The following is a 144,179-nucleotide window of genomic DNA, read 5'->3' on the forward strand; positions in this document are numbered from 1 at the left end:
AAGTAAATATTACTGTGAATACAGTAATACCGAATGAATAATTCTGATCGTGAAGCTATAATTCTGTGGTGATTGTATAGGTAAACAAAATTAATAAAATCGTGTCATTTACAATATTAAAAATATATATATTTAAATTATTTGGAATTATTTCAGAATTCTGCTGGACAATAATTCTCGCACAAATATTTATAATTCATTGGGGTAATTGATTTATAAAATATCACGCTTGAATTAAATGAAAGCAATGGTTTTGTACATTTAAGTGCATTTTTCACAAACGCTGTGGTAATTTAAATATTTAAAGTAGACGTCTGTCGCGTCGCATGAAACGTCATCAACCTGCTGACATTAAAGTCGCCCTTTATTCTCAACTCCAGCTTTAAAGTTTGACTTAGATCTGAATGCAGTGCTTTTAGATCTGCCGGTTCTCCTCTTTAATCTCACTATCGAGCGGCTTGTCTGCCTTTATTCGCTCGTTTGTGAAGTTGTCGTTGCAGCCAGCAGGGAGAGTCAGTGAGAAGGGCGGGCTACAGCGGAGAGTCCGGCTCTGTCTGTGGAGAGGGAGGAGGCATCCTCAGTACCAGTCGCCGAGCTCGCTCAGTCCAGGCTGGATAGAAGCAGGAGGAGGCTGCATGCTGCCGCCTCCGTCACCGCTGCTGCTGCTGCTGCCCCTGACTGCTTCGTAGAGGGACGCTCTCACCGCGGACACCGTCTCGGATTGTTCTCCTTCTTGCTTTTCTCATCGCCCCGGAGCGGACCGTAACTCGAACATGGAGCGGCTGCACGCGGCTCTGCTGGCGCTGCTGCTGGTGGCAGGACTGCAGGTAAAAAAAAAAACAGAGTTGCTCCGGACGCTCTCCCAGCGCGACCCATTCGCATTTCACCCCCGAACTTCACCGAAGCCTAGTGTGATTTTAAACCCGCGCTTGAAGCCAGTTCAGTTCGGGTGGCGGTTCTGCTGTAGCGGACCTGCTTCACAACCGCGCGTTTACTAGCTGTAGCTCACGCTGCCTCAACGGCTCTCATCTTTGTAGCCCAAATTCACGCTCCATAGTGACATTTTTAACGTCCAAAAGTTGCTTTTCGGTCATATCCCTCTGTGTTTTTCGGTTACACTTCGTTACTATGCTTGTATATTGCCGCAGACAAAACCCCTCATGTCAATACTGTGGGATATTAAACACACATTTTCAGACTTACAATGCGTCACAAAGGAATTTCCAAATGTGTGTAGTTTAGTGCAGAGAAGAGCTGTTTAAACACAAGCGCATAATTTGAATTGCCCAGTTGAGTCTGCTCGACTTCCATCCACTAGAGAGAGTATCATTGTTTCATGTTATAGGATGAGCTACTTTACTGAACTTCTCATATTGTCATCATCATCTTCCAGTTTATTTGCCTTGTACACACATTTAGTGCATTTTTTTAATCCAATCTGAAGCTTGTTGAGTGTAAAGCAGGTCGGTTACTGAGATGATACTTGGCGTACTTATGAAAAACCGGTTTAAATGTATTTAAATTTCATCAGAAAATAGAGGTTTGTGGGGGAATTCAACATGTCACAGCAGCTATTAACAACAAAGACATATACCAAAGGTTAAAGATAAACAACTAACATCAAAGGCATTCAGAAAACATCAGCATAAAAAACGTCATAAGCTTCCTCGTCTTCCTGCTTTTATTTAGTTGGCACTTTATTAAACTAACCCAGACGACAGTTGTGCCAGAGCTGCTGTGTGATACAAACTGTACGCGAAGCGTGGTGTCTGTAACAATTTGGGACTGCAGCTGAGCTCCTCCCCCCCTCTCTGTACCAGCATTTAAATTCCTGTGATTGAGAATGGCAAGTGGCACGGATACCCACAATGCTCTTTTTCAGCAGGACAACTCGGGTTTTACATTCTTCCGAGGGTCTGCACGCTAAGAAAGGAGGAGGGGGTAGAAAGGGGGTCAGGCCTCTCTGGACTGAGACGTGAATAAATGCTGATGTTGTGCGATCGCCCCTGTTTGGAAATCTGAGAGTTTCCCACTAGTAGTCGCATATTTCTGTCATTTTTCGTCTGCCTTTCAATCACTGCAAATCCCCTCCTGTTTTTGTTCATTCCGTCTCCCAGATTTTTCCTTTCAAACTACCATAAAAAAGGGATTTATGTCTGTTATAGCCCTTCATTTTATTGCCACATTCACATGTTTATCTTCCCGCAACAGTGGATTGTTAGCTTTTTATTCCCTTTTTTCCCCTTCTACTTCAAAGTGGAGTGTTTGTCCAGAGCGGTGTGTTGATCACAGCGAGGGCTGCCTTGAACCCCCTGCGCCGGGGCCCCTTCGGGGGGACAAATGGGGCTTGTTCTTGCCTAGCCATGCTTTTTGGCTAATGCTTAACCCTTTTGGCCTCATTATCCTAATTGCGGTGGCTGCTATAAAAACAACAGATGCTTTTGTACGACTGCATTGACTTTTAAGAACGTGACCAAGAGGCTTTCAGGGGCCAAAATGTGCACTATTTTAGAGATTGATTTATGACTCATTGTGGCTCCCCGGTTCCTCTCGCAGATCGCAGTCGAGTGCGCAGGACTTTGTAAGCCAGGCTTCTCTGAAGACGTATACAAGGTTGCAGTGCCAAGCAGCGCAGAGGAAGGACAGTCGCTCTTTGATGGTAAGTTCTGTTTCATGCTTGCTGTGTCTGTCTGCGGTGGCCTACACACAGCTTTCTGTCTGAGTGTGTTACATTTCACACCATTAGCATCAACATTTTTTTCGAGTCACGGATTTGTGTTTTCAGAAGCACCGTAGTTATAACATCATCTATAGGTGAAAACTCAGGGGCCAATACTTTAATGTTTGAAAATGAAAGAAAATAAAATTTCAGAGCTTTTTAGCGACTACGACAGAGCGTGCTGCACATCTTCAACAGTCCTCCTTAAAGGTCTTCCTTAAGAGGCGGAGTCCTGCTTAACTGATGGTGAGGGAGCGCTGACGTTACGAGTCACTCTTCACTGCATGTTGACTAAAATGGCTTAAAAAACTCCCCCTAGTGGTATTTTTTTCTAACTTACAGCAGATTCCGTCTGTGGGAATTGATTTTTTTTTAGTTTTCGTAACCTCTGCTTGCTTGAAAATACCTCGGTGGTATTGGCAGGTCATGACATCAACACACATTGGAGGTGGCCTAGTTTTTGTCACACATTAATGTAAAACTTGTTTCCAATTAGACGTAAAGCTTGTCTACTTCAAACAACACAGCGGCCTGGGTTGGCCCCCAGGCCTTGGGTTTGACACATGCGACCTCTACCACAGGACATTCACTACACTGTGTGGGATTCAATAGCGTTTTGGAGCTAAACTTGCTACACATGGATTCACAGTGGGGTTCAGCGCTGGTCTGTTTGCAAGGCATCTGAATATTTCACACCTCCGAGGTCTGGTGAAACATTCAAGGTCATTATTGTCTGGAACACATTTTGTTTTCCCCACAACCAGCTGCATCTCTTGCTGGAATGAAGTTTGCTGACTAAGCTACATCAATCGACATTGAAACATCATCCAAGCTTTGATCTTGAGTATGAAAGCATGGCTTCTTTTTCATTTGTCGTTACTTTTAACCGTTTCCAGCGTGTCAACGTTTCCAAGTGATGTGTTACAGCGTTACTCCCACTCGCTGTTTTAACAGGATTCTATTCTGTTCTTGCCTGCTGCGGCGAAATGAAGGGCTTGGACTGAAGCTAAATCGTTGGAGGCTAATATTGACGAAATATGAAAGCAGCCGGAGATGACGGCGCGATAATAAAATTGAAATATATCGCTGGAGTGCCATCGAGGGCCAAAATACTGTTCTCACTTGTGTAGAATTTCACAGTGTGTGTCCAGAAGTTGCACACGGCTGCTGGTGTGAGTCAGAGTTGGGGAGGAGGAAAGTGAAGAGAGGGATGGGTTTGGCTTTCACTGAGCTTTACCTTGAGCACTAGCTTGCGTTTGATCCTGCAGGTGATGGATTTCCCTCTGTTGGCTTGTGGATGAGCCATGACCGGGGGTAATCAGGTTCTCTTTTGTTTGTTCCCCCCCCCCCCCCCCCCCCCTCCTACTCTTTTCTCTGTCTCCCCCTCCCCCAGCAAGTTGTTGCTCGGTGCGAGATTTCCTTCACAGAGTGGGGCACTCCTGTGTCATTGTAATGCAACGGGGTTCAGCAGCGTGGGATGATGTTAATGAAACCGCATTCTCTAATGAAAAGCTCCCGCCGTGTGTTTTGAAAGACAAAGCCCCCACAGTGTGGAGAGTATGCACAAGTTTTTCATCTTTTGACATGCTGTTTGGAGGATATTGTTGTGGCGCAGGAGCACAGTTACTTTGGCTTTCCTAGCCGCGTGAAGCAGGTTGATGCTTTATCCGTCCACGCATTTCAATAATTTTGTCAATTAGGAGCTCAAAAGCTTTCAGTGGTGGAAGAAAACCCTGCGCCTGTGGCACGGGGAGGAATACTTCAAGTGTTTTGGGGGCCATTAAAATGACAAAGCTGCAGCTACTAGGTGATTTCCACTTTTGAAAGTCTATATTTACTTCCATTCCTTTCATTTTACCCTCCGCTGAGAAGTGTCAGTGCAGGATTTTGCGATTTGAAATTGAATCTGCTAATGTGAGGATGCAGTGTAACGTGTCAGTAACTTGACTCCCCTGGACATATCGTTTCACCGTTGACCCCAGATGGGCTCCATGCCCGGCTCGGATCCCCGTTAAATATCTCGTCTCACCTAACTGCCGTCGATCAAGGCAAATACACATCGTGAAAACGACTAACACTGTATGCGTTTCATTGAAGACTTCCTGTGGATTTGATAAGGGCCGTCAGCCACCGGCTAACAAAGCTTTTCCATGGCCAGATTTAATCACGTTCCTCGGGGTGACTTTAACCACTAGCTGACCAGGGGATGCTCCATTGATTTTCGATTCAAGTGTAAAAAAAAAAAACACCTCCGTTCAAAGTTCCTGGGTGAAACAGTTAGCAAAAATGGAAGGGCAATTATTCTTTTATGAGGATGCGTCTGCATTGATCCAGAGGAAGGAGGTTTAGCCCATTGTTTGCCAATGCTGTGTTCTGCTTTAATAAACTCTGAACTAAATCATTATCAGAGCCTTACACTGGCGCTTTGACTGATAATAACTATGTTTATAGTGGTTTTCCATAGCAGGCATGTCAGTAAAAGGTCTGTGGCTCGCGTTGTTTTCTTGGAGTTTTCATAAAAAATTCATCCAGTCAAGAGCGAGATATTTAGGTTTGTCCACACAAGCTGCTCCTCATTTACCACCTACGCACGTTTATTTTGATAGTTTGAATATCATGAAATTTTGTATGCTCTATGTAAGTCTTGCCCACCTTTAGTCGCATCTATTTAGACTCAAATTTGGTATGTTTTTTTTTTTGGCAACACGCTAGTGATGATGCTAATACCGGCTGCACAGAATTTGCGATATCACATGCTCATGTCGATGGAAATATATAAAGCAAAAAGCATTTTTTTTGCGACTAACAATATCAAGTGCCTATCAAGAGCCTGCCCTGTGTTAGATGCAACATGATGTTCTGTGCGGGCTGTTTTTTTTAAATTAAATTCGCTGTATTTTGAGGTAGCTTTTTCCGCCTCTTCTCTCCATGTCTTGTGGAATTTCACTGTCGTACTTTTTTGCAAATGTTCCAGCCGAGGTCTTTAACTCAGGGTTGCAATTTAGTCAGCAGAGGGTTCCCTTGCTAAAAAGTGGGTTAATGAAAAGCCCAAAAGCCTAATTGAGCTTAATGCACTCTCTTATGCTGCTCTTCTGCCGTCCCAACCCCCAACAATTTATTTTGCTTTCATGTCTCCTTCTCTCACCCCCTTAGCCCAGTTCCATTCTTCTCTTCACGACAATTTTGCAAGCTCCAGTGATGAAAGCGAGGCATGTTTATAGTTGGTGGTGGAAGTGCTTTTACAGAGAGGCTGTCAAGACTCGGTCGGCCGCAGACCAACACTTGACCAGTTCAATTATGCGATCGGAGCAGTTATTGCGAGCGCCGAGATCATTAACTGGCTAAATATATATCTGAAGCCGTCATTAGGTTTTACGGCTATTCTTTGCCTTTCACATTCAAGGAGAAGTCGCTTAAAGTGGCCATTAATTCTGCTGTTTGACAAGAGAACGTTGTATTTCCAAGATTCCTCTGACTCTGTTTTTATGTTGTTCTGGTTCTCTGCGCCCTGTTAGCGTTTTGATGGCCCAACGTACAGCTGGGGCCACTCAGATGTGTTTAAGGGGCCCCACTGTTTGGTGAGGCGTGACCCCGCTCGACCCTCTCCTGTAAACTGGGCCAAGTGCTCCGGCAACATACTTAAACCTTTTGCCTCCACACAGACTGGCGTCGATGTCAGTGGGGGGCTGGTCGGCCTGAGACATGTCGATCCTCGCTGTCGGCTCATTAGTCTGTTTTTCCTCTTCACTCATACAGTGTTGACGAATAATTGTTTGTGACCTTATTTATTCACACATTGATTTTGAGGTCGAAGGGTTCACTCTGCGTTGCAGCGAGCGCTGACGGGAAAAGCTCACGGCTGGGTCAACACACGCTGACTGTAAATACTAATGCTCCCAAGTGATTCGCTACACAACATCATGTGGAGCTCTAGGCCTGCGACACACGTAGACACTGTGGATGTAGTTGTGTTATTGATTCTCCTGCTGATTAAAACACACAATGTACTGCAACAGTTGCAGCATTAAAACAATGAAATTCTGTTTTCTAAAACTGTCTTCTGGAAACCTCTTCGGGCTTCTGCCCAGGATAGGCGGATAGTACATCCTTAACAATCTGCCTTAAAAGGCGTAACCCTCCTTGTCTGATGATGGAGTCACACTTGAGTACATGTTGACAAAAACATCTGAAACTGACCCCAGCTCAGAGAGGCTTAAGGGCTGTGGAGAACCCTGCTCTTCTGGTGAAATACCCAGGTGTTCCCAAGTGGCTTGGGGTCTGCCCTGTTTTCTATGATCCCTCTAACGCTATGCTCAGAATACCAAGCCAGGGAGGCATAGCTAGTGTTGACTCTTGACTCAGATGTTTTGGGCACCGGTCTGGGCAATACTTTTGTTGGGAGAGTAGCTAATGTTCCTTCTGGCTGGTGTCTCCGCTTGCTCCCCGGTCAAACATAAGCTCGCGAGATAACGCCTCTTGAAATGTCTCGCCTTTATACCTACAGTGGTATTTTGTCATGTCTGCAGAAGTCGAAACAGAAGCCTCAAGATCGCGATCACTTAAAGAGCACGACTTGTGAAGTGCTAATAAGCATACAGGCTGCTGGAGATATATTCAGCGGCAGCAATCGCTATTGTAGTTTCCACTTCGGCTTATCTCCATTGTATTTAATGTTGTCTATTGTTAACGGCCATTGACGTTGCTAATGGGTTGTGACGCCCTCCGTTTGTCAGTCGTGACTGTCACTGAAAGTACGTCTGAAATGACTTGTGGCGTCGCTCAACAGCTATAGCACTTTAAATGACATTTCTCGCTCTTCAGGTATATCTCAAGGACTTTTCCGGACTACAACTGGAAGGCTGTAGAATTTCAATTATATTCACCGGCGTGGTTTTTTAAAATATTCATCACAGGTCGATAACTTTCAGAAGTAGGCTAGTATTTGCCCACGGTGTCAGTGCACTTCAGGTGTATTAGAACTGTATTGATGTATAGGTAAATGATGAATAATTCATGAGTCAAACACGACTTTCCTTCTGTTCAAACTCGGATGACATCCACAAGAGAAGGAACGCTGCTACAGATGTACAAAGGCAGGCCCGGTGAAGCTCTTCCTACTTAATAGTAAAGCTGCTGCCGCGGCAAATTTCGCTTATTCTGTCAATGCGGGACATCAAGAGCAACCCCATGACCATCCATCTCCCTTTGGTGGACCTCAATCCTTGGCTCCCCCAGACTTTTTTTAAAGCATAGGCAGCACTTTCACTTGTCCATAAAAGCAGCCCGTCCATGTTCTGTTCCTCAAAATGGATCAATGAAGCCCGGGTCTTTGTTTGCACTGTTCAATATGTCGTAATGAAGGCTGCGCTCCAGTTCCCAACATCAGTGGCGGTTTAGGGGCGAATATCTCTTCTTTATTCTCATCAGCCTGCATGAATTTATTTTCATCTTCCGTCACTGTCTCTCTCTTTTTTTTTTTTTTTCTCCTGGAAGCAGCATGGCCTAGATAACCACCACATATTGTGATGGCAGATTGAATCTTGGCAGCGTCTGGTTTCGGAAAGTAACCTTTGATTCTGTTTGCCGACAATAACACGGAGGGAGAAGTGTTAGTCAAATGCGATTGGTCGACCCGCCACTGTGATTTGTCAGTCGATCAGAGGCTGCTTGCTCATAGAGGCAGAATGGTGAAAATAAAACGATAATTATGCTGCATTAAAAGGCTGTGCACTCATCTGTAGTTAATATCCGGGTGTGTTTTCTGAGCATGACAGGAAAGGACATACTTTATTTATGAGTGACCTTTTTATGTGGCAAGTTTCCTCCAAACTTCAGGGAGTTAGGAGCAGTTTCTTTCATTTATCAATGATTTATGTCGGAGTGAGAAGCGCGGAAGCAATTGGAAAAATAGCAAATAAAACATGTTGAATTTTCAGGGTTTAAGCCTGACGTGGCTCCAATTAAAACACTGCTGCTCATCTCTCAACTCAAAGTCAGTTTTGTTTTATTCTCTTATACCGTGTTTGCCAGTCGGAGCAGCAAGAGGTTTACTCCTTGAGTCGACAGTTAATTGTTAAGATCGACTACCACATCATCCACAGCTGGTTTCGTAGCGTGGGTGGAACTGATTCAAGTACTTGGTAAGTGTTTTTGGAAGTGGCGAAATACGGTCAAGCCGAGATAAGGTGGCATTTATGTGTTGCCCCAAGTGTTACTGTGAAGGATAATGAATCTGTCACTCCCACAATTACACCCAATTTTTTTTTTATCCTTCAATCTCATGCGGAGTGTGAAGGCGCCCGACTATGAAGCCAACTTAAAATACTTTCTGAAGCTTATCGTCGCCCCGCCAGCTTCTTCATATCACTCTTATCAGCGAAGGGTCCTGGCCTTTGTTATTGGCACCTCCAGTCCTGCCTCTGACATTGGACAGTTGCTCTCTCTGCTGAGTGTGGGGGGTTTGTCCTTGGAATATAATTAGCTTGTTTAATTCAGAGGCCTCTCAGGGCGGGTGGAAACAGTGACATCTGTAAGCAAAGGTCAGCGAAGGCTACTTGACCTCCAACACCTTCATCAACACACGGCCTGGTTTTAGAATTGTAAATGAGCGGCCAGAGCAGCGCGGTATAATCGGCTTTGCTCGGAAGCGGATGGTCATTGACTGGCACAAGGTTGCCTGTAAATGTACAGTAACCGAATTAAATGCCTATTGTGATGCGCTACTGAGAGGTTACACAGGTTTCTACAGGAATTCAAAGGGAAGGTGGCCTTCCATTGAAGCTCTCCTTCACACAGCCGTCTGAAGGTTAGTGGTTTTATAGGCTATTTTCCTCGAGGTCGCACCTGAGTCCCACCAGCCGTGACACTGTATTGCTAAACCCAGATGACTCTGATTGCCGCTGAAAAAGATTTATTATTTAGCTAAAACAATCCTCTTTGTGTGGACGCTGGAGCATTTGCGGCAGGTTTGAGATGAAGAATAACCGCAGAGAGCAGGAGATGACCCTGCTAAGTAATCAGGCCGTGTATAAATAGCTGTTTTGACCCGGCTCTCTGAATATATGCCTCCATAGAACTAGGCTAGTGTTGGTCTTCACAAGTGTAACAGTAGAACCATTGTAGGAGACAAAAAGCCAGACTTGCACCTTTAACAATGCGTCAGCACTGTGGAGGGAAGTGTTGACTTCGCTGTAGATCTGCTTTTCTTTTGTGAGGCTGCAAAAACATCCTTAAATCATCCTGTGTTCTCAGCGAAAGATCTGCTGTTGAATGGATGGCAGTTTTATATCTGACACCCAGGCTTTCTGTGGCTGCCAAATGGAGCTTAAACACAAACAATGGCACTATACATTAAGCGTACCTGTCTGTGTTTGTCGCTAAAATTAGTGGTATTCCAAGCACAAGTTGCCTTTCTTCTGCATCATTGTTTCCTCTAGTTAGTGTTCTCGTGGAGAGGCTGTCATGTTTCGGGTCGTCAAATCCAGGTTTTGTGGGTCAACCCACCCATCAATATTAGAGGTATGAAAAAATAATGATACAGCAACAGCAGAGATTTCATCTCTGAACATTGATTTTCTTTCCCCCTTGGTAGAAATGAATTCATATTTTTGCCCGAGTTGGATGTGATATCTGCAACACACTTTGTTCCTCATGTTTTTAGTGACGGTGTGAGCTGCTCAGCAAGTTCGGGTGGCTTCAGTAAGATTTTAAGGGGGAAAAAATGGAAATAGCTTTGACCTAATTTGTCCTTTCAGTTGTGATATTTCCGTTAACAGCGCAACAGATTATGGTATTGGGACCTTAGTTATCGTTCAAACTCCAGCTGGCCACTTAAACGCACGTGGTGGTCCGAAGTGACCCCTGGATGTGGACCCTAGATTTATAGTCAACTTTTGCGTCAATGGACAATAACGTCGTAAAGAAATAAAAACTCTCCCTCCTTGTTGTTGTCGCTGCAACACAACCGCCTATTTTTGTCTTTTACTGCTGTCGGTGTAGCCAGTTTATGAGACGGAATTGCCAGGTTTTGTCTCTAGTACTATGAAATTAAAAAGTAATACAAGCTATAAGTGCCACCTTAAGGATGCAAAGTAGCGGCGCTAGTGAGTTACCATTGTTTACTGGCATGTAGCTCGCTATAGTTCAACATCGTGTTGTGTCTTCCAGGTCAAACACTGAGGACATTATTAAAACGAATGTATCATGGAGGCAGTTAAAAGGAAGTGCAGTTAAAACTCCAGTGTTGAAGTGACATCCACCGCTTATCTCGGAAACACGCTGAGTTCAAAGCAAATGCTTGCTTTCTTATAATGTCTGTGAGGAGAGGTTTGAAGCAGGAACTTATTAATTGACCCATATACAGTAACCTGAAGCAGCCGCCACCTCCAGCGAGCCACGCCAAATATTGTGTTGCGGTTTCAATTACAACGCACCAGCGCTTCTTTGGACACCAGCCTCTGATGACTCTTCAGGTCGTATCTCGTGACATTCTCCCTGCATATTCCTTTTATCCGCCACTCCCTTCCATCTCCCCCCTTCACCCTGCCGCGTGTTTTAAGATGAAGGAGCTCCCTGGGCTCCAGTCTGCGCAGTGATTGATGTGACTTAATTGAGTAATGCAAGGACGCTGGTGAAGCAGTTAGTCCTTTATCCTAGAGTTGGTTTCTAGGTGTGACCTTGGTTGCTTTGTGGTTCCTGTCAGTGACGTGTTGTCGCTTTGATGTGTATCTTTTGTGGTCGCCTCTTGATGAATGACTATCAAAGGTATGATGTGAGTCTTACTCTCTTATTATTTTCTAAATGTGTCTCTTATTTGAGTCGAAATGTACTACTATTGGTGAAGGAAAAAATGATACACAAAATATTGTGGTACAAATTCTAAATATTGAACATTATTTTTAATTTTTGCTTTAGGATTCAGGGAGGAAAATTGGGGGGAAATAAAGTATATAGAAAAATTGATGAGGAATGAGTGCAAAAATACAAATCTCGGTCTATACAACACGACTGTTGAGCATTTGTAATTTGGGATGAACAGGAGCTTTGCAATGCTGCCCAAAGTCACGGCCTTCTGTGGTATTGAGATGACGCTATCATACCTATTTTGGAAATGTTGAGTCACTGAGGTGTGGAAATAATTCCACTGTATAATCTGGAATATTGTGGATTGGGCTTAGCTTTTCTGGCAGCTGTTGTTCAGAGAACATCAGGAGCATCATAGGTTGTTCTCATTTTAAGGCCAACATCTGCTTGTAAGTATATGTTTCAGTCCCACATCTTGAGAAAATCAAATCCCACCATTCACCTCATCTTCTGCCTGTGGCCCTTTGTTCCTTTGTGCTTGCCAGAGGGATGGAAATGTAGGTAAATGTGCCATCAAACCTACAAGCGTGACTGGAAACGAGCATGTAAATGAACCGTGTGGGACATTCTCCATCCAACATCCTGTTTTCCAGCGACTTGGACGCTATTAATTAAAAGGAAACTGGCCAACAGAGCTGCTTCTGATGAGGTGAAGCAGTTTAGGATCCAATGTAATCAAAGATTCTGAGTGGAAAGTACCTCAAGTGTCTGAGCCAAGCTGGAGAATGTTGTCGCATGGGAACTCCTACTTTTGTTCACAGACACAAAAGAGCGCACAACCGTTTTAGAACTCCAAACCGCTTGTACGTGCGCACACAATACTCGCCTCTGACATTGAAGTCCCTGCCGACACTTTCCACTTATGCCCTTCTTTTACTTCAACACCTTTTCACTCCTCCAACCACCGGCGCCTTTGCACCACACGACTTCCACTGAGTGTGCTCCAGGCGTTTCCTTGTAATAAACAATTATTCATGCCAGACATGTTTTGTTGCATGTAGTTGGTGAGCGGTAAAAGGTGATGGATGGGGAGAGGTCAAGAGCACGTAGCAGGGAACTAGTATTGCGGCGAAGCAAAGTAACACCGCAAAATTTATACAAAGTGATGAAGCGTTTCACGGCCATAAAGTCGCACAGGAAATCCCTGCAGCCTGGAGGGTCTAATCTCCCGGCGTTTTTACACGGAGAAAGTAGTCTCAACAAAAACTTTCTGTGTAGTGCTTTTATTAGAGGGCTGCATCGCATTACCCGCGACACGTGTTGGTATTTCCTCTGTACCTTTTATGACGTGCTTGTTCAGCTAAAAATAGCAAGGTTTTCCACAATGAGTGCTGTTTAATATCGAACTTTTGTCGGCCGAAGCAGGTCACAGCCCTTTACAGCCTTTCAAACATCCACTTCCACTGCAGCGCACTCAATCTTGTAGGCTGGTGTAAGTGTTCGGAACACGCTGACCTTTGCACGAGATGAGCTTCCTTAAAGAGTTTGGTCTAACAATCCTCTACCATTAATTCAAGGGATCGCTAACCATATGAGGGCTATGAGCCAAGGTTATTGACCTTTTACGCCTGTCACTAGTGATCGCGAGAGCCAGTGCCAGAAGGAAAATAATGTGGACTTATTTCAGAGCCGCAGCCTCGAATCAAACGAAAGGGGCGACTCGATTGTCCATATTCCGCTTTCATTCAAGGCATTACTTTTTTTGCGCTGTCTGGCCCATTGTCTTCTGCCAGAGCACATACCACAGGGGTTGAGTCATGATGCTCCCCTGACCGTGTCTGTGAGGGATCAGGGTGCCATGCCTGAAGGATTAGCACTGAGCATTACCGGCACACATCACGGCCGCTATTAGCGAGGTTTTGTGGATCCAAGTTCACTAATCAAAACATGTTTTATGAGGTCAAATTTAACTCGGTATGCTGACTTTGTTTGCCAAGTCTTGTAGCTTTGGGACAGCATTAAAAAAAGCTTTGGAACCGGAGAGCAGACTGCACTGTCGAGTGGCAAATATCAGGAGTTCAGATGGGTCAGATAATAAACTCCCAACGGCTGCATATTGGGGATTGCGAAGGCGCCATTGGAGCCTTTCCCCAAACATGTTTGAGATCACTCTCCGGGGAACGCTTCCACGCGCCTAAATGCCATTTTAACTTGACCAATATGCCACCCTGTCTTTATGTGAGGCTGAAAGCAGGATTAGCATTTGAAACGGTGCAGTAGGGGAGGTGCGTATTGAGCTTTCCGCAGACACAAATATCAACATGGAAGGTGGAATACATTTTAAAACCAAAGGATAAAGACTGTACTTGGACTAGTAGACACTTCAGTGTTTAATGTACATGGAGTTTGTTGACATTTTAGGTCTGAGAAACGGGTTCTGCCTGTGAACAAGGAGTGTCGCCCCACCAGCCTGTGTTCAGATTCAGAATGCTGCACTGTTAATTATGGCCAAAGAACATCAGCCGATTCACGGATGCTGCTTTAGTCAGCCTGCTGCAGTCGTTCTGTGCAGCTTGTTGAAAATTTCAAGTGTTTGTTTATTTCCAAAGGGACAGACAGGGGATCCAGTAAAAGGATGGATGCACGCCCGGCTGGTGCGGTGCCAGTGTGGCAGCATTTGTATTGTGTGGCGAGATGGTTTCTGCATGCGAGGTATCAAAATGCAGTCAAAAAATGAAATGCACCGCCCAGAGATTCTCATCATGCCCGAATCATTATTGTTTTAGTGTTATATTTGAGGCAAGCGCCGACACGTGCGCTCACTGAGGGCGATTTGGATAGATAAAATTAATTGAAAATGGAACGTGGCCGCTCCCACGTTAGCTGTCGCACATCTATTCTTGTTTTAGGTGCAAGGCATTGAAGCGAAATGAAAAATTGCTCTGGCTAATGTGCTTGGCTGGAATGCGTTTCTTATAAAATCCGAATCAATAGTTGCCCGCACTAATTGATAGCAAGGTTATTTAATCCAATTATAATTGACATTGAAAACGCTTTGCATTTGCAGAATGAAGAGGTCACTTTGCTACGTGATGTCAATCACCACGCTAATATGTTTGGAAAATAATTGTTTCTATTTTAGCTGCGCAATTACGGGAAATGAAATGAAGCGGAAAGGATTTGTTTTTATTGTGTAACTTCAAAATCCCCATGTATTTCAGTGGTGTATAGGATTCTTCTGTTGATGGTCCATGACGGCGACAGTTGACTGTTTAAGGGAGGGAAGTAGTCAAGAAGCTATATATATATATATATATATATATATATATATATATATATATATTCAGAGAGACAAATGGGGTTCTAGTGAGCAGGATATTTTGCTTGACTATAGACCGACATTGTATGATGGAAAAAAGGATATAGAGCAAAGAAAATGTCAACATAAGTGTTTTTAGTTAGCAGGAGAAAAACTATATTTTCTACAATATAAAAACACCATGTCGATCTTTGATACTCATTTTTCATTGTCAGGAAGTAGACGCCTTCATGTGACGTCACAGTTTGCTTAAGAGTGTCTTGTTCTTCTTTATTTATGCCATGATACTGGCTGAGAAACAAAGTCAAATTTAGTGCAGAATTTGTGTTTAATGATTCGGAGCTTTATCACACTGATTTCACTTCAAGTGTAATTTACACCCCACTGTGATGTGAGGTAAAGCCACACAAGCAGACGTTGAAGTGGCTGCAGGGCGCTTCCCAGACACTTCCTCTCCTCTAATCCCGTTCTAGGCCTTTCATGGTGTGAAGCCAAATGCTGACCCTAACACCAAACCTTGAAAGAGCAAAACCCCCCCCAGGACGAAGGGTGAAGACACACCGTCGGTTATCTTGGCACCATTGTAACAAATCACACCTATGGTTGTTAAAGCAATCTGGCCAAACACTTCCTGTCTGCTCGGCTTGTGGTGTGAAAGAGAGAACGGGTCAGACTCAAAAGTTTGTAGCCGGAGTAGATGCATGCACGACATTCACTTATTTCCTCGGCGTTTGTGTGTGTGTGGCTTTGGTAGAGTTTGCGCACATCCTCATGAATCACCATTTAAATGGATAAATAGCGGAAAAACAACTTTGGTGAACCCTGCAGAATGTTTGCTCTCTGTCCTGCAAAGAATGTGTGGTCTAGGAGACGTGAGGTCAAAAGAGACAAACAAGGCTTTGTGTTCCACGCTTTCTAGCCTTTGCAGACCCGCTGTTGTAGGCAACACTGGCACACATTGTACCTCCTAACATCTGCCTAAAGATTGATTAGGTCATGGAAAAGTCACTTTTTATTCACCAGTTTTCTGGCTGTATTGTGAATGTTTGCTCCTGGCGGTGTCAAGGTATTCCATGATTCAAAGATGATAAAATCCTCTTTTGTGTGCCACATTCTGCGTGTCAACATGCACCGTAGTTCTCCTCTCTGACCTCATGCTTGCACATCAGCGTTGAATCCAGGAAACAGAATGAGAGAGTTGCACCATGAAAGGGGAGACGAAGCCTTGCGTCATGATGATGGTGATTCATTGCACATTATACGCGGTGTAACTTAACATGCGATTCATTTTGGCTCTTTTCATGTTTGACAAACCATCAGCCGGCACCCTAGGAACAAAGATGGAACCAATGTTTAAAGAAGTGCATTCATCAAAGAGACCCTGCGAACAGCTGGAATGAAATTTCTATGAAAACTTGGCCACAGCCAATAAAGTGTCAGGCCTCCTCCAAGCTTTTCGTCTGATCCCAGCCTTTATTTATTGGCCTTTGTATGGGGCGCCTGGAGAATGCCATTGTACCCTATTGATTTGTGTGCGTTTGAAATAATACTGTCCTATCTCAGCACCTGAAAAGCCTTTTTTTTCTGACTCAATTCCTCTTTTTCTCTGGTCTGAGCGCAGTCTCATATCGAGTAGCTATTTTAAAAGCCCATTAATCTGCAATTTTTGTGGAAAATATTTTCGATTTTTGCTTCATATTTTTTTGTTCAACTACTAGTTAAATTACTTAAACAAGTTACAAGGACACATCTTGGAATCAAAATTCAGTATTTCATGTTGAATAAATTTGTTGCAAAAACAAAAACAATAATGTGTTAAAGTGGCGCTATGAATAGAGTTGTGGTTTGAAAATATTGTGACAGTTTTGATTGACATAGCTTTCTTTATCCTTGAAACACGATTTGCGACAACCTTAAATGAGAAAAGGATTCTTCTTTTCAGCCTGAACCAAATTCAATTCCTGGCACTGTTTGGTATAAATTAGCCGAATTAATGCTGACATAGCTGTTTTTCAAACGTGTCGCTTGCCCACTTGCTACCATTTACGCTGTAAACACTAAGCCGTAATGGAACGAAGGGCGTACGAGGAGTAATTTATGTGCGGAGGAGATGCCTGAGATGAGCCCTCCCTTTGGGATTAATGGGAGTCTCTGTCTCTGTTCACAGGAAATATGAAAGGCCCTTTGTTGGTGAAGGGCTTGCTGCTGCCAGAAAATAACTACCCCCTGTCATATCAAAAATCCCCCCAACCTCTAAATTCATTGCCTCCTCTCCTGCTCATCCTTCACTCCCTTTTTTCTGTAAGCCTGTGTGTTTTCTGTCAAAGCCGCTCATTTATAATTCCACGTTGTGTCTGCTGTACAGGGGGCCCGGGAGACATAGCCCGCATTGTTAGTATTCACAATCACCACTCAAGTTCCGGCCATCGTGCAAGCAGGGGAATGAGTGTGAGAAGAGTGGTGACCCCTTACAGGTGTTGATTCATGTTTTCACCTCCGATGACGACTTTGGTTCCAGTTACCCTTTTTTTTTTCTTTGCTACCTGTGCGCTGTGGGCTTATCACCTCTGTTTGCTCATGTTAGAATTGGCCTCGCTGGGGTGCGGGTGGTAATGGTATATTTTTACTGCTTGTGTGTGTTTGTGCGCACCCGTCCTTAGGCGGATGCTAAATAACAAACGGCCCGTCGGCGAGGGGAAGCGACTGCCACCACACTGTGCGTCTCACCTGGTCACACTTTGGTCTCTTCTCACCTGCGGCTGAGGACTGGAACGGAAAAGGCTGTTGGCAGGTGTTAATGGCCGACACCTCAGATCCATTTTGAACGCATTATTGCGGCTCCAGTTGCTGTTTTCACTGCTGTTATTAGTTATTCTCAGTGAAGCCTTTAATTCTCATTTGGAGGATTGCGAGGATGACAATTATTGCGCTTTAGTTTAACCATTTTTGCCATTAATGAAGAGCAGTCTTTATCGTGTATCAATCTTCAGAAGCAGCTGTAGACAATCCTCCCTTTTGGCCTAAAAATAAACTTGTTTTAATCTGTCAGAGATAGTTTCGGCTGTTTGTCTCGCCCGCTGCCCGAGTTCCACGGTAAAAGCGGACAATCTATCTGGTCCATATTGACTTCCTCGGGCTGTCTCCAATGGATTTGACATGGATAAGAGGGCCGTGTTTGAGACGAAATGGCGGGGGATTTAATAAAAGCGGGAGACCTTTGAGTGAAAGAAAGAGGGAGGAAGAGTGAAATAAAGAGGAGGGTAGGAAAACACAGGGTGCTCAACTTGGCGAAAGCCAAGGGTTGTCAGGGGCAACCATGTCTCTAGCCGTACCTCACGCTCGCCCTCCCTGATGTGCAGGAAAATAGGCGGACAGAATCCGAAACGGACGCCAAGAGACTGAAACAAAATCGGCACGTTTGCTCATAAATGATTTCTAATTGAATTCTTCTGGAGTCTGCTTTAGAGTGCGAATGGAGAGCAGCTTTTAATGAGCTTCATACTTGTTTCATGCTTTAATTGTAATACTGAGAACAGCGTTGGGTCAATTACAGGGAGCGGACGTCCACACTTGTGTTGCAGGAGGGAGTTTAATGGCCGTCTTCTGGAAGGGATAAGGCTTATTAGCTCCGATGGGCCTCCTGTCTGGTGTAGCCCAATATGAATGTGATAGACAGGGTCCTGCATTCAGATACATTGCAAGTATAAACTGAAGCACGTGGACCTTGTAATTGGCCATTAAGCGCGGTGTTTGTAGATGGAAGGGCCAGATGTCCCCGATGAGCGCGAGGGCCTGACTAACATGCACTTTGAAGCAGCGTGTAGGTTTAAAGAGGAGGAGCATGGGCAGGACACTGTTGCTCATTAAATTGACCTGCGCTCGGCGAGCACTCCCATAAAACGCCCCTTAATGTTCTTACCAGGGAAGCTCCTCAATTTGCCTACAATCCCAGTACCATAAAGGGGCGAATTGAATTCCAGAAGAATTCTCCTCTGTCATAGCTCATGGCACCAGCTGTCTGCTCATGTTTAAATGTAACCCTTGGGCGCCACTCCCTCTTGGTTTGCCGTGTTCCATATGTTATGAGGATCTTAAAAGCTCAGCCCGCTCGAACCAGAGAGCGTGGCCTGATCGAATCGGCCGTACGCACGCAGGACATCAAACATCGTTTTGATTGACTGATGGGCCAAATGTGGATTCTCACGTTACGTCGGCAGCCATTCTTCTTTCCAAAGATAGGACCGTGCTCATCTTCTCCAAACACAAGTCACTCATCATTGGTAATTAATTGCACTGAATAAGCTGGCCAGCCTCCATCTGTTTCCCCTGTTTGTTTTGGAGTGCTAAAACTTAGTCCGCAGCTGCTGCGGGGGCACGTCTGGGGGACGTTGTAATGTAGATGACCTCTTAATGTGAATTCCAGCGAGGCAGAAAGGCAAATGTTTGTGTTTTCAGGTCTTCCTGGTATCCCGGGTCGCCACAGCTGTCATATTATCCCTCTCCTGGCCTGGCCATTTCAACCCAGAAGTCAATGCTGTGTGTGGCTCCATTCTCTAGCCAGTCAGATGTGCGTTTTCACGACGACACTCATTCTGCTGACACCTGGCTCCAGAGGGAATCGACAGCCTATATTAGGAAATGCCTATCAAGCTAAAACATTCACATTGGATCATTTCCCCTCAGTTAAGTGCAGTTCTCCTTACACAACAACCTCACTGCCCTACGGTCGTGTTTATATGAGTCATGTCCACACAGTGAATTTGATTAACCATTGCCCCATCGCTGACCTACACGCACATTGTCACGAGCTGTGTCCTTTTTGTCCTTACTGGGTTGTCTTTATCAGAAACTCACGGGGACCGGAGACCATACGCCCCTTTTAGTATACGCTAAGGAAGTGGATAGACGCATTTCATAATCTTACCAGTACGTCTCTCTTAAAGCGCTTCTCCCTTCATTATTTTATTTCTCACTGCTCACCAAATAATGTCACATTTATTATATCTGAAGCCTGAGCTTATCCGAGGCTGGAACCTCACGGAGCCATTAGCCGTCGTACATGATTGTAATTGTTAAGCCGTTTAATGGCTAAGCTTTCGTAAACGATCTTTTTAAGAATCCTATCGTGGCGGCGCATAAATAAATAAGACACTTAATGCATGCTGGGTTAAAGGTGAACTTTTCCTTCCCCTGTACAGAGTGGAAAAATCTCTGTGCGTCATCTGTATGCGGGGCAGACCGGCGGAAACCTTATTTACAGTATTTGGGGTTTAGGACCTGTCACAATGGGGAAAGTTCCCCCTCTTTGCCAGTAAGCAGCGACTTCATTCACCCCTGCTCCTGATGGATGGGCCTTTTAATGTGACAACTGAAAGAAACCCCACAGTTTCCAGTGTGGAACTAGGCTCCAATAAAACAGCTTCTGATGGATCCTCGCTGCCACCTCCTCCTCCCCGCTCTCTTTGTTTCACGGGGTTCCTGCTTCTCTCTTTTCGACGGGCTGAAAAGTGATCTGCGATAGACCGCTTCGGGTTACAGTGCAACGCTGGAAGGCTCTTTTCAAGCGGTCAACTTTTTTGGAACAGTGGTATGTTGTAGAGGTGCGGGCAAAGATGAAGCAACACGCCGGCGAGGGAGGTGCTGCTCGTCGAGTTGCCGAAAGCATTCATCTCCTGCCTATTGTGAACTCAAAGGGGTTTGTGATGGGGATGATCTTTGACCTCGCTACGCCCACATTATGTAAATTTAAAGTGGGATAGATGCATCGCTATTTTCCCGTCAAAACATCTTGTGTGAGGATTCTAACCGTCCGCAAAGTATGCTCTGTTTTTTAACACTGGATGGGAAGTCTTGCCGAAGAAAACAAACATTTATGCTGTGTTGAGTTCTCTGTGATATTGGATGTGTTCAGTGCTCAGACAAAGATTATCCTGAGGCATTTGAACACCATGTGGGGGTGTAATAGGAAGATGAACCTGTTGTCAAGTATCAGAGCTTCTCCCATATGTTGTTATGGCAGTGGTTGGGTAGGTAACCCCCCCTCCTTCCCTCCCTTCCTCCCTCCCCAGTGCAGTTATTGTCCTGATGCACAAAAGCTGGGGGGGATGTGTAACACTAGATGGAGCAACACAGTGAGGTTCATGGACAACGCCCTTTCCCAGACAGCATGTGGATGTATCAACTGACCGATTGTGGTCCGACACATTCACTCAATATCACTTTGTCTTCTTCACTCAAAGATTACAACTCCTCATTTCATGGCATTGTAACAAACATTACTTAGTTGATTTAAAAAGGGTGCTACATGTTGAACTATGTTGTGGCCTAGCATCACTGTGACTATTACAAAAGACCTTTCATGATGGAACTCGCTCATGAAACTCTAGTTAGTCCTTCGGTTTTGCTTTTCACGTGGTATTTTGGGTAGTTAGCGCCAGGATGGTCGGCAGAGCAGATGGCTTACCTGCCTTTGCTCACTGAGGTGACTTCGTGGCACATTGACTTGTCATTCTGAAATATTCTGGAATAACTTTTGAGTTACGAGCAATTACTTGGGGTAACTAGCTTCCGTTCACAGTGAATGACTCTCATACCGCTGGGGCAACACCAACTGTATCTATGCCCATAATAGTGTTTTTATAATCCTACATAAAAATCAAACCATTTGACACCTTGACATTACAAATCCGTGTTTTCGCTTCTCTGCAGCATATAAGCCCAAAAGGATATTTTTAGAATTGACAAACCGGTGCTTCTGGCTGTTTGGACATGGATGACTAGCACAAGTCAAATGGTGTAAATCCTCCGCCCGAGATGTTTTGCTGCTTGAATAAAATACATTTGACCAGTTCTGTTGCGAGCCAATAAATGAATCCTTAATGCCTTCACAGCTCCCAGGCTGGAAACACTGTTTTATTGTGAAGAACCCATCGGTCTGCCCGTCTCATGTTGTGTCCAATGATGAACCCTCTCCTAGGTTAATAAACGCAAGGCAAGGAATGCTCTTTTACTGACCATATGAGCGTGTTGTCAAAGGCCTACATTCAGTGGAGCTTCAGTGGGAAGATTTATTTTCTCTTTTGCTCCCTGTCAGCGTTTTCCTCAGTCAAGATATATTTCATGATCTGTGTTAATCAGTTCAACATTCGCAAGAACATGGGAACACTGTTTTGTTTTCGAGAACCCAGAACGACTGAGATGATTTCTTCCACATGCTCCAGAAGAGCTTGGAAACATTCTGTGCAGCTGGTCCCTTCAGCCTGTGATCTCATTGCATGCTTCTTGTGCCATGTTTTGCTGCGCCTGTTAGCCCCGCCAAAGCTCTACCTCTCCCGACTAATGATTTGCCCCGAGATGACAAAGCCAAACGCTGATGAATAACCTTCAGAAGTGGTCGGGCTTTCCTCGGGATAGGTTGGGCCAGCGGGTTTTGTTAAAGCGCCGCACGTTCTCTCATGCCGACGTCATCTCCATATTATTTATGGATGCAGCGCTCGCGTGTTTTGGAGAAACATATTTTCAGAGCTCGCATGTGGCGCTAGCATGAGAGCAGCGTTGGCAGGGATTCGGCAACACGCTGCGATTTACCGCCCTTCGAACAAATCATTAACAGTTTTAACACAGCTGAAATTAAAGTTAGTTTTACTGCACCTATTGACGCCATTGCGGCAGTATGGACACGTGTTATTGAATTCATATAGAACAAGTTATTAGGCTGTTCATCATGTGGTATGGGATCCATCTGATGTGGTCCTGGAGGAAATAGAGTAGCAGTGGAGGTGATATTGGCTAATAACCAGCGGTGTCATTCTCTGACCACTAAAGATGAGATAGAACACATCATTATTGCCATAATTATCTTTATTATGACCACCAGCGGATCCCTATATGCGAGCGAGCCAGCGCGCTCACACACCTGGTGCAGATTTGTTCAAAGCAACAGATAATGAGCTTACTTTTAGCGCAGGCTTTTATCAGCCAATGAAAGTAATGAGATTAGGTGAGGATAAAAAAAAAGAAAAACCCATTCCTCTGCCCACTCTGGTGAAGCGGTGGAATGTGGCTAAGTGAGGAGAACAGGCCGAGATGAGAAGTAATAAAATAGCCGCGCACGCTGGTCAGGCCACATTATTTGCTTTGTGCCGCTTCGCCACGAAGCTCGGCATTGTAATCACGCCAGAGACTTGATCGACATCCATTTGGACATTGATCCGAATGACGCAAAGATGAAATCTCACTTATGTTTTTCAGACGAACAATTGAGAAATCTTAAAAGGCTGTCATTACCAATAAAGTACAGTTTTTTCTTCCCCCTCCAGCCCACCCCAATTTGAGCGTAGCTGACCCTAGCTAGCTGTTATGGGAAGAGAAAACAATATTAGACGGATTCTATGCAACATTAGCACAAGTATTAACCACAGCCCTGCTTCAGAAAACTGTGCCGGATAATGAATGTAAATGTATAATTGATTCATGAAGCAAAGTAATTAATGTGTCCTTCATTGTCTGGTTTATTAGCTTCTTCCTTGTTGAATACTTAATGCTCACTTCTTTTCTTTTATAATACGGCATAGTGCGTTTCACCTCCAGCTTTATCGTCATGTTTTTTCCGTGAAAAGACAGTCGTTTTTTTAGTCAATAGGAAGTATTTTGAACTGACGTCGGAAAGTGGTCGTCGTCTCTCTTTAACAGGTTTCTCAGTTCAGGTTTGGAGACGCTGATGACTGCTTTTTAACTGCACTTAGACGTGGCTTGAAGACATCAATAGTTGTCAGCAGTTACTCTGCGTATTGACAGATCATTTTCAAAGCAAAGCAGATAAGTTAAAGCAGCAGAATCCAACGTTGTTGACACGAAAGCACGAGTCTTCCAACACGCTACACAAGAGGCCGTCCTCTGTGATTTCACCTGCTTGTTCACACCACCTTGGTCGATGTCAGTAACACCCAGACTGACGTTCGCTGGCGACAGACTGTTCCCAACGCTCCTGAAAATGAAAAGAAAAAAAAGGCCAAGATCTGGAAACATTTCCGCGGGCGACTTTTCCAAGTGCAGACAGATTTGTACATGGCCATGCTTGTGGTTTGGTGTTAGAGCTGCAGACAAACCGAGGACAGATGTGCTTTCCCTCCCACCTCCTTCCCCCATGGTCTCCTACGACTTTCCTCTCGTCTTCTTCCAGCTCCCCTAATCTGGCAGTCATTGTGTCTGTTGTAAAGCACAGCTGCAGAGATCCTCCTGTGAACTCACTCGGTTCAACCGATTAGATGGAGGAGTTTTTCTCCCCCCCGTGTCCAGTCTGTAAGTCGTGCTTCCGCTACATGCTGTAGCTTTTCTGATACAGAGGTTATTGGAAACAGTATTTCACCCGACTGCAGTGTGGAGCTGCAACATGTCTATCCTGATCGAGTTTATGTAAATCAAAGTAAAATAATTTTCATCAGGACACGTGCGACTGGGCGAAACAGTCATTAATTTGTACGCCAATATATTTCCGCTGAATTGCGATAACCGACATATGACCTTCACTTTCATTCCAAAAAGATCAAAACTTGCTCTGCTCACTGGTGCTTGCGTGGAGTGTTTTGAGGTCGATTTTGTGGCTACAGGAGTCACTGAAACGTAGTTTTATGGCCTCGGCGTGCAGAAGTTTGTGGTGCTGCTGGATAACATTTGTCGTGTTCCCACCTATTTATACAACAGGCTCGTAGCAAGTTTTACTACCGCTTCATAGTGGATGTTTGATTTGTTTGAGTGCAATGTAACGTGCTAGCATGCTGCATAGCAATAACTGCTTTATTCAAAACAGGGAAATAAACAGTGGCCATTAAACGATAATCTATCGATAGAACGGTATCGCAGCGACTTCATTTCGCTTTCGATCTCAATACCAAGATTGTAATTACAAAGTTGAAAGTGGCTCCTACTATATTCTATTTTTATTCTTGCTTTTAAATAATACAGTTACGTGTAAAAAAAAATGGCTCCCAGATCAATAAGAATAAATGTCTTCCTTTAAATGGAGGCATGTTGGAGTTAAATAAGCGGCAATATCTCCAACGATACCATCAGTGTATTTCTATTGACAACTCAAGTCGCTTTGCTTCTCTCACTGCTGCGTTATTGCCTCAGGCGCTTATGTCTGTAGTCGACAGCATTAAAACAGATCAACGCTTTTACATCTAGCTTTGTCGGCGCACTGGGCGTGTTTTTTTTTTCATTACTTTCCTATGCAGCGCGTTCATTTTTCACTGCCGAACATAAATGGATGGCGTGGACTTACATTTTTATAGTATTATAAGCTGCACGATATTGCCTCTCCTTCAAAATCTCATACTCTCATCCCCGCGTCTGTGCACTCACATATACAGGCCGTTTATCCTCCTCTATTGCGGCGGAAGACACAGGTGATGTCAACTATATAATGTACAGTTCTTCCCTCTTGAAGGCTGTCTGTCAAGCCTCATCTACGCAAGTTTCATAAGTGTGACGAAAAAACTTCTTTGCCTTTATATTGAAATTAATAAATTGCCACTGACGTCGGTAAAGGTGAGAACTCATCGCAACATTTCAATTTGGCTCATCGGCTTGAATTAAATTGCCTCTGCGCTGGAATAAAGGAAGAGGTATGTGTAAGAATGTGAAAGTGAGCAGCTCTAATAGAAAGATGTGTCTCTTACAAATTGATGTGCAAGGGGGCTGAACGTCTGCATTCAAGACAAGAAACAGGAAAGGGGGATCAATAGCAATTGCACAAAAGATGTCTGCATCACAAAACACTGCAACTTTCTTTCCAACTCGGGTAAACAAGTCAAGTTCTCAAAGTCGACAATTGTGCGGTGAGAAAAAAAAAAAAGAAGCCTTCTAGTGGATTTGTCGGCCCCAAACTTTACGGTAACTTCAGTCGAGCTCTCGGCTGTAGATATCTTTTAAATTGCTCGGACTGACTTCCTCTCGCTCGCCGAATCGCCTCCTGTCCTCAATTCATTCCATTTGATCTCTTCTGAGCTCTATGCTATGGTTGGGGGAGGGTCGGGCAGGTCGCGGAGATTAGTCCTGCAGTGCGTCCTAGCCGAAGCCTCTAAGGATGCAAAGATAAAACCTTGGTTGACACTAAGGACGTCGGCGTATTCTTTTACCCCCCTCACCCACGCTTTCCACGTCGCATAACAAGCTGTCACAGGTCTGAAAATTGGTGTATGTTTGGGATTGAAGTGTCTCTGAGAGGGATGTTGGCTTTGTTGTTAATCTTTGTTCTCTTTTCTCCCCCTCAAACGATGTCTAATGGTGTCTCCGCCACGATTTCACACGTTTTGAAAAGTGCGACTCTGAACACTTAGTGTAGTCGCGACAATGGCCTTTGCTCCTCATTGTGTTTCAATCAATGTATCAGAGGTAATAACGTCAAAGTCGATCACATTTCCTGTCAAGTGGAATAAGACACAATCCTCTGACAAAGATCTTACGGCGTAGTTTTGAGATAATGCGATTTTTACGCAGGTGTAGTGTTGTTTCGTGAATATAGTTTTGTATCGATGATGTTAGTGATGACAATGCTAATCACACAATTTGCCTTGTAAGACCGGCTGCTTAACCCTTAAGGCGAACCACAGAGAATACATTTGCAGCCTTCAAAGTTACAATAAGGCTTCAAACAAATTCACAACATGCATAAATGAGGTTTCCCATCTCACTTTATTGCCAAGTGTCGTGCCACTCCCTGCCTCGTCTCCACTCTCCTGTCAGCAGCAGCTTTAGCTTAGCGGTGTCGCGAGTTCACACCAAGCTACAAATATCTTGGTGCACTCAGCCACTGTGTCCCGTTGGTGGTCACTGTACTACACAACATTGCAGAGCAAGGCTATGAGCAGTCGCCACATGTAGATGACCTTTTCTGACCAACCGTTCTTCTAATACCTGCAACGTTTTTGATTGCCTTTATAGTCGCACACAGTTTTCTTCTTCTCTAGCCAGGATTCATGGAGACACCCGAGTGTGGACTTATCGATTGTTGCATCCCACTAGCCAGAATATTCGGCCCGACCCCTGACGAATCGGCAGCTGCAGGGATACCTTTCTTTTGGTTCCCCCTGACTCTCTCCAGAACAGTCTGCTTCCTGGAAGCTGTTGTTCACTGTTCTTATCAAGGGCTTTTTAGGGGGGAAAGAAAAATCCTTCCATCTATTCCGGGATGTGGGCACAGGGCAAGCGAGTAAAATGAGGATAATGCTGGATAACTAGCTGTAATGGCCTGCCCACCATCGTGACTCACTCTTTTGTTGAGCCTAAAAAGAGGCCTTAAAAATGCCTTTTTCTGAAGGCTTCTTTTTTCTTGAAACAATCCCCCTAGGAATATTTAAAATGTTTACAGTGTGAATATGCATTTCAATGTGTCATGGAGGTTGGGGTGAAGAGCAGGGGAGGATAAACAAACATTTTATGTGTTTGTTTGTGCAAATGAGTCAGTAAATCATTTCTTTCTTGGAGAGGCGCAGCCTCTATCTTTACGTCTGTCTCCTCCAACGGCTGTCAGCCTTTGTCTGCTGCTTTGTTTTCCAGCCAAAGAGGATTCACATGCCTTCTCCTTGCTCCTCACCGTGCGTCTCCAAAATAAAAGGCAGAGAAGCAGGAATTCCATTAGCTTTGTTCTCGAACATCCAGCGTGAACTTGTGACTGTGCTGCACATGACATAACAGCCCCCGAACCGACGCCGGATCACTGAGCAATTTTAGCTTTTAGTTCACACCGAAGGTGTTAGCGTCACATCTTTGTTGTGTTCTTTTGGTCCGTGTTGTTTCTTTGGATATTCTGCAGGCTGTCTGTGATGAAGGAATCTGGCGCTCTCCAAAATATGGCTCAAATTGCTCCACTGTTCAAGAGAAGAAGGGAAGTGTGGGAGTGAGTGTGCGGATGTTAAAATTAAAGGAAAAACGGAGGCAGAAGGACATGTTTGTGTGTGCGGTTAGGTTGGTAATTGGATGCAGTGGAGCATTTCGGTCTTTACCTGAGCTCATCATTTGCATGAGTTTGATTGACAATACGGCTATGCAAATTGGACAGAAATAAAATACAGGATCATGCGGTGTCAAAAAATAAAGTGTGCAGCGTCCCTCTCCGAATCGACGTGACATTGTGTTCGTGGCCAGTCATACTGGAAATCTTTTGCATGTCAATATTCCAAATAGAAGCAGGTACGAGGCACTGCACTGGCTCGGATAAGGCGTGTCACGGTGAATGGTGATTGTAATGGAAAATGAGAAGCCATTATTAGGCCTCGTGTTGTGGCTTGTGAATGGCTACATTGTGTTGTAAAAGGACGAGCTGTGATAAAATATTTCCTACTTGGATATTCAATCTTTTCTCGAAGATTTCAGCTGCGACTTGAACTACTGTCCGCACTTGTCGTTCATCGGTGAACAAGTATCAATGTCAAGACACCCGCCCTAAAAACACTCACCAGCTTAGCAGCTACGCAATTGTCGACTTGTTCGGAGTGATTTTAGCTGTTCATTCTTTCAAATAAGAGTGAAGCATCAGCAATTGGATCTGCATGGTAACATTCTCTCTCTCTCTCTCTCTCTCTCTCTATATATATATATATATATATATATATATATATATATATATATATATACACACAGTATATACCTGTATATGGATATATGCGTTGTTCTGGTAATAAATCATGAACTACCTAGAAAAATCGACTGTAACCTGTGAACTGCATTCACACTAGCTGTGGTTTTGCTTTAATTGTTTTTATTTATTTATTTCTTATTTACCGTTGTCAGAATTAACAACCTCCCTGGAATCATTTAAGTTCACTAGAGCGATGTTAAGCAGCAGGGTCACCACCAAGTTATCAGTCAAACAAGTTGAGAAATCAACCATGCGGAATTAAGGAGGTGGGATCTAACACGTTGTACGACAAGCATTTCACTTCACCGTCAACCCGACCTGACATAAAGCTGCTTGTTCGACGACACGTGTCCTGAATGGAGATTCGCCTTCTATTCTTGAACACTTTCTCATATGTGGTTTGATGCGACTGCATTTCTGAAGTCTCATTTCATGCACATAGCACGTAAGGTATGTAGACAGTTGCATTTATCCCTCGACAGAAAGCTTGCTGGCTGCTGCCATACGTGGGTCGCATGACTCCTACACCTATCAGATGATTTACAGAGGCTGCCTCTGCTGTCCTGCTGCATTAAACCAGAGTCCACAGCACTTTGCTTTGGATGATTTGTCAAAATGTAATCACAGTCGAACACAACGCCGCGCTAATTTCAATCGCAGCTGCTAACCTTTATCTAGATTCCTTAGGGGTCAGCACATTGCAGTCTGCCCGCAACTTCTGCTCCGTGGGACTCAAAGTTTTAATGGGATGTGATTTGCGGCGACTCATTAAAAGTGCTGTCTCATCGCTTGCGTTGCAACGCACTGAAAAGCCAAGATATTGTTCTGCGTCCTTTGGACGGAGTGGATCCCACAAGACATGAAATTCTTGTGGATGTGGTGAAAGGGCCACAACAAAAGAAGCCCATTGTGTCGTGACGAAACTCTTAATTTTGCCTGACAAGTTCTTCGTGTAATGGCTGACCACATTCTCTGTCAAAAAGTGGGTGTCCCACGTTGTTGAAACAGCTTTTGTTTGAAGCCCGAAATGAAACGTGTTTTCTGAATCACGACCATTGCCGGAGTAGTTTGAAGGCCATGGTGAAAGATGTGTGCACCCCCAGCAGGGGGCTACACCTTGAGTATCTACTGAAACATCGACTACGTTTGGTCCACCATGTGTAGCTAAAACACTTTATAACCCTTAGAATGTCGCTAAATGGCTACACTTTGAGTGCCGTCACATCACTCACTCATACGCCAGGCCTCATGCTAGTCTGTTTCGGCGATTTTAAGGTGAGGAGTTGCTCCGAGGCTATACATTTTTAACCGTCTGCTCTGTCATTCATTACTCACTATTGCTAAGCTCTGGCGGCTGACAGCACAGTTGGTGTTATTGATTTTGCTGAAAAGAAATCCTAGATTTTCTGGGTGCTGTTTTTTTGGTCCAAAAATGGCAGCGGTGACCAATGTTCAGCCCTTGCAATGGTCAGCACTGCTGGACTGATAATATTTATTGCAGCTGGACACGGCAGGCAGCAGAGCCAACCCGGGTATGATTCAACATGATTCGTTTTCCACTCGCTGAAAGCAGAATGAGACATTGACATCATTGAGAAAATCACCTTTTCTATTTTCCATCAAAAGCTCTGGATAATGATTGTCCCAGTGGAACAATGATTGGTACAGTTCTAGGCCGGGAGAGGTTTTGTGGGGAGTGCAGGAGGCGGGGTGGGGGGGGGTTCTTCTCTCGGCAACAAATCAAAGAGCAGGACTTCTCCTGTGTGATTAAAAAGACTCAGAGGAACCCGTGAGCATGCCAGCAGAGGTTACCTCACCACCGGTCACTGGCTCCGTCTTTGTCGCCCCGATTTGAACGTTGCTATTTTGATGGAAATGATCAAGGGCCAGCGCTAAATGGTTCTGAGTCACTGCTGTTTAGATCAAAGGGGGCTAATAACTTTCTGTTACAGGTTGCACTCATAGTTTTGCACTCCACTTGCATGAGGACAAGTCAGTCATAGTGGTCACTGTTACTCTTGTTGGAGGCCCAGTTTAAGTGTAATGAGGGAAAGTTAGTGGATGACTATTAGTGTGATCAGAAACAAAAATATATATAAATGCATAAAAAGAGACAAAAACAGTGTTTGCCCCAGGGCATGCAATTCGGTTCGTCCTCCTTTCATTTCCTGTCCCTCCTGTTTCTTTTTTGTTTATTCATTTAATTTATTTTAATTTTAAGTTTTTTTTTATTTATTGAAGTTGTTTTGTACACAATGATGTTGCTTTGTGGCGACCTTGCTATGGCAGTATTGGGCCACATGTGGTCCCCGGGCCTCACATTACTGAGATTGGTCATGGCGGCTTTGCTTCCAAAAATCGAATTTAAACAAGATCACTCTCTTTTTGTGCTTATTGAAGTCATAAAATCTTTTTTTGTCTGGTGTTTAAATTTTGGGTTTCTCAGAAACTGACTCAGAAATGTGCTTGTTCATTTAAACATGGGTTTTAGCTGATGAACTTTATTAGAAAAGGTGTCATGCAGTATTTGAATGGGTTTATTCATGTTTAAAGTACAAATCCTTTTTTGAAGCATAATTGAAACCAAAAGCATATACATGAGACAGAACAGAATGGATGAGTGTGACTGCAGAACACATGGGTTTTGGCTTCACTGTTACAGAACCACGACTGTGCCAAGACAAACCCTTGAGTCAATGGATCACTCCCTCAAAAATGTGTGTTAGTGCAGCGTCGCCAGGCACTGACCTTTTGTATTCCAGAAACAATGAAAAGTGATGCATGTGGACACCTGGAACAAAGCATTTATACCAATGCAGGCTCCGGCTCCGGCTCTGCTGAGCCATCTTCACCCCCTGTGTTAATCACGAGGGCTTTCCGTAGGTGGGAAGAAGTGGAGAGAGTACAGAGAGCAATTTAAAAACCCGCGACCTGCTATGAGTGGAGACGGTGAGGTCAAATATTCACTGTGATGAGAATAAAGTTCAACACCTCATTTCATTTAGCTTTGATTTACATCTAAGAGGTTCTGCCAGCTGGATGTTGGAGAAGACCTCTGCGATTGAGCAGGAGCCTGTTCACGTGCCTGGATTTACATCCGTCTTCCTTTGAACCTTGCCGTCTTACCTACTCGTGGATTTATCAACAGTGTAAGCCTTCAGCAATTTTCCTGTTGGATGTAAGAGACAATGACCGTCATATGATGTGCTCCACTTAAAACAAGATTATCTGATGTATTTAACACTCCGATTTGGTCTTTAGCAGACATGTCTATCTAGGTGGATGCGAGATAGTAACCACCATATTGCTAGGAGTGTAGCACACTTCTGCTCATGCTTTGCAGAAAAGCTCGCTATAGAAGCCCTGCACATGCTGGTAACATGGTCAGTTTTGTATCCCACCAAAGCATCAAGCCGCTCATCTCAGTAACTGGCAGAGCGAAATCCCTGTCGCTGGGCTCTGATAACTTCAGAAGGATGTAGCCCAGCTTTATCAGCCCCTGGCTCCGGTGACACCATAATCCACACAATGCTCGACTGTCACCGCACTTGAAAACACGGAATCATTTCATTTAGCCAACAAAAGACGGCGCATAATTGGAGCGTCTCCTTGGGCCTCTCCTTCGCGTCGAGCCGCACAATCGCTAATTTTCAAAGGCCAAATATTAGTGATTCAAAAGAGCTTTACCGTCATTATGTGTTTGTTCTCTGGAGATACAATCACTTGGCTTCGGGAATGAGAGGTACTTAAATGTTAGTGAAAGGCGATGATGGTGGGCTGTCGAACTGAACGCTAACCTGCCTCTGAATATATTTGGAATAAATGTCCTTCACCGCTTACTTTCTTCTGATTTGAGAGTACTTAAGATGCGAGCTGCTAGATGCTGTCGTTTATATCACAAATACTATTTCTTTGGCTTCATCAGTTTTGTTTTGAGGTCATAATCACATCTTGAATTTTAACAATAATAATAAGAATGCTACTATAAGCATAATATAAAATTAGAGACAACAAGTCCGCTTTTCTGTGTCACAAGTCTTTAGTTGTTTGCACATCCAGTTTTCGTCGCTTGTACTAGGTCAGGTCGTGGGGGCAGCCGCTAAGGCGGCCTAGGCTAGCCTCATCCCAGATACCCCCTCCAGCATTTCGGGAGGAATACCGAAGTGAGACGCAATTTTTGAGTCACACTTCACTACGTGTTGACAAAAACAACTGAAAGCTAACCCCAGCGTAGGTGTCAACATCCCAATGTAGGGGGCCCATATGCTGTTGTAGTGCCGGAGAGAAACCTGCTGAGACACTCCCTGGGTAACTCAGCGAATTGGTCTCTGCCTCAAGGTCTCCTCCCAGACAACTCGCTTGCCTGGGCGGTGTCCTAAATAGGTGTTTGAGCCTGGTCACGGGCGCCGGCATCATCATCATTGTATTTTGTCTCTTTATGGTATGCAGATTTTGTTCAGCTATTATATTTTTTTCAGTATGTTTTTGTAGCATTGCTGTTGCATCTAGGGTTAACCACATACACAGTGTGTCGTGTTACCATTCCTCGCAAAATTTACTAGTGTAACAACTGCAGAAGAATTAACCCAAAGTGTTGCAAATTGGAATCCAAGAACATGCAAATTGGATCAGACATACAAACCGACCAATAAAGGGCAGCTTTGCATCGACCCGACTGGCGGCAGTGCTTCCCCTGTGTAACATAAAGCACAGCTAATGTATGTCAGTCCACACTTGGATCACGTTTGAAATCTCTAGTTGGCCATTGGAAGGGATTATTTTCTGCTTTCAGTTTCCAGCTTGTGTCACTCTCCATATTTAAATTCCATCCACCTGATCCACTCACTCAATCTTAACTATTTCTTGATTCGGCTTCAGTTCCCTTTCATCCATCAGTGATCTAGAAAAGGAACACCAAGGCTTCTGTGTTCAACAGGAATTGGCTTTGTTTCTCCGAAACATCTGAAGGTGACTGCTAGCATGACGGGGAATCTGGTCACCTTGTAATTGCTGTGTTAAATACTGTAATTATCGAGCAGGCTTCGTGAACGTGACGCGTCTCTCTGGTATAATTTTTAGTGTTCTGAAAGAGAGCAGTTAAAAGCTATGATCAGAACAGTATACAGATGTTTGGTGGTGAAAAGGGAGTGCGCCAACGCGATAAAGTCGTGGTATCAATATGTTTTTTCATCGTTTCCTGAAGAACGCTGCAGCTTTAAATGTGCACGCCAGCAGCTTAAGTGTGTGTGTGCTCATGCAACATTGCTTTAGTCTTCTTAATTGCCTGTGACAGTGAGCACAGAACAAACACTGCACATTTTTTTTCATGTAAACCCTTTACATATTTTATAGAAATGCACAGAGAACACTTTGCGTGTTTGAAGTGGAGTGCATTCGCAAAACGCCTTCAAGGACTTTGCCTGCCGAAAAAAGCATTCCAGCGTGAGCCGCTAGATTTATCTGTGGAGAAAAATGTTTTTGACATTTATCAAAGCACCTAATGTCACCTCTAGTGATATGACTGCCTATTTCGCCAAGGTTGTGTGGGTTGCCACCAAAACGACGGTACTAATCCTTCCAATTCTGCCGAAATACGTGGAGTGCCTTTCATGTATTTTAATCAACGGGTCTGATTTTGTGACGCACGGGAGAAATTCGAAATGCTAATTCGAATGAGTCTTTTGGCATTTTTTGAAACAGCATATTTTACAAAACAAGACCCTCTCAACATTCATCTGAATAGATATCACTGAGTGCTCTCTGCAGATCTAGCGATGTCTGTGTTGGCTTCCATTTCATTTATAGTTTGTCATCTTGTCCTTCTGTAAAAGGGAGGTGATGAAGAGGGTGTAGGCAGGATGGAACTGACAGAAACGACTGCGACAGAATAGTACTCGAAGAGTGTCAGGCTTGGTTTAAAGAATGTTGTAGATGCCTGGGAGGCGAAGGGGAGGACTGCTATAGAGACTTGGTGAAGGATTGGTGCAACTAGAAAGGAAGATTGGTATAGGTTGTTTGCCTTCCTGAGACAAACCTGATGGGAAATACCTAAAGAAGCTGGTGAAGATCTGCTGTTATTTAGAGGTAGAGGTAGGCGCTCCCACAGATATAATGAGCCGCATTCTGTGCTGGGCACAATGTTTTATTACAGTACAAATGTGATGTCACAAGAGCCTTTATTCTGTCTTCCCAGGGCTTTTGTTTCATTTTTCATTGTCACATTACTGGCAAGGACCACCCCTCTTATTCAGGTCACATTCCTCTGCTGAACTATTTTTTAATTGGCACAGGTATTTGCCCGACTGAGCACTTCTTCCTGGCCAATGAGGAAACACGGGGTATTTCTCAACTGTCACTGACCTCCCTTCTGAATAATGATTGACCGTGTTAATAAATCGGGGGACTCGCGCCAGAGTGAGTTCTGCCTTGTCACAGTAGCGGCCCGCTGGCTGGACTCGCCACCTCCCTCCTATTTGGCAGGGAAGCGTTAAAGCTGAGATCGTAGGCCGATTTCTTTTTCCGCTGCGCGCTCCACATTCCAAATTGAATGTATCTCTCACTATTCCGCCAACTATTTGTGTCTGAGGTAGAGTTTTCACGTGATGGAGCAGACAATAGAGTGGCACGCTGGCTCTTGGGAGAGGTTAGACAGGGTTTTTGTGTTGCTTGTCAGCGAAGGGGGGGGCATATAAATTGTGAATAGGATCATTGAGTCGGAGGTAATTTTGGGCCTCGGTGCTGGGAATTAGTTGGACAGGCTTTCTGCTGACAGGCCTGTTTATCCCCCCTCTGTCAAGTCCTAGTCTTTTTTTTTACTCCCCAACCCCCCAACCTGCTTTCGCTGCATCGGCATTTTGGGGGAGGCCTTTATCACGGTGCCCATGACAACACGTCTGATAGGGTGTGGCAACCAAGATCCCCTTTAGCCTCATACCTTAGGGAGCCGGTGCATCCAGATATAGATAAGTTGCAGCAGCTGAAGCGCATTTATTTGGTTTTCGTAGCCACTAGAGTGTGTCTGATAAATGAATAGACACATGCTGGACATCCCCATTCATTATCATTGGAAACAGTACTGCCTGCTGGGAGTTTGTGCAGCCAGTGCCATGGGGGACGGCCATTGAAGAGCCACTCAGAGGTGCCCTGGAAACCACAAGTCGAACCATGTGGAAGTGTTTGGGCTCAGCTCGGCAAGAGGTCTTGGTTAAAAGACTGTCAACTACACAACTCGCGTAATTCAACCGGCCTGTTAAAAATTGTCAATAGGAAAAAAATGCGGGTCCTTTCACCAGAAATCCCTGAGCGGAGGCTCTCAGACAAAGAGTCGTGTTGGTCAATGAAAATAGCTGATGAATATCAGCTATTATTTTGTTCACTGCTCTTCATGTAATACAGTTCGCAAACTATGCATGTTCTTCAATGGTCTTTTCCAAGGCTACACTACCGTTGTCTCTGGAGGGCAGGTGTGACAGTCTGAAGGTCCCATACCACGATTCATTTTCCAGCGTTGTGAATGCATGAATGGAATGATAGTACTGTTGAGAAATCTGATATCTTAACTCATATTTTGGGTTTTGGCCGACAGGAATGTTTTCAGAGTGGGTCAGTGACCGTAGCAGACGTATGCCCTTCTAGCTTGGGATGACGCAACTGATGATAAGTTCTGACTAAACGCTCACTAGAAGGTCGTCCAGTCTAGTTGCATATTTATCGGTTTGGAAACCGCAAGGTCATTTGTGACGGAAAGTATCTGGAAAAAAAAGCATGATTTGTGCCGCTCATTTAGTCGTTATTGTCCAGTCCGTTTAACAAGGTTGTTGTACACGGCTAAATACTTAAGTGAGTGATGTGATCAAGGTCATCAGCAGTCCGAAAACAGTCTGCTGTTTTTATGTGACGAAAATAATTCCACCTCTGCAGGCACTGAGAGATTTATTAGCAAACGGGTGTGGTGCACTTTGGCGGAATTGACATCAAATGGCAGAAGGATGCTAATAAATGAGGCCCCGGGGTCGGGCCAAAGACTTTGTTCAGTCTCCTCGCTGATAAAGTGCGTCGTCTCCTTGAGCCCAGAGGAGCTTCAGGAGTGCAAATGATACTCTGAAGACATCACCGGGTCCCCAAGGTATCAGCACAAAAGAAGATTAGCTACCACCCTTCAAGGCTTTTGTTAAGTAATTCCACATCTGCTTTAATAATTCACGGCGTCCGCAGCCGAGCCTGCACACAAATTTTATCATCTGACGTTGTGATCTCCGGCGCCCTGAGGAGTCTGATGTTAGGGAGGGGGGTTTCAGTCGACACAGTTGACCAGCTCGATCAGGAAAGCAACAAACGTATCCATTATTATTATTTGCTTTATAACATAACATAAAATTTGTTGTGTTTCTGAGGTGCGCCATCAGTGTGAGAAGTAATTTGCAGTTGTGCTTTATCATTTCTGTATTTGTTTGCGGAACTTTTCTTTGAATAGAAAACCTAAAAAAAACAAGATGAACTTCGTCGATGTGTATTGGCGCTCACTTGCAGGAGCTACTTGCTTATGCGGTTCTGTGGTTCACTTGTAACATGAAGCCATGTTGTATCACTTCCACGCCGGGCCCCTCTGGGACCCGAACCCCCCACGAGCCACCTGTCTGTGGTGTAGGTTTGTGCGAGTATCGAGGTGTACCTGCTGTTGAAATAAACATCACATGCTCTTGCTTCTGCCTCTCAAGGCGCTGAGTAGTCATCCATGGAAGGCATCCTGGTATGTCATGGGGGACTAAGCTAGCATGTGATCGCCTTATCCTGAATAAAAATGAGTTATATCCAGTTGTTTATGTGTGTTTAATTAATACCTCAACACTGGTAAACGCGTTTACTTAACACCTGAAGTCTGATGATTGTCTGTTTTTTTAATTTACCTTGAGGGGTTCTCTTTTGCAACTCTTTCCTTCACTGCACCTGTTTTGAGCAATGCCTTTGAGGAACAGCTTGAGGTGAATAATGCATGAGTGAGAGGGAGAATCAGAAAACCTTTGTGGACCCTCTGTCTATCTTAATGTTTTTCTATCTTCTCCTTGCTCTATATGTACAGCCGTAGCGGCCTGAAACTTTTTGTTCCTCCACGCCGCAAGGCTAATTTGTAATGTGAAATATGTCCTTCTCTTGCAGTGAGGTTTGTCGACTGCGGCCGTGGTATTCCGGTGAGATTGGAATGCAGCAACCCGTCGGACTTCCGGATAGAGGCAGATGGAGTGGTGTACGCTGCCAGGAGTCTTCAGCTCTCCGGCGTCCTCGCGTCGCCTTTGCTAATCAAGGCCAACGCCGACGCCACACAGCAGCAATGGATCACCCAAGTCAAACTCACCCCGACCGGCGCCACCGACCAGCAGGTAAACATGCCCCTTCCCGATTAAATACTTCTCCCTGACTCACATCCCTTCACTTGAGATGAGTATTGATAGATTCTGCCCTCGCATCAGGCTTTTTATCAGCCGCACGGCACATTCACAGCTGACTAGTTCTCTAAATTGTAGCAGGTGTTCCAAAAGGGTGGATGGATGCTTTCTAATTAAAAGTTAATGTGTCAATTTACTAGGTGCACAAACAGTCTCAACATGGTCAGCAGGTAGCAGGAGCAGGTGCCAAACAGCTCCTCGTAATCGCTCTTTCATCGGTTTACGGTCACATTGTTCAAGGGGATGTTTCTCTTTGGAGTTAAGTAGCGGTGGAATGAAGAGCTGCTTTGGTGTTTTGAGAGATAAAGTCAGCTTCAGATGAAGAATATTAAACATCTCTGTCTGATGGTGAAGGGAGGAAATATACCCATTAGCTTAGTAAGTGCTTACGTTCTTTCAGGGTTGCTACAAAGAGTTGGATAACAGCTCTTGCAAAAGCCATGAAACGGCTGTGCATTGTGGGTCATCTCATTTTTCCGGTGTGTTTACCGGGGATAGCAGAGCCGCCATCCAATCAGAGATAATGCCGGTTAATAGGCGTAATCAAACCTCGCGTTTAGCCCCGGCCCTGGATGTCGAAACCAGGATTAGGAGATGCTGCAGCTGGATCATGTTGTGTGTGTCTGTTGCCTAAAACAGCGACGTGACACAATGCTAGATGTGAGAGCAACATGCTGCTCCACCGGTGTCTTTCGAATGTCGCATTTTCAACCGAACAAAGTCTCGCACCCTCTGTGGGAACCTCTGAGAACATCTGTGTTTCAGACCTCTGTCTGAACTGCGGCTCCATATTTCTGTTTTAGTGGACCCGTCTTGCAGTCATTATGTGGTCACGTGTCAACATGGCGGTTGACCGCATTTCCAAAGCAGGGCCCCCTGTAATATTTTAACTGACAAATGAGAAAAGGAAGTTATAAAGACTGTCGAGTTGAAGCTGATTTAACCTAACTGGCAGTGGCAATTGTTCTGCAAGATGTGTTTATTTGGCTTGAACTGTTTGCCGTTCGTATGTGATAAAGCTAAATAGGTTTTCCTCAAGTGAATTGCGGGTGAATATTCAGCACTTGAGATTTCCAACATTAAAATAAAGTGCTGCTCGCTTACCGAGGCTTTCAAGCTGCAGGTGCGTTGGTCCGCTGGGCCGGAATTCAAGTTTTCCGCCCGTAATGATTTTGTGCTCTTTCAAAACACAGTCATTAGGCACCAATGCTCATTTACCATCCGGGGAGCAGGTATGCGCTTTTAATGACACCATTTGTCACTGTTGTTGGCCGGTCAAAGACAAATATATACACTCACCCTAAACACATAAACATGCTCAAGGATACCTTTCTATTCCCGAATAAAAAGTGACCTGTGCTCCTCAGCGCTGATGGAATTATTATTAAATTGTAATTCTGGGACGGTTACGAGGTCATGGAGGTCCACTGTGCGTCTTTTAATCACGTTGTTGATTACATTTTTTTATTACTGCGTCAATGCGGCTTCCTCGGGGAAACATTTTAATCGATGGCGAGCGCACAATTTCCTCATTAGCTCGAGTGTCCTCCCACGCTGTGTATACACACCTATGCTGGAACCTCGGGTCTACAGCGCACCGTCATCCACCCTCTTCTCAAAGGGCAAACAGACACATAAGCGCAATTCCTTGCCACCCACTCGCGAGCATCCAGGCCGTCACTCTCCCGGCGACTTCCAGCAAGCCAAGAGAAGGAGGTCGCTTCAAGAGAGGTGTGCGTGAAGACCTCCAGCGCTGCACCGGAGATAGATGTGTAGTGGGCTGAGGAAATTCTGCTCACCATTCATCATTCCCCTATGCAGCTTCCCAATAATTACTGCTCGCACACGTACCTGTTTTAATAGGGTAATAGATATTTCTGAGTCCTGCTTCCTTCTCGATCTGTCGGCTCGCTTCTCTGCATCACTAATGTGCCAAAGCAGCGTAATCGGATTTCAAACATGATTAGTAGGAGCTCTCCGACGGCCCCCTTGATGTTCCTGAAGGAGGACGGGTCAAGTTTGGAGGTGGTGGAATTGGAAGTCATTTCTATCCGAGTATCAAGTAGTTTTGCCGTACGCCTCTCATCCACTCAACAGTTCTGTACCTAGAATTCCTGGTGTTTGTGTTGTGGTGGTAATTTCAACCAAATCTGAGACCCATAACTTTGTGTTTGCATTTGTTTTGATAAGTCAAAGGAAGACACAAACAGGGGTGTCCACTAGTGGCGCCGCTTAAAATATGCATTAAGTCTTAACAGCATGCAGTATCCGCTTCTGTTCAGTTATTGGAGGATCTCCTCTTGCGACTTGACCACTGTCATCCTTGCGGGTCACAATGTCTACGTTGTGGGCGCACTTCTTGCTGGTCACGTGAAAAAACTCTGTGGTCTTGATTCGGCTCCCAAGCCTTAAGTTTGAAACCCGAGTTTCACAGTCAGTTGTTGTTGTGTTAGCTTGTTCGCATGAGAACAATCGCTAATACTCAAGTCAAAGATTTACTCTTCTGCTTGTTGGATACATACAATAAAATAAAATGTTTATGCCATGCTCTAAATAATGGAATAATAACAAAAACCAATTTCCAACAATGACAAACTCATCCCAACTGAACAATCAATACTTAATCCACAAATACCTTTGTTATGAGTTTTATTCAAAAGCCGTGCCCATTTAAATTCAGCTTTCAATTTCAAGATCGAATAAATACAACGCTGAACAGAACATGTTGACTGTGTCCTCTTTTCCTCGGTTGCTTTTCTCTCCTTTTAAATAAAGCATCATAATGACAATAGATTGCTCTGCTGAAAGAAGATATAATAGAATATATATACAAGTAGTGAACACGCCAGCAGATTGAACAATGTGGCCTCTCCACTTATTGACACTGACAGATTTCACGTGTTGTTTTTCTGTTTTCTCTCCTGCCTCGTTTTGTTCAAGGTTATTTTAACTTTCTTTGGCACAACTTCAGTCTCTCTGGTCTCCGGAGCAGCATTGGCAATTTGAGCCATCTGTGTGTTTAGTGTCTGGCTTGCAGGTACCATCCTCCTTTGTTTCAGAACTCATTCATTACAGCCGAGGGAGGATGGCAGATCCATTATGGAAGCTGGTCCGACTGTGTGGGCGCATTTTATCAGCACATAAGAAGACGTCAGTAGTTGAAAGTAGACCTGAGTCGGTGGTGTTTTCCTTCACCGGCACCAAAGGATTTCGGCATGTGTTACCGTGCTTTGCATTTGCATTGAAAGGAAAAGTTTCGCACATTATATTCACGTTGAAGTTGGGAGCGACTCATTCAAACGCGCCGTACAGCTGTGAGGGTCATTTTTGTTTTAAACAAAGCACATAAATAGCTTCGAGGCCCATATTAAAATCCCCAAAACTGATACATTGAAGGTCCGCCCATATATAATGTTGGCAGTGTTTAGGCGTACAGTCTGCCCCCTTTAGAGCCCCCTCATCTCTACTCAGACCTCAAACTGAGAAATCCATTCCAATGCCTGAGCAGATACGTCACTTTTCGCTTGACGTCACTCCAGTTTGAGCTCCATGTTGTCTCTTTTAAGTTTCTTCTGACCACCTTTAGGCACTGTCGGGTTCCTCCAAAGCTAATATATGAAGGTGGTAGAGGTTCCAGCACTTTTTACCTACCATTATCTTGTTTACGTTTGGCTTTGCTGCTATAGGACCAGTGGTCTGTGTGTTGTAGGAGCGGTGTATCGCTGTGTATGGGGTAGAACTGTCAGTGATGTCACAGACTGTGTTCCGACACTTTGTTTTTGGAGTTAAATTGAGGCTGTGTGTGACGAAGAGTGAAATGTAGAGGGGGTTTGAGATGTTTGTAGCTTTGTGTTGGCTAAAAAAAGGAGGTCATGGGGCAGACCCAGGACATGTTGGAAGGATAAGGTTGGCCCTCCAGCTCCAGCTGCTGCCCCCTCGACATGAGAGACAAAAATCTGAATCAAACCCTGAAGGAGATTCTGTCCTTCTGAATTGTTACATTGCTTGTTTTCTGTTTTGTTTAGCTTCCATCCAACTTTTCTTTCAATTTAAGACTGTTGCTACGGTGAAGGTTACAAGACTCTAATTTTGCAAATGAAAGTGCCAATAGCTTTATCGGCTCCATCCTTCAACACCCATTTTTAAGAGAAAAAAAAAAGTATGTTCACCCGATCCAACTTAATCATCCGTTTACCACAATGGGTTGAACTTTCAAGGTCAAATTACTCACGTCTGAGGAAACGGCTACGAAAATGTGGGCTTGAATTATCACACTGCGAACACATGGCAGACCTGGTTCCTGCTTTTTTATTTAACTGGCAAATCTGTGATTCTCTCCTGATATTGCTGTGAATGCTATGTCAAGATTTATTGATAGTTGAATTTGTTGCTTTGAGCTACCAAGTCTGTGCTTCTAGAAGGCAAAAAATTTAGCTTTTCAGCTCAATCTCTGTTCCCTCTTCACAGGTCAAGGAAGCGGCTCTGACTCCGCTGGTGTCCAAAGGTTTGAAGGAAATAGTCTTTCCATCACGGAACACGGACAGCACACTGAGCCGCAAGAAGAGAGACTGGGTCATCCCCCCAATCAATGTCCCAGAGAACTCGCGCGGCCCATTCCCGCAAGAGCTTGTCCGGGTAACGTGATGCACCCCCCCACACACACACACACACACGCGCGCGCACGCTGACACACACTTACCCTTTCGCAGCATCAACAACAGAGCCTTTCGCTTGATATGACAACCCTGGAGGTCCCTGTAGCCTTGAGCTTCGGCTCGCAGGGTCACAGATACCACAAAGACTCAGCGACAAATCAAAGTGACACAAAATGGCCAGCTTGATTCCTCTTACAGGAAGTGGATTCAAAAGTGCTTTTGTCATGACAACAGTAGCAGGTATTTAAAGGAGACATTTCACTAAATTTGAAGAGTAGTCTATTGTAATTTATTCATTAAAAAAAGAATAACTGTGTCAAGAAGTTATTATTCTTTTCCCTATTTTTATTGTCATTTGAACATTATCTGTGATGTTTTATGAAGCAAACTGCATGTCTTAAGATGGACACGCGGATGCTTGCTACACACTAAGGGAGTCATACAGAGCACAGTTGCACACATGTTGGCACAGATGGGCGAGCGCTAGTCATGTGCATCGTGCACACACCTACTAGGAGAGAGAGACAGGTGATGAAAACTCGGCTGTCGCGTCAGATGGTGCAGGGATCTGTGCACAGTAAAGGCTTTGTCAAAAACACGACTTGAATTGTGCTTCAGTGCGTGAAGGAGTAATCGGGTTGCAACCCTACACTTACATTTAACACTTGAAATGAGCTTTAATAAGCGTTGGGTGGTCGATGTTGAACCAGTCGCGCTCAATAATCATCCAAAAAAATGCGTGCGAAAAGGTCATCCTCTTTGTTCCGAGTGAGTCTCGCTGCACTATTGTTACCATGTTGCATGTTTTAAAGGGGACAAATCTTGAGTCTGTGACAGCACAATAGTCCCTCAGTTGCTTATTGAGATACTTTGTCTCTTTTATTAGAGCACAAGGACACTCTCCGACTTTATTTGTGGTGTTCCTCCTCTCAGTCCTCTGCATGGTTTACAGAGGACAAGCATTCCCATGGACAGTGAAGAATTAGATCCCCCCTTTTTTCAGATTGGAAAGCTGGCTTATTAAGAGTTCAGTCCTGGACATGCTTTTTGTGTGTATTATTTTTAATCCAGACATATTAAACGGGATATTTCTGCGCCTTGGCGGGTGACAGCAGAAGGAGGAAGAGCTGTGTTTGTTCAGCGGGGATACGGCATCATGGCACACATGGTCTCGGTTTACACGGCAAACATTACAGACATCCCAGCCAAGATGGCGCTCCGTTTCCTCCGCGAGAGGAACTTCATCGCTTGAGAGAATCGTTATTTTGAATGTGTATTTAGCCTGTATTAATATTGTCTCACCGCTAACTAATCACTACGTCCACAGATTCGATCGGACCACGACAAAAACCGCTCCCTCAGGTACAGCGTGACCGGGCCTGGTGCCGACCAGCCTCCCACTGGCATCTTCATTATCGACCAGATCTCCGGAGAGCTCTCCGTCAATAAGCCACTGGATCGAGAGCACATCCCCAACTTCCACGTAAGCTGGACACAATAGTCTTTTCTTGTTTTTTTCCAAAGCCTTCTTGAATGATTCCCCGAAAGGTTTGGCTACATCTGCTTTCTCCATCGTGCTCTCCTGCCAGCTGGCATGTGCTCCAGGGTCATGTGTAACATTGCGCGCCCTGGGCAGACTCAATGACGGCCGGGGCGTCAGGAAGGTCCCTGGAAATCTGATTTATCCGTCTGAGAATTTCTGGGGTTTAAAACCATGTTTTTTAGCCGGTTGTGTGCGATACATTAACGTGACCCCGGCTCACAGATAATCTGGTCGTGAGTGGTTCATTTCTCTGCTTTCCTCAGCATTAATCTGGCACACTAATACGTTCATTTGTCTTCTTAAATGCTGCATGTCAGCAATTATTGTTAGCTATCAAAACAAAAATCACATTTATTATTTCAGTCTGTATTATTGTCCAGGCAAAGCTTTCAAGGTAGCGGGCTATCCACAATCCTGCTGTCATCTCGCCTGCATCAGCAGATTATTTTAACTGCTGGTGAAAGTCTGGAATTCAAATTCATAAATGGAAAGTCTGCCACCTAGGACTGTGCCTTTTGGTTCTTGTAAGAAATTCTTTAGCCTGCTTTGCGAAACCTGCAACTTTCTACATTGCAATAACGGTCCTCGCAAGCAAATGACATTTTGTGCTCTAACTTTCTCTTTATATAGGAAGCGTTTTCTATTGTTTTCATGGATATGTTGTCTAGTATGTCCAGTGTGACCGTAATAGCTAACTGTTGTTAGCTATGCTAACACCGCGTGACATGCCGCGTGACACCTCTTCGGTGCTTCTGCTGAAGTGGTGATAAGCATTAACTGTGAAAAAAATCCTTGCTATTCATAATATGATAAGTATTAATATTAGCGTTTCTGTTATTCGGTAGTAGCCATAACCATTTCACTTTCTCGCTGTGTGGTATTCGTATTCAATAGACATTTATCCTTAAATTTAGTTGGCTAATATCAGAGGTTGCAGTAAACAATGTATTTGTGTACTAAATTGTGTTACATATAGTGTTAATGTATGGTAATGTACTGCGATCATTATTCAATTATTTTATTATAATTCTATAGCAGTAGATAAGTGTCCAACAATAACTTAAACAGTGCAATAAAATGAATATGAGAACTGTTGGTTAATCTCTCCCAAGGTAAAATAAATAGGGCTGAATATGTTCAAAATGGTATTTATTTTCACAGCTGTTGGTTGGTTTGCGACGCCTCAGCGATCTCTCCAAATATTCCATTTTCACAATTGTCATTTTTGTGTGTATGTTTTTCTGGTGCCAAGTCCACCGGAACGGCGCAGCTAACCAGATGTGTTTACGTTCCCGCCTCCAGCTGAGAGCCCACGCAGTCGACCTCAACGGCAACCAGGTGGAAAACCCTATTGACATTGTCATCAACGTGATCGACATGAACGACAACAGGCCCGAGTTCACGCATCAGATCTGGAACGGCACCGTCCCAGAGGGCTCCAAACCAGGTACCTGCGTTAATGTCACGCATAAGCGATCGCTCGTCCCTGTTGTCGTACAGTGCGATCACTCACATCAGTCATGTCATCTTGCTGCATCCAACTCTTTGTGCTCAACTCCCGCAGGAACTTTCGTGATGACGGTAACGTCTGTTGACAAAGACGACCCCAAAACGGCTAATGGGATGCTGCGCTACAAGATCCTATCTCAGAATCCGGAAAGCCCGACCTCAAACATGTTTACTATCAACAACAAAACAGGCGGCATCATCACGGTGGCGGCGGGCCTGGACCGAGAGGTATTTCAACGTTGAGTCGACCTCATTACCGATGCTTGTTCTGGCCTTTAAGAAATCAGGGCTGCCTTCAATTGTGCGCATAAATTTCCGTGAGGAGTTACAGCAGTGTATTTGAATATGATGACGAAGCAACGGCTCTGTGCTGATGAGTCGCAGACTGGATCTGAATCAGTCGTAGTGAGATAAGCAGCTAAATGAGGGTAAAAGTGAGCTTCTCTTCTCAGTGTAATGTTTTTTTTAGGAGGGGGGGAGGTGTCTCCTGTGCAGCTGTAAATCATGTTTCATTTAATTGCTCGGTTGTGTGCTAAAATGAAAGGATGTAAAAAGCCGCACCATTTGGCGGAATCCTTGCGAGGGCAATCTGGCCGGGCGACTGCTCCGTCAGATCTGCCCCGGGGCCCCAGTTTCATGTCAGCCAGTTGCCACCGTGAAAGTGATTTGCCCTTTCCTCATTACCGCGCAACTGGTCCGTCACCTGAGCAGCTTTTAATGCGAAAAGAATCATTTGTCAGCGTCACGATGCCGCGCGTAGCCGAGGTGCAAAGAAAAAAAAAAATCCCTGCCATCACCCTGCAGGGAATAAATGAGATTTGTACAAGAAGGAAATATTAGTCATCGCAATTAAGAAGTCACATGAGATTTGTTTCATTGTAGCTGAACGCATTAGTGCTAATGTACACTGAATCACAGACTTATTAAATGCTGCGGTAAAAGTCGCCGCAATCCGATGTGGCCTCAAATAAATGCTATTTATGAAATGTGTAATGATGAGGTTTATGTTCCATGTTTCATTGGAGGGGATGTTTGCTCGCGATAAATACAACCAAAGTAGCATGTTTACTGTCGCAATTTTACTTCTGCGTCTCATAATCTTAGAAATAAAGAAGCAAATAGCGTTAGCTAGCCGCAAGCTAACTACAATCACAGTGGATAATATTTCTCCTGATAAATGTTAAAATTAAAGATGTAGTTGAGCAGGAATTGAGAGCTTAAAGTCCACTTTATTGTTGTGGAGAAAGAAGTAGTGGTGAAGACGTGTCACGGCGCCCCCTGTGTCCCTGGAGTGTCATTGCAATGTGTTCCTTTAATTTTTTCACCATTATTGTTGACTGACCTGACTTTTTTTTTCCCTCTTCTAGAAAGTGCCTCAGTACACACTGATCATCCAGGCCACCGACATGGAGGGGAACTCCATGTACGGCCTCTCCAACACTGCTACTGCCGTCATCAGAGTCACCGACGTGAATGACAATCCACCCGAGTTCACCTCAGACTCGGTGAGGAACTACTCTGACCAGTTTCCCTCGCTGACCTCACAAGTGTGTGCTAACTCAGCGTTTGGGTATCCTCCACAAAAGTATTTAATCATGCGTGATGCCCACTCAGTGTTGACACTAAGGGGACGACATGATGTCTGAAACGCCGGTGAATCACTCGCTCCACTTCTGTGCTGTAAGGCCTGGACAGCGGACGAGCTGACCACAACATGTTACTTGAAATGTCAAAAGCACAGTGCGTGGCTCGGCGTATTTCCCTACTTGCGTTTTACCGCGTCCATTTTTTATTCATACAGTTTTTCGGCGAGGTGCCTGAGAACCGCGTGAATGTCATCGTGGCGAACCTGACTGTGACTGACAAGGACCAGCCCAACACGCACGCCTGGAACGCTGTGTACAAAATCACCGGGGGCGACCCCAACGGCAGGTTCTCCGTGCCCACTGATCCAACCACTAATGAGGGCCTGGTCACCGTCGTGAAGGTAAGACGTCCTCTGCAGACTCCTCCCACTTCAGCCCTCGTGAGCGTCAACGCTGCAAGTGCTGTATGAATAATGTTAAGGGGGCGAGAGGTTAATGATGCTGTTTTACATCGCTTTGCTACAGAAGAGGAAACGGGAAATGAGAAGTGCCCATCTTACTTGCTGTTAGAATTTGTTATGCCTTTATTTTTCATAACTTTTTGATGATCTACGGAACGTTTCTTTTCCCTCAATTTGTTCAGTGTTTGATGCTTGCTGCTGGAAAATGAAAAACCGCATGACAAAATGGAGATATAATGATAGGATTATTGTTGGACAACAAAGGAAAAAAGAGAAGAAACCTGGCGGGCGTTCCTGATGATTGTTAGACGTTCTAAAATACATGTTTTTATAGCAGACAGAACTTTTTCTGTGTCGTGCTTCCTCTGAATAACTGTCGAGGTGCTGGCTCGCTCATGAATATACAGTGATTTGTCGGGGAGATAAAATCATAAATAGATCTTCATTAAATCCAGGCCTGAATTTATTCATAGTGATGAGTCGCTGGGTCATAAATCTGTCGCTGCTGATCGACCTTTGGTGCAGTTTGTCCAAAATTTTGCATGAGAAAACAGAAACGATTCCATTTAAATTGGCTTCCTGCAGTGCACATTTTTAGGAGGGTGAATGTAAACATTATTCTGTCAGTTCTCATTCAGATGTTTTCCTTCTTCAGTCCAAAGCCATGCAGAGGTTAATTGACTTTGAATTCTCCATAGGGGTGTTATAGCGGGCTGCCCCAGGTAGCTGGGACGGGAGCTTGACCCGATTAGAATTTGTAAACAGCAATGATCAGAAGGGACAAAAATATGTGAGCTGTTTAGTTCTATAGTTCCCACATTTATATTGGTGTGTGCCGTTGCAGCCCATCGACTATGAAATGAGCCGAACGTACGTCCTGACGGTGGAGGCGAGGAACGAGGTTCCACTTGCCCGCGGCATCCACTCCCCGCGTCAGTCCACGGCCACCGTCTCCATCCGAGTCATCGACGTCAATGAGAGTCCCTACTTCGAGCCCAGCCCCAAACTCATCAAGCTGGAAGAGGGAATGCAGCCGGAGTCCATGCTGACCACTTACACCGCTCAGGATCCCGATCGCTACATGCAGCAGACCATCAGGTAATTTGTTTTACTGGATGAGCAAAAAAAAGGCAACTGACTGACTGAAATTTCACTCGAAAGAAACAGTGCCGACTCATCAATGTTGACTTTTGGCCTGACTTATTTGAGGTCAATCGCAGAGTGAACTGCAGGGCTTTTATTCGCCACTTTCTCCGCTCAAATGACAAGCGCATTTATTTCTTATTAAATAAAACCTGCTTTACATTTTTTATCTTCACAAGCTTCGCCTCCATCAGCCTCGGAGCGGTTCGATAGCGGGAGCTGACTTTGTAATTCCGCGGTTTGTCCTGCAAATTGGTTTTAGCTCTTGATAAGAGCGGGCAAGTCTGAGCTCCCAAATGATTCCGAGCCGATTAATTAAAATGCATGATGTCTGAAATATTCACTCGGCGTAAACAAATAAAAACGATTTCAGTACAAAGAGATGCCAATCAGAAAAGTGGGACTGGTTCAAAAACAAGCGTGGAGTTTGAATCCCACTCGCTAAGCACTCTCCTCTCAGGTATTCCAAGCTGTCCGACCCAGCCGGCTGGCTGAGGATTGACCCCAACACCGGCCGGATCACCACCATTGCCACCCTGGACAGAGAGTCGACATTCGTGAGGAACAGCCTGTACAACGCAACCTTCCTGGCGACTGATAACGGTGAGGGCTTCTTTGCTTTCTGAAAATGCTTCAGAAGTGTTGGACTAAATATAGTTATCCAAGCAGCATTTAGCGCTCGGCGTGCCATCGTGTTGCGTCAACAGTTTCTGTTACCTGATGCTTGTAAATGCTTGCTTGCACAAAACCAAAACGGAGATTTACTTCTCTTTTCTCTTTAAAAACGCTTGTGACGTGTGTGGAAAGTCTTGCTTGTCAGTGAGCTAACACTATGTAGCATTTTTCATCTTTGACATACAATAGTAGTGTAAATAATGTTGTGTACATCGGCACATTGAGTGAGTCCTGGCGCTCAGGTAGTGAAAATGCCGACTCTCAATGTTAATACATAAGAGTCGACCCACCTGTCGCTAGTGCTCACAAACCCATTAGCTTAAATGCACTAGCGACACACGCGCTGGAAAAACCTCCAGCTTCAATGACAACCTTCAAGGTCAAACTTGTCCCAGACAATCGGCACGTGGAAAACACTGACCACTCAGGGAAAAAGGTTAATGTGCCGGCAGCCCCAGAGCCATGCGGCGCGGGAATATAATCACCTTCTCCCTGTACTGGGGATTTGGCCCTGTTCAGGTCGGCCCCGCTCCGCGGAGCACGGCTCTGGCCGACGGCTTAAAACTTTACCATTAAAGAGGTTCTCTGCATTAATGGGTCAGGATTGGATGACTAGCTCCTTTGAGCGTGGTCGGAATGGCAAAAAAGCCTCTTAGCTGAGTGAATACAGAAGAAGCGCACTGTTTGTCTGCTTTAGTATTCCCACCCTGTGTCCTTCGTCAGGAAGACGCTGCTCGGGATTAGGCGCTCACAAACACACGATCCCAAGGTTCTGACGCCGCCTCGTTCTGTCTGCCTCCTCACTGGAGATGAGTTTCTTCGATCAATATGCATTTTGGTCGCCTCCTCTCTCTCACTACAGTAAATAGCTGTTTGCCTGAAACCAGACAAATAAACTTCATACTTTACTTTTCGCCGCATAATGACTTCAGAATCAAGATGACATTTTTCAAGGGAAATTGTTCCTCTCCGTATGTAAATTTGCCCCTCACCTCCTCATACATATGGATGACAGTCTGTGTTTTATGGCCCGTGCAGGTAACCCTCCAGCCAGCGGCACAGGAACGCTGCAGATCTATCTGCTGGATATCAACGACAACCCTCCCAGGGTGTCGCCTCAGGAGACGGAGATTTGCGAGAAGGCGGACCCCAACACCATCAACATCACCGCGGTGGACGGGGACCTGAACCCCAACGCGGGCCCGTTTGCCTTTGAGCTTGCCAAGCGGCCCGCGGACGTGAGGAGAAACTGGACCATCACAAGAATCAGCGGTGAGTGCAGCTCCTGCGACTCCTTAAAGCTGCTCAGTCGGCGTATTTACACACTTGAGTTGACGTGGTTTGTTTAATGCTCGTCCATTGTGAGGCACATTTGCCGGTGTAGCTTAATATCAGAAGAACAAACAATCCAAGTGCCTTTTGATAAGATACTTTTGTTTGCGGTGAATAAATGTCAACGCGACTTCATTTTCGGCGATAAAACAAGCTGCTGCATACGCACGGCTGAGACCTCGCACCAAGTACTGAGCCCTATCCAGCAGTTATTTAGTTTGTGAAGTTTAGTGAGTGAGTGCTGTTCTGTTTTGCGTTATATATATATATATATATATATATATAGCTTATTGGTGATGAGTTTACTTCCTTCCTTGGTTCCAAAAAGGTGACAATAAAATGAATTGAAAGGTTGGATAAGCGCTGTACAGCTTGATCACAGAAGGAAGGTGCTACATTTCTAGTCACCTTTATCGGGAATGCAAATGACTTTTAGCACTGTTAGAGCTGTGACTGTTGCAGTGCAGCGTGGGAAGTTACAAGTCAAGTTACGGACAGCGCTGTCCTTCACTGTCTTTATCTGTGTTCACTTTCTATCTGTGACTCTTCAAAGTCCATTGGACTTCAACCTATTTCTTTCAGCGCATGACCAAAGTTAGAAAACTACTGTTGGCGTAAACATATGTTGCTGCACCAACTCAACAGCGACTGAGACAGACATGTCAGTGACTGACTCTCACAGCGGAGTGCAGTTCAGACTCAAGTGTTTGGTTGAATTCAAAATCCCAATTTGCCTGGGTCATACATGTCGGCGTGGCCAAGCTGTGGCCTACAAGTAGGAAAACCTAAATCGTCCGAGCCGCAGTGAAGCATTGTGCGAAGTCCCTGCTGAAACTAGCTGACACATTTTGAGCCACTCAAAAGAGCTGCTGGCTTATTTTTGTTTTTTTGTTATCTCATATTTATTTATTTTTGGACATATAGTTTTGTTTTTGGAAACCGTTGCCATAAGATAGTGATATGTTTTTGTGCAATGACAATAAAGAAAGTCTAAGTCTAAGTTTGCGGTGTTTTTAACACTGTTATTAATTGTATCGATCGCTTCTGTGGCTTCAGCCTGAAAGTCGAACTAATACACTATAATGACGCTGAATGGATTACAGCAGCCGGGAATTCAGCCGAAACAGCATTATCGAAACATATTCAGCAGATTAAAAAGCTCTGGATCTAAATCCTGCCAGGATTAGGTTTGATGATGCAACAGCCAGGTAAGAGTTTATGATGCATATTGGTGGTAATGAGAGTTTAATCTCAGCATGAACATGTCCCATTCTGCGTTAATTTAATCCCAGCGATGAAGGCGCCACGTCATGTGCCTTTACCTAATATTTGGAAACTGTTTTGGCAGGCGACTACGCTCAGTTGAGCTTGAAGATCGGCTACCTTGAGAGCGGCATCTATACCATTCCCATCATCATCACCGACTCTGGCAACCTGCCCATGTCCAACACCTCCTACCTGCGCATCAAGGTGTGCCAGTGCGACATCAACGGCGACTGCACCGACCAGCAGCACATCATGGCCGCCAGCTTGGGAACAGGCGCCATCATCTCCATCCTCTTGTGCGTCATCATCCTCCTCAGTAAGTGTCTCAGATTTAAAACACAAACCGCTGTGCCGCCAGATTAGTGCGGGATTACCAAAATAAAATAGCTCTCTATCTGAAAAAAAAAAAAAAAAGCTGAGGCCAATCCGATTTGCGGGAAATGATGCCATCTATTATGTCGAGTAACGCAAGATCGCTCCCTCTCTGTCAGTTCTGGTGCTGATGTTCGTGGTGTGGATGAAGAGGCGCGATAAAGAGCGCCAGGCGAAGCAGCTCCTCATCGATCCCGAGGACGACGTGAGAGACAACATTCTCAAGTACGATGAGGAAGGCGGCGGAGAGGAGGATCAGGTGAGATTATGGTGACGTGCGCCGTTAAACAAACCCTGGGACACAATTGAAACAATGATATCTGGAGAGAGATGTGGTGAGATACAGACAACGATACTTGAACACACTTTATTTTAGTTTTGTCTTGAGTTCTCTCCTCTCCTGACTTTTATTTCACATGACTTTTATTCACGTTTCATTTTAGCAAAGCTATATAACAGGATAACTCATCATTGTCAGCGCTTTAGCTCCCACATGTGACTTGCTATGCTGCTATGCTATTTCACCCGTCTGCAAGTCTCCCCAAGGCAGACTGTTAAGGATGTCCAATGCACTCTGGGGGCGTTAAAAGCACTGTGACAGCACATACTTCCGCCAAGAAGCGAATTTCTTGTGACTATAAAAGCAACACACTTTCAATTCAAAAAAGGAACGTCCCTCATGGAAGAATTCGGTTGGCTCATGGCAATAGCCTAGTCTCTTGTACAGAACCCAAACCCAGGCCGAGGGGGCGAAGGCGCTACCCGTCATGCCGCCATTATGACTATAGGAACCATTGTACCAAATGGTCAAAATGGGGGCCTAGTTTGAAACAGGACAAGGCACGTTCCAGTGAATGACAGTTCATTCACTCCCAAATCCAGCTGTAACTTCAGAACACCACCCAAATGTTATCGTCCTTTCTTTGTCTCGTTTGCGACATTTCCTGAAACTTTTGTTTCAATACATTCAGAAGGTATTTTTCTGACAGACTCAACTGTCTTGCACAGGTGATCAGCATCAGACAGACCTCTGCTGATCGAGAGTTAAAACAACTACACTAAGAAAGGCTACAGAAGACGATGGAAACACAAATATACACATTCTGCTTTTCATGCATAACTCGTAATAACACAGAAACCCAGATGCACAGAATTATATACGGCTAAATATGGCCTCACTGAAAGTTTTGCTTTCACTCGTCAAACACACTCAGCAGCTGCAGACTTTATCGAGCCGCGGCGTGTTTGTGAATGTGTGTGTGTGGTCTCTAGCACAGAAGCAACCTCCGTATAATTGAAGCACCCCGACAAAGAGGACCACCTAGACTCATCCTGCAAGTGCACATTTGCTCGTACTGCTTTCTTCCTTCTCGAAATTACACCTCACAGGCTTTCACAAAGATGAGAACCTTATTGTGCCGAAAAAAAGTACAAATAAAACGGAGTGAGAAAAAAACAAAAATCCAATAACTGGAATCAATAAGGCACTTGTGATCCAGTTTGGTCTGTAAATATTGGAACCGTCTACTCAACTGGAACGGGGTCCTGCTTCACTGTGACGAATGAATCTTTACATCTCAGCAAAGTGATGGTGGATCTATATATATACGCAAATTCAATTGTCCTAACAACCCCTTGTTAGCAGAAGGGAATGGCTTCATATCAAAGGCAGGACGATGGAAAATGGGCTGTTTTCTTGCTGCCGGCGCTGGATCAGCTCTTGTAGCTTAGTGAAGAATAAACTGCGGACCCTGGGCTGACCTAGCGTGGAGCCGAATTAGCCCCTGGAACTTGGTAATGGATAAAGCCATGCAGTTTAGAGGCAGACATCTGCTGTGGCGCTGTAATGATGCTCTGTCTAAGGTAACAATATGACTGGGAGGCCATTACACATCTGCCACTCATTAGGAGGGAGGACGGGCGCACACTTGTGCATTCATAGCCTCGCCCTCACAATCCAAAGGCACAGACTCCTGCTCCAGAACTTGTTGAGAGGCAAACTGTTGCATGTTTCGTGACACAAACCAGCCGGAGCGGCAATTTATCGAGAGCGAACAAGCTTCCATTTTGAGCGGGAGAAGGCAGGGCGCCAGCAGAAAATGGCCTTGTCGGCTGAATTGAGGGGAGTCGGGTAAAAAATGGACCTGACTCATTCGGCAACGTGGTCTTTATAATGCCCACCTCTGTTCTCCCTATCTCCCGCTGGGGAGGAAATTGAAGTGTCAGACCATTTGGTGCTCTCAGTGTATATGATTTTAGTTGCCATTGCACCGTGTGCGAGGGCCGGCGAAGAGCTCATTTCATCAAAAGGCAGACAGCTAACCAGGCGGAGATCGGCAGATGCTGTACGCAAGATATAAAAAGAAAATTGAAGGGAAGCGGCGCACACATTGGTGTCTAAAAAACAGGCTGTTTTTTTTAGGTTGATGAGCCCATGGACCTGTGTGTGTTGTGTTGGTGTTTTGTCCCAGTGACTCAAAACATAACGGAGCATGAAGCCTGCAACGATTCTGTTCTCCCTTTTATACACTTGCTGTTAAGTGACCCCTGAAGCTGGCTGAGTCTTGGTTCTAGCAGGATTCTAGGGCTGGGATTCTGAAGTATAAAAACCCTTGAACCGGACTTGGTTGCACCAAGGTGTGGAGTAATAATAAATATGATTCCCTTATCCATCCTTTAAATCAAATATGTGTCCCACCACTTTGCTCTCAGAGTTACGCCCGTTCTTTAAAGGGTATTCCAGCCTGTCATTAATATTAGCATGGTTAAGTCACTTAAATACTGTATGATGGTAAGTGTGTTCGGTCTGGATCAGCAGAATGTGGGTCACTCTGGCCTGAGGCGGCTCATTCACCGGCCCATGAAAGCGGAGAATTCCCAGAAGGGGGACGGAGATGTCATTAGCCCTTCCTGCTCAGTTCAGCCTGTACACATCGCCGTTGCCGGTCTCGTCCACACCCGCTGGTGGGTGACCTCAAAGAAAGGTCAAAGCAGGAGTTACACATAAATGGACCGAAGATGATGGATGACGTTATTGTGCGATCTGTTTTCATCCGGCGCGCCGCAGGGTTGCTGTCATGCCCCGTGGAATCCAGTGCGACGATTAGATTCCGTCCAAGGAAAATCAATCGCAGAATTAGTGGTTAACACTTGTCAGAAACGTCGAGTGGGAAGCTCCTGTCCAAAGAGAGTCGGACTTCTACTTAAAGATATCATATTTGAGCTATAATAATCTCTCATTGTATAGTACTCAAAAGTGATCTGAGAAAAAAAAGTGAACTGGCTTTATTAGTTTTATGTTTCCGCAATGACTTGGCTTGTTAGCGCAATATCTCCATGTCACTGTCTGGGTTTCCTTTTAAATCGTGCTGCTATTCAGGCTTTCTTCATTGTAGCTTCACAGTTTTAGTCATGATAGGGTCGTGGTCTGCTCTTTTTTTTTTCAACATAAACTCAAAATTGAGACGCATCTTGCTCATTAAAATGTTAGATGACGCTGCTTTACGACGCAGCTCAGGATGGAGCCCGACTCGAGTTAGTTTTTGTGCGCATGAGCAAATAAAAACAAGTTATTCGGGTCAATTATCTTTTCTACAAACACAAACATATATCTACGCCTGCATCCGTCGACAGCCATTTATTAGGCGCTGTTGCAGGCACAAACAGTCACTCATTGTTATCCGCACGAAGGCCAGAAATACATCACTTTTATTCCTGATTTGATGTTTTGAAAGGCTTTCTGCGCCCGCTTTATTTTCTTGATTTGGCCTTGTGGATGTTTACTTCAAATGCGGCTCTCCAGCTTAGTTTTTAAAGCCGCGTCGCCAGTTTCACTCTCCTTCTTCGCCTGAGTGCGTTGGACTCTCACAATGTCAAGGATCGTACGATACAGACTCAGACCGAACATGGCCTGTACCAGTGATGGTGTTGAATTAAGACGCTGGATTACAGGTTCATTTTGCTGATGATTTATGGCAGTGACGCACAGCAGACTTGAATTAGCAGTTTAAAAGGTCCACTTTCTTTCTCTACTTCCAGGCGTCACTTTATTTTGATGTTTATTTTTACATCAGAGAGTCTGTTGCCTAAATATGTCTGTGCGAAAACAACCTTGAAAGGGGGGGGGTATTAGAGATGGACGGATTAAAGCGTTTCTACTAAAGAGGGACAATCCTTCGTGCGTGCTCATGAAGAAATCAAACACCGGTGACTTTCTCTTATCACGTGCGCAGCCGCCGTGACGGGAACCGCATCTATTTTGTCCTCTCTTCCTCCTTTGGCGCCAATGACTTTGCACAAACCACCACGAGTCGTTGGCGTTGCCGTGGTAATGTTAATAGGATTAGCGCGGGCTTATGCATATGCACCGTCCCATGTCTGGGCATCAATTAAAGCCAAACAGTTTCCTGCACATCCAAGCGCAGACTCGGCTCGGACCCCCTCAGCGTCGTCTCTTTGAACGCTTCAAACTGTCCCTGGGCTCGATCTTCACAAGGCCAGATTAAAGTTGCCTGGCTGCAAAGTAAAAATCACCCCGTCTCCTCAGATGAACTGTGTTGCATTTGTTGTCGCTAAACATGACCCCTGACTCAAGTTTCCTCCCGCCGTCTGTGTGCTCACAAGGATTACGACCTGAGTCAGCTCCAGCAGCCGGACACGTTAGAGCCTGATGCCATCAAGCCGGTGGGGATCCGGCGTCTAGACGAGAGACCCCTCCACCCCGAACCTCAGTATCCCATGAGGTCAGCAGCACCCCACCCTGGAGACATCGGAGACTTCATCAACGAGGTAAAAGCAACACCAAAAACACATTTATGATGCCGATAAATCCTGTAAATGACTCCGAACAGCCTCATGCTGCGTGTTGAACTCATCTAAATGAATGAATCTTTTGCTGTTATGAGTCATTTAACCATGGATGGTTGTGACTCCGGGGAACCACATTCTTGTTTCTTATGTACACATGTACAAAAACCTGGTAAATAAAATTATGTATAGAATGAAACATATATATATATATATATATATATATATATATAGTTCATTTTGCATCAGTTTGACAACAGCACAATAAATCACGATGGTGTCTATATTCAAGTTTTTATATCACCTTATTTAAGCTAAAACTCTTTTAATGTCTTGAAAATATTTGTGTAAGAATTTCAATTTTTAAAAGAATTTCAAGTCCATTCAGAGTAGTGGAAACTCTGGCCATTGTGTAGCAAAAACAAAAGCAAACAGAAGCTTTTGTTTGCTTTTGTTCAGGAATATATATATATATATATATATATATATATATATATATATATATATATATATATATATATAGGTCATGGTGTTGAATACATTGCCTTGTCTTATCTGTAGCAGGAAAAGCACACAACGCTCTTGAGATTTAATTGTTTTTCTCCTCACTTTCCGTCAAACTAAGGTTATTGATGTGTCAGAACGAAATGGTAGATGTGAGACACGTCGGCTTTCTATTGGAGTGCAGCGTTCTGAGTGGCCTCGTTTGCCTGAGGCCATCATTGACTCCAGCATGAAGGGAGAATGTAAAATGAAAAGAGCAGTCATGTATTTTTCACAAGCTCCAACAGACAGGAGTTTCGCAGCATTACAAATGGACTTCGCTGCCAGTTTTTGGACGGCGCCCATGTTTTTAGATTAGAACCTGCTCCGCTCCCTGACCGTCTGTCTCTCCCGTTACCCGGCCATGACTCAATTACACCGGCCACGTGTCATGAATGTGATATAAAAGCAATAGTCTTCAGTGGCTCCGCCAGGAAATCGCCAGCGATACGTCGGAGACGCAGTCGATTCACACTGTGCTTTATTCAAAACGGTTGCCATGTACAGCGAAAATCTCCTGTTAAATATTTCAGAATGCACTTTGGCTGGAAAAACATGGCGTGGACTTCAGTGGAAGTGATTGACGCTTTCTTGATCATGAGGTGTAGCGCCGCCTATTGACCTGCTGCCACTCCAATTCAACCATTATTTGTCACTCAGACTTGTTGGTTCAAAGCTCGGAGGCTTGAAATGAAGCGACTGAATGAAAGGGAAGCCATTTCTGCTCCTGAACAAGTTATTTTTGTCGTTTTAATGGGTTCAGTTTTAAAGAAATTGATGAAAACATATTTCATTATGAAGACACTTGAATGGCAGTGGTGGGAAACTTCGCCGCTAAACCATTCTGTGAAATGCACCAAAAGAAACTCCGTTTTTTTCTCTTCATCCTGCAAGTTTTGCAAACAGAGCGTGCATTTACCAAGATGTTCCTCACTGCACGTCCAGACAAGGCACGTCGCTGTTGTATTTTGACTTGGGTAACTGTGAGTGAGGTCACTGTTACTGCCCACTTCCGATGTCACTGGATCCCAGCATATGCCATCAAAAGGAGGCAGTGAATGGCTCTTCTTGAGGCGCTAAAGTGTTAGCTTCCATAATATTTTATTTTCATCGCGTTTTTAGGTGAAAATGGAAAATGCTTTTCAATCCAAATGTGATCCGAATTTTGTCCCACATGATTGAAGCTAAACTGTCTGTATTGTGTCGAAGGCACGAACGGTTACCGTAGCAAGGGATTATTGGATGCGAAAACAGCGATCCCATGAGTCTGGCCGGCCTCTTTCAGTTCTAATCGCAGCATTAAACATAGTTTAGTTTGACAAAAAAACAGATGTTGTTGTCGATTCAGATGCTGCTAGCCTATTGCTAGCTTCAGCACATTAGATTTTCTCGTAAATAGATAATGTGGCTCACTCATCATCGCCTCTGTCTGTTCGTCTGCTCTTGTCCAAGTTGCCTGGTCTAGATGTGACTCTCCTTAAAGCTTAGCTTGTAATCGGACATGTGATAAGCGCAGGGAAGACTTGGGTGGGCACTTGTGGGGGGAGGTGAGGGTCTCCATCCGTCAGCCTGATAAGGATTTAATAAAATTAGCGGGGCCAAGTCAGTCTCTGCGGCTTGAGTGTAAGTACTATGACCTCAGTGGGACATGAGCTGGGGTGCAGGGGAGGGTGGGGAGGGATGAGGGGGCAGTGCATTAACATCTAAATGCCACAAACACTGCGACGGACGCAACACTGAAGTCATGGTTCTGAACAGTCTCTTGTCATGGTGACTCCACCAGCCAGCAATCTCACCACCAGTTGCGAGTCTGTGCCGAGCAGCAGCTGACGTGGCTGTAATGGAATTAGGGGTCTGCGTTCTGTGAGTCGACTATGAAACTGCCAATGGAGCCCCACCTTTAAAAGGACGCCGGCGTTTCGCCGAAAGCAATTATGGCTTTTTACTGCGATAAATGATCCATCTGTCACATTTCCCCCCGAATTATCGGCACCAGCCCCGAGCGACAAAAGCTTTTAATGACGACAAAGAGCGAAGTAAAACAATTTTTTCATCAATCTGACGTCCTCAGTTAATGTCGGAGTCTGAGTTAGCTGTGGCAAACTCATCCAGTCTCTCGGGTGCAGTTAAGGAACCAGGCTGGAGATCAATATGGACTCGTAAGGGCCTCTCAAGAAGCTGTCAGGATTTCTGGGAATGTCGAGTGCATCCTTGAAAAAGTGACCCGCCTCTTCCGCCCCCTGTCGCCGGCTGAGACACCGGCGTCACCTGATGTTACAACGTTGTGTTGCTCAAGACTTCAAGGGGTTTGAGATAAAAACCAGGGATTTTGGGGGGTACCCACCAAGACAAGTCAAAAATGAGGACTCCCTGAGGCTTTGATTTGACTTTGGACCAGCATCAGGACTAAGGTTCTAGAGGGAAAGAGTCAGATAGGACAAGTGGTTTTAAGACCCTTATGGGAATCTTGAAAAGGTTTAAAGGTACAAATCTTCAGCGTTTCGGGGCTTTCAATTGTGGGGCCACTTTTCAAGGATGATTATATTTTAGATACCTCCAGAACATCCAGTCAGCTAGACCCCACTGACTGTAAGGAATCCCAAATACAGTGTAGCTTGCTGCCTGGTATGTGGATTGGGAAGTGTCTGAAGTGAAGAAATGGCGCCGCGAGAAGGATCCAAAAAGGATGTATTTCAAGAGTGCCGCGAGGATCTGGACTCTAGGAAGAGATGACTGAAGTGATCATCCTCCCGGGTTAATCCCCCCCGGCTCAGAAGCACGACAAGAAGAAACCAAACTCGTAGTAACCTCGCACACCAGCGTTTCATTAATCCCAACAAAACCTGAACACGGGTTTGAAGAGGCCACCGGCTGGTATGGGGATGGATTAGCTTTTTCTTGCGCGGCGGCGGAGTGAGCCGGGGGCGGGGGGTGTTCCTTGATGTGCCTCCCACCTGACTGCGTCCTGCTAATCTTCTCATCTGAACGTGCCGTTGTGTTCTCCTTTCCAGGGACTGAAGGCGGCAGACAACGACCCCACCGCTCCCCCCTACGACTCCCTGCTAGTGTTCGACTACGAGGGCAGCGGCTCCACCGCCGGCTCCCTCAGCTCCCTCAACTCCTCCAGCAGCGGGGGCGACCAGGACTACGATTACCTCAACGACTGGGGCCCTCGCTTCAGAAAACTGGCGGACATGTACGGCGGAAGCGATGACTAAGACACACACTCGCCCGAAGGGAAGCCTTTCCCGCGAGAGGACATGGACTGCAGAGGAAGAGAGACAGAACTGTGACAGAAAAGAAAATACAGATTTGATTCAAATTTTTTTTTTCCCTGAAAATCTAGGCTTATTGTTGTAGTCTTCGCTTACATATGCTTGTTGAAAGCTTAGGCATCGACTCCTGAAGTGGAGCGGAGGACACCCGGTGGACTGTCACACCGCTGGACTGTTGGTAATGAATGCGCTCAGTTACACTTGAATTTCACAGTACAGAAGCACTGGGATATAATGTGCCTTTTTGTACATTTTTTTGGATCTAAATGATTAGTTTTATGTTCAAGGCTTTAACGGTACTGACTTTTTTTTGGAGTGATTTCAGACATGTTACACTCTGGTATGCTTCTACGCGCTTTTCTTTTTCCTCGTTTGGTTCCACGACGCTCCTTTTTGTCGGTTATTTAACAAGAAAGATGAAGGACCATCAGATCATTGGGATGGAATTCAGAGCACTGTACAGAATGCTAGTCTGTTCACACCGAAAATATGCAGCTGGTTGCAACTAAAGGGAGTTCTGAATCATATTTTGTAGCAGGTTATTTTCTTTTTTTTTTTTCCCCTGAAGTGATGTAGTATTTTATGAAATGTACACTTCATTTGCCTTAGTCATCATCTGATATTTTTCGAACTCACTGTAAAAAGTTGTGTGTACATAATGTTTTTATTATTTTTTTTCTTCCTTTTTTTGTTTCTTTTGATGTAGTATATGAAGTGCAAAAAGTTCCAAACTTGTAAATGTATAATTTGGATGGCAAATTCTAATTTTTTTTGCATGTTTTTAATCTTTTCAGGACGACAAAAAAAAAAAAATCTGAAGTTGTTTCCCAAATTTATTTACTAAGTGAAAAAAAAAATTCTGGGTGACATTAAATGTGTACAAGTTTTTTTTTCTAATAAAAAATGAAAATGATAAAAATGGAAAAATAGTGATCTTGTCAGCACAACTGTTGGATTTGTACCAAAAAGGGAGGGGGGAGGGGGGGTTACGTTGCATCACAGTATGAGGAGGGGGGGGTTTGGAATTCACCGTGTGTTCACTGGAGGACTAATGGTCCATCTCTGACCCCAACTATTCAAATAAAATTTTGGAGCTAAAACCAGAGGGTTTGTTTGCGAGTTGTTTGTCTGATCACCGCGGGGTAAGGTACTTGTTGTCCGCGCCTCTAAAGCGCGAGCTGCCCACGGCTCCGTTTATGCACGGCCCAATATATATTCTGCGGACGAATGAACATCGGCGTCTTAATTCCCAGGTGGGAACAAAATCACCGGATTTTGCCTTCAGCGAATTATGCTCAACCACAGAATTGTTATGGAATCGGAATAGAAATCTGAGCGGAACCGCTTGCTTTCATCGGAAGAGCTTCGACTGTTGCAGTGCATCATGGCACTGTACAGTAAAGTGATAAATGAAATTGTGTTGCATGATTGTCACGTTCCACTCCTCTTCCCTCGGAAGTAATTCTTTCTGAAGTACTTCCTGTTAAGGCTTCCAAAAGGTGGGTCCTTTCTCGGTGTGTTGGGTTTGAAACATGAGGCGAGTATAAATAAATACATTATATTTATATTTAGCCTAAAAATGTGATAGAAATACAAAGATTGTATATATATATATATGTATTTATATCATATTTTTAGGCTACACAATTCTAATTTTGAAGACAAAAAAAATAAGTAAAATTGAACCTAAATGATGTTGTGTAATTGTTGTCAAAACATAAAAGATATATATCATGGACACATCAGTGGAAGCACCATCTGCTGAAGGGCACTACACCAAATTCAACCATCTCAGTCAAATGTATTAATAATATATTAATAAATTATTGTATTGAATTTTTTTTTTTTTTGTACTTTGTTGATGCCGATTTTGTTTATTATTTTTTTACTTCACAATTGTGAAAACAAAGACGTGGTTTCCGGATGAAATGCTGTTTGTAGTAATACATAGAGTAGTAACTTCTTTTGAGACCCAAGAAAACAACTGACAAACCTTTGTTGGTAAAAAGTTCAGAAGTATCATTGTTATAAGAAGCTAAGTCATACTGCAAGGTGACGTCACCAAGTCTGACAAAGGATTCATATGAGCCATATGAACTAAATATTATAAACATACTTTCATATTTTAAACAAAATGTTTCCCATCATTTTCTCTTTTCAAAATTTTATTATCTGAATAAAGCTGCCCTTTTTTCTCCTGGTTTTCAAACCAATATTATTTTGAATAAAGCAAAAACATGAGAAAAAAAAGTTCTTTGGTGACTGAATAAAAACATTCATTCAAATCCAAGTAGCGTGACCATGCCACTGTCGCCCAGCTTCACGATGCGTTCAAGGCTCGACTGCTTTCTGCAGACTTGTCATGAATCATTGCTGAGTTCACTTGATACTTTTGAAGAGCAGTTTAGTCATGTTTTGTGGTGCACTTGTGCAAGTCATCGACTCTTGTTGAGAGTTTGGGCAGAATAAAGGAACGCCCACGCAGGTCCATTGGACTGGAGGCCAGAAGGTCAAAGACACCATGAAGCACTCGCCGATCGTCTTCTCATGTCGGGGTCAAGTGCTGGTGGAAATGTTCCTCCTGGGCGCCACCTGCCTGCTCACTGTGGACTACAGTCGGTCAGCGCTTGACCTTAAAATGACCAGGCCGCCGTCTCCTGGGACGGGCAGGAGGATGACAGCGACACTGAGTGTGTGTGTGGTTCAGAGAGGAGGACCTGCCCTGCACTTCCTGAGTTCAGTTTCTGTCCTCTCAGGAGCTCCCAGGTCCCAGTCACACTGAGAGTGACTCAGCTCATCTGCTGGTGACTTTTGTGGGTCGCATTTATGAAGCAGAACAACACATTTTGTGTTCTCACATGGAAACTGTTACATGGACCCGGTGCACGTCCCTGCTGATCAAGACCCTTCTGGAGTTCAAGTCTTTGTTTTTCAGCTCAATCTGAGTCTGTTCTTGAATTACTGTCCTCCATCGATCCAAACAGTGACATATTATATTCATAAAAACAATATAAAGTAATTGAATCTAATCTAAAATGGTCCCCGCACCATGTGGACTCCCCTCCTCTTCCTGTCAAGGTGCGGCCCGGGGACCAAATGTGGCCCTTTGCCTGCTTTTCTGCGGCCCTCATGACAAAAACTGCCAAAGAAATTCACCATTCTTCATGGTTTTAATTCTAAACAAAACTATTTCAGTTCTATATATTTGTCTCCCAAATTTTCTTCTCTTTATATTACATGTCCTTAAAGAGTCCTGCTTATTTTAGCAGTATGGCTTCTTCCTAAAAAAAAAAAACAAATTATTAACAGAAAGTGAAAAATAAATGTAGCTGTATTTTGTATTGATAATATTTTGATAACATGGATATAAAATTATACAAAGTGGAATAAAAAAACATGTAGCTTTACTCGAGTCTGCCTTGTTCGAGTTAAGAGGGTTTTAGAACCAGCAGACCCCAAGCAGATGGTCAGATCTTCTTTGGACCATGATGAGTCATGTGTGGGAGGAGTTAAGTGGAGAAACAGAGTCGACTTCCCTCGAGCAGGATGAGGCTCTGTCACCAGGTTTTTATAGTTGCAATACACCCAAGGATCATGGTTTAGCAACCTGGTTTACCAGGGCTCTGGCGGGTCCAGACCAAGCTGCCACAGCATGTATGGTCGACCCCCCAGCCAGCCGGATTCATGCTTAATCCTCCATCACATGAAACACCAGACATATTTTACACTGTTCTTCACTGACTCAAGTCCGTCATGAAGTCACAAGCAACTTTATAATCCTACCCTCACTCACATTAATGCTAGATATTAACGTTTTAACATTGAAATTTACACCTAAAACAAGACAACAAAAAATATCAACATGTATTTAAAGAATAATAGAAGCCAATAATAAACATTTCAGGTCAATAATAAACATTTAAAGGGCAGGTCACAGACCTCTCGTGGTTAAACGTCTGATCGTGATCACATGATACTGGCTCATTCATAGTGAGATAAAATAAATTTAAAAAGTATAAAAAAAAGTAAGAAAAAATAAATAAATAAAAAGTAAATAAACTAACTCGCCGAGACACGGAAGGTCACATGCTTCGCGTCAACCAATCAGCGGCCGGCTCGCGCGTCTCGCGGGGCACGCACGGTGAGTATTAGCGTTCTAGCATAACAAAATAGAAACTGGCGTGAAACTGAACGTTTATGTCGAGTTTTTGTTTTTCAGTTGCTTGGAATGAAACGCACAAAGCGCGCATCTTCGTGGAAAACACGGATAAGAAGACGTGCGACACCACGAACATGTCGAACGTTATGGAAAAAGCCGGGAGGTAAGAATTCATATTAGCTTGAGTGTAGTTTATCCCACTGTTTATCCGACTTTATTAAGGCAGTTCATTTTGAATGTGGTGGCTTTAGCATGTTTGCAATGCTGTGACGTCATTGCATATCATTCCGGGACCCTCTTGCGTCATTGTCGTGTCTGAGACCTTAAAGAACTCATAAAACGGTCATTAATCTACGGAGCCCTGGAAGTGACATGCATGTGTTTATTTTTGTTGCCCGAGATAACTGTTATCTCGAGACAATGCGTATCTCGAGATAACAGTTATCTCAAGATACAATGACACATCTCGCTGCGCATGCGTAGCTGCCTCTCTGGCGAAGCATTTTGCACACGTCCTCCTGGAACCACTATGTCTCCCATGGCTTCGTAACTGCTCACCAACGTTGTCAGTCACTGTCTGCCAGTCTGTGCGCTTTTAACACTCTGATCAAGTGCCTTCCTCTCAAAATAATACCATATGTGGCTAAGCTATACATATTACGCGTCCCTGGAAGCGACATGAATGACTTTATTTATGTCGAGATAAAACTTATGTCGAGATACAAATAATCTCGAGATAACAGTTATCTCGGGATAAAAAAAAATAAAGTCATGCATGTCGCTTCCAGGGACGCGTAATATGTATAGCTTAGCCACATATGTTATTATTTTGAGAGGAAGGCGCTTGATCAGAGTGTTAAAAGACTTTGCCGTCGGCAATATTCTGACTTGCAGACAGTGAATGACAACGTTCGAACGACGAACAGTTACGAAGCCATGGGAGACATAGTGGTGACAGGAAGTAATCGTTTCTTGAGATAAAAATGATCTCAAGATAACTGTTATCTCCAGCTAAAAGAAAAATAAAGTCATGCATGTCACATCCAAAAAAATGAACACACGCATGTCACTTCCAGGGCTCCGGATTCATCTTATGTTACAGAAACAGAACTTAAAAAGAGGTAAACAAGCTACAATTGAAATGTGTTTATTTTTTGAAGACAACAACACAAACTTATTTTTTGTTTTATTTTGTTCGATATTGAACAATAGAAATAGTGTAGAGTACAAGTGCTGTATTTCATTGGAAGTCATATCAGATCATTTCCCAGACACTGTACTGGTGTGGATGTTCTTGAGAAGCTGACAGTGGAGGCTTTTGTTTCCAGATACTGAGGTGTGAATTTGTCAGCTGGGAAAAAGGCCTTCTTCATTCTAGTTGACATTAACTCCAGTTATTTTTACGGAAGTTTTGCTCCGGCTTTTTCTGTCTCTTCTTTAGTTCTGGCTTGCTGCGTCTCTTTGTTTCTGCTTTTTAACTGGAAGTCTAGTTGAACCCAGTCTCCTCATGAATCAGGCACAGATGTGGTTAATGACTCTGAAGGGCTTCTTTAAAATGTTTTTATGACTTATGTGCTCAAAGTTGAAAACTGTGCTGCAAAGCACGCAATAACTCCAACGATATTGTGCGCAGTTAAAGGACAGTTGGACAGTTTTGCTGAATGTGCAACATTTTATAGCAGCGTGTGGAGCTGGTGTGATCCGAGCTCATTCGTCTCTGGCATAAATGTTTCATTATTTTTTAGTTCTCATGAAACATTTAATGATTTACCAGACCTTATTCTTTAGAAACGTGAGAGCAGCTTTAGCTTAAATGCGTGCCACATCTTCATGGTGGCAGTGAAGTGACAGTAGCTGTGTTTTGATCTGGAGTTTGCCCATCGATCGTCTTGAGCTCCAGATTGGAATATGTCAGGAATTCATGAAGCCACTTAGTCTCTGACCCCGTCGACTTCCAGAAGCTAAACAAGATTTAGACCTGTTGTCGACCGATTTAGCTACCACCCCAAACTTTGTGGTTTGAATCTCCGCCGTGAACAGTACTTGGATGTTGGTTATTTCACCCAGATCCAGCTCTGTTTTCACCCGCTGCTTCTGAGCGCAGGTCTCTATATGACGCCATCTCCCCTCAAATTTTACTGACCAAAGTAGTTCTTCCACTGTACTGAGTAGATGTTCCTCTCTCCACCGCTGCCTCGAACCCCAACTTCCAGGGAAAGTCTCCAGCCCCCTGCGATGAAAGTGAACGTATGAATGAGCAATGTCTTGACCTACAAGACTTACAACAGCGGAAAAGATTTTCTCGAGCCTCTCGACTATTAATAACGATACAAGTCAGCAGCTTTATTTTATGTATGCATTTATTTTTGAGGTGCTCACGCACACACATCCGTTTGTATCTCTGTCCTTGTGGGGACCTCTCATTGACAATAATGCTTTCCCAAGCCTCTCACCGGAACCAAATGGTTACCCTTAACCAGGAACCAAAGTTAAACCCAATAATAACAACAGTTTAAAAAAATACACAGACACACACACACACACACACACACACACACACATATATATATATATATATATATATATATATATATTGTCTGTATATATATATACAGCCTGCTCAACTTACGTCCAACTGTACTTACGACCACGGCCAGCAGATGCTCATTTTTTTTATTCAATGTCTGGCACCGCAGCACGTTGCAGCCTGGCATCGCGACGGTCATAAGTCGGTTGTCACCTGTGTGTGTGCATATATATATATATATATATATATATATGTATATATATATATACATTTAAAATTGAGGTTTGAAGTTGCAGCAAATGTCCTCACAAGTAGGTGTGTTTCCAAGAGTTGGTCTGCACAGGGAAAGCTATACAAGTACACACACACAGCAAAGTCATTCATGAATAATCCGTGCTCATGAAATTGTTTTTGATGCTATTTTTAGTGGCAGTAATATTGTGCTACTGCTGCAGTATCGGTGTACAGTGCAACACTATCTGGGGATAGGTCAGTGCAAAATCAATAATAGGATTAGTCAAATGAATGGCCTTAATAACGCATAACTAGCCGACTATTGGAATAGTCATGAGTTGCCAGCCTTCACAGACAAAAAGACTACATTTTCAGACCAAAATAAAGGAAATAAAATGTGACTCCTGTCTTTTTACAGCAGAGCGCTGGGCTCTATTGGGTCCGGTTCTCTGCCTCTGCAATATTGTCATCTCGATGTTGAGATTGCTACAACAGGGTCATATCCTGCCCGCTATTTTCTGCCGCCCCCCCAGCAGCAAGAAAGAACTTACATCCTGCGACTGCACTTCAATTTCACAACATGGATTATCCCCGAAGGAAGAGCGCTCAGGACATAAAGGCAGTTGCTGCGCAGTTTGTTCACCCTCCACTCACAAAACATGCGATTCTGTAACAGTTATTGACTCACGCAGGAAGAGAAAAAAGTCCTTGCTGAGCCAGAAATGGAGTATATGATATCCACAGCAAAAGGATGGTGCATTCATCATCACTGAGTTTGAGTGAGTGAAATGTAATTGAAATCACCATTGTTGGAAAAGTATATTCGTGTCAGTTATTTGCCATATGGTTGTGCAGGGGCGGCGGAAATAATTGCTCCAAACAGAATCTCATTTGCACATTTTATAAAAGCTGACAAACGGATAAAAATAGAAACGCACTGGGGATTGAAATGCGCTGATAATTATTTGCACACTAATTAAGTTGGATGTGAATGACACAGGCTTTATCTGCCAGTTTATGCAAACGACTTCCCAAATTCACGTTTATGAAAAACAAAACGTCTCGGGAAAGCTGCGATGATAAATAATAAATAGGTGTTGGCTCAGATTCCGCACTTTGTTGTCGTTCACGCTTTGAAATCTGGCGCCCATTTTGCTGTTTCATATCTGTCCATCGGAAGTATGTTCCGATTCTATTGAACATATAAGGATTGCTTATTTTGCCGCTTGCAAATTGGCTCCGGTGTTGTTGCTGTATGTGCTCGCCTTCGGAAATGTTGTTGATGTCACTGCGCTTTTTTTCCCCTTTTTTATTTAAGTCCAGTTTAATAATAACACTTGAAACAATTATGCCGATAAAAAGACAAACTTTGTGGATGTAACCAGAAAAGCAACACGCTGTGAGCAAACTGCTAAATGTTTATTTTGCATTTTTTTGTGTGTTTTACACAAATGGGTTCTGCTGCTTTTTGAATGTAAATGAAAGATAAATCGTATCAGATATCATCAGTCGACGGCCGAAATGTCCGGTAGCCCCGCCACGAGAAAATTTAGCTTAGCTGTGTAGCTGAGAAAATAATTTACCAACACCGGTTCTGCCAAATGCTTCCGTGCTAGATGGATTTCCAGAACGGAGGAGGGGCGTTGAAATGCAGCAACATTTAGGAAATCCATTTCGTAATTTGCGGTGAGCTCCTGGAGCAGGTGAAGAGATTTCTGACAACAACATGATGTTGAGTCACTGCTCATGGATCGGAAAGCTCCGCTATCAATTCCCGATCAGTCAAAAATTGCTATCCTAGCCCAATATCGGATGGTATTGTCGGTCCCATCCCTATCCATGGCTCACCCCAACCCAGTGTCTGCCTTTCTTTTACGTGACACGCTACCCACTTCTGCAGGATTAGCAGCAGAAGGTGGAACATGTGAGCAAGTTTCTCATGGTGTGCGCATTCTACCCATAGTACCCATAGACCACAGGTGGGCAATTAAATGTCCTCAAGGGCCACATGAGAAACTGTAACGGTGGTGATGGGCCACTATCAAAAGAAAGACAGCGACGACTACAAAACATGATGGAAAAATATCCCAAATACTTGCGTAAAAAGAACAAAATGAACCTAAGAAGAAATATAATGAAGTGTAAATATGCCATGGAACCTATTGGAATATTTCATTTTATATGCTCTTAATTTGAAAATAAATTAACTATAAGATATAAAGGTAATTTATCCGTATGACTTAAATGTATTTTGAGGAACAAGAAAAACACAAAAATGGCGAATAAAAGGATGAAAATTGTCGTCTTGAAACAAGAACATGCTATGTTTACTGCTAAAGTGGTGGTGACTAAACAAGAAACAACAAAAAAAGGCAGAAAAATTAGGACATTGTCTGTCATCAAACGGGCCTCAAAAATACAGCCATATGGCCGCATATGGCCCCCGGGCCACACTTTGCCCAGTTCTGCCACAGACCCTTCCTATCGACTCATAAACACTGGACTGCTCCTCCACTACTTTTCAAATGACTCCAGTTGCCTTGGCCTCTGACGGCACCAGCCATACCTTTTTTCTCAAGCATCAAAAAGTATCTTATCATTATATATTGGAGAGGAAAATGGGATTTATTGATTAGGAAAAAGTGGAGCTCCAGATTTATGATCACTTTGCAGCACCATTGGGACAAAACTGTAATTGACCCAGGGGAGAAATTCATCAGAGGAGGAAACTCCCCGGCGTAAGATGGACTCCCTTCAGCATTAAAACCAAAGTTTCAAAAGCTGGTGACAGATCGTGTGTGGACTTTCAACATGCACGCAAAGCACCCTACGAGCTCTGGTGAACTTGAATAAGATGGATGCCTCGCTGGCTATTGATAGCAATCTGTGGCCCTCCAGCAGCTCCAGTATATTCCTCATGGTTTCTCAGCCACTGCGTGATGCTTTGGCATAAATAAGTAAGTAGGCCACATGACAGAGAGCACGCAAACATTCTTGAACACAATTGTGAAGCCGATCAATCAGTTTTATTTCCGCTCTGCCGCCTTCTGAGCATAATAACAGATGAATTGGCTTTGTTCACAGAGAAGCGAGACTCTATGGACAGATCTTTCACGAGTTAAAAAAAAAAAATCTTTTCTTCACTGAACCTATTCACTGCTCTGTCAAACGTAGCGATGGCGATGAAATCTGGTTGAAAAAGAAAAATTCTGTGGAAGAAAACCACAACAGAGCAGTGAATTATACCTTGGTAATGTGAGCCACTGACCTTGTCTCCTGTGTGACAGAAAGTAAGTGTGATGGTTCTCCACAACAAGAATGAAGACCAATATATTTACTGATGGAGGTGTCATGTCCGCACTTTAGCCTGTTTTGTTTTTGTATTTTATTTTTTCCGCGTCCCCTCCTCGTGCTTTTATTTCCGTTTCCACTCCTCCTATCCAACATCACAGGCAAACGTAGCTGGCTCTCATTGTTTCTACAGTCCCTCCTCAGATATATATTCCTCCCGACGCCAGCTACGTTTGCCAGATGGTAGATTTCCACTTTCCACTCAGGTATCTCTTCCCAAGACTTCCATGTTCTCATTTTGGCTCTCGACCTTTTCTAAATTCCTACCGCGCTGAATTCCTATTCTGTCACAACCCTTTGTTTTCACGTCCTTCCTCGTTCTTCCTCCATAGCTTCCCAACCTTCCATTCATTCCACGTGTGAGCAGTTATCGCTCTCACTTTTTAGTTAAGATAGTTCCGCTTGGTTTACCCCTCGTGTGCCTGAGTGTGAATAGCCACCGCCACCGAGTGCTTTCAGTTCAGTGCCACCTTGTCGAGCTTAACTCAGAGTGTGTTTTCTGTTCTCCCACTTTTAAGACTTGTGATTCTAATCCACCTCTCTTGCGTTCCAGATTCTTCCCCGTTCCCTAAGTGTTCTTCCCGGTCCGCGTTTTGCTTTCCAGCGCCTTCAGTTCATAGTGACTTGTCTGTATATCTATTTATTTGTATCCATCGGTTAAATAGTTACATTTAATCTCATTGTCACGTACCGACTGCACTTGGGTCCATCCTTCCACTAAACATGACAGGAGGGGGTAAACATTTTGACTGAAACACAGCGCTTCTCCAATAAGTCTCAGTCGGGACGTATTGTCTCATGGTTTCAGGCTCCTGTATTGACATGACCTTACCAAGATGACTCGTGAATTATTGCTGTAAATGGTCGAAACATGCTCTAAACACATGATATTTTTTTTTATTCGTTGAAACTGGAATAGATTTGCCACACAATGGGGCTTCATTGGGCGGCCATTTTTGTAGTCTCTGTCACTCCGGAAATTCTTGCAGTGAGGCAGCCGTTATGTAATATATCTAGCTGCATATGTGTGTGAGATTAGGTTACAAAACTACACAGTCGGGCCCCTTTAAACCCTGTGTAGTGAGGTATTTAAGCGTGAAGAGTGTGTGATGGACAGATGAGGTTGTGTGAAGGACAGGGATTGTGTGAAACGCTTCTGGTTCCGGCTCTTTGGTGTCTGTGCGCAGGTGTCTCCCATAGTCATGTTTGAACAGTGGTCAGGTATTCTTCACTCACAGTGATATTTGATGTCGCCGCCGCCGCTTTTATTCCTTCTGAAGCAATCTTTATCAAGGACCGAGTTAAAACCGAGATATTCTGTACAAAACTGGGACTCGTCTCAAATCAGCCACATTTACAGTGTTGAATCAAAGCCGCCAGTGGACGTTTTAAATGGAGTAGAACAGGGTGTAAAAGGCCTCTTAAGCAGTGGATGTTTTCATGTGCTGCTCCGCAGATATTGTTCTGATGCTCCCTTTGTTCAGGACACAGAGTTATCAACATTCAAGTGCCATTTCCACCCACCCAGTTGTGACTCTCTGGCTACCAAATTGGTAGAGAAGGACACATTAGTTACGAAGGGAGAGAAATATGCAGTTTCCCTATTGATGGCTTGATCCTCACATCTGAAGTCGGGGTCTCTCTCTGCTGCCTGACAGTCAACGGAAGGCGTTTCTCATCTGGCTGCCGTTTCTTTTGCATGACCGATTTCCCGCGCTCGACAAAGGACGTGTAATCATGTAAAACACACACTCTTTCCCTCTCGCACATTTATTTTTATCACGTCTTGTGAGGGGAATAAACCCAACGACACTCGGCCTCCGGAGAAATACGTCGGCTTGTTTTAGTGGCCTCTTAAATAATGGCTACGTAAATAAATAAAGGACAAAGAACCAGCGAATCCCACAAGTGTCTTTATATTCATTCATGCTTTTAAACGCTTGACATTCCATCACCCCGTTGTCATTTATGTCCCCCGACCACGTTTCACTCAATAAGTTGATCATTAAGCCCATTGAGAGTAAATATGTTTCCTGGGTCCAAAGCTGGCGAGTGAGGAGGTTTCACGATGAGCGGCTAATAAACGTGCTGAAGGCTAGACAGCCCTGGATCAATGTGCTGCGGGTTGTACAACAGAACCATTACATTAGTGTCAGCGGCCAGGAGAAAAGAGGCCACTGGCCAGGCCGGCCTTTCCCGTCTGCTGCCTCCATTGTGCCCCCCAATTCGCGCCGAGAGCCCAGGGCCAGAGTGACAATCACCATCAGCCAGGAACAAAACTCTCCAGCGCATCACGTCCCATTCACGCTCTGTCAGAGGACGTGATCGCAGACAGCACATTCATTCAAGTGTGTTTTAATCAGCCTGCTGTTTGTGTGACATCTGTGAAAAGCCGCACGGATTTCCACTCATTGCCAAAATGAATTACTCAATGTTATTAATCGGGTCTGACATATATGGCATCCATCTGCTGTAAGTAGCGATCAGCGCAGTCATTACGGTACAATATCATCATTTTTGCATTGTGATGTAAAAAAATCGACTACAAATGGGATCTAGGAAAAATGACGCCCCGGGGCCACAAGTGATCCTCTTCTTTTTACAGCCCCCAATAGGTGGTGGAGTGAATCCTTGCCTCCAACAACAGGGTTCTGTCACCGTCCACCTGTCTGTTAGAGAAGTATTCCGTGGTACCTCGGTTCTGTTCCAGATGGCCGTTCAAGAAGCGATTTCGTTATGTTTTTTCCAGCTTTTTTCGGGTTTGAGTTTGAGTTCTAGATTTTTGTTCGAATTCCGAAGCAAGAAAACCCCAAAATTTTTGTTTGAACTCCGATTTGTTCGAAGTCTGGGACGTTTGAAAACCGAGGTTCTGCTGTATTTCATAGTGGTGAATGAATTTCAAAGAAATGTACTGGGAATTTTGATAATAACAAGGAATAGGTGGGTCAGCTGTGGTTTTCTTTTCAAATACTATCAACGGTCAGAGACGCAGAAGGTAATACCACCCACTCCCACTGACTCAGAATGTGTCATTTGTGTTTGTGTTAATTTATGCCCACTCAGCACTTGGCAAGCTTTTTATGCATGTGCACCTTCTCCTCACAAGGAAAGCAAAAGGCTCGGCCGCTATATTTTACACGAGGAGCCCCATCGAGATGTGGAGCAAGATATGGAACGGAACAGAGGGGGACCCCAAAAAAAACGCCAAAACGCACATAAACGTTGGCAGTGCCTTTCCGAAATGAAGAGAACTTGAGGATTTTCTCGGACTGTAACCGGATTCGGAGCTGGCAACTCTCCTTCGGGCAGGTGAGCGAGTAAATCTGCAGCATTTGTTATGTGTCATGCGGGTGTCTATGTTGTTATAGCAGGTAATGAGTGGCTATCGATGCGGGTGAGTAGCCTTCTGCTAACCCTGGGGTGTCCAAACTGTTCCAGAAAGGGCCACGGTGGGTTCAGGTTTTTGTTCTCACCAATCAGGTGTCAGCTGAAACAAGCCGCACCTGACTGGTGAAGCTGTGTGTGCCGGTCAGGTTGGAACAACAACTCACTGCGGCCCTTGAGGCCCGGTTTGGACACCCCTATGCTAACCAGTCCACGGCTGTTGTTTCTTGACAGCTGTAGCTTCCCAAACGCAGAATTGGTGTTGAATCAGTCTGACATGTTGTGGAAATGAAAGAGGTTTCTGCACACGTCTGGTCGGAAAGCCTCAGAATGCCTCCCGTTTTACTAGACTTGTTTCAAAGGTATTTCAATAATTCATATAATTCACTTGTCTTCATCCATCCAATGGTTGACCCTTCAAAGCTAAACTTTTGAGACTGGAAAGATAACAGTCGACTGCTGTGCTGCGTGAATGAAGCACTCGGCGGGGATTTTATGAGTCTGCGATCCCCTGCTCCTTTACATGACTCCTGTGAATGGAAGAAATAAAAACCAAAACAACAGTGCTGTGAGTTATTGCCACAGCCGATAAAATCATCACCGGGGTTGATATACGATTGTAAACAGCAAAACTATTACAGCACTAAATTGCTTTTAAACCTCCTCAATGAAATACCTCTTTATGTTGCCGACTTTATTACGCTTATAACTCAACTGTAGGAAAACAGGAATAAAACCCGGCGATTTTTTTTTTTTTTTTTAGCATAATCTGAAATTGTGTCGTCCTGCTGAATATGTTTATCATTTCTTTTGTGTCCTGTTTATCCGTGCGGGTATTTTTAGATCACAATGAGGCTCCTCAACCTAGGCACACTTGTTTACCACAGAGAATGACTTCATCAGTGGAGAAAACAAAACACAGCCACTCCGTCCACTCGCCCCACTCTGAGTCAGTGTGCGTCCTGACACCCTAACAGCCCTGTTTCTCTCTCACTTGCCGCCTCTCATGTCTCAGTCAAGTTGTATCTTCAAACTTGTTCCAACAGACTTAAAGATACAATGCTTAGACGGTTTGTTTTTCTTCTCCCTGCTGAGGAAAATGCCTCCCCTGGAAAAGAAAAAGCCCTGCCAAAGCTAAGAACCCCTTAAAATCCACCGCGTATAAACAGCCAGACATGTCGGCCTGCCAACATGGATAAATCGTCTCCACTGCTTTGAAGCCTCACACAGATTTTTGTAGAGAATACCAGGAGTGCCTTTGGTCCAACGCCCGATAGAAAACAAAGTAAACGTCTCAGTTAAATATATGTACTTTTTCTGAAAATTGGAGGTATTTTGACACTTGATATACCTATGGTGTCACTGCGAAATGGTACACTCTTGGGTTGCTTGTTGTAGTATGCTGGATGATACGACACGTAATCTATATCAGCAGTCATTTGCACCACAGCAGGAAGTTGCCACGTTCTTTTTTTGTCATATATTTGCGACTAATTATGACTCTCATAATCGACGTTGTGTTGCTACCCTTTCATAAGCGGTGAAACACACTCTGCTGACTCACACAAGCCAAGAGAAAATAAAACACTGTGCTGTCGTCATGTATACATAGATAGATATCCTTGTTTGGTGCCACAAAACCAACAGAATCTGGTATCAAAATGGCTTCATACTATGCTAGACACCACTGTTTATCTGGGTTTCACGGCTATGGCTTAAATGAGATCGAACATTAAAGCACGTAGCGCATCATGGAGATCAATAAAAAGATGGGCAAGATGATGGTGGTTATTGCCGCATGGAAAAGTCCTGATCGAATCATCACGATAAGTAAATACCAGAAATAGGCCGCACATCCGGCGAGACATATGTAGACACGACAGAGATTGTGATGTAAAAAACTGCCACCACATCACCAATTTTAGAAATTTTAAATACCGGTAGTTGCATTAAAAAGGTTGGTCAAATTCATTTGTTTTGATATGACAGCGTCGTGATGGATGGTGGTGGTGAATGAAGTCAGGAACAACCTGCCAGAGGGGACGTCAAGTATTGAGCAGAGAGAGTCCATATCACTGACAAACGGTGGCAGTGTTGGATTCCCCTGTATGGGGCCAGTTAATAGCTGGTGCGAGTGACTGGATTGTTGGGAGGCCCAGGAGACTGCGGATATTTTTCCATATCACCGACACAACCTGAAACCCATATAGATGCTTCCAGTAGAACCTTTGGCTCGCAGTGTTGACCAGCCTTCATGGTGCTATTTATTTCATGTACGTCTTGTCTACTGCCTTTACATGGCGTCGATGACAGCAGTAGGTTTTAGGGGGCCTCCATGAGCCTCCTTGCCTGCGGTGTCTAAAAACAAAGCTTTTTATTGACTGCTATTTTTAGCTGACTTTGATCACTTTTCGCACCGTCAGCGGAAAGACTGTTCCAGTGCGTGAAACTCCACTTCACCCCCAAATAGGCAGCTCCTCTCCTGCATTTTGATGATGCTCACACTGAAGCTAAAAGGTCGATGGTCCAAGCCTGGAGTGCTGGATCTGAAAGACAAATGTAGATGGACATTCAGAGTAGCACGGATGGAGTGTAGTTCCTTGCAATGTGCCACCAAGGATTTCCAGTGTTGTGCTCGTACATTATCCCCAGGTATCGACAACGCTGCCGAGGACTTATACATGTAGCTCATTGTGTATGCTTCATTGATTTTGCTCATTTCGTGACAAGCGAAGGCGTCAATGCTCAAGCGATCACATGGCGCTCTGACTCTGGCTGGAACTGCTACATGTACAACCTTAATAATGAGCTTTTAATTGAATATGAGCGGAGGAATAATTGATTTACTGTACCACAGTTGGATACATTTTCTGCCCATTAGTGTTCGTGCTGGCTGTGGAGGACACGACTCCAGGACACGCGAGTCGTGAGGGAGGCGCAGGCTATCGACAAGTTGGGCTGATTCTGGAGGGAAAATCTATTTGCTTTTATCAGTTTTAGATTTCGTTCAGTTGCAGCCACCGTTGGAGAAATGTATGACTAATAGTTATGGAACGATATGGACAAAAAAAGTTAGCGCCAACATTATTATCATTTATGTTATATATTATAATAGAATAGTTAAGTGTAGAGACGAGAAATTCAATGTTTCAGGTCTCTGGTAGAAGCCGCTGCTGTCTGACAGACTGCTCTGCCAGCTCTATTCAGGGGTTAAATGGAACCGTCGGTCTGCTGTGTCTCATGTCTCTGAACAGTTGACTTTAACTGTGGACCAGTCTGGACACATTTCAAAGATGCTACAGAAGAAATATTAGAAATCATGTGAAAAGGTAGATAGATACTTTATTAATCTCCGAAGACAAATTCCCTTTTCCTTCCCACTTTAGAATTTGTTGATGGTCCCTAACTGATGCTGGGTCGTAGCATTAGCGCTGCCTGTGAGAGTGTGTCCGCGATCAGTGAACCATAATGGGGACGTGGAAGAGGACGCCGCCGCCGCCAATACCAGAGTGTAGCTCCGTCCAATATCCAACTATTTTCACCAGGGTGTTTCTCCGAGGCGCCAGCTCAGCAGGAGACCTGCATGTGTTGATGTGAACCAAGGCAGACGAGCGCGTCAGAGAACCTATGAGGACCGCTCCATCTAATACAATAAACAAGGATCCAGAGACTCAGTGTCATTATCAAAGGTTCACTGTATTAAAAATAAGTTTAAAACTACGATCGTGAACCAAAGTCCACCACACTCTCCACATCTGTCACACGCTGGTGTCAGCCGTCAGACGCCGCTGAGCTGGAGAGCGCCATGTTCACGTGTGCAAGTCCAATGCAGTGAGTGAGCCGTGTGTTTATCGAATATATCGTGAGATGCAGAAGTCTCATCGTGCAGGTTGTGTTTGTTATTTTCCATACAATGACTTTATTTACTATTGAATTATTTTCCATCCAATGGAAGACTCCATGAAGCAGAGTTCTTTAGACCAGGAGATGCACGTCTCGTGCGTCATCATAGAATTACTTGAGCAGAGTCTTGTCAAGATGCAGCTCTGATCCCGTGGTGCTCAGGAATGAGGTGGTGTGACCTTGTTATCTCTGTGAGCTCCAACTCTATTATAGGGATGATACTGTGATCAATCACACCTCATAATGTGGAGTCTCAGGCCTTCATCAGATGCCTTTTCTTTTCTCCCTTTTTGTTGTTTTTTCTCCATCTCAAACATGCTTCCATTCTTCCTCTCGGTCTTCAGAGAGGCACATATGCTTTTATTGTTCCATTGTACTGCAGTGGGTTTCTGTAATGAGTCGATATTTCTTTCCATCGCCTGGATTCCTGTGACTGTCATGGTTTCATGTAATGGATGAGTTTTTGTCTTCATGAGGAACCTATAGATGGGGCTCGCACAGTTTGTTCTATTGAAATCTACCAATGGGAAACAAGAATTATTGACTTAGCAGAAAGAAGCCAAAGTGAACTGGGGAAGTGAATTCACAGCATATTCACAGTGCACCTTCAACTTATTCTAGTCAGTTATCTTTTTTATAAGTGGCCGTTTCCTCGTGTCATATGACCTTCAGAAACAGATATGATATCGAAGATCGGATCTCTCTCTCTTAGTTTTCTCTGGTTTGAAATGAAATATTTAGAGAGATAGTTAGATTTCATTTTAAGGTAGAATCGCTCTTCTGTGTAGACAAGTTAAGCATCGTGTTGTTTCTTACTGTCTACATTAATTCATTCGGGCTGTTGAATGTAGCGACTCCACATCAAGACTCGGTCACGAGTCATGGTCCTTTTTGTCGTCCGAGAAAACACATAACGTAACGACACATTAGCGTTTCACAAACATTGCGTCGGTCTCGGACGTCATTAGATTTGGACAAAAAGTGGACGCTTATTTGTATAGCTGAAGTATTCTGACCATCATTTCCTTCAAACGTAAATATATAAATATATTTGGCATCAACTGTGTGGTAACAAGCCAGGGGTTCTTCAGAGTTATTCTTCAAGATAATGGTGTATTTGACAGCAGCCATTTATAGATAATAAAATAAAAATTCTTCCGCTGTGTTCGTTCAATTATTAAACCCAGCAGAAAGTGGTCGCACCAGAGCTTTCACTGCACTGTGGAAGAGGTTCACACATTTAAGTCAAGGTGTATTGACTAAGCAGTTACCAGGCTGGAAATGGACGGTCCTTCAATAACCAGCCGTTCTGATGCTCTCATGACTTTTCTCCAATATCGCTTATCGTGGAAATATAAATCACAGAGCAAGCAAAGGGAAGAGTGTGTGTTATCTGGCGTCCAGATGAAACACTTCCAGGAGTCACGGACGACTCACGCTTATCTGCTAAAATCCGAGTGTTAAGGGTAACGCTGCGGGGCGACGCGTCGGAGACAAGTGAGTCCTAAGAGGACGTTTATAGACACGATGATGGAGGACATGCAGGTGGCGAGTGACAGTGATTGATCGGAGCAGGCTGATCGTTTGAAGTGAAAAGCTGAGAGAAGATGGCACGCACACTTTTCCACGCGGGCTGAATTGAGCTACTGTGCAGCGTCGCACTTCATCTTATCTTCAGTTGAATTCCCCCACTGACCTTTAAGCGCCTTGGGATTTCCTTCGACTGCGGCAGATAGTTCGGAAGATTCTTCCGAAAATCACCAGCAGAAATGTCTTAAATTGCGAATTCGCTCACGACTGCTTTTGCCTGCTTTGTTTGTGAGCTCCGGAAATGCACTGGTGAGCACGAGTAACACATGGCTGGATCAACAGCCATCTCTCATTGTTGCCGGACTATTTGGCACAGCCCTTTGAAGCGTGACGCGCTTGTTTACACGTTGGTGGGTCGGATGGACGTCTGAAAGAGCAGGCGTCTGAGTCTCCTGACATTTAGTGGTTAGTACTAGGATCATTCACAAGGAGACTGGATTTGAAAAAGGTTACAATACTCGTGGAAGGAAGAGAAATGTATCATATATAAAGCAATACCAAACCAGTATCTGTCCATTTTGGGTTGTGTGGTGAGCTGGATTTTCTTGCAAGGTTGTCTCTCCTGTGTGTTATGGGACACCAGCATGACATAATGCTATGATGCCTAGACCTTCTATACACCTATAGAGGGAGAGGAGGCCTGGTTCTGAGCCACTCCTTGTTGACTGAGCTTCACATTCATTCATCACATTCACTTCTCACAGCCCAACTTCAGGGGAACCTGTTAGCTGGACATCATTGCGGATGGTTTTCAAATCCGCCATAGACTTGCTTCTCTGAACTGAGAAGGTGAGTGGTGTCATGACCTACTATGTAACTGACATGATCCAACCTATACCTTTGCCTCAGGGCAAACTTGAGTCAGTTCTAGTCATTGAGGGTGTTTCTACTTGGCACCAGACCAGGGCTGCAACTCACCATTATTTTCATTGTTGACTTAACTAGTCATTACTTTTTCGATTAGTCGACTGAACGCGGTGACCTTTGTTTGGACCTATTTTGAACTTCTGTTTAACCTAAAGTTGACTAAATCATCACACTGCAATACTCCGACACCATACATTATTAAGCAAGTATATGACAATAATGACACCTAATCCAGGAACATGTATTAACCCCGTGAAGCATGAAGCATAAAACAGTTGTATCCCACATATGTATCCCATATAAAATATCTGACCAACAACCACATTAAAAGGTCTTATTTGAATAATAATCTAAAACCATGTGTTCAGTGTAGCGCCATAGTTCAGTTCCAGTTATTATTATGAGGTGAGAAACCGAGGACACTACATCTACAACTTACAGCAAGTTAGCTCCATGCTAACTGACATGCTAGCTGTTAGCTCGAGGGTGTGTGGCGTCGCACGGAACACTCTTTCACCATTCTAACATGGTGTCCAAGGGGTTTGCTCATCCTTTAGACGCGTAATCTTCGCTAACAAAAGGAAGCCACACCTCTGAACACCACGACGCGTCGCCGCTCGAACTTCTCCGTGACAGTGACTGAGCTAGAGGCGTGCAGCGACACCAACTCATTGGTGTCGCCGGCACATCTGGTATGGCAGGATGTGGCGGCACCACCACAGAGCGCCGCACTGTGGTGGTGCGGCGCTCACACATTCAGTGGAAATCAAGGGTTTGATCTCCTTGTATTCTCCCACGGACACTGTCTGGTGACGCCATTTTAAAGACACCTGGAGATGACTATAGTGGTACCTGGGTTCTCGACCACAATCCGTTCCAGACGGCCGTTTGAGAAGCAAATTGTTCGATTTATTGTTCATCCCTTGCACCAATGATTGTCTCATGATGATTCACATCATTTTACTGGCTGATTCAGGACTCATTTGTTACCCCCCCCTCCTTTCCCACTAGCTACATCTGGTGAGAGACATAATGATTCTCACACTCTGTCGATTTAGAGCCGTGAACCGTCCATCTGTCTTCCCCACACAGTCCTGGTCAAATGTCACATTGCCTCCCAAGGTAGACCCCACCTCTTCCCTGAGAACATTAAGTCTTTGTTCTTCTAAATTCATCCGCTTCGGCCAGAGGAAAAGATGATCACTCCAGCAATGCTGCATTCCTCAGAATGAAGCAAAAACAATCCAATAATAATAAAAAAAAACAGTGAGTCAAGCTGCCTCGATGAATTCCATGAATGGATTTGGACACAGTCTATTATCTAAATGGGGCAATTGAGGAGGAAATACGGGCACTAATCCAGAGGCATCCCTGCAGTGTTTGGCACCAAAAAGTCCTCGCATACTGGACTTGAATCTCCCTCGGAGGCTTGATCATCTAGCACGTAAAAGAGAGGCTGACTGGAGGCCCTTGAGCCGAGGCTCTCGCCTCTTCCTGCCAAGAGCAGCGCCGTGCATCTCCCAGAGACAGTCCTAAGGTTGACGCCATTCTTTTGCGATTCTGGTGGAGCTGCCAAGGAACCTTTGGAAGTGTGTGTGTGTGTAGGATGCGAAAGCAAGAGGAGCTCCTTGTTGTGGAGAGGACACCCACGGATTCTTGTGGGAGACGCTGTGATTGAGCCGCTGACAAAGCTGGAGGTGGATCTCTGCGAAGAGACAGACCGAGGGGTGGTTCTCTTTTAAACCGGCTTTCATCTGACCAAAACAACCCAATTATGATAATGTTTCGCCGCATGCAGGGATCTGAGAGGGAGACGCTTAAGAAATGATTTATGCTGTTGGGGAAAACAACTCGGTGGAGCAGCGGTTAGCGCTGCAGCCTCACAGAACACATGTTGAATTCCGGCCTGAGGCAACTCTTGTTTGGCTGATCTTTTCTGCTCTGGTTTCCTCCTAGAACCTTTTGGAAAATGGAGAACTTTCTCCAACATTGACTAGTTCCTGTATCATAATACCTATTTTATCCCTCCTCTTACAGTAGTTTTGTCTCTCCCTGAGTAAAAATGTTCCGATCACTTCTTTCCGTAGTCATTGGCGCTCATAACCGCTCCGCTCCCCATTTGGTGCTACCCCTAAATGAATTTTACTACCAGCGGGTTAGGAATATCCAACATTATATTAGCATAACAAATAACGAAATGGTGCGCCGTAACAGTAAAACAAAGTTACGCAGCGTACAGGCATAAAGTTTATAGACTCTTATATCACAGGTATTGTAAACTGTCCATATAATTGCGTCCATCCACAGAGGAAATCTAAAGTTACAGCCTCATCCTGACGCTCCAGCGACCCAGCTGGGCCCTATAGAGTTTGTCTGTCGTCTTTATGTGGACATTAATATTGCAGCAGTCTGAAGCCATGCGTTTCTCCTACAGGTGAAACCGAGGTGAGGGGCCACTGACCCACTTCAGTAATGAGGAGCAATGTGACGCTTCAGACAGCGCAGGCTTCTGACCGTCACTAATGCACAGTCTATATTTTATTTATGCCGGTATTAACATTATACCTGAGCGAGATATCGACAGTGGTTAATGTCCGTATCCCCCAAGGCTGCGTGCTGAAAAGCAATATAAATAACCCTGGTTCATGTTGAATAACCTGGTTTTATTTCCAAGTGGCGCTTACATGGAGCCGGAAGAGATCGAATAATCCCATTTTGAATATCTCAGTTAGCGTTTTTAGTGTTGCATTGTCGAGAGGTTCTCATAGCGTACCTGTGTCTTTCTTCCTTCTGGGCTGGTGGGCTGTTACGGCTTGGCAAAAACGGCTTTACATCCCCCATTGTCTGCTCACGCTGGCGTCTATTCCTCCCTAGAATTCACACAAATAATTAGGGGACAGTAGAGGATTTATGAGAGCGGCGGTTTTTCCACCAGTGACCCTTTGCGCGGTTGTTCTTGGAAAAGGTTCCGGCTCAGCTCAACCCTAATGGATGTGCACAATGAGCCCACAATAATGGATACGTGGGGGGACTATTTTTGATGGCACTCTGAGCAGGAAGGAGTGTGTGTTTTCATATCCGGAACTGTGACATGGTTCACATTTTCAAGGAAATTACACTTATAGGAGTGTAGTGAATATACCAGTGCAGTACCAGTATGTATCAGTGAATACCGTTGAACTGTATTTAAATGTTGAAAATATGAAATATGAAATGACGTGTTAAATAAGGGGGGATTAATAGAGATATGGCTGGAAGTGTGTGGAAGACTGAGTCCTGGACGGATTGCTAGATGCTATCTTTCCCTCCGTTGCCTTTGAAAATGTCTCCTATTTCGGGCCTGACATCCACGTATAGTATCACAAATGCCATCTGTGGAGATTTCCTATGTGTAATTTGTGGGTATTTAAATGTAGCGGCCAGCTACAGGACAGCGTGAGCTGTGAGAGATGGAACACAATTTTGTCAGCCACTGAAGAAGAAGGTCGGTTTGTTGAAGAAAGAAAGTCGATTAAAGCTGATGAACACTTGAACAGGACGGAACAGTGTCGCTGTTGTTGTCCTCAGTTCTTGACTTGCTGTCTGGTAAAGTTCTTTTTTTTCCTAGTGTCTCACGACAGTTAAGTCACGTCTCTCATCCATAGAGCCGACTGTGTCTTATTGTGTAGTGATGTGCTCAGGTGTACGAAATCTGTCTGACCTCGACCAATAAAGAGGACACAGCGCCACCTATCTTAGCGGAGGATGAGTGACTCCACACTGCCAGTTTTTTAGAGCAGAGGCCATAGACTTTGTTGTGGTTGTTTTGCTAGAGAGCTGCTGCTGATCACGTGACCATAACCTCACGCCAACTAAATGAGCATCCAAAAAAATGAAGAAACCTTCAGGGGTCTCAGCAAGGGGAGGTGTGGAGAGCGAGCACCTCCCCTGTGACACTCTACCACGGTCCAGTGTGGAGACAGGAAAGGTTTTACACCTCAATATGAAGAAAAAACAGTCAGTAAATGTAGCTAACGGGACACGTCTGCATACAGAGGCTGCGTTATACACAATATCAAAGTGTGTTGTGGGTCAGCTGATCAGTCCGAGCACGTTATGGTTTTTCCAGCTTTTTTAGGGCGCGTTCGAGTTCTGGATTTTGGTTCGAAATCCGAAGCAAAAGAATCGAGAAATTTTTGTTCGAATTCCAAGACGTTTGAAAGCCGAGGCACCACTGTATTATTATTAGCATTCGTAAAATAGATAAAAATGCCTTTTTCTAAAATAAAATAACACCTGCATTTGAATTGTCAAGCAACTTTTTTGACTTTGTTTAACAGTATTCAGAAAAGTGAAGATTGAGGGGGAGAAATGCATCTATTCTTATGATGTTTTCCCCCCATGGATATGTAAATTCAACATATCCGGTGGTATTATTGTGCACTGAATTGAATCTTGTCACAACACATCAAGTCAGCAGGATTATTTCTGAACACCTTCAATATTCTTTTCTATTCCGTGGTGTGGATTCGCGTCTCCCCTGAAGGACTGCTGGGTGACCGGCTCAGTCCGGCGCGGTGGCGGCGGCAGCAGCTATTGAGTCCAGAGCAGAATCACCCCTGACAGCTTCAGCACCTCTCCAAGCCTCCACAGTGAACATTAGTGCGCGGACTGCAGGGCATTCCAGGCAGTGTGAATCAGGAATGGCAGCTTTAGGCGGAAAATGAACAATTAAAGTCACGGGTGGCAAATCAAGGTAGTGTTTCACCCCAGGCAGAGCCACCCGACGACCCTGACACTGCTGCCTCAGCAATGTCAATAGACAATAAATCCTGCCTCTGCACCCGGAGATCCTCCTCCTTCTTACAGTTAGTCTTCTTCAACATTCACTGCTGGTTTTAAGAAGGAGAGTTGATCAATGCAGGATGCAGCACAATGGTTTCCTCAAAAAACAAATAAGATAAAGTTGTCTGTGTGGGTTTTGAACTGTACGTCTATACAGTGGTGCCTCGGTTTTCGAACGTCCCGGACTTCGAACAAATCGGACTTCGAACAAAAATTTCGAGATTTTTTTGCTTCGGATTTTGAATGAAAAAACTCAAACACCCCCGAAAAAAAGCCGGAAAAAACATAACGCGGACCGATCAGCTGACCCACGACGCGCTTTGTTATGCGTATAACGCAGACTCTGTATGCAGACGTGTCCCGTTAGCTACATTTACTGACTGTTTTTTCTTCATATTGAGGTGTAAAACCTTTCCTGTCTCCGCACTGGACCGTGGTAGAGTGTCACAGGGGAGGTGCTCGCTCTCCACACCTCCACTCCAGGGTTTGATGTCCTGTTGTGGGCTGGAGCTGGGACAGGGATGAGGCGAGTCTGGGACAGAGCTAAGTGACTTGGTTTATGACTTTGTCACAGCCAAACTGCACAGAAGCGCACATTCAGAGCTGAACACGCACCGGGCACCTCTTCACTTCTGGAGAGACGTCACTCACTCGGCAACCCCTCCCACATGCAGCGGCCACACACATAGAGGAACAGCGCACCTGCAGCAGACACTCTACATTCACTCCTACAAAAGACTATTTTAAGGCTTGGAACACATTATTTCTTTTTCCATTCATTGTAATGGGAAACATTGATTCAGATTTCGAACAAGTCACTTCTCAAACCGTCTGGAACGGATTGTGGTTGAGAGCCGAGGTACTACTGTATATGGCTTGTGAGGAATCGGCTACCTGTCCAGGGTGTCCCTTGGCTCTGGCCTCAGAACAGGTTAAAGGTTGGAGGCTGAATCAAAACAATATAATAAGAATGTATTTTCCAGAAAGTTTTTTTATTTAATGGTGGTGCAAAGTACGGAAACTTTTTAACTACATGCATCTTGAAACTTTGCTCCCATAAGCTTCCGGAATTAACGTATTTTCCCCTCGCTTTTCCTAATTGGCCCATCGCCTCACACAGACACTGAGACAAATCCAGATGTTGTCTCTCGCACTTAGACTCTCTGCCGTCTCCTGGCAATTCTCGGTGGTAGGTGTCACACATGGAGCTCCGGGAGGATGCTGCAGCAATTGCGGGCTGCTGGAGCTTCTGGCTCCAGGGCGAAAACATGCTAATTATGTACAAGGAAGCAGCGTGTGAACGAGCGACAGAAGGAGGTTATTAGCTTGTCAGTTCGATTGTGGCGAACAGTGATGACCTGATCTTAAAGACGTGTACAGTACGCGTTTGTCGGGGTAATAAGATGAGGATGTAAATAACCTGGTTGATGAATGGCAACAGTGACGGGCTTTGTTTTGAGAGATGGATATTTAGATGCCAAATTTGGATGAGTGACTCTTGGCCACCCACGACGGGACGCCCTCCCTCCTTATTTAGGGTTAGAAAAGAGCAGCACAACATAAAGCAACATAAACTCATGTAGGTAAACGGCAAAACTTGAAATGTTCAAATAGTAAAATATATATATAAAATATATAATATTAATATATAATAGTAAAATATAAAAGAATAAAGTGCAGTGTGCCCAGCAGAGTGTGCCCAGTCTCGTACAGTGTTTTTCAACCGGGGTGCCACGAGAGTGTCAGGTGTGCCGTGGGAAAATGATCCAGTTTCACCTCATGTGTCTGGAGATGGAGGTGGGCGATATGATGCCATTAAATCATGACAGTTAGAAGGTGTTGAGGAGCAACCAAGGTGAGGAGATCACATGGATTCACTGACATTCTTTCTCTCCACTCTACTGTAGAGCTCCAGTGTGTTGATGCGCTGAGTCAGAGCAGCGGTGCTGTGGTGCGCGGCGCTCCTTTTCCCACACACTCACAGCCAAGAAGCCGCTCACATGCGCAACTTCCTGCTGTTTTTAAACCTGATGCGCCTCTAACTTGACCACACGCTTTCACCACAGAACCATGGAGGGAGGGAGGGATCCTTGTCAGAGGCTGTTTTAGCCCGGATTCTATTGTGTTGTTGCAAATAATAACATCAACAGTAGCTTTTCAAAATCGCCGCTAGTTTGTTATTTGGATCGGCTGACTGCGATGACTTCCTAGCGCACATAGCGGCGACAGTCATCCGTCTGACTCCCTCACTTCATGTGAAACAAACTAATTCCCAAATGAACCTGCTTCTCGCTCCGTCTCTAAAGTCTTCCTCACGACACAAAACTTGTGGCTATAGTTGGCCGTAACAGCATAGCTCAACTGATAAATCGAGAGTTTTTCCTCTTGGTTCGGTTCTTTTTGATCACTCACCAGCCTCCCCACCTCACTCATGGACCCAAGTTTCTATTGGTCTATTGGTGTGGGCCTCATTCCCAGCGCTGCCAGGACAAGCTCAAACATCTGATGCCCTTAAAGAAGCCGCCTTGCTAACTTCAAATCAAGCCTCATTTTCTTCTTGCTTTATTCCTGACCCAGCGTCCAACTCAGACTTGACTCCTTTCCTTGCCAGTGCTTTATTCTCCCAATGAAAAAAACCTCATTTATGGTGGCTCACTATTGTTTTTTTGATGAACAGACCCGCCGCCAATCTTGGGCCAACTTGTGCTGAGGCGATCTTTTTCAGCCCAGTAACTTGCTCATGCTGCTCTGCAATCATCACACACAATGTTCCCTTTCACTCCGCCGCTTTGATCCCTCCGACTTTGTTTGTCTCGCTTTCTGTTTTTTTTTGTCTGGCCACGTCCGACGGTTCTGCCAACAGAGTTCTAATGAACTTTGACTCTGGTCAGCCTTCAGCTGCTGAGCGCATTAATGTGTAATGAGAGAGGCGCTAATAATCCAAAACAATGCGCTGGCTGGACTCTTGTCGATTTCAACTGCAGACAGAAAGTTTTCCGTTCGAAAGTTGTGGCGTGAGATTCTCTTGTTTGTGAGCCTCCCAACAATAGCGCAGGCCTTTAAAGCCCCTAAACTTTACAAAAACATGGGTCACTGATGAGCACTTCCAGATCCCCTGTTCAACAGGCCGCTGTTTTTCATGCTGCTGTTTTCCATCCCTCATTTCCTGGTTCACTTTTATCACAACTTGATTTACTGCATTTTCTTTTTAGTTAGTTGCAGGCTAAACACGTGTGCGCATGAAGGGAAACTTGAATGTTGCTTCTGTCTTTCAGAGATTTGGTGCCTGAAATGTAGGGATGCTCTGATCGATCGGTCACCGATCACATGTAATAGCCAGTGCTCTTATGAAGCCCCGCTGGTTGTGATGTGTCCGCCAATCCCTACTCGCTCAGCAGCAGTCTGCTGTGGAGATTTTTTCAATCTGTCATTTAAAGTTTGCATCCTGCTGCACATGCACTGGGAAATGTTGTGCAGGGAAGCGCCAGGGCTTGACGGAGCATGGAGTTTTCCAGGCTCATGAAAGTGAGACCGCTGATTCCTTAGCAGATGTTAGCAGCTAGCGCCAAGTGTGACATTCGGTATCGGTAGCAAAAACCCTGTTCTGAGCATCCAGACTAAAATGTATTATTGTAAATAAAGTCTGAGGTACTCACCAATGTTCACCATCATCTCCCATGTTACACCACTTTCCACTTGATGGTCTTGTAGCTCCAGCTGGAGGACTGGATTTGGGATCTTCCCATAAATCTACACTCTTTTTCATTTCATCGTCTCTTTTTTTGGGAACTATATCTGATACACTTTTTTTGGCTGGGTCAAAATGCCTGTCAATAAATAAAATAACACAACAGGGAAAAATATTTCTTTGTAATAAGCAAAGCGGAAAATATTTAAATGTTTTTTAATGAAATTTGTCTGTGGAAAACATCAGATTTTCTCTACCAAAAAGTCAAATGTTAAGACAAATCTAAAAGCTTCTGCTTGAACTGACCAATATTATGACTATTACATTGAAAGTGACGCAGGGGGGAACAACTGGCCAGGTTTCCTTCTTACTGAGAAACCTCTCCGACTCTTCTGGGGTAATAGTGAGGTGCTTCCATGGCAAATGTGACAGAGTCTCTCCGACTCTTCTGGGGTAATAGTGAGGTGCTTCCATGGCAAATGTGACAGAGTCTCTCCGACTCTTCTGGGGTAATAGTGAGGCGCTTCTATGGCAAATGTGACAGAGTCTCTCCGACTCTTCTGGGGTAATAGTGAGGTGCTTCCATGGCAAATGTGACAGAGTCTCTCTGACTCTTCTGGGGTAATAGTGAGGCGCTTCCATGGCGAATGTGACAGAGTCTCTCCGACTCTTCTGGGGTAATAGTGAGGTGCTTCCATGGCAAATGTGACAGAGTCTTTCCGACTCTTCTGGCGTAATAGTGAGGCGCTTCCATGGCAAATGTGACAGAGTCTCTCCGACTCTTCTGGCGTAATAGTGAGGTGCTTCCATGGCAAATGTGACAGAGTCTTTCCGACTCTTCTGGCGTAATAGTGAGGCGCTTCCATGGCAAATGTGACAGAGTCTCTCCGACTCTTCTGGGGTAATAGTGAGGTGCTTCCATGGCAAATGTGACAGAGTCTCTCTGACTCTTCTGGGGTAATAGTGAGGTGCTTCCATGGCAAATGTGACAGAGTCTCTCTGACTCTTCTGGGGTAATAGTGAGGCGCTTCCATGGCGAATGTGACAGAGTCTCTCCGACTCTTCTGGGGTAATAGTGAGGTGCTTCCATGGCAAATGTGACAGAGTCTTTCCGACTCTTCTGGGGTAATAGTGAGGTGCTTCCATGGCAAATGTGACAGAGTCTCTCCGACTCTTCTGGCGTAATAGTGAGGTGCTTCCATGGCAAATGTGACAGAGTCTCTCCGACTCTTCTGGCGTAATAGTGAGGCGCTTCCATGGCAAATGTGACACTCCGCCTTGCCCCAGCTAGAGTGTATGTGTATTGTACCTCCTGAAATGGCGTCTCTCAGAATGGGCACTCAGAGATGAGACTTGAGCCTCTCTTAGATGACTGAGCTCCTCGTCCGTTCCAGCCTCCTCATGCTCGACCTGCTCTTTCCTACTACACTGGTTCAGTTTCTTTAAGTCTTTAATGATGTCTCAAGGAGTAACTAGTGTATTGGCCAGATTTTTCTTCAATATTAAAGCCGAGCCCCTCTTTCACATGTGCTCTCAGCTCTGGATCAGAAGGCACTTTTCTCTTTGGTGTTTGCCCGTCGGAGTAAAGCCACTGCTGTTGCCGAGCACCTCGGCTAATAGAACTTCATGGTCACTCTGTTTGAACAGAAAAGTGCTGAAGCTGGGAGCAACCAAGGCAGAAGAAAGGTCCTTGTGACTGCCATTTATCACCCTCCTCTACATTGAAAAAGCACACATTGACTGAGGAATTGGCTGCTTCAGAAGACACCGGCGATGTAAGTACATCACACCTCACGTCTGGTTTGATCGGTCACGGTAACCTCAAACCAACACCACTGTCTTCCACCGACCGGAGAATGATCTCATTCATGCCAACAGACACAGTGCATTTTGTGTCTCTGGTAGTCGACAAGGGCGAGTGATAGCAGCTGCTGCTGGACTGTGAGATGAGCAGGTTATGTTTTGACTCAATGAGTCTTTCACTGACAAACTTTTAAACTTTTCTTGACTTCATGACATTGTGATATACTGTAGATTTGCAACTAATAACTGCAGTTACATGAACACAGTCTGACTGAATGTATTCATGCCTTTTTTTCTGTCATGAAAAGATACTGTCCACTTCAGATGTGGGTGCTAATCCAAACCATTGTAAAGCCAAAAGTAAAAAGCCGGATGCGAATAAGAGACGCTCCGGTTCCACCACTGTCTCGACCCATTTGTAAACAAACCGCCATCCCTGTATCTAGCAACACCTTCTAGCAATATAATGTTATTCCATTTACTCAGATCTGTACTTTGTTGAATTCATTTGTTTCACATTATTTTGATATATGCGGCAGCCAGCGTGTTTTTTTGGACTGAGTTTTTCCATTGTTGGTGCAGGCTGCTCCGCAGCTGTGCATGTTGCTTCAGTGGCGGAGTCTGACGCTGCGGGAGGACTCGAGTTTGTTAAAAATGAATCCACTGGTCACGTCACGTTGTGCAAACGTGTGCAGTGACACAAAAGTCAGCCCAGACACGGAGAGACCATTGGATCAGGTGTGCACATGGGCACCGACCCAATCAATGATCCCATAAACCACCCCAAATGAAATTTCACTTGGAACGAGCTCAACTGGGTCATTTCAGATTCAGTTCCAGTGGGCCATGTAAACGCAGCATATGTGGCTTCAGCATGTGATCTGTTGTGGAGCTTTGAAATTGACTCCCATTTTGTTTTCGTTTATCCAGCCTCTTTTACTCCACAATAAAAGTATGTGTGGCTTTTGTTTTTGGCCAGTCGTCACCAGCTCCCATGATGCTCTGCAATATTTAAAGTTCAAGGTTTAGGTCAAATGTCTCTCCCTGGTTTTTAAACATAGTCATTTTCAGAAAGTCTAATAATCATGTTTGGCTGAATTAGGCAGGTGGATGTTAAGTTCTGGCTCCCTCTGTGGCTGGAGTTTCTTCAATTCATTCTTCAAATCAAGTACAGTGGTGCCTCGCTTTTCGAACGTCCCGGAATTCGAACAAATCAGATTTCGAACAAAAATTTCAAAATTTTTTTGCTTCGGATTTCGAACGAAAATCCAGAACTGAACGCCCCCGAAAAAGTCAGAAAAAACATAACGTGCGCGGACCAATCAACTGACCCTCGACGTGCTTTGATATTGTGTGTAACGCAGCCTCTGTATGGAGACGTGTCCCGTTAGCTACATTTACTGACAGTTTTTTCTTCATATTGAGGTGTAAAACCTTTCCTGTCTCCACACTGGACCGTGGTAGAGTGTCACAGGGGAGGTGCTCGCTCTCCACACCTCCGAGGCTCCACTCCAGGGTTTGATGTCCTGTTGTGGGCTGGAGCTGGGACAGGGATGAGGCGAGTCTGGGACAGAGCGTGACTTGGTTTATGACTTTGTCACAGCCAAACTGCACAGAAGCGCACATTCAGAGCTGGACACGCACCGGGCACCTCTTCACTTCTGGAGAGACCTCACTCACTCGGCAACCCCTCCCACATGCAGCGGCCACACACATAGAGGAACAGCCACCTGCAGCAGACACTCTACATTCACTCCTACAAAAGACTATTTTAAGGCTTGGAACGCATTATTTCTTTTTCCATTCATTGTAATGGGAAAAATCGATTCAGATTTTGAACATTTCGCTTCTCGAACGGCCGTCTGGAACGGATTGTGGTTGAGAACCCAGGTACCACTGTAGTTCCAGATGAACGTTCATGGGCATCATACTCAGTAGGAATCACATGGCTTGGAATCAACTCTGAAATGAGGAGTGAACTTAAAAAAAACAAAAGGCTGAGACACAGTTGTCTAGAGTTGGTCAGGTAAAGTGAGTGAGCAGTGTTTTTCCAGCATGGTGTGTTGCAGCGATGACTGGAAATTATTTTTTTTTGGAGAATTTGAGAAAAAATTGAGAAGTGAGTGTGTGTTTCATCATGGCACTATGCTGACTTTTGATGAGGTTGTGACTCGTGTCCGGTCCTGTTCCCGGTTGAAGGCGTTTCGCGGCTCAGTCATGGAGACAAAGGTTTGCAGTTCAGCAAGTCGAGGAATCCACTACCGTTTTTTTTGTTCTCCAGATGTCGCTCTTTTCAATAAGGTTTGCTGCTTTCAGCACTCATTGGATCAGATTACGGTCAGATTTAGAAGCAAGAATAAGCATCATCCCGTCCGACCCCGTGGTTTCTGACCGAGAAGGGCTCAAACACCACCGGCAACAGTGGATATACGACTCTGGAAACACAATTGAAACGCTAATGTGCCCAATTAAATCACCTAAATATTCAGAGGATATTTGTGGTCTTGATGTTGACAACAATTCTCGCTTCCAGTGGGTTGTGAAATTGCTGCAATAATTAGAGCTTGGAACCGTAAAACTGTTATTACGCGGAAACACTTCTGGCAGGACAGTGAAATTGGATGGTGGTCTGCCCACGCGTCAAGCCAAGAGGGCATTATCTCCCGGACGGCGGGTTAACTCACAACGCAAAGGAGGTAAAAAGGTTGGTTTTTCTTCCCCGTCCTTCGTCTTCCTGTCAGGGGTTGCCAGATCCAGCCGCCATCCTCCCAGCTCACACCTTGTCTCAACACCTTCTACACATCTGTGAACCTCACCGTCTGCATTGAAGCTGTTTCGGAGTCCGAGTCCGCCTCAAACCCACTCTCAGACTCTCCGATTCTGAAGACGATAACGTCGACAGAAAGAGAAACTTTTTCCACGAGGAAACCGTGCTGTTAATTCCTTTTCACACAAAGCGAGCTGACACACGCAGAGAAGGAACTAGTGGAGCGCCAGATATAAAAGAAGCAAATCAATCGTATTCCAGCACAATAACTGTGTGAGTGTTGAGTCAGTGCAACAAGAGGGATCTGGCTCCCAACATACGGTGCATCTGCCAATCCTACTTTTCACAGTTTGCCGCTGCCAACTTCCTCAAACTGATTTCTCACATGCCATGTGTTCCAATTGTTCTCGCAGCCACTCAAGCACAATGGGCAGAAGCGAACGCGAGAGGAGAAATAGGAGGGAAAGATATTATCCTGTTTGTCCATCCATCGAGCCCTTCACTTAGATTTGTTTAGCTAAGCAGCTTAAAGGACTCCGAGGGGGAATGTGTGGTGTCTGAGTTGTTTGCTGCTGAGGTGAACTGACAATCCATCTATCTCTGTCTCTGCTCTCCACTGCAGCGCCGTGCTGACTTGATGCTTCTCCACTGCTGCATAGCCACCCAGTCGAGATGAACAGTAATTCTCTTCCACTCCACTGGACCCTCGCTTAAATTAAACAGCTATTGCCAGAAGAAAAAAAAAAAAAAACTGAGCGGAGTTTGTGCACTGAAGGGAAAGTTCCAGGGCGAACTTTACTTTGTCAAGGCGACTGCATTTTAAGGGAGGATTGATTTTCACTCCACACATTCACAGCTTCTGATCTCTTACTCGCTCGACAAAAACTGTAAGAGGCGGAGGAATGAAACTTAAATACAAATGATGTGGCAGAAGATGCTTAGGTTGCCAAATCTGACTCAAGAGAGTTGTGCTGCTGCCAACAGTTCCATCAAATGTTGCCGGAATACTGAGGCACTGGAGGGCATGACCAGGAAGGGAGACGGGAGTCGCTGTCGTTTATTTCAAATGAATGTCCATGGATGAATAGTGGTTGGAAATGAAGCATCTATTCGTGCTCACTCCATGCGAAGAGAGGCGACTGACTAACAGGTGAAGTGAGTGAAGAGCATAGTCACGAGTGACGAAGCATGTCAGGCTGTAGATGTTCCTTCTATGGTGCATTTCAATGACACTTCTCAGGTATTGAATTGAAAGTCTGACTCGGTAACCATTCAGAGCCCAGATTTTATGTTGTCTCTGAAGGATCTGATGTCCCTGAAGACGGGAACGTCCAATTCTTTTTTGCTTTTAATGGTTGACAGTCAATAAAGGGCTATATTCTGCCTGTCCGACCCACCATGGTGATGTTGTGCAAACTTTTTAAACAGGATTTGAGAGATGGGGGAAGCTGTTTTTTGCCATCACTCAGGTGCGAGTAGCACTACAGTACAAGTCTCACAAAGGGCTGTGCAGAAAATCCACGGGCGGGGTCTCTGCCGTGTTGACGGAAGGAGAACATTGTCAAGGCAGGGGTCTGTTCTTATCAATGGTACCACATACCTTCAAAGGGGAACAGTAGTATTTTCCTCCAGCAAGAAGGTCATGTGATTTATCTACAGAATAATGTGGATTCATGAAGCCTTCCACTTGAGCTAAGTCTATTAACTGTCGGTCAATAGCAGCAGAACTGTTTAAACATCGCAATGGAAGCTTGAAATTGTCAGAAAACAATGGAACTCTTCTATGGTTTTCTATTTTCACACTGACCTCATGAGGACCAGATAAAGCCAGACATGTGGTCCTCGAGCCCCACACTTTGTCCTGAAGAATACTGCGTTGTACTTGAGGTGTGTGCTATATACTGTCTGGAAGTCCCATACGTGACTCATGTATATGATGCGACACAAATATATGCAGCGGTATGATGAGGTTACACACGTGTGCCATTAAATTCACAGCCGCAGTAATGCGAGAATCATCACCGATGGCACGACTCCGACTCCTAATGTGATTTATTTGGAAAACGGATCTGTGTATCATATTGTATAGAGATTGCAGAGGCAGATTGGTGAGAGGCTCGCACCACCTATATCGTGCTTGTCATGCAGCCGCGTCTGCATCACGATGATCTGTTTCCCCCGCCTGCTTTCTCTCCCCCTCGCCGGCCACTCAGCGGAGATCAGCCGGTGCCACGGGGGAAATAAACAGGAGCGGCTCAGCAGGATGGGCCTAATTAAACACAGCAGTGCAGACAGAAAAACACCGCCATTTGGATCCGTTTAAACCAGACTGCTACCTGTCGAAGACCACCCGTTACCATGGCGAGGTCACTTAAACACAGACGCGTGTTTTGCTGGAACTTTAAACAACTCCAACTCATTGGACACATTGATTCAATATTATCGTTCAAACTGTATTTTAAAAAGCACTTGAAGGCAAAAACAGACCAGATATGGAATTAGAATTGGTAAACAAGCTGTTGCAGCTAGCAGCCAGAAGAGAGAACAGACGTTCCCCTACCTTCACACCCACGCGGTAACAGGAAGAGCACGCTGTCCTAGTTGAATTAGGAAGAGATTCTGGTGATTGTCTTGAAATGTGTTGTCGGTTCATTCCCTTTATGGCGCTGGCCAGGTGCCTCCAAAGTCAGGTCCTTCGTCAGATGATGTACCCGCGGCCCTGGGTGCTGTAAGAGTCCAACTAGGAATCAATGCAAAATGTCAAGATTTCTAAAATTGCAGCTCCATCTTAAACATTAACATATTTATTCACCTTGTTTAGAAAACACTAGGGGTGGGATTTGATTACATAACGTGCGCGGACCGATCAGCTGACCCACGAGGCGCTTTGTTATTGTGTATAACGCAGCCTCTGTATGCAGACGTGTCCCGTTAGCTCCATTTACTGAGTGTTTTTTCTTCATATTGAGGTGTAAAACCTTTCCTGTCTCCACACTGGACCGTGGTAGAGTGTCACAGGGGAGGTGCTCGCTCTCCACACCTCCACTCCAGGGTTTGATGTCCTGTTGTGGGCTGGTGCTGGGACAGGGATGAGGCGAGTCTGGGACAGAGCTAAGTGACTTGGTTTATGACTTTGTCACAGCCAAACTGCACAGAAGCGCACATTCAGAGCTGGACACGCACCGGGCACCTCTTCCCTTCTGGAGAGACGTCACTCACTCGGCAACCCCTCCCACATGCAGCGGCCACACACATAGAGGAACAGCCACCTGCAGCAGACACTCTACATTCACTCCTACAAAAGACTATTTTAAGGCTTGGAACGCATTAGTTCTTTTTCCATTCATTGTAATGGGAAAAATCCATTCAGATTTTGAACAAATCGCTTCTCGAACGGCCGTCTGGAACGGATTGTGGTCGAGAACCGAGCTACCACTGTAGAGAAGAATATTTGCCACATTTTTCAATTGGAATGTGGTATATTACTGAACCAAATGATGGACCCATACAAACATTTAAACAACAAAATACTGTTTATTTTGCATCAGTTTGACAATAGCACAATAAATCAGGATGGTGGCTATATTCAAGTTTTTATATCACCTTATTTAAGCTAAAGCTCTTTTAATGTCTTGTGTAAGAATTTCTATTTCATAAGAATTTCAGGTCCATTCAGAATAGTGGAAACCCTGGTCATTGTGTAGCGAAAAACCTCCCTGAACAAAAGCAAACAGAAGCTTTTGTTTGCTTTTGTTCAGGGATTCCTCCATGTTTGTTGTTGTTGTTATCATCCTCGCTGCCACGAGTCTTGTGCATCAGTGTGGACCAGGAACTCCTGCACTTACAAAGGTTCCCTGTTGTCTGGAGAGCAAACTGTTCAGTTACATTAAATTAAATTACAGTTTTTATTGTAGTGGACTTCATTGTTACATTGTTAAACATGAAGCAAATTTGCATTTCATTTATATGGCTAATAATATGAGATGGAACAGTTGGTCTCCACGCATTTTCATCCCATTAAATCTGGAAAAAGAAAGTGGACACCCATGGTGCAGGGGGTCTGGAGCTTATCCCAGCTCCACAGGACAAAGGCGTGCACAAGCTGCCGGTGCGTCACGTTTAGACACTCACCCACACTCGTCTCACATCTTTGTGTCATGAAACATATCATCATAACATATTACTTCTGCTCGTAAATGCTTTACACTTGGCCTCGCTTGAACCCCTGCCGTGTCGAACCTGTTCCTCACCTCGGCTCTCTGACTGTGCTGCACATTTCAAAGTCAAGAAGTCCCTCTTGTTTCAGACCAAAGTTTTCCTAATTTGACATGAGACTGGACGAGATGTTTCACAGGCTGCTCTGCTCCCACTGGGCAGTGGCCTGAAAGATGTCCGGCAAAGGAATGAAAAATCATTGCTGCCTTTGTGTGATTTACAATAGCAGCGTGCGCTGAGAGCAGATCCAGGCTCTGTCTCTTAAGGTCTCGCAGGAAATTAGGACAAGCTTTGGTGAATTCCTGCGCGAAGGTGTGAATGGGATGATGGAGAGCGAGCCGGGGCCAGGCTAAGCAGTATATCTGCGGCATTGATTCAGGTCTCATTCCTTATCTGTTGCTCGCACACGCTGGCCATATTGAGAGGTCCAAGACAGCAGGAATGTTGGCGAGATGGAAGGCCGTGTTTATGAATCAGCAGCCACAGTACCTCGAGTCGCTCGGATTTGTGTTTGTCTCCTCTCACCTGTTGTATTGCGTTCAACCTTTCGACTCACGGGGTGTCACTTAAAATATGCAGCGGCGGCTGGAGTGCTATTCTTAAAGCACTCCAGTCACACGGTGTGGGGAGGAAGCTCATTCCCGGTGTGATGTTTATCTGACATTTTCCACTGGCCTGTGACTCAGTGGGCTGTGATTGCCAGCAGAACACGTCGGGTCGGCTGGGTTCCTCCTGTGTTGGCGATAGGGCAGTTCTTATTGGATCCGTCATGACCAAATATTGCCTTAGGATTAGAGAGCAGGAGTGGAACTTCACATATCACGGCGTTTTCATTTCTTTAATTCTACACGCTCACAAACAGCGCGATCCGTCGTCAAACAGGCGACGCGACTCCAATATCGCCGCACGGAACACATGAATCCTGCTCGGGTTATGCAAGGCGCCACCCAAGTCCAGCCAGGGGCCCTGTGGGGCCCTCATTGGTCGGCTACCTCTGTCATGAAATGAAAGTGTGGCTCCCAGGTCCAGCACCGTCTGTCTTCATGGTTCTTGGCTGAGGGCCTCCAGCGGGGAAACACCAGCGATAATGGGTTGCCTAAGGATGGACCCAGGTGCAGATGATCGTAGACTGACAGAAGGCACGGGCGACCACATTAAATTAATACATTTAATACTAGACGTTCACTATAAAACACAGACGTCGAAGACAGGAAACTGAAGGTGCCGGAACCAAAACACAAACCGGGAAACGCACGGAGGGACTGGGGAAGAGTCTGCAACAAAAGAGAGGCGGATTAATATCAAGGCTGCTCAATGCGGAGAACACAAACACGCTCGGAACCTAAGTCACGAGGTCCAAATCAGCTAAAAGCGCTACGTGGAGAAAAAACTACAACAATCGATGAATAAAAAGTGAGACTGTAGAAAGCTCACACGCGGATTAGCTGAAGAATTTAGGAGAGGGAAAAACAGAAGCGGAGCGAGGAGGAGAAAACAAAACTAAGAAAGCGTCTGAAGAGGAATTCAAGCGCGCAACAAGACTCGGGAAAATTGACACGAAGTGACCGTCTAGCAGCTTGCAGTCTGGAACCCGTGAGAAGATATCCACCGAGGAGGACAGGATGAGTTCCAGCTGCGCCGGCGTTAAGCTAGATGTGAGGAAGGAAACGGGAACTACAGGTGTTAACAAAATAAAAGCACAGGAAGAAGACGCGGAACAGGCACTAGAGAACATGACAGTTAAAGTCCCACCACTAGTAAAAAGGTATGTCAAGACATACTAAGGTGAGATATTGTAGCATAAAAAGTTCAGTCAAAAAACACTGTAAGACATCCTAACAGGTTATGAATGTATAAGAACAAAAAGCAATAAAATTTACATTTAACTATTGCAAAACTCTCTTTTGTGAGTTCCTCAAATGTGGGCCGTCGTAAACAACAAGAGGCTTTTTCACCTGTTTCTGTTCCTACACTGGGGATATTCCAGGGGGCTGTCACACTGCGGACTTGGGCGTTGAGCATAAATGGGCCTTGAGAGACAGCTTGAAAACCAGAAGATCTGAAAGGGTTGATATGATAGCTGTCACTCAGGAACGATGGTAGTGACGTGTGTGGAGTTTTACAAGTTTGGTCATGGCATTTCTTCAGAAATTGAAACTAGGCGGCGTAATTTAAGATTAAATCCATTGGATGACGACATCCGACCTCAGGGTTCCGAGACTTAGGACCTCCAGAACTTACATTGGTGCAATGTTCTCAACATTTGATGAGTTAAGGACAGACATCTACGCGACCCTCAAGGCTCGTGGTGCAGCTTTGGCCTCTTCAAATAAAAGTGGTGGTTTGCTTCTGGGCTTCATTATCAATATCAGTCTCTCTTATAGATTCCAAACCTGACTTTGTGCTTTGAAACTCCATTCATCACTTTTCAGACTTCTCACCGCGGACAATAACACCGCCAGCTGAATAGAAATGTGAGGGTGGCTAAGTCAAGCAGCCTTGAAGAAGGAAAAATCCTGGACTTTCATGTGTCACATCCATTCATGTTTCCGAGTGAAAGAAGGATTAGAGAAGCAATGACAGATCCACCTGCCAATGTTTGCAAAGTCTTATTCCGCACTGCTTGTTTAAATAGCTCTATCCAAATACGGAATCTAGTGATTCCAGATGTGGGCCGCCGATGTATTCAGTGATGGTGTGGTTTCCTGAAGATCTTGGTGAGCGTATTAGGACGTCTCAGAGCAGCCAGCAGAGCGAAGGCAAAATAAACATTTGGGGAGAGACGTTTCCTCTGCGCTGATTCATAACAGCTTTGGAGCTGTTCAGGTCAGTGCTTTACACAAACCACCAGCCGTCGTCGAATCACTGCCACATGTGGAGTCTGGCCGCCCGGCCGGCGTCTGTGTCGCCGGCAGCTCAACACCTTTTCTTGTTCGCTCAATTTCGTTTGGTTTGTCTCTCCTCCGATGGATGCTCATAGATAATTTTGGACGGAGATGAATTCATGCTTGCGAAGACACTGGGCACTTCGGTTTCCTTTGTGTGGTTTTCGTAAATATTAACTTGTGATCTTAGCCAAATATACTGGGAGGATTCTCTTACGTCTCTGTGTGCTTAAATAGTGAGTTTTTTTTTCATTCATTTTCTACCTTTTATTCCTCTGGTAGCCTGGAGTCTTCCATGGCGACCATGATGGAGAGGAGGGCGACACCCTGGACAGAACCCCACTTCATCGCAGGCTTTTGTAAATGACAATTTATAGCCACTTTGCCCAGTTCACTTCTTCACAATTGTCTGTTATTGAGTTGCATGTTGCTTGAGGCTGTGAGGCATTTGATCCTCTAGATCAAATTACAATTTGGGGGAAATGTTCTGACAACATTTTTTCATCTTGGCTGTTGTCCCATACTCATATTTCCCTCTCAATATCGAGGAAGGAAATGTGTTCTTAACTATTAGCCACACATTCATTTCTTGGATCTGAACTGTAATATGTGAGAACAATATTTTGAAAATAAATAAATAGAAATTAGGTAGAAATTGCTATTTATAACATTCATTTTCTATGTTTTCTTCACCTCTCTCTATTTTTTATAATTTTTTTTAAATAAACAACCATAAGGAAGACATTTTTATTAACTTTATTAACTGACTGAACGCTGTAAACAATTGACTACAAATGAATTTGTCCATCTGAACAAATTCTATGCTATTAATAATTGAATACATTTCAATCTCCATTTTCAAATCTTTGCATCATAACCCAGATATATGTGATGTATTGGCAACCAAACAGAGCTCAGACAGTCTCGTCTCGAACTCTTGGGGGCTACAGTAACATCAGGTACGTGAGTTCAAAGCCCCTCTGCTAGCTATCGCAAACTATCGTGGCGGTACTGTAAGTTAACATTAACATCCATTCGGTTAGTCTTCATACTTGTTTTGATTTAAAATTAAATATACCAACCAAACTACTAGTCTACTAATCATTTCACTATGCTATGCATCAGCTAATGCTAACTGTGTGTTTCTGGAAGTAGCCATTAGCGCGACAATACTCCAAATACTTCCAAAATGCTCTATCGATGTGCAGTAATCTATGCTTCCATTCAAGTTGCACTTCACATTATATTACACGTTCTGTGTGTGTCAACTAGAAATGAACTGAATCCCAAAGTTCCCTCTTCATTCATACGCCTTTCTTTGACGGTCAGATTCCGACCCACACAAAACATTTACCATGAAACGGATGGGTTAACAAGGGTTATGATAGGGGTTAAAACGGTACTTGAAAAGCATGTATTACCGTCAATAGCGTCCTTCTACTCTCTTCACAAGTTTACAATGTCAAGGGTTCATCGCTGTGAAGGGCTTTTACAGCTGAAGAGATTGTTGTGTTATTCCCGCTTTTGTCGTTGCATTTTTACGTCTTTGTGCCCATTCAGACTGTGATATTCAAATCCAATGTCACAGGCGTGGTATCGGCTAGTTTAACACTCGTCCCTTCTGCTGTAGGATGGAATGCCAAATACATGTCCTCCAGTGTAAAGAGGGCTGGATGTTTCAACCCTTACATCACCCTGTATGAAGTGCCCTTTTAGAAAAATGGCCCCTCCTCCCAAACTGCTTCTTCGAGCAGGCATCATTATCTCAGCTAACTTCAGCAGCAAGCATCTTGACGCTGATATGTAGATCAGCTCCTCTGAGATTCCCTTATTCCCGTCTGCTAATTTTGGCTCCATCAGCCTGTTGTGGTCACAGCTACGACGCAGCCTTCTTATTACACATTTGCAGCTGTAATGTTTGGACATGCTGCTACACAACTCAATTTCCTGCTCGGAGTGTGGGTCAACCTCAGGCATTGGTGGAGGGATGTGTAGCGCTGGGAGTGTGTGACAGGCAGGCGCTGTCATTTAGACTGCTCTGAGTTTCATTGTTCTTATTGAGCTTGCATCCGTTCCAGTTTGGAATTGTGTTCTTCCTTTGACGCCTTGTCATGTTATTCCTTCCCTCCTTCCCCTTTGTTCGCTGGTTGTTGCCGATGGTATATGACTATCTTGTTCGCTGGTATCGTTGTGAGGTGGCAGACAAGGAAGTTATAACGTTTTTATTTCCGAAAATATCCGGATTCACTGTCCACTTGGAGAAGCATATCCGTATAGTGGTTGAAAACGCCATATTCATGTGGACGGAAGGCCTATTTCGATACAGAACTTCGGCAGATACGACCGATTTCGGATCTCAGTCTCGGAAATCCTCCACACGACGTATCAATTTCCGATCTTGTCCTTTCCAATGACTGTAAACGTGAGGAACTCCAACAGTGCCACGTCTATTTCCCCTTCATAGATCATGCTAGCTCCCACTACTCTCTGAATTAGCTTCCCTTTCCAGCTGCTGCTCTTCTTCGCCTCGCTCGACCTCCGTCCTTTACCCCAGATGATGATCCTAAAAATACCGGGTCCTTTAGGGTAAACAAAAAAAAACCTTTACATTTGCCACCACTTTTTCTTATATAGGAACAGAACTGATGGATTTATTTTGACTTCAACCTTGAATTAAACTAGCGCACCAATAACAGTGAAAGGTTTGTGCTACTGTAGATTCACATTTCTCAACGGAAAACATTCCGCCTTTTTTTTTTTGGGCTTAATTTAAAGCAGCGTTGTCCTTGCATTGTTGGTGCTTTTTTCTTGCTGGCTCTTCTTGAGCACATCTACTCAGTGAAATTGGCTGTTCTTCATTGTGCGCTGGCCTTGCCGTGCTAAAATTGATTAAACTGCAAAACCTCAGACGCCATCCGCACGCTACGCTTTGTTTTGTTTTTTTTTTCTAGACTGAGTACTTCGGGATCGATGTACCTGCTCTGCTGCAAAAACAAGCTGAAAACACGTCTGTTGGAAGCAGCTCACGCTCGGACCTTTCTCTCCTTCCAGTCTCATGGTGGTGAGAGGTGAAGCTACTGCTATGATGATTGTTTTCCTTCTTGCATAAATTCTCACACTCCCAGCAGCGTGAGGAGGATATAGCTGCTCACCACCCGAGTAGATATTAGGCTAATGAGCGTAATTATAACTCTAATGGTCTCAGTGTTGCGCTGTTATCAAGGTTCATTGCTCTATTAATTCTGACCTCCCGTTTCCCACCGTGTTTGTATGTGCAGCTAATGAACATATATACACATCTGTACGTGGTCAGACATATGGTAATTCATGAAGTGTTTCCATGGTGACCTTTACTATTAATGTTGCCATTGAGGGGAGAGGAACAGTCGACCTAGCGGCCAATAGCAGAGCGGGTTTGCCTTGCTTGGTAATGGCAGCGCCATCAGTTACGCTGGTTTTAAACTTTAATAACAGATGGTGTGCGGATGGCGTGACAACCTATTTGAACAGACAGTGATCAGACCCTTTGCTCCCCGGCATTTCTCATGTTTGTGTGGAGTCGCGCTGTACACGTAGTTTCCAGCGTCTAGTGCAGAGTCGCTTGAGGCGAGAAGCTCGCCCCCTGTGGAGAGTTTCCTTAGACAAGGTCCTGCTCTCAGCCGGGATCAAGTCTGCGGCCAAAACCCGACTCGCTTGTGTTCACATCCTGGACGTCTGAGCCGAACGTGCTTTGTCTCGAGACAGAGTCCGCAGTGTGAAACCGAGTCACTGATATGTGGAACGTGACACAGGAATATTGACAGGAATCTTGCGATACGATTCATTGAAGCACTGATACGATACATTGCGATGTATTGCAATACTTAATAAGTTAAGTGGCAATGACAAGATGACAACAGCCATCTTTAAAGGGAGAAAAATCTGATACCGCAGTACAATATTACAGTACACACATGAAACAAGTTTGTTGCCCCATTGTTAGAAAGACATTACGTTACATTTCACGCAAACTGAAATTTAGGGCGTATGGATCCGAGCGGATGGGTTCTGGCTGTTACTGAAACCAATACATATTTAAGGCGTGGCATCAAACAAAAGGTGACTTGTTAAACACTCCCCTATAGTTCACTGAAGGTCATGAAGCATATTCTTAATGTGACTCATCATCTGCTGCTTTTCATCCAGCCCACTTGGCTGCTCTGAACATTTTAAAATGGCTGGGATTTCTCAACCTTGACATATAATGAGGTGGAATGCAAATCCTGACATGTAGCGGGAGAAGCTCTCCACTGGAGCACGCCAATGGAGCGTTTGGTGAATGCAGCTAATTATTTTTGCCGATATTTTCGCCCGCAGCGCTGGATAAACCGCTGCAATATCAGGCATGCCGTTCTGTGATTTTGTTTTGGGGCATTTTTTGTCTCTTTCAAGTAGAAAGCACTTCAGGTTTGAGAGACATTCATTAGTGCCTGACAGACTTTCCTGAGGGACGTCTTATTTGAGCGCTTAAATTTCATGTTTAATTCATCATTAACTAATAATCTTTGAGGACTGTCAGCGGCGGCAGGGAGGAGGCAAACGCTGGCGCGTCTCAAGCAGCCGCGGTGAAAAGTGATAAAAGGAAGAGAAAACAGTGCTTTTGTAAAGAGCACTGCAACTTCTTCTGTCAGAGAGCTGATGATTTATGAAGTCTTCGCAGCGTTGGTCCAGTGTAGTTCGTGACAGCTGGCAAAGCCATTCATCATGTGACGCGTTCCCCGCGCTTCCTTTGGGGCTGATCTGCTGTCATTGATCATCTTCATGTCAACAGTTTTGGGATCGGGAAACATTGCGAGGATATTGGACTTTAAATAAAAGTCGATGGACGTCTCTCGCTGACCACTCCCCTCTTGGTCTGACACTCTGCAGCCTGGTGACTGTGGTCCACGCTGGAGAAGGAGGTGCTCATTCGGTTGATCAACATGAGTAAATACAAGACATGTTTGTTTGTCAATCTGCCTGCTAAATAACTGAGAAACGGATTGAATTGAAATTTTTAGTCAATAGGACATTGATGGTTACATTTTCGCTGTGTTCCAAATTACCATCTGGATCCATCTGAGTTCTGCGATGCTACCGCGAATATCATTAAATCTAAAAAAATTGCTCCATAAAATATTAAGTTAAAAAACAAACTTGATGCTGTTGATCGAAGGGACACGCAGGTTCCCTCCTAAAGTATCCACCTGAGGAGGAACCCTGACAAGACGTCAGCTGTCTGCTCACTGCAGGGAAATACATCGGTGCGATGACGGAGCTCCTCCGTCCGTATCGAAGGGACACGCAGGTTCCCTCCTAAAGTATCTACCTGAGGAGGAACCCTGACAAGACGTCTCACTGCTCACTGCAGGGAAATACATCGTTGCGATGACGGAGCTCCTCCGTCCGTATCGAAGGGACACGCAGGTTCCCTCCTAAAGTATCCACCTGAGGAGGAACCCTGACAAGACGCCTCACTGCAGGGAAATACATCGGTGCGATGACTGAGCTCCTCCGTCTGTATCGAAGGGACACGCAGGTTCCTTCCTAAAGTATCCACCTGAGGAGGAACCCTGACAAGACGTCAGCTGTCTGCTCACTGCAGGGAAATACATCGGTGCGATGACTGAGCTCCTCCGTCTGTATCGAAGGGACACGCAGGTTCCCTCCTAAAGTATCTACCTGAGGAGGAACCCTGACAAGACGTCTCACTGCTCACTGCAGGGAAATACATCGGCACCATGACACAGCTCCTCCGTCTGTATCGAAGGGACACGCAGGTTCCCTCCTAAAGTATCTACCTGAGGAGGAACCCTGACAAGACGTCTCACTGCTCACTGCAGGGAAATACATCGGTGCGATGACGGAGCTCCTCCGTCTGTATCGAAGGGACACGCAGGTTCCCTCCTGAAGAACACCAAGCTGTTCAAGCTGGGGAGTGCAGCGACAGGTCAAATCACAGAGCCTGTTAATTGAAGCCGTACATAATAAAAGAAGGGGGGGGGGGGGGGGGGGGGGGGGGGGGTGTTCATTAATATTTGATCAAAGAGCCGTTAAATTGAAATGTGTTTGCATCAATGAATCATCCCCCAGATGCCACTAATCAGCCCTGGTCCGTTGCAGTTGTGCTGAGCCTGAACCGTCATTCATCACCCTGCTCTTACAGCGGGTCTCAACTCTGTGACAGAGTGATTAAAACACTATTGGCGCCGAGTGCTGCGGGCTTGACTCACAATCTCCGCTGGAAATTGCCTGCAGTCCGAGTGTGTACTGTGCGAAACTTGATTACCATGTTTCCACGGGTTATTGATATTCTTTGAACTTGGACGGGACGGCAAAGTCTTGCGTCGCGCTCCCTGGATTTCCCTTCGTGAAACGTTGGCTTCAGTCTCCGTCAGCCTCCGACAGTCGGAGTGCGGAGCTTCAGTCGTCCCCTTTATTCAGCGGTGAGCGAGAGGAAGGCGAGCAAAAGGTCGCCCCCACTTTAAAACACAGGCACGCACTCCTATTTAATTTCGGTTGGACTTTAATTCATCTTTAATGCTTCGATCAATAATCCAAATGGAAGGCGCCTACTGTGTGACGGGACTGTGCGCTCCGACAGTCACATGCTTGACTTGAGAGCGAGAGAGAGAGAGTAACATGAAGCAGTTGGTTAGAGAGACTAATGGACTGACTGGCTGTTTAGGGTAAAAGAAATAAATTACAGGAAAATCGATGGAAGTTTTCGCCGGCCAAGTAAAACAGGAGAAAAAGAAGGACAAAAGGTCACAACTAGGTGACCCGTTGAAAAGGTCATGAGTCCTGAAAGCTCCTCCGTGGACCGTCACCTTATCGTGGTGGAGGGGTTTGAGTACCTCAATGATTCGGTCTCTACTCTTTGCGGATGATTTGGTTCTGACGGCTTCATCATCGCATGACCTACAGCTCCCGCTGGATCGTTTTGCGTCCGAGTGTGAAGCGGCTGGGATGAGGATCAGCAGCTCTTAGTCCGAGACCATGGTTCTCAAACGGAAACGGATGGATTGCTCTCTCCAGGTTGGGACTGAGATCTTGCCTCAAGTGGAGAGGTTTCAATATCTCGGGGTGTTGTTCTCATGTGAGGGGATTAGGGATTTGGAGATTGGTCGGCGAATTGGGGCAGCAGGAGCGGTATTGCAATCCCTTTGCCGCACTGTTGTCCATAAGAGAGAGCTGAGCCAGAAGGCAAAGCTCTCTATATACCGATCAGTCTTCGTCCCGACCCTCACCTACGGTCATGAGCTTTGGGTCATGACCGAGAGAGCAAGGTCAGGAGAGGTTCGGAATAGAGCTGCTGCTTCTCCACATTTAGAGGAGTCAGCTGAGGTGGTTCGGGCATCTCATCTGAATGCCCTCTGGTCGCCTCCCTTCGGAGGTGTTCCAGACACGTCCAGCTGGGAGGAGACCAAGGTGGAGAGATTATATCTCCTCACTGGCCTGGGAACGTCTCGGGATCCTCCAGTCGGAGCTGGTGGATGTCACTCGGGAGAAGGGCCTTTGGCGTGACCACCTGAAGCTGCTGGATAGCCCTGAAAGTTAAAGAACGGTCACATGAAGAAACAGAAACATGAGTTAATAATCAGCATCGTGAATAGAACGCCACATTCATTTCATGTTTTTGCATCTGTGTTCTGCTCAGGGTCACCTCTGTCTCGTCGCTGCCTTATCAGGGCAGCCATCTTTAACAATGGATGCCTGTTTATTTACCACACCAGTGAACACCCGGCTTAACTCTGGAAGGATTAGCTCCGATGACCAGGCGCAGGCGACGCCGCCTGACACGACGCCACGTTTGAAGGAATCCGCGCGAATGAATCTTGAATGATGCTTATCGTAAATCGTGTTATCAGTCACTTTAGTGGCAGTTTGGGAGGGAACATTTGCATACTTCAACGATGGATAAATACACACCGAATATTAGGACATCATGGCACGTCATGGCGTGTCAAACTCCAGGCCCGTGGGAGCCGTGCAGCCCGCAGTATAATTAAACATGGGTCATAATTTCATGACGTCCATCATAAATGGCCCAGTGGGCCGCAGCCCGCCCCCACACCTCAATCCACAGGCCTCATTTGAGTCACAAGAGCCGACCCTTTAAATCACATTTGTATTTGTTCGGCGCCTCTGCTCTGAGGTCATCGCCATACGACAAGCTAAAACTTTATTAACATGCGTTAAATGCCTGAAGGTTACAGTCAATATTTAAATCCAGAATAATGTGAGCTCAATTTTCATGACTTCCAAATTGAGGTTAAACTCCCGCAGAGCATTGTATGGCCAGGAAAGTTTTTGGTCATGTTTTATTTACAATGTAGCAGGAGGTTAAGCGCAACAGTCAGGGGGCGGTATTGCTTTTGTAGACGTCCAGTCAAATTCCCATATGAATCATCAAGATCATGAAGCTCTTTATCTTCACGTCGCAGCCGGGTGAATGTCCTCAATTTTTCATGTTGATACACTCGTACTTAAAATCACACATGCATCCATGCACGCAAACACACACTAAGTAAATACCTGAGTCTGAGAAAACAACATTTTGAGCCATTACCATTCAAACACTTACCACTACTTGACTAGTCGCGACGATGGCCACTGACTTGTTGACAACCAACACAGTCGATAGTTAGTAGGACGACATTAACATGAACAGTTGGCAGCAGTTTCAGGAGCTCACGCCATATTGATCCATATATATATATATATATATATATATATATATATATATATATATATATGCAGTCAGCAGTGAGACGTCTTGTCAGGGTTCCTCCTCAGGTAGATACTTTAGGAAGGAACCTGCGTGTCCCTTCGATACAGACGGAGGAGCTCCGTCATGGCACCGATGTATTTCCCTGCAGTGAGCAGACAGCTGACGTCTTGTCAGGGCAGGTACTAGTTTAGGAGGATTCCCTGCTCAGTTTTGCCTCAGTAATATCTCAAGATCACTTGTCTGCGCATAAACTGATGCCGTCTATCCATCCGTCTGTCTGTTTGTCCATCAGCCATCTCTACGTGCATCCATTTATCCATCCATTTGGCCATATGTCCGTGCTTTTACTGCTCCATCTATCTGTCAAACTGTCTGTCTCTCCACCCATCCATCCATCCATCCATCAGTCCATTTGGTCATCTTGCTGTGTGTTTACTGATCCATCCATCCATTCATCCATCTGCCTATCCATTCGTCTATCAAGCCATCTCTCCATCATCCATCCATCCATCCATCCATCCATCCATCAGTTCATTTGGTCATCTTGCTGTGTGTTTACTGATCCATCCATCCATCCATCCATCAGTTCATTTGGACATCTTTCTGTGTGTTTACTGATCCATCCCTCCATCCATTCATCCATCTGCCTATCCGTTCGTCTATCAAGCCATCTCTCCATGCATCCATCCATCCATCCATCCGTCCATCAGTCCATCTTGCTGTGTGTTTACTGATCCATCCCTCCATCCATTTGGCTATCTGGCTTTGCTTTAACTAATCCATCCATCCATTCATCCGTCCGCCTGTCCGTTCGTCCATCATGCCGTCTCCCCATCCATCCATCTGTCCATCCGTCCATTCATCCATCTGGCCTGCTGTCATTTTACCTGGCGATAAATGAGGCACAATACTGGTTTTACTCCCAAAAATCCAGCCCCTCTGTTGCTCTTTAGACAAGCGACGGTGTATTACCACCTGTGCACCAGCAGCCTCCAGTAAATATTCATTATTAAGGGATGATTGGCACCTTGTTATGCCTGACTGTACTTGACTCTGGTCACAGAAGTTTCACTTCAAACACCATCATAACTACTGAATATTAACAGCAAATAAGCAGGTCATTTGTCTATGAATGGTCAGTATGTACCGTGAGGGAAACCTCACCTCCGTTGCATGTCGATGCCATGACCTTGAACAGACGCTCTTAAAATAAATCTGCAAGCTTTCAAAAGTGAGTACAGAACTCATGGAAGGACATTGGAACAGTGGCTTGTTCTACAACAAGGAAAACCACAGTGTTTCCTGGGTTATGACGAGAAGCCTCTGGTGAAAAAAACATCTGTTTAGACGCTTGTTTACCATGAAAGGAGTGCCAGTTATAGACCGCTGAATCAATGAAAACTGTGTCCAGTCCGCAACTGTTTAACATTTTATCCCCTGGTGTGATTGAATTCGAACCCCCTGGTGTAATAGACAGTTATTACCCTGCATGTGAATGTATGGATTTTCAGCTTGGAAGATAGAAACACAGTTTGGACTCTCAGGTGCTGGTGAAAAGGCCACGTGTGGGTCTTGGTTCAAGCTTTTTCCACTCCAATGTGATGAAAGTTGGAGGCAAAAAGATGTCGATATGTATCAAGGCAAACTGGAGACTAACAGCCAAAATGTAAATTGAACTTTTTGGTTCTGTTTTTCTTCGTAGGTACGTTCATCGCCATCAATCACTTGGTTCTTTTAATCATAAACTTTCTCCTACTGCCGATAAGGTTCACCATCCGTCACGGATTTGACAGCTTCTTTCATGATAAATAGTTTTTCATTATGATCTCTATCTCTTATAATTCATTTCTACATTGATCTTGTTTTATTAAGTTGAAATCTGCGATGTTTGCAAAGAGTTTTATCATTTAGTTCACAATGTTTTTTAGCTTTCTCACTTCACTTTGTGTGAAAGGGGAGATGAGCAGTGACTTGTGTTTTGTCAATGACGGTAACAACTTCAGGTAAGTTAGAAAAATTGCTCAAGTCAAGCTTTATTTTTATTTTATTTCCTGTTTGTCCACGCTTAAATCAAAAGCTTTAAACCCGGTTGCACTTTGCTTTTATCTATGCTTTTATGTTCAAGTCTCCACATGACCCGACTCGGCTTGTTTGAAAAACTGATCAGTCCCCATTGGACTGGAACTTAGTTTGGAATCCGTGGGCGGAGGCGGGTGAAAAACCAAAGGTGATGGAGCGTTTGCTTTTCAGGGCCCCCAAGGAAATAAGTCAAGTCTTCCTTTATGTCTTGCCTAAGGAGATGTAAGCAAAAGACTTTCTGTCAGAGAGTGGTGGAAAACAAGATCAAGTTTTTCGTTTTGTATGTAGAAATACACGCGGAATATGGCAGAAATATGGCAGAAAAACAGTGGAATCGGGAAAAATAAAAATTCAATTTACAGGTGATCCAAAGAACCTGATCCGAGTATGATAAATCGGACGTACAGCAACGGATCTTTTCTTCAAATAAAGATGGTAACGGAAAAACAAAGACGGGGAATATCAAACTGCATCGTGGGGGAGAATAATGTTCAACACCTTTGACGTTTACCATCATAAAAGTGCCACGTTTCCTTCCCTATTAGAGAGAGAAGGTAACGTCGAGCTCGATTTCTCATTTCAGGACAGTCATCCTCACATTCTGGTGGAAGCGGTAAATTGGAGCACACAAGTCTCGGCGGACTGCTGCTGGAGAGCGCGCTCATGAATGTGCTGCTGGTAAGTTGAAAACTCTTCCCCTCAAGGCATCACTGCCTTCATTCTTGTAATCTTGCTTGTCTTGCGGTCCAGCGGTGGGAAGAAGTAAATCAAAAATGGGCTTACACCATCGGAGGATTGAGGATTGTCTGGGGGCCGTACAGTTAAAATGCTTGCAGCACAATAAGCTTTTTATTGGGTTTTCTGATTGCCCGCTAGCGCCGGGTAACGTCTGACACTCCAGTGTAGGTGGGGAAATCTGCCAAGGCAGAAGCAATTTGATGGCTGCATGGTGATGAGCACAATGTCTCGCGCAGAGGTCGCTGGAGAATTGGAAAAAAAAAAAGCAAGATTTGATAAACTGAACATAAACTCTAAGTCAGTTAAAAGGTCCTGCATGAACACAAACAGCCGATGGCTTCATTATTTTCACTTGTAACCATGGAGAAGTTGTTTTAAAACTTCACTCACACAGCAGGGATTTTTAAAAACATGCGTCCTGCGAAGTGAAGCGGCCGGGGTGAGGATCAGCACCTCCAAGTCTGAGGCCATGGTTCTCGACCGGAATAAGGTGGTTTGCCCCAAGTGGTGGAGTTTAAGTATCTCGGGGTCTTGTTCTCGAGTGAGGGAAAAGGGGAGCGGGAGATTGATAGACGGGTTGGTGCAGCGGCAGCAGTGATGCGGTCGCTGTATCGGACCGTCGTGGTGATCCGTCGTGCGTGATTCAAAAATCTTCTAAATAAAAAAGAAAAAGCTTTTTAGGTCTCAATAACACAACAAAGTGTAGGGTCTCCATCTGGAGTTGCCAGGTTAGGATTAGTCACCTGGATTTTGGGAGAAGAATGCTGAAAGTTGTGACTTGTGAAATGGATTCTTTTTTGTTTGGAGGTAATGGAAAGATGTTGCCGTCTCCGAACACATTTACAGAATCCAATCCAATAACCAGGGTCTGATCCCTGAAATACAACTGCAATGAGTATTGACTCTCCTCCTCAGGCGCTCATTCACATCTCTGTTGCTAACATTAAGACGCGCACATTAACGCAAAAGAGAAACATGTGCTTCAGCCCTCATTCAGACAGACACATGAACAAAATGACAATTGAATTATGCTTAATTCTAGAACAACATGAGGCGAAATACCCTCCACAGAAACACACCTGACTAACACCAACCCTTGGTTCACGACTTTAACACCCGACTGGTACTGTTGAGTCTCACGTTGCTGCTCCACAAGGTGTTTGGCATCTGCGTCATGCATCACAACGTTGCCTCCATCAGGAAGAAGTGAGCTCCCATTCTTCTTTTTAGAAAAATCACCACGTCTTCCTCCGCTCTTAGTAAAGGCTCCTCTTGAAGGTCTTGAGAATCACACCGCAACAGAAATTCGCACTCATCGATTCCCTTCTCAAGTCTTCCAAGTGATGCATAACACATCATAATTTGAAATCCATTTTGGTAAAAGGCTAAAGATGCCTCCCATATCATTTTATTGCAGTCCTCCCCGTTTTTATTGCCGTGTTTACCCAGAGGAAAAAGCTCTCAACCTTTCTCCGGACTATCAATAATTCATTCGGGGAATAACCAGGAGAGAAATATACGTTTTTAAGTGGAAGAAAAGGGGAACGACGTCCGTGGGAGTCAATATGGCGCAGGGGGGGGGGGGCGCTTTGCTCCGACTTGTCCCCTCGGCTTTGTCCTCAGCTCCCGCAGCCAGTGAGGACGGGTGCACTCGGACACAGGTGGGCTGACAGGGATTGAAAGTGACCCTCTGCTCCCTGCAGTGGCGCCGCGCTGCACAGCATCAGGCTAAGCCACTTTGACTCCCCCCGCTCGCTTAATTGCTCAGTGAAACTGGCTGCGGCATTGAGCCGCCTGACTTACTTCTCCCCGGAGAGTCTATTACCAGTGCGGTGTCCAACTAATCGCCTCCTTTGTCCCACATCATCCCCAAACAGTTTGTCCACGTGTAGTGACAGGCGCATCATGATGATACTTGCGCTATCACCTTTTCCTCCGCTCCCCAAGTCCCCAATTGCTATCTTATTTCCTCAATACATTATCACTTACAGATGGAGCAGAGTGAAAAAGATGAGAGGAAATAGCTTTTTTTTTTTTTTGCCGATCACAGTTGGAGAGGCTTTGTCAGTCATTTGGTATTTATTATTAGAAAAATGAAATTGCTTTGTTGGTTATAGCGGAGCAAAATGGTGTCGGCGAAGACAAACAAATTAAGATGGAACTTTTTCATTTATTCCTTTGCTGCACTTTATTCCCAGTAGGTCTGGCAGTAGGTCGGGGGACACCCTGGAAAGGTTGCCAGCTCAACACACAGGGAAGAGACTTTAAAAAATGGCCTGTTTGACTTGCTTATTTTGCCAAAGTCTGTGCTTTGTCGAAGTGGCTTCAGAGGACCCAGTTCCGCCTCAGGGATGGCACAACTGCTGAGCCGTCTATGAGCCCGCAGCACTGACCGTTTTGCATTTGTTCATTTAAAAAGTTGATACTTTCAAACATTGAACTCACTACTCTCGCACTCCTGCATTTCCCGTCCAGCTTTTGTGGCCACTGAACTGCCATTCCACATCATGTTGCTGCTGATGAAATTTTAAAAATTCAAGTTCCTGAGTTTCTATTGGGAAAACATGTTACACATGATTTGGAAAACATTTTTTTAAAGCATGAATGTCAGTCAAAACCATGCTGCAACTGTCACTGACAGTAAAAGAGAGACCACCAGGCTGCGCTGTCTTAGCCAGACTTGCTCAAGATCTTAAAAGTGCGGGGTGAAAGTTTGAGTTTAAGTGGATTTTTTTTTCTTTTTTCCTTATTTAATAGCCACAAACACACATTATATATACACATAAACCCTTAGGATGCTTTATCACATGAAAATAATGTGTTCCAGGTTCAGCTAAAATAAAAGTGGACACTGAAAATCATCACGTTAAAGAAGGATGGAGGGAATTTTTTCATTTCTTCACCCAGCTGTAGCCAGGAGACTGTCGCTGTGAAGAAGAGTTCTGATTTGAAACAGTGTTTCTGTGTCCTATTTGTGTTGTTGTTTTGAATGTTGCACTGAAACAGTTGCCAAAGAGGAGGACAAAACTACCGCAATTTCCGGACTATAAGCTGTTACTTTTTTCTCATGGTCTGAACCCTGCGGCTTCTACAACAGCGTAGCTAATATATGCATTTTTACAGGCTAAAAACATATTAAATAAGAGGCGTTGAAATCAGAGGCTTTTTATTTTGCCTTTAAAACACTCTAAATGCGCTGTTTTCGCCCCCCATGTCCACAGCTCTGTCAACAGAGTGGATCTCCTGGAGGTCTGGAATCGAGAAGCAGCCGCTGAGACCGGCAGTGGTGTCGGTACTTTGGGCACACGGGAGAAAACAGCGCATTTTTAGGTCTTTAATGTGAATAACAGACGTGAGACACTGCCTCGAGACAAAGTGCGTTTGGCTCAAAAGTCCGACGTGAACTCAAGCGAGTCGGGTTTTGGCCACTGACTTGATCCCGGCTGCTTGCTGACGCTGACTTGATCCCCTTGTCGATTGTGAGAGCAGCGTGGATAAGTCAAAACGCTACTTACTGGTTTCTTGAATTTACCTGGTGCGGCTAATATCTCTCTATAGTCCGGAAATGAAGGTACTTGAAAGGATTTTCTGAGTTTGGTGTTGCAGTTTATGGTTGAAGCTTTAGCAAGGCATTATGGGACGAAGAGTGACTTTTCACAGGTGACACATGAACTACAGACATGGTGAGTTTTCGACATTATATGGAACTCTGTAGCAGCTCAGACGCTGCTTGAGTTTGACGTGTCCGTGGTGACTCACAGGGCCGTGCAGCACTGACAGTTCTCCACTGCAAATATGACAAAATGGCCGACTTTTTATTGCTGTAAGTAAAGCGTTGCTCCTTTTTCTCCGACTATCACAAGGCGTGCCTGCTGTTGCGTTCACTGGCCTCATTAGCAGGAACATTTCCTTAAGTTTGCGATAATGACCCCACAAGTCCATCATGAAAACTGGGCGCTGAGTGGCCCGGCTCTTCAAGTGTCGGGAAAATAGAGGCTGTTTCTGCTCAGCGTTAGACCTGCGTCCCACTTAGCCTGAGAATTAGTTCGTCTTCCATTTGAGGGTTTCCTCACATCAGTTTAAACAACCCTTGAAATCGAGAGGAGCCGCGGTAAACATAAGCTCCCGCTAATGTTTGTGGCAAATTAGAGGAAATGAGCAGGAGAGCGAATCATGAATATTTAAATCATCGCTCCAGATCCAAAGTGAAGTGTTCAAGTTGTTGGATTTGTTAAATGGCTCTGACTCACGAGAGCATCAGTGATGCGCGGTGACACGGCAGGCGATATGTCAATATACCACACTGCAGCGGAATCTTCTAAATGACGAACAAGACGGAAAGAGCCGCGGATGTTTAGTGCAAATTAGCCTGGAGGACGTCTTTGGGTTGTTGGAGTAGGAAGATGGGAAATTCTGCTAGTGTTGCACACCGTCGGTGCTTGTTTGGAGGCTTGTAACAAGTAAGGCAGTTTTGTTTTTTACTTAAAAATGATTTTTGTGCAGTAGTTTTCAAGCTACAAACTACAGTGGAACCTCGGTTTTCAACCACAATCCGTTCCAGACGGCCGTTCGAGAAGCGAATTGTTCGAAATTGGAATTGATTTTTCCCATTACAATGAATGGAAAAAGAAATAATGCGTTCCAAGTCTTAAAATAGTCTTTTGTAGGAGTGAATGTAGAGTGTCTGCTGCAGGTGGCTGTTCCTCTATGTGTGTGGCCGCTGCATGTGGGAGGGGTTGCCGAGTGAGTGAGGTCTCTCCAGAAGTGAAGAGGTGCCCGGTGCGTGTCCAGCTCTGAATGTGCGCTTCTGTGCAGTTTGGCTGTGACAAAGTCATAAACCAAGTCACGCTCTGTCCCAGACTCGCCTCATCCCTGTCCCAGCTCCAGCCCACAACAGGACATCAAACCCTGGAGTGGAGGTGTGGAGAGCGAGCACCTCCCCTGTGACACTCTACCACGGTCCAGTGTGGAGACAGGAAAGGTTTTACACCTCAGTATGAAGAAAAAACAGTCAGTAAATGTAGCTAACGGCACACGTCTGCATACAGAGGCTGCGTTATCCACTATAACAAAGTTGTGGGTCAGGTGATTGGTCCGCGCACGTTGTGTTTTTTCCAGCTTTTTTCAGGAGCGTTCGAGTTTTGGATTTTTGTTCGAAGTCAGAAGCAAAAAAATCCCTTTCATACCAGCCTCAGAACAAGTCTGTTTGGCTGAAAAATCCAAAACAAACCAGGCCACGGCCCCGGACCTGAGTCCGCCCAGACTTCGGATTGGATTTCGGCCTGACAACCAGGGGTGAGAGCGCCGTGTTGGACGCAGAGAACCAACAACGACAGCATGACTCAACAGTGCCTGGTCTTCATGTTTCCCCAGGGTCCCTTAAATGTCACCAAATTGCCGTCGCCTGTTCTCCACTCTAAGATGAAAGCCCTCAGCACAAACGTCCTCCTTAAATGCAAGTCAGACATCGACTTGGCATCTCTCAGACTTGACATATTTATGAGGGGGTTGTATCACGGAGGGCTGAAAAGACAAATCAAAGCAACACACTCTTCTTACTCTGAAACTGAACTGCTTCATTCGTGAGCGTGCGGCACATGAGTGAGAGTCAAGGTAAACTGCGGCGCCTCTGATAGTTCTTAACACTGATTTGTTTAGTATTTTGACGCCATCTAATGAAAGGAAATGGGAAGATGACGCACGGGACACTTCAAATCAAAATGCCACAGCTTATTCCTTTCCTAACTGACTGTATCTGCTGTGGGGGAACAGTGAATAAAACCGAGCCTGTGCTGTGTCCGACCTGAGTTCTGTCTCAGAACAGAGACAGGAACATAAGTGAAGTGGCCAGATGGAATGTGACCCCGCGCTGGTCCATGTACAGATAAGACATTAGGACGGTTCACGGGTGCCGCACCGAGTGGCGCTTTCATTCAAACACACCTGCCACTTTCCGCCAGCATTGGGAACATGACCTTTGAAAACAAAGAGGTATTTACCTGAAGGGAAGTGTTTGCATATCACTGGCAATAAAGCGCTGAATTGCCTCGGTTCAGAATGAGCCGGTCATTATTCGGGGGAAGATAATAGAACCCCAACACTTTCGCACTGTTCAATGTCAGAGTGTTTTTTAATGAACTGTCAAGTATGTCCCCTTTGTCCCGCTGTTTATTTATCGACGATATATTTATATGAGCCCCGCATTGATCTCGTCCTTCCGCAGTCCTTTGTTGTGTAGTTTCTATCCAGTCATTCGAGTCCATGTCATTAAGTTTGCGTTGCTTTTGTAATACTTTCCTGTGAGCGAGTTGTGAGTCCAGAGGCTGCTGCTTTTGTCATGCAACTAGAGAATTTCTTTCTTCATGTGACTCTGGATCAAGTCAAGAGAGAGAGATTGTTTTAATCCATTCAAATTTTAACTTGTTATTTTTCACTTTTCACGTCCGGTGCAACTGGTTGGAGCCGTGAATTCATTCATTCAAATTTAAAGATTGAGCTCCAGTCTCTTAACTGCTGTGGATAGTGTGGTGCCACCAACAGTTATGGGCATCCCGTGTGTTCAGGTTCTGGATACTGTGTTTCTTCACTTTATCGCGACGTTGCTCGACCTCCTGAAGACAACCATGACTCTGTAGCTGGTCACAGATCTGTCTGAAGAGCTACACCTTTTCGTGGGTGTCATCCATCTGCTCCTCAATATCATTGTCTGCTCAGTCTCGAACAAACTCTTCAACAGACCGATGAGCTCCTTTTGCCATTGTTGATGTGGTCAGTGGATGGTTGCATGATGCTTATGCAACAGTTACCTTCCTAGCACTGAGTGAGTGCCTGCACATTGGAGGCTTTGCGCTTGGATTCTGAGATAGTTTCGTCTGGAAACAAATATGGCGATGGCAAAGCCGTGGTCCACAGATGCCAGAGAATCTGTGATAATTCATGGAAGCCAGTGTGACAGCACTACGATTTGGGCGCTATACAGTCACTAAAGATCAGAACTTAAAGGCGACCTGCTGAAAAAATATGGCATCCAGTTCACATGCTTTTCAGTTTGGGGCATCCATATCCCACTGAGACGGCCCTCTAGCTAAAAGCCTTCCGTCTAAATAACCCTGAACCGCGCCATACTCAAGTACATTCTTCCGACTGGGCTTTTCCAAGGACTTGCACTCCCACTGACTGCAGAATCTGGGCGTAAACAGGCTTTAGCCCGGTACGTTTCCCCGTGTGTGAGTGCACCCGAAATGCTTTCATTTTATCAGATCTAGTCCACATAGTCAGGGATAAAAAATATGAGATTCTCCAACTCAAGTCGGTATCATAAGCTACAAACATCATGGTGTTTTTGCATCAGTTTGACAACAGCACAACAAATCACGATGGTGGCTGTATTCAAGTTTTTATACCACCTTATTTAAACTAAAGCTCTTTTAATGTCTTGGACATATTTGTGTAAGAATTTCAATGTTATAAGAATTTCAAGTCCATTCAGAGCAGTGGAAACTCTGGCCATTGTGTAGTGATAAACCTCCCTGAACAAAAGCAAACAGATGCTTTTGTTTGCTTCTGTTCAGGGATTCCTCCATGTTTGTTGTTGTTGTTATCATCCTAGCTGCCACGTGTCTTGTGCATCAGTGTGGACCAGGAACTCCTGCACTGACAAAATCAAATTCAATTAAATTCAATTAAAACAATGCTGAAATATTTTAACATGTTCTTTTGTTGAAATTAATTTATCGTAATGAAGTTGTTGAAGTCCCACCACTAGTTAAAACTCAGGTAATTGTGAGAGGAACGTAAAAGTGAAAAATGATTCCGTCTGTACTTCCTCTTGCAACATTCTTGTTCGAACTTTCTCATCTTGAACTTAGCCGGGGCGTCTTGTTTTCTGCATGACTACAACCAACATTTCTTCTTGTCTTTGTTTGTTATGGCTCTGTTGAGAGGAGAGCACCTCGCGAGTTTTTGCTACCAGCGGTATTAATGAGCACCCTTCACTGTATCACCGTCGATCAGTCGGACGCGGTTAGGAAAGCTGCGCTCCGTCTTCGCTGCCCCCACGGGACTTTCATCATGCCTGTTTTCTCCTCTTTTGTCTGGCCTCTCCTCTCCTCCTACTGTTCACGCCCACTCCGCTCCTTCTGCACGAGCATCAAAGAGAAGCAGAACGTGAAACACATGCACGCACTAATCACGGGCTCCAAAGGAGAAAGAGAGATGGGTAATTGATGTGCAAAAGAGAGACCTCTGTATTCATAAGTGCCACGCCGAGCATTTATAGGTGGAACAGTGTCGAAACATTAAGTGGGAGGTTCAGAGAAAACTGCTGTTGCGGAAGATCAAACCCTTCACTGTGAGCAGGGAATTGTAATCCTGCACTGTATGTGTGTGTAACTTGTTATACATTCTATTTTTGACAGAGGTTTACTTGCTTGACGTCTAGAACAGAGGTGGGCAATTCAGTACAGTGAGACCAGCGGGAGGGGACGTAACCATGTCATTTCATGATATACAGTGGATTCTTTTGGTTTCACACACATTTGATTTAAACATTCTGAGTCGAAATCAAACTCAATATTGGAAACTATCAAATAAAGGCTTTTTTCCTATGAATTATAATAAATGTGTATAATAAATATTTTTTATTTTTAATTATACAGTGGTACCTCGGTTTTTGAACGTCTCGGACTATGAACAAAAATTTTGAGACTTTTTTCCTCCAGATTTCGAACGAAAATCCAGAACTCGAACGCCCCCGAAAAAAGCCGGAAAAAACATAACATGCGCGGACCGATCATCTGACCCACGACGCGCTTTGTTATTGTGTATAACGCAGCCTCTGTATGCAGACGTGTCCCGTTAGCTCCATTTACTGACTGTTTTGTCTTCATATTGAGGTGTAAAACCTTTCCTGTCTCCACACTGGACCGTGGTAGAGTGTCACAGGGGAGGTGCTCGCTCTCCACACCTCCACTCCAGGGTTTGATGTCCTGTTGTGGGCTGGAGCTGGGACAGGGATGAGGCGAGTCTGGGACAGAGCGTGACTTGGTTTATGACTTTGTCACAGCCAAACTGCACAGAAGCGCACATTCAGAGCTGGACACGCACCGGGCACCTCTTCACTTCTGGAGAGACCTCACTCACTCAGCAACCCCTCCCACATGCAGCGGCCACACACATAGAGGAACAGCCACCTGCAGCAGACACTCTACATTCACTCCTACAAAAGACTATTTTAAGACTTGGAACACATTATTTCTTTTTCCATTCATTGTAATGGGAAACATCGATTCAGATTTCGAACAAATCGCTTCTCGAACGGCTGTCTGGAACGGATTGTGGTCGAGAACCGAGGTTCCACTGTATTTTATTTTTTGTGGGACACAAACATCTGATAAAATCTAAAAAGGGAAATAAAGACCTGAAAAGTTATTTAGAATTTAAAACGTTATAATGATCATAAACTTACAATAAAATGTTGCAACACTGGCAGCAAATATAAATATTTTATTAGGCAACAACATTCATGCATTTTTTCTTTGCAACATTCAGTAGCTAATGTCTCCTGCTGTGTGTGTGGGGGCGCTAAACACATGACTGAGGGAAAGGTGGGTAGAAGTAGGGCTCGGTGAAGAACAGCAGGATCGTTCGACTACACCGTGGTCGATCATATGCAGAGCGAGTTCTTATGGCTTCTTATGAAGACTGACACATGAAGGGTCATGAAGGAGAGCTCCACATACTGTTGCTATATCAAAGGAAATGAAAGAATACAGGTGACACTACACCCTTTTGCTTTACTGCTGCAAACTACAAATGATTTAAAAAGAGGAGAAAGCAAAACAGTTTGAACCAAAACGTACAGTGTATTCAGTGTACTTTTACTGGCTACAGCAGCAGTTCTCTGAGAATCTCTTTCATATTCAAGAAAAATCGGCATAAATTGACTGAAATATCTGACTGAAGCACGAAGTGTTTCGGGAGATTTGAATCAATGTCCAGGTTTATTCAATAAAATACCGATAATCATTTAATTTAATCATTTAATAACGTGTTTCTGGCCCCCAAATAAGCGTCAGGATCGCTGTCATCAAAAGCGATATCAGGTATCAGGTTTTCCCAACACATTAGCGAGCGACATTGCTGTGCAAATTATCGGCCAAACTGTGTCACAAGAATAGCCAAGTGAATTAGCCAAATGAGCGCGAGTGCCCGCCGCTGATAAACAACGTGCCACAGCCAACTTCCCCCGACTGAAGCCCAGCGCCTCACCAAAGTGCAGCTCTTTAAATGAATACATCTCTCATTAAAGAGCGATGAATATTTCATCCGCAGGAGGATTACTTCAAATGAATAATTTAACTACCTTATAAGAGTCAGGGAAGAGGGGGTTCAAGGCACCTTGTTACCTGCGCTTCTCAACCCATCCACTGGTGATGACTCCCCTTAAAACTGCGGCTCAGCCCGAGCACCAAGGTCCTGGATGGGCTCGGGCTGTTGTTCCCTGTGAAAATGTCAGGGTCGCAGTTCAGCTCCTGACAGTACAGGAATCCTCGCCTCCAATTATCTGTGAGATACGCGCCGTAATGAAAACATTTCTCATTGTTATAGCAAAGGCCTCTGTAAGGGGGGATCTCACGTGGCCTTACGCTAGGGAGGAAAAAAACGCACAAACTAAACCAGCAATCGATCATAAATAATGAACATGCATGGAAAGTGTAGCGCTTTTGTAGCTCTTAAACCTGGATAGAACAAGTCCATAGAATGTGGGAACAAAGAATAAAAGGTGGTTTTTTAAGTGAGGCAGAATTGATCTCTTCTGTTGGGGACTTCTGTTGCAGTGCAAAGCAGGAGCAGCTTCCCATCTCTTCGCACCTTCACCTTTTACCACTTGTGCCTCAGTCCTTGCCTTGTTCTTCCAATACAGAGCCAAGGAACAGCAAACACAACCCTGAGAACACCTCGGTCTAGAGGTCTGTTCTAACCTTGTCAGGGTGTTTCACTGAAGCCTATTGCCTCAGACTTTAGGGAACCTCATTCTTGGTGCTGTTGCTACTTGCTACGAAAGGACCACATCGTCGGCAAATTGCAAAACAAGATGAGAGCGTGGGGTAATGTGCCACCACCTCACAGCAAGTTTGCTTCTAGCCTGGCGCAGCTTTGGTCCTTTCTGGATGGAACAAGTCCATGGAATGTGGGCACAAAGATTAAAAGGCGTTTTTTTTAGTAAGGCAGAATTGATCTCCAACTTCTGTTGAGGACTTCTGTTGCAGTGCAAAGCAGGAGCAGCTTCCCATCTCTTCGCACCTTCACCTTTTACCACTTGTGCCTCAGTCCTTGCCTTGTTCTTCCAATACAGAGCCAAGGAAGAGCAAACACAACCCTCAGAACACCTCGGTCTAGAGGTCTGTTCTAACCTTGTCAGGGTGTTTCACTGAAGCCTATTGCCTCAGACTTTAGGGACCTCATTCTTGGTGCTGTTGCTACTTGCTACGAAAGGACCACATCGTCTGCAAATTGCGAAACAAGATGAGAGCGTGGGGTAATGTGCCACCACCTCACAGCAAGTTTGCTTCTGGCTTGGGGCAGCTTTGGTCCTTTCTGTGTGCAGTTTGTGTCCTCTCCCTTTCCTGGTGTGGCTTCACTCCAGGAACTCAGATTTCTTCCCATGTACAAAAGCAAGAGGTTGATTGACTGCTCTGAATTGTGTGTGGATGAGTGGTTGTCTCTGTGTGCCCTGTGGGGACCCCAAAACACCAGGGTGAGGTGCTTTGGGGTACCTTCCCTTGGTGCTTTAGGGTACAACCACGGCACCTGGAACCCATGCCCGGGACCATGTCTCTTATGGCGGACGTGGTGGGAACAAGCCATAGAAGGTGAATGAATGATATATTCAATTCACAGGGAGCTAGAAATGGCTCCTCCCCACAGAGGCACTGTGTCTCCCATGGCGTGGAATTGGTTTTGGTTGCTCCTAAATTGTCGTAGCAGAAGTTTGAGGAGGACCCATCAGGTTTGGCAAGACCCCACAAACTGCTGAAACGTTCAGTGTCTTTTCACATTGTGTCCTTACGACAGTGCTTTTCTGTTACGCCCCTCCGGGACGAAGAAAATGTTTCGCGCCCCGCCTCTGTATATAGTATAATTTGTCTATAAAATTATAGTACACCTCTGCATAACATTGTATCCCTGTAAACATTAAAGAAAAGAAAAAGGGAAGTAGTATACAATGAAGAATAACTTTATTTACATGACACTTTATTCGAGTACGGCATGGCTCCGTTTGAGAAGGACGGCCTTAGGACAAGAGATCGACCTGCTTCTACCTCAATGTGTAAACCAACTCCGCATTATTCTGAGTTCTGGATGGTATTTATCAACTTATAAATCTCATGTTACTAGGCTTGATCGTGAACTGCACCAGATGAGCAGCCATCTCTGGCGACTGCGTATTCTCATATTTACCAGACGCATTTGAAGGCGTGGAAACTCTCCACTCGACAGTCATTTCATAGCTAGATGGTGTCAAATCCAAATCCCGCATAAAATATGGCGTTGATTTTTAACCTTCAGTAATACCAGAAGGAATTGGGAAGGATCCTCTTCCGCGTCTGAACTTCATCAGAATGGAGATAAGGGTTCTTTGAAGTGTTGAGCTGCGCTGGGTATTAAGTAACACGAGGTCAAAGTCAGTGTTCATGTAAGATTATGGAAATGTCTTTCCTCATCTGCTCCTACCACTCGGCTAAGAGCAGCGACACGTGGCTGTTGTACACACAAGGAGGTGTGAAGTACCTTCTTCTCTCACTCGGAATCTGCTCCAATTCCTGTGAAATGACTGCGATGAGCGCACAAAGCAAATCACTCTAATGTGACTTGTCAGCTGAATAATTGAAATTTTAACTAACAATGTAGCGTTTAGTTAACTCCGACCAATTTTGGAACTCATTTCAACACTCTCAGCTTGTCAGGAAGATAATAAGCCTCATATATATCTGTACTCTCCTATCTCCAGTCTTGTGTCTTGAGCTTATCTCACTGCCAAACTTCCGCAGCACCACTTCATCGCGTATCGTCCTCGCGTGTTTACTGATAAATATTCGCTTTCCTTTAAACTAAAAGGGCAGAGAGAATAACAAAATGTGTTTATACTTTTTCATGCGCTCCCTGTGTTCTGTATCTTTTCAGATACCGCAGTAGGAAGTATTTAAAGGTCACCGCAGCATCTGAAGTCAGGCAATGTTTCGGTCAGACCTGCTTTTTTGAGCCAATTCCTGGTTTCATATTAAAACATTTCACAGCTTCTTCCTTTCCACGTTTTTCAACATTTTACATATCTTTAGCATACAACAGCCACGTGTCGCTGCTCTTAGCCGAGTGGTCGGTATAAGCAGTCGGTATAATATTATTCCAAAATAGAAAATAAAGATCAATGCATCGGTCAAGCTCATTTGTATCCTATATATTTTTGAGGTAATATAAGAAAAATATTGTCTAGAAATGATTTATCTCCATCTTCTCTGGTTTCACCTTCTTATCTTTTTATATTTTCTAAACATGTGTTAAAATGCATATCAACAAGGTCATTTTTTCTTGAGTTGAGTATGTTTTTAATATATTTATTTATATATTTTTAAATGTATTTTGATTGAATATTGGTGAGGTGTATTTTTTTTTTATTTATTTACTTATTTTGTTATTATGTTATGATCAGCGTTGACAGAATATAAATAAACCAATATAAATACATATATAATCAACGATTTTATTCCAAATTTTGAATTATTTTATTATTTAAATTTATTATTAATTCTCGTGGTGAACACTCTACCCGTACTATTCCCTCTTTACTGTTGAATTGAATTAAAAAAATAAATAAATAATATAATCATATTAATAACAACAAATAAAATTCAAAATCGGATTTGACATATTGAAAACAGATGAAGTCAGACATCTTTATTCTTCCCACTAAGGGGATATTCAACATGTCAGCCTGTGTCAAACCAATGAGATGAAAACTCATATTGATGCGCAGCATATTTTATGGTTACCATAAAAACCTGTCGTCTTCTGACTGTACACATTTGTGACGTTATGATCTTCATTCTCTGGTTTGTTCACTATCTGTGAGAAGTTGAGGCAGACGTCGGCTGGTCTGTGCCTCCTCTGCCTCTACGGTACAGTGATAAGGTCTATACCTCCCCAGGCGCCCCTCTATCGCTCCATCCTCTGTCTGAGATCTACTGAATGACAAACTGTACTGTTCTCTGTGGATCAATGGCTCATAAGTTTAAACCAATTTCCTTTACAAACTGCACTGGGGGAAATAAACAGACGCAGTGCCGCAGGAGCGCGGGACCGGCTGTGAGCCATTATTCATTTTAATGTTGTGGAACTTGGATACGTCAGGTGGATGTGTCAAACTTAAGAGATGAGGTTAAAAACGAAATGTTTCAAAGTAAAACAGTAAAGATGATGGAGCGTCCCTCAGGAGGAAAGGTGCACGGGGAGTTTTGTCTGCACTATATTGAACCTTCCTGGATGAGGAAAGACGTTTTCAATGTTTGAAACTGGACGGGTCTTTTATGAATGTTTGACTCACTAAAGCAGGTCTGGATTTAGCCGCTCCAGCTTCAGCCCAATTCCTTGCTTTCTGGTGATTCCTGGACTGATACAGGGGCTCACAACCTACTGCTGTTGTCTGAAATAAACGTGTGTCATGGAGGGACCAGTGGAGCGAGATGGTCCCTGCTAATGGAGGATGAGTGCACCATCAGTGAAGAAAGATGAGCAAGTCTAAACCACCAGCTGCAAGTGACGCTGAAATTGGTAGAGGCGGCGACGATGACAAAAGGAATTACCTATTTTAAGTTCATGTTACCTGTAGTCAATATATATATATATATATATATATATAAACACACAGTGGTGCCTCGGTTTTCAAACGTCGAACGGAATTCAAACAAATTGGAGTTTTTGTATTTTTTTGCTTCGGATTTCGAATGAAAATCCAGAACTCAAACGCTCCCGAAAAAAGCCCAAAAAATATAATGTGCGCGGACCGATCAGCTGACCCACGATGCGCTTTGTTATTGTGTATAACGCAGCCTCTGTATGCAGACGTGTCCCGTTAGCTACATTTACTGACTGTTTTTTCTTCATATTGAGGTGTAAAACCTTTCCTGTCTCTGCACTGGACCGTGGTAGAGTGTCACAGGGGAGGTGCTCGCTCTCCACACCTCCACTCCAGGGTTTGATGTCCTGTTGTGGGCTGGAGCTGGGACAGGGATGAGGCGAGTCTGGGACAGAGCGTGACTTGGCTTATGACTTTGTCACAGCCAAACTGCACAGAAGCGCACATTCAGAGCTGGACACGCACCGGGCACCTCTTCCCTTCTGGAGAGACGTCACTCACTCGGCAACCCCTCCCACATGCAGCGGCCACACACATAGAGGAACAGCCACCTGCAGCAGACGCTCTACATTCACTCCTACAAAAGACTATTTTAAGGCTTGGAACGCATTATTTCTTTTTCCATTCATTGTAATGCAAGACTTTACTTAAATGCAATTCCTTTATCTGCACAGGACCAAGCTAGCACCAAACATACACATTGGATTTAAGTATTTTAGGAGTTTCAATTTTTGCAATGCATTATGGGACTCGTTCAGTGGGCGGGACCCAAATGTCTTAATGAAGAGACTCACAGGAGACCAGAGGAGTAGCAAGCAATAATATTTAATCAGAATAAAGATTCCAAAACCAAACCGAAAAAGTCGAAGCGTCATTGAACCAGGAAATCAAAAGAAAGTACAATATCCTAACTGAAGGCGTCACTGAACCGACAACGAACGAGAATCTTAAAATACAAATACAAACACAATGGTCAGGAAAATAAAATCACAAACAGGGCGTCAGAACGTACTCACGAAGATAAAACCAGAATCAGAAGAAACATCGGCAACAGAGAACAGAATAGAAAGAAAACTACCTCAGGCACCAGGGGAAAACAAAGAGATCAGAAAACACAGTGAGCGAGTGAACAAGGAGAATGAAACGTGGAGGCCAATTTACAAGTTGATTCGATTTAGAACACGTTGCTGGAACCAAGGTGCTTAAGAAGGCTGTGCAGGTGATGTGTAGATTTGCTCCCACCATATGCCATAACCAAAAGGGAAGCTCCAAACAAACAGGGAAGAGGAAGGAGACAAAACCGGAAGCGAATGCTGACTGGTGCTTTCCCCAACTGACGGTGAGGGAGTGCTGATGTTGGAGGAACGCTGGAAAATGCAGAGGACTGGGGGTCAAAATCCCACTAGGGGGCGCCTATGCTCCTCAAGCACTGGGCCGGACCCTCGCTTTCCATCACTGTACTTCAGTGTTGTGTCCTGTGTGTTAATATTTTCACTGTCAAAATGTAAACATCAATTTAAAACCGGTGTCAACAAACACTCAGATTATTTTGGTACATGTTTAACCTCCTGTTGTGCTGATGATATCGCCTGGACCAACATACAAAAACGTACAATCCTCCAAACAAACATTCAGGCCTCAGCAACATTATGGGCCCAAAGAATGAGGTCAACTTTCACTCCCCAATAGGCTGACTTTGTGAAAGAGAGGCCCGTGAGGCATCTTTTTCAGACATGAATGGCCACCCCAGCGTCCAGACTTTTAACCCCTGAGGCGTCTTTGGGGTGTCGTGGCTTGGCGGGGGCTGGACTCTCCCATCATCAATCTAAAGTCTTGGCTGAATGCAGCGCCGGCGATAAATCAAAGCGATGCCATGGCGAATGTGCTCCATCATAAAAGCAGAGGCAGTTCAGTGGAATACCAGAGTGAGAGACAAGGACTTCTCTTTGGTTGTGTCAAGCCTGTGAGCCCAACCCCAGTTGAAGGTGAAGTGACTGCCTCAAAAGTTGGCATCTGGCAGTTCAACGTAGACTCACGACGCCTCTTGACGCCTTAGTCGCTCCAGAAAAACATGGCAGCAACCTGTCGGTGCCACATTAAGAAACGTCTTCGCCTCATCTCCACCTTTAAGGCCTATTTTCTGGTCTTGTGAGGGTGAAGGAACCTACTTGGTGATCCCAGTTTGCACCACTACATTTAGAATCAGAATCAAATGTATTGCCATGGTCAGTGCTTTGGAATAAAAGAAAATAAACTACGAAGGCTGATCAAGAATTCGACAGTCGGCAGAGGGGAAGAAGCTGTTCCTGTGACGGGAGGTTCTGGTCCGGATGGACCGTAGCCTCCTGCCAGAGGGACGAGGGACACACAGTCCATGTCCAGGGTGAGAAGGGTCGGCTCAGATTTAGGCATCTCCGGTGGATGCAGGCTCTTTTGTTGAACTCTGGTTCATTTGCAGTCTCATCGTGCGATATTTTCTTCACGCTAACTCGCCAACTTTTTCCTTCGCCAGATTCCACACCCTTGTAATTGCTGCTCATTGCGAATGTAGCGCATGCATGTCGCCCTGGGGTTTTCCGATCATTAGAGGGCAGAACATTACACGGAAAAGCAAACCAAGTTGCATATTTGATGAGACGACACTGAACTAGCGTTAGCAGCGTTTACAGTGTACAAAAAGTCATTAGCAAGATTAACCCGGAGTGGACAACGCTCTCCGGTCTGGGGATTAGTGAGGAAAATAAAAGACGCCGGGACGGTGTGGGAGCTTTGCGCTTTACAGCCACGAATGGAGAGTTTTAATATCGGTGTTCTAATAACGCTGCTGCAACAATAACAGCGTTTCTTTAAACGGATCACAACTGCTGTAGCCTTGGGTGGAGCTGCGGTCCCTTCGGATTGAACTGGAACAAAGTCTTTGTCAAAGTAAGTTTAGTCTGTTTTATGCATTGTGTCGGCTGTGTAGCCCCTCGAGTGGTTTTTTTCAAAACGAATTTCTCTTTTCGTGATGCACAGATGATATAGGAGGAGTGATACCTGTGCTAGTGGAGGCGCCAGCTGCCTCTATTTTCACTGTCCACAAAGAACTACACAGTGATGTGATTGGTTTACTGGCTTTATTTCAAGGACGAAATGGTGTTCAAGATACTCAATTTCACTTTTCCATGCAGCTAATTTCACTGATCACATGCAGAAGGGAATCAAAGCCAGGCTTATTTTGGCGCGGAAAACAGCAAAATGAGAGCGTGAAGCATGAAAGATGCAGTTATCTGTTTGAAAACACTTGACAAATAAGCAGTTTCAGTTGACAAAAACTGCAATACAACCCAAAGCTTTTGTGTTATTTTATCTGTGGCGGTTTGTTCTCAGCTTGATGCTCAATGAAACGGCGAAAACGGTGCTTCTGAGAAGTGGGAGTGAAATTCACCCATTTTTGCACCAGTGTGAGCCCAGTGGTGTAGAAACACAGGCAGCGATTGTTGTTTGCCACGACTCAGATCTTGAATCAGGATTGTGTTTGGGAAGTGCGCACGGGCTCCAACACATCGTGGCTTGTTTGCTGGAACTGGTTACTGTCAACATGCTGGTGTTCAGTTTGTGACTGGATGGCAGGTTGGATGGGATGCACATTTGAGTCAAGGCTGTTGTTCTCCAAACAAGGACGGGATGAAGAACTGCCTCCACTCGTACCAAATGTCCCATGATCCACTGCTAGTATCTTCCTTTGTAGTTATTAACCTTCTTTTTCAACCAATTTCCTTCACACAGAAGTAAACAGCGTGACAGAAGTGAAACAATTCCAATGGGTGAGGCCTTTAAACAGCCCTGTTGACCTTTGGTTCTTTCTTTTAAAGAAAGTCTTGAGGCCAGTTTGTGGGATTGTGTGTTTGTTGTGTTGCCCAACGGCTTGATAGGCTGAAGTTCAAAGGTCTTTCATATTTTAAAGCGCCATCCACAGGAAACCTGGCTGCTAATTTGTTTGACATTTGAGAGGAGCGACTCAGGAGCTTCAAAGAGAAACGTTTTGTTGATTAGTGGAAGGAGAGGATGCACATGAAGAGATTCATCTCTGTGGCTCCAGGTTGTTCTGGCAGTGAGAGGATGGGATGGAGGGAGGACACATATGGGATGTTGCTGTCTGGTCGCATATAAAGTTCTCCTCTATGGGTCTCACTACTACAGAAGCTCTGACTGCCGTGCTCAGTTATTTTTATTCATGTATCCTCTTGTTCGTACGAGATGGTTATTACGTTCGTACTAGAAAGAAACACGTTTGTCCCAGATAATTATCACGTTCGTATGGGAAAAAAAACATGTTCGTATAAGAACAAAAAACACGTTTGTATGAGAAAAAAAACACGTTCGTATGAGAACAAAACCATGTTCGTATCAAATAATTATCACGTTCGTACGAGAAAAAAAACACATTTGTATGAGATAATTATCACGTTCGTACGAGAAAAAAAACACATTTGTATGAAATAATTATCATGTTCGTATGAGAAAAAAAAATGTTCGTACGAGAAAGAAAGGCGCATGTACGAGAAAAAAACTGTTCATATGGAAAACTATCACGTTCGTATGAGAGAAAAAACCTGTTCATATGAGATAATTATCATGTCCGTACGAGAAAAAAAACACGTCCACAGGAAAAAAAACACGTTCATAGGGGATAATTATCATGTTTGTATGAAGAAAAAAAACATGTTCATACGAGAAAAAAACGTGTCTGTACGAGAAAAAAACTGTTCATATGAAATAATGATCGCGTTCATACAAGAAAAAAAAACACATTTGTATGAAATAATTATCATGTTCGTATGAGAAAAAAACATTTGTATGAAATGATTATCATGTTCGTATGAGAAAAAAACACATTTGCATGAAATAATTATCATGTTCGTATGAGAAAAAAAACACATTTGTATGAAATAATTATCATGTTCGTACGAGAAAAAAAACGCATTTGTATGAAATAATTATCATGTTCGTATGAGAAAAAACGTGTTTGTACAAGAAAAAAAACCTGTTCATATGGGATAATTATTACGCTCGTATGAGAAAAACAACAACGTTCACATGGGAAATTATCACATTCGTACAAGAAAAAAAAAAAACACGTTCGAATAAAATAATTATGTTCATATGAGATAATACTCACATTCGTACGAGAAAAAAAAACACGAGCGAGTCATGTTCATCGGATTTACTAAAGAAAATAGGAAAAATATACACTTGATGAAAAACTGAATAAAATTCTGCAAAAAATAAATGTAATAAAACCATGTCTACATAAAATAAAAACAATATATTTAATTTAACCTCCAAAGAAGATAAAAGTAAAGTTTAAATGAAAGTGTTGCCAAAATTTTATAAGTTTCTTCTGCTTCAACAGGTGCTTTCATGAAGGGGCGGCGACATCACTGTCTTTATCATTTTTTCTCTTCATGAACTTCTCCGTAGTTGTTGACTATCACAGATTTGCAGCTGTCAAGTCAATTCAGTGACTCACTACTGCCACTACATCTGGCTAATGTATGAAAACTGAGCGTCTCGCTGCCCTCGTGGCCCAAAGGTGTGAAACAAGAAAAGTTTTAGTGGCCCTCTAGGGGACGCTCGCGGCCCCACCATGGGCCCTGTGGTTAAGAATGACTGGGTTAGGGAACTGGCGGAGTCGGTTCATTTTGTCATGGCCGAAAAAAGAACGTTGCAACCAAGAATATTTGTACATTTTTTTCGAACTCAAACACGGATATCTACATCTTGTTTTCCACTCAAGACTGTAATGTTTCTCTCAATTAGCCAGAACACTTTGAAAAGCAAATTAAAAAGGGCTGTTTTTATACAACGCAATAATGAGAGCGTTAAACGGCTCACTGGAGCAGAAAAGCAACATTTGCGAGTGAACAATGGCAAGGAAGAAGCCCTCCGCTGCTGCTGTTGACAGCTCTGGCGGCAGAAATACTGTCTATATGTGTGTTCAGAACAGCCGTGAGAACTATTACCGGGTAGATGTGGCGGTGCCCACATAAGTGGAGCTGTTCTAATTTATGCGACGCCCGAGGAGCAGCTGCAGACGTGTTCCAGCGTGGGCGCCAAAAATGTGCATTTCCACTGTGTGAGTGATGGAGGAGTATTTGGGATGAGTTTGCCGCTCACAGTGATTTAGAACACGGTGTAAATATTGAGACATAAAAATCATTTTCTGAACATTTGTGTCAATGACATGGACTGAAATCGTCGCTTCCTTTTAGGAGCTGATCCCAGGTGGGACGCAAAAGTCGCGAAATAGCGCTTCGTCTCTTGTGAAAAGTGGTATGGAAAGTGGTCTGATGAAGATGAGAAAGAGTGTTTCCCCCCTGTAGAACGTCTGGCAGGCGAAGGACGGAACAACTGCGCCTCCGCCACCACTGTCGCTTTTACTTCCTCCTTTCATAATAAATGTAGCAGACTTCCTCATGGAGGCTATTACCGACTCCAGCCGTCCGAGCGAACAGAGAGTGAGATAAGAGAGCACCTGGACACTTCAGCCGCCATCACAATAGACGCCACTCACATTACCGCCGCGCTCTGTTTTTAGCCCTCCGCTCTCCCTGGGAGCCACCACAAGCTTCCGATCCCTTCGAGCTCTGATTAAGTTTTTTCATTTTCACAAAGCAATTTGATGACACCAATATCACCGTCCAGGAAAACAAGTCAACTGATTTGCATGAAGGCGTCAGCGCAGTGGCTGCGGGGATGACAGCCGGGAAGAGATCTGACAAGGAGGCGCTTATTTAAATGAAGAACAGCAATTCATTTTCACAGGCTTCTTGTACTGGGTGATGCCACTGTGTCAGAGAGTTAGTGCTGCCGTCCCTGGGTATATAGGGTGAACAGACGTTCTTCATGATGACTCTAGATCTACAGTGGCAACAGCACTGTGTGCACGCTGTTCTGATGTTTTATGGTTGAAATTGCCAGCAGTGAAGTACCTCTTTGAATATCACTTAGGAAAAGGACAGACAAACGGACAGAAGGACAAGTGTACCGATACAAAAGGAAGGACAAACGGATGAATGGGGGTACAAATGGATGAACAGACGACGGGATGGAGGGACAAGCAGACAAATGTACGGGCAGTAGGGACGGGCGATGACTTATCGTCCACGATATACCGCCAAACACTATGTCCACATGACAATTCTGCATCTCACGATAAATTCGATAAACACACGAGTCACTCGCTGCATTGGACTTGCACACGTGAACATGACAAGACCTCGATGGCGTGCCGCGCTCTCCAGCTACGCGGCGTTTGACAGCTGACGCCAAGCGTGTGACAGTTGCGAAGAGTGTGGTGGACTTTGGTTCATCATCGTAGTTTTGAACCTATTTTTAATGCAGGGAAACTGGTCGACTCTGAGCCTCTGAATCCTTGTTTATTTTACGAGATGGAGTGGTCCTCATAGGTTCTCTGACGCGCTCGTCTGCCTTGGTTCACATCAACACATGCAGGTCTCCCGCTGCGCTGGGGCCTCTTCGAAACACCCTGGTGAAAATAGTTGGATATTGGACAGAGCTACACTCTGGTATTGGCGGCGGCGGCGGCGTCCTCTTCCACGTCCCCATTATGGTTCACTGATCGCGGACACACTCTCACAGGCAGCGCTAATGCTACGACCCAGCATCAGTTAGGGACCGTCAACAAATTCTAAAGCGGTCAAAGTATTAGTGAAATCTTCAATAAGGCCATGGAAAACAAGCATTTTAGGAGAGAGAATCGTGAAAAGGTTTTTCATCAGACAAGACAAAGGACTGACAGTTTGTATCATGATTTGGAGAATAGAATTTGACTAAATGACCATTTCTTCACATGATTTCTAATGTTTCTTCAGCAGCATCTTGGAAATGTGTCCAGACTGCTCCATAGTTGAAGTCAACTGTTCAGAGACATGAGATACAGCAGACAGACGGCTCAATTTAACCCCTAAATAAAACTGACAGCCGTCTGTCAGACACCAGCGGCTTCTACCAGAGACCTGAAACATTTTTCATATTTACACTTATAATATTGAAACATCAACAAATACGAATGTTGGAGACAAACTCCACTCATAGGTTTCATCATATAACAGTTTCAAGAGAGACTGTAGTGTGGCCAACACATGGAATAGAATGAAAATGGATTTATCGTGATAATTTTTTTTGTCCATATCGCCCAACCCTAACGGGCAGATAGTCCAACAGCAGGACAAACAGACGTCGAATGACCGACAGGACAGACAAATGGTGGCTGGACGTCTGAGCAAATGGTTCAATTTATAGCTTCATATTGTACACATGTCCACAAAAAATGAAGAATCCCTGAGGACAAATGGCATCAATATAAAACTTTAAATTCACTCCAAAAATATCGAACACACACAAAGTCAATTTCAAAATTGACTGACATCCACAAAGTCCCTTATACTTCACCAGCATTCATGTCCGACTCTGTATGGTCAGACTGGACTTGAGCATCCTCTCGTCTGAGAGGTGTGTTGGACATTTCTAAGGGAACATAGACACCATCTTGGAGGGTAATGCAGGGCAAATAAATCCATGCCAGATGGGCCACTCGGCATCCATAGGTTAAACAAAGACCTCCATCTATGTGGTCGCCTCCAAAGTATGAAACTTCTGCTGAAGGACGAAGAATCAATAAACCTCTTCGTCTCCAAGTGAGGGCACTTCAGTGTGAGCTAACAGCCCAGACTGAGCAGAGCGGAGCCCAGCAACCAAACACCAGCTCCTGACCCTTAAGTCTATTGAGAGCGCTTGAAGGTGAGGACCTATTATGCCTGGACGATATGCCCTGCATCAAGCCCTGATACAATAGCCGGCCACCAAAACACCCACACTCCAGGGTCTTGTTATAAGAGGAGGTCACCAGAGCGAGTCTGCACACATCTGATCAATTCTACTCAGTTTCTCGACGAGTATTGTCTGTGAGAGCCGATTACTTGTATTTTATGAAGCCGAGTGAAGATGATATACCTCAATATGGCCTTTATTTTCCCTGGTGTGCCGCTGGCCTTTAGCTGTCTGCTTTCATGGAGACTGACTCCTTCACTTGGTAAGCTGGTAGTTATAAACCGCGGAGTACTTGAAACATCAGACGCTCACCCGAAAGTGACATTTCGGCAGCTCAGAAAGTGAAGTTATCAAAGTTATCACTTTAAAATACTTTTTAATTTTCCCTGCCAGAAGTTTCCTGGATGTCAGATTCAGGTGGCGGCAATGCTGGTGTCGTGCGGGTGAACTCTGTGTGTCTGACTGTATACGGAGTCTATCGCTTCCATCTGCGTGTTCACAGTGCGTCGGATGGAGCTGACATTTCCACCTTACTCATAAAGCAGTTTGGGGGTCAGGAGGGTCACTCTGAGGACACTCCACGGGTGAGTCACCCAGGCAAAGGTGGTAAATGGAAAGCACTGTGGGAGGATTTGCTTGGGAGAGCTACTGCGAAAACCACCTGCTTAAAAGCCCAAAACCAAGGAAAGCATTTTTTCCCTAACCATTTGGAAGCGCGGCCAAAGACTCAGTCACGTTTCTGTCACAGCGCTCATCTCTACTTTTGCCCGGCATTGTTGTGTTTTGGAGGCTGAGGTTATGCAGAACAGAACCCTGTAATCTCATCACGACAGCAATCGCTTTTTGGGTTTTGGAGCGAGAGAGAGACTGAGGCGGAGAAAAGTTGTTCGGAATGGCATCGTGACAGGGCGTATTATTAAACAACGCCACGATTCGCACTGCGGTTAAATCACAAAGTGGTGCCGTTGCGTCGCGAGCGTCCGAATGTCTTCTGCTCTCGCAGGGAATTATTTACAAACATGCCTTAAATGATGAAATTGAACGTTCCTCTGCGGTGGTCACCACCTGTTCCAGGTGCCGCCGCCGCCGCCGCCGCTCCGTGCAGTCACTGTCATTCTCGCGGCTTGACTTCCTTCCTTCACGTGTTGTAACCGCGCCACTGTCTCCAGGCAACTCAAAGGCTGTTGAGCTTGTTGAATCTCAATCCCCCAAAGAGGCTGATTTTCCTTCAAGATTTCATGCACTTGCCGAACCTCTCCGACTTTCTGCTGAAGATCAGATCATATTCACGCAGCGAGCACTTTGAGAATAATTAGAGCAGTAATCGTGTGAGGCAGCCGGGGCCCTCATTAAACTGATGTTAATTCAGCAGTTTGAGACTGTGGTTCTGACACATCTGAGCGGGGAGAGATGTTTTCGGGATATTCAGAGGGCTCTTTGTCAGGTATGTTTCTCGCCCAGGAGCTGTTTTTCCTTCCAGTTTGGTTTGATCCCACACACAAGGGTGGTTGCTATGTAGCGTCAGGAAGGGCCTTCAAAGACCTGTCACGTCTGAAGAGTCGGTGGCAGCAGAAGTTTGCTGAAGCTAAATACATAAATTCAAAGGCTAGTGCTTGTAAATGAAACATAATGTGGGAGAAACATGGCCTCACACTGCCATTTTGCTTTGTAATATGTGAAACCCTGCTGCTGTTTTTTATTATTATTATTATTTAAAATTGTATTTATGATCTTTAGGTCATTTTTTTACATTTAAATAAAATGTTATTTAAATTTGACCAGTTGTTATTTCTTGGTTTGATTATTTATTCGAATAAAAATAATAAAATTAGAGAATAAAAAGAGATGTACTTGTCTGGAAATCGTGACGTCCCTCATGAAAAATGAATTCCCCCTGAATTAGGCCCCGTTGCATGTCTAGTTTCTCTGTAAAGCAGAGTGCAGCTTTTCTTAGCCTGAGAGTCCTCCTCATATGAGACCCATCTGTTCAGAGCAACTCAAAAACCATCGCGTGTACAGCAGTAGAAAGCACGGCTCTGCCGTTCCTGTCGATGTGGAAGTTCTTCTTTGAGTCTCTCCCGGACGACTGAGCTCCGCACTGTATCTCTCTCCTGCTACCTTGGAAAAACAGTTCAGGTCTTTCGTGTGCGTGATCCTTCGTTCAGATGTTTCTGTTGAGAGGCAAAGTCTAGACTCTTTGAGTTTTGGCCCTTTTTTGCCCTGATAGACAAGCAGTGAAGGAGCAGCCTTAACATCTACTGCACCTTTCTGATCTCTGTGCCCAACTTCCACCGAGCAAATCTTTGTTTTCATTTGTGTTCAGTAACCATATTTCATTTACTTACATGGTTTGTCATGTCAGATATTTGTCATGGAAAAGTCCAACCAGCAGCAGAAGCAAGGGCAATTCATATGCATCAAATTTGCTAAAGAAAAAAGAAAAAAATACACTTGATGCAAACTGTTGAGAAAATTGGAAAAAAATGTACGTCATGAACAAAATTTTGAGTAAAATAAATACACTAAAACAATGTCTAAATATTGTGAAACAACTGAACTTCAACAGGTGCTTTCATGAGCAGTGTTTACTGTTGCGGCATCGCTTTCTTTATCATGTTTTCTCTTCAAGAACTTCTCCATAGTTGTTTACTATCACAGATTTGCAGTTGTCAAGTCAACTGAGTGACACACTACTGCCACCACATGTGACAAGTGTATTAAAACTGAGACAATGTAGTTTTAGCCGCCCTCTAGGAGGCGCTCACGGCCCAAACACGGGCCCCAGCCCTATGGTTAAGAATCACTGATCTACTCTACTCTTTCACCACTTGACAAAACCTCAGAGCGTCTTTTCATTTAACATCACAATATTGTTGCGGAACACATTTTAGAGGGCATTAAATGTAGCATATAAACCTGCCACCGTTGCTGTGTCTGTATTTCCACCTCTGTTTCATTCCGACAGTCTCTGTCACGTACATCTGCCGATGCCATCTCACATTATTTGCTTTTCTCTGCGACTTGTCATCTGAACATGTATATGATCCGAACATGCTTCTCCTGTGCTTTCATCCTGCACAAAAGCGAAAACGCAGGGAGCATCGACGTGTTCCACCCCCCCACGCATCAAACGCCGGTTTGAAGATACCTTGTTTGGTCACAAAACTTCTGGCATCAAAAAGTTGCTCTAAAATCACAGTTTAGAAAAAAAAGAGAGATCACATTTAGCACGGCTGAGTGGCGACGCTATCAAGAAGATATCTCATTTCGTATAAAATTATTTCACTGGATAGACGGGGTGCATCTGTTCCCCCAGAGGCACTTGCATAGTCCTCTGCATTTCAGAATACAAGCCATTAGACAAGGGCAATTGAGTGGGGTTGTCAAATTCAGGATGATCTATGGTGTTGATGGAGGCAGAGAATACACGCTGCTGTTCCCAAAAGAGGCAAGGCAGCCACTAATCTCTTTTCCGTTCTGCCCTTGCAGCATGGCAGAACGCTGCTAGCCAGACCTTATTTGAACAGCGGCATGGAAATGCATGAGATGACTACAACTTTCATGACTCCGCCCTAAATCAATGGCCAAAGTGTCCGCGCAGTTTCTCAGAGAGAGACGCGGTTGATGCAAGCCGATGCGATGCTTTCCGGAATGCACAGAGGGACGTGGGCTACTGCATATTGAATGATATCATGGTGGCGCTAACATGCCGTCGCGGCGGTTGTTATCAGGGGGGCGCTCTTTTTTGACACGCCAGCCTTTTCTTTTCCCCTGGACTTCGGCGCGGGTTCGTAATGAAGCTCAACCTTCGCTGAGAATATGTGATGGTTTCACGTCTGGATAAAACGTGAGCCGTAAATATTAAATCCGTAAATGACCTCTTCAACGATGCCGCCGTGGAGCTGTTTATCTTTGAGTAAGAAAACTGAAAATTGAACGTCTTAAGCTGTCAACTGTGACCTCCGCATTTCCATGCCGGGACGGCGTCGTGGCAAATTGCCAGGCAGCCCGTACAATTGCTCAGAATAAATTATACAAGGCCGCGATCATCTATCACTGCGCTCACATCTGCTCTGTGAAATCATTCCGTTGTCCTTGAATACCAAGTGCCAGGTCCGAGGCGGGCGAGAGTCGCCCGGCCATCCTTTAGGAGTGAAGCATCCTTGGGTAGCCAACTGTCTGTTCGAGTGCAGCGTTGTTAGGCGCTAAATGGTCTTGCTTAAGTGAAGCATCCTTTGGTCGTGACGCAAACCTGCTTCTCGTATCCCGCTTTCTTCATACAAGCGTAGCATCATTTGGTACCAAGTGGCCCTTTGCTACAGCAGCATGCTTTGCACCTGACTGTTCAGCATCCCGTTACCTGACTCGCTTATCATTTGGTATGTTGCTATTGGGTCCCTATGTCTTTTTGCAGACGTAATATCCTTCAATACTTGGCTGTTTCCTTTCCTTATAAAGCACCTCTGAATACCATTCCTGCTGCCACGAGTGAAGCCTTCTTCAGTTTCAAGCGATTTGGTCTCAGTTTTCACATTGTGTGGTCCAAAGACGGGTCAGACTCAAGGTTCCCACCAGGATTGTTTTTCTCAGTGTAGGGGTCACTGACATCAGGAACAACAGCTAAGTGCATTGTATATCCTTAGAATGTTGAAGGAGTTCTTTGTGACTCCCACCTATTCGATTCCACATCCAATTCTACCTATCATTGGTGTCTCATTCTAGAGCTAAGGTGGTTTTCATATTTACGGCTCCACTGTCTTTTCTCAAAAGTTTGCATCAAGTGTATTTTTGTTCTTTTTTTCTTCAGCAAATGAATGCGACTTTCACCTGGTTCTGCTGCTGGTTGGACTTTTCAAATGACAAATATCTTTGCAGTGATCACATGGTTTCATGTCATTTCACATGGTTTTGGTTTGTTTACACGTAAGTAGATTAAATATGGTTATTGATCACAAATTCAGGAGTAATGAATGAGTTCTATTGAATGGGCCCCAGGTCCATTTCTTCCAGGAAAGATGGGCCCTGAGATCAAAAGGTTCAGAACCCCTGAGCTAAGTGACTTTAGCGCCATGTTTCAGGCATTTATTTCAGGCGGTCCCTAATATGACTTCACACTGACAGTTGTTCCAGGGAGCTGCAGCGGCCCACACCTTTCCAAGGGCCGCCCGTCTCCCAAACTGAGCGCATCCGTCTGTCCCTTCCCATTTACGCTCTGTTCTCCTCTCCTCCGAGTCCGTCACGCAGCGCGGGGATGTTTGACAGCTGCTTCTTGATTCGATGCCACAGCTTATTTCCTCCGTCTGTTTGTTTTGATGTCAGCGTTCAGCGGGGCTGGTGTGTGACTCAGTGCTGGTTCCAATGCTCCGTCCTGACGTCAGGCAACACACACTGCACGCACTTTCGCCGAGTGTCAAACCGGTTTGCTCCTCCTCTTCAGGGGCAGTAACTTGTACACAACCAGATCATTCCACCCTCATCCAAAGAAGAAACGTAAAGTGCTATCAAACACACGTCACTACTATAAAGGCTCGTACTGAAAAACCTTCATATTTGAGCGACTTGGAAGCACCACTATAGATGAACTGTGCGCTACCTTTGTAGCTCGGGAGCAAATGATGACTTTCATCTCAAAGCCATTTATAAACTAAGTTGGCTTGTAAAAGTTCTCGCGTCCTTGAATCATTGTCGAGCTGGAGACTCGCCAGCCTCGGTGCCTTCTCCAGCTGTCGGCCATTACCGCAGCAGAATGATCGGAGCCTGGAGAGAGGGCTACTAATGGTCCTCCCCTATTCCTATTGTAATTACCCCTGTAATTATCGTGCGCACCAGTTTGCTCCAGGATTGGGAAGACTCCAACGCAGGAAGGGTAATCTCATCAATCCGAGTCTCATTTTCCGCACCAGCCGAAACGCCAATGACCCGATCGACCTGCGCGTCCCTCGCTTTGAACTTTGTTTTCAGCCGTGTTAACTTTTCGTGAACCTGTAACGGGACGTTAATTGTCCCTTTAATATCCGAATCTTGTCGAGCGCGAGCTGGTGACAAACTGAGCTGCTGACCTTATGGACTCATACTCAATAAACAATCTTGTCTCGTGACATTTTGCGACCTGGTTCCATAGGATTAAGCAGCTTACTTTCTAATCTCCTCCGCGAGCCTCTCAATAATGACTAATCCACCTTTATCTTAAGCATTCCAACAGTAAACGTCTCCTAAAGCTGTGTTTGCGACTCCATGTGTCGTTTCTTTACAGTACTTTTGACCCTGCTCAGCTCCTGGATACGCACAGACGCCGATACTCACACACAAAAGTACATGACTGCTGCCATTTGTCTGCTCAGTTGCAGGTCAGGAGCCTGAATCTGGGCGTGAAGCTGTGAGCAGCAACTTTGGAAGTGTGTCGAAAGTTTGGCTTTTGATAAGTAATGCTGAAACAGAAGCATTCACACGAGAAGAAAAGTAGCATTCCCGACCATGACGTCTATATTTTGCGTTTACAAAAAGCAGCACAAACCGATTCGACCGAGTATGTACAGGCGAATGTGCGTTTACTGGGAGGAGAAAATCTGTGCACATCGCGTCACACACAACCATCTTGTTCAGATGAAGTCTAGCGTGCCTCTGAAATTCAAGCTGAGCACTGCTGAAGCACAAAGCAGGTGACCATAGAGCTGCTAAAACACTCGCCGCTCTCCCATACATCTCACGACTTGTCGTCCAGTGGTGACTCCACTCCAAGCTCAACCGAGTCGTCTGTAAACTCCACTGTCTCTTGTCGATCGACTTGTTTATGCTATCTAAAGCTAATAGTTAGCACACTAGCTTCATTTCCACGTACATCGTGTTGTGTTCCGATTTGTTGCTTAGCATTACGGAGCACTTCGGAGATCGGAAAATGTGGCGATCCATGTGGATGTAGCCTAAATACACTTCATCCTGGCCAGCAATAGTATTTTCAAGTAAATGTTAGTGTCTCCCTGACAATGAAACCCCAATAACATGACTGGGCTTCTCCAAATCTTGAATCAAGTGTATCAGATATCGGCAACATTTTTGGACATACCTAGCGTATACCAGATGTTACGATGTCTCATTTGACGTGCGTATTCAGAGCCAGTCTGCGTCCTCCGCCTGAACCAATCGAGATCATCCTCCATACTCCGCTTGTTTTGGTTGACCATCAAACCTCCTGAGCAGCACATGGATGCTACAATTGTACATTTACTTTTGCTCCTTCATGTTCAAAGAGTCACTTCCCTGGTAAACACTCTCCATCAACTAAAGTTTGTTCTCTCTGCGGCTTCAGATCAATCAAAACTGAACCACAAACACAGAAAAAGAAACCACAAAAGAAAGAAAGAAAGGTGTGCACAATCCGTGTGAAGAAAAAAAAAAGTGTCGGTGAACGACAAGATTTGTTCAAGATGACAGATGCTCTGTGGAAAAACACACGGCGGAACCAGACAAGTAGAAATCGCAAAATGGATCGTCTGCAACAGCAAAGAACACCGCGCCGTGTTCCACTCTGTCAGCGCAGAACAAAGGAGAGAAGGCGAAGGCTGGGATTCCATCACCC

General features: G+C 44.6%; 1 protein-coding gene and 1 long non-coding RNA gene across 3 annotated transcripts; both read left to right on the forward strand.

The window, feature by feature from the left end:
• The first annotated feature begins 538 nt into the window (after positions 1 to 538).
• Positions 539 to 61,466, forward strand: cdh2 (cadherin 2, type 1, N-cadherin (neuronal)). The gene is made up of 16 exons (XM_053884450.1): positions 539 to 827; positions 2,557 to 2,659; positions 37,636 to 37,856; positions 42,390 to 42,557; positions 43,905 to 44,060; positions 45,423 to 45,567; positions 45,685 to 45,857; positions 46,997 to 47,134; positions 47,431 to 47,616; positions 48,521 to 48,774; positions 49,280 to 49,422; positions 50,533 to 50,766; positions 52,175 to 52,408; positions 52,584 to 52,723; positions 57,088 to 57,252; positions 60,825 to 61,466. Exons 1-16 carry the CDS (start codon positions 774 to 776, stop codon positions 61,029 to 61,031), a joined length of 2,721 nt encoding a protein of 906 aa, XP_053740425.1. The 5' UTR covers positions 539 to 773; the 3' UTR covers positions 61,032 to 61,466.
• Positions 61,467 to 65,213: 3,747 nt separating this feature from the next.
• Positions 65,214 to 113,089, forward strand: LOC128770054 (uncharacterized). Of its 2 annotated transcripts, XR_008416450.1 has the most exons (4): positions 65,214 to 65,410; positions 74,466 to 74,668; positions 91,263 to 91,390; positions 112,700 to 113,089. It is a non-coding gene; the product is annotated as an uncharacterized LOC128770054 (long non-coding RNA). The 2 variants fall into 2 exon arrangements; XR_008416451.1 differs by lacking the exon at positions 91,263 to 91,390.
• Positions 113,090 to 144,179: the final 31,090 nt, after the last annotated feature.

This window comes from Synchiropus splendidus, chromosome 13 (assembly GCF_027744825.2).
Source record: "Synchiropus splendidus isolate RoL2022-P1 chromosome 13, RoL_Sspl_1.0, whole genome shotgun sequence".
In the NCBI taxonomy this organism is placed as follows: Eukaryota; Metazoa; Chordata; class Actinopteri; order Syngnathiformes; family Callionymidae; genus Synchiropus; species Synchiropus splendidus.

What these genes read in the sequence shown, in the direction of transcription:
- cdh2 (XM_053884450.1), top strand. Translation starts at nt 774, where the DNA reads ATGGAGCGGCTGCACGCGGCTCTGCTGGCGCTGCTGCTGGTGGCAGGA. An exon ending in AGGACAGTCGCTCTTTGATG is followed by an intron (nt 2,660 to 37,635) that starts GTAAGTTCTGTT and finishes CTTCTCTTGCAG; the next exon opens with TGAGGTTTGTCGACTGCGGC. An exon ending in CCGGCGCCACCGACCAGCAG is followed by an intron (nt 37,857 to 42,389) that starts GTAAACATGCCC and finishes CCCTCTTCACAG; the next exon opens with GTCAAGGAAGCGGCTCTGAC.